Source organism: Falco biarmicus, chromosome 5, assembly GCF_023638135.1.
Source record: "Falco biarmicus isolate bFalBia1 chromosome 5, bFalBia1.pri, whole genome shotgun sequence".
Lineage (NCBI taxonomy): Eukaryota > Metazoa > Chordata > Aves > Falconiformes > Falconidae > Falco > Falco biarmicus.
This window is the reverse complement of record NC_079292.1, coordinates 59,417,478-59,561,656: the sequence shown is the minus strand read 5'-3', so window position 1 is coordinate 59,561,656 and position 144,179 is coordinate 59,417,478.

Below are 144,179 nucleotides of genomic sequence, written 5' to 3'. Positions count from 1 at the left end.
TGCCTTTACTGGCTACTTCTGGATGAAAGGAAAAAGTAAGGATAAGTCTTTTGGTGAATTGGATGCTCTTGTTGCACTTATAGAACATTCTCCTCTGTGTTGAGTGCCAGATTCAGTGCTTAGTGTTCTGTGCCATTTCTGTTCTCACAGCCCATCAGTTTCTTTCATTTGTGTCATTTAAAAAAAAAAAAAAGTGTCTAGTGCTCTTTTTTAAAGGATAAAAAGGAAACAAACCCTGAGGTATCATGGAGAAACAATGGTGGTAAGACAAAAAAAACCCACTTTGTATCTTACTTGCACTTAGTGATCATCTTGCTTTAACTGCCGACTTTAGCCACTGAGGCACACACTTGCAGAGACCCCAAGACCCCTTATGACTTGGGGCATTTGATAAAGGAGCCAGAGCCTGCGAGGGGCGGCGGGACCGGGGAGCGGGGGGCGGGGCGGACGTCTTCTGTCCGTGGTGCTGACGGGGGAGGGGCAGCCGCTTCTGTCCGTGGTGCTGACGGGGGAGGGGCAGCCGCTTCTGTCCGTGGTGCTGACGGGGGAGGGGCAGCCGCGGCCCGGGGTTCCTCCCCGGAGGGCGAGAGAACAGGAACTGCGCGGCCCCCACGCGTGGGACAGCCTGTGAGAGCCCGGACACCATCCCCCGGCTGTGCCGTGCTGGTGCAGGAAGGCTGCGGTGACTGCAAGCAGTGCCAGCTGTCCTGCAAGCAGAGACTCAGGGACAGTCACTGTCTTGGCAGGGTTAAAGCCCACCTGAAGCCAAGTGGGGCAGAAAGACTACAACGCTATAATTCGGTTAGGCATAGGACAATATCTTCTTCTGAACTATCCTAATGAGTATTTCCTTGTAGGTGTCACCGCGTACACAAAGATACAGGCAGTGTTTTGAGTAGATCGGTTGAAAAATATCTGCAGGTCAAGCTAAAACAAGATTTGCTTTAGTCTCTGGACCAGAGAGGGGTCCCTACCAGAACTAGCTAAGGGCCCTGATGGTCCAAGTACTTCTTCATAGTAACAACTAGAGAGGATTCAATAAATGGGCCATGGGAGATTATCACATGAGACTGGGCACAATCAAATATTCATATTAAGTAAGGGGGGTTACACAGTGGATTAAACCCATAAACCTTCTAATGTGTTGATCTGCTTCTAATAATGACCTCAGAGAGATATGTGGAGGTCTCCTGAATGGGCAGAATATCTTCTTGTTACCAGCCGACTTTCAAACTACAAACAGACCTAATGGTGGAGTGTATAACACAGTTTGGATGTAGTGAACTAGGAGCTGAGCTGTTCTAGAATACTGGCCCTGCAGAACCATTTCCCTTCAACCAGAATAACCTGTGAAGGAAGGCAAAAGGATGAAGCCATGCTACATCTTGCATCTAAAATTATTTCTCTGCCTTTGCAGTGTCAGGAGAGCACAAAATGAAACATACATGAAACATACTGGTTTTAGCTGTGCATCTCTACAGCCCAGTTTGTGAGGATTTACAAAACAAATATATGACCTTTCCAACCCACCTCATAGCAGAATTGAAGTAAAGCTTCCCAGAGTGACTGTCAAACCCAGAAGAGACTGAAGAACTGACAAAAAGGTAGTAGAAATCCGTAGTAGACCAAACCATGCAAGAACAAAACTATGCTGTGATGTAAATGGATGTTTTAATATAATGGTTGGTTTCTTTGTAACACTGATGCATTATCTGTTGTTGCACACATTTAAGAGCTTGCAAATACTCTATGCTCATACAATCAATACAGCATATAGATATATGCTTGTTTTGGGTTTTTTTCTTGATTGACAAATTGTTCAATTTACATGTCTATCCCTGGAAGCAGTGCTTTGGCATAGTTGCCAAGCCTAAACCCAGGAGAACAGAGGAATGCGAAGTACATCTAGCCTATCATAAAGCCCACAAGAGGTAATGGGATAAGCTGATAGTGCTGGTGCAGAAAGGCTGGCACTGACAACTATTTTGCTGCTTAATTTTCCCTATCAACAAATGGGAGCTACCTTAGTTCATCTAACCCTCAGCATAATGCAGTGGTTACACAGGTTAATATTCATAACACATCCAAGGAATATACAGTATATAAAGCTCAGGACTGGAAGCTTCTGGGAACAATGTTTGTCTTTCTACTGTGTTGCAGCAGAACACGCAGCAGCAGCAGAACTCCTGGAACAGGTCTGGGTTGCTAAGTACGGTGTCCATACAAATATTAAGTCCTAATGATATATCAGCAACATACGTCAATGCATGTTTAAAATGCATTTGCTTCAGCATGCACTTAAGTGCTTTGCTGAACTGAAGCCATGAGTGCTAAATGGCTAATCTGAATGGGAGAATGCCAGAGGAGAGTGATCTTAAAAGAATGAAATTGAACTATTCCTGGGAATGATAAACAAGCATATATAAAATGAGTCACAAAAAGTTGTAATAATGCTGTGAGCAGAGTGCAGGTAAAGGGTAAGAAGTTACAATCACTAATGCAACTCAGTTAACTTCAGTGGATATGGATTTATTCTCAGTGAGGATTTGCTTTGATCTGAGCCTCCCACCCCACTGGTAAGCATGATTCAGGACTCACAGGGCATCAGATACCTCACTGCTGAGAACAACAATGGAAATCCCTTTCTAAGCTGAATATAGTACGTAGAGCTGCTGTGATGGGAATCCAAAAGTCCAACCCAGATGGTCAAAGATAACTGAAACAAAGTCCAGAGAGATGAGCCTGGCTGTAGGTCTCATGATTAAATAAATGTTGTGGGGGAGGTAAATCCTATTTTCACTTTTATTTGCATCAAATTTTTTTCTGTCAAATTGTGGGGACAAAATGGGAGATGCAGGGTTAGTGTCCAGGATGTAAAAAGGAGGGAAGTAAAAGGTAGTCCCAGATGAAATGGACAAGCAGCAATAAAGTCCTGACTGTGATGTCACAGGCAAAGAATTTTAAGAGATTGCCTAGGCAAAATCATTCTTCCAAATTTGTGAACAGAAAGACTGAGTAATATTGAATTATAGATAGAAATTTATTCCTAATGTGTATTTTAAACCAACTCTCCCTTCCTTATTTTTGTCTCTTCCATGCTTCTTTTTTTTTTTTTTTCCTCCTTTTCATCAACACTAGAAACTCAAAGAGGGGTTGCTATTTCTGAAAATGCATCAGAATAGAAAGGGGAACTGAGAGAAATGAAAAAGCCTTATTACCCCTCTCAGTCCTAAGTTTATTCATTGTTCTAGTCTGAAAATTAGTTGCAAAATTTAAACTAAGCAAAATAAAAAAAGACTGTAAAGATGACTGAAGTCTCTTCAGGAGCCAAAAAATAATATCTAGAAACTGAGGTTTTGGTAGTGATCAAAAGTGCAAGAAAATGAACAAGCTGAAAGACTCATAGCAAGTTGTTAACTACATCCTATTTACAATATTAGTTTCCATCACAAGCTCACTAAGAGTTGGGGAGGGGGAAAGCAAATGCTTATTCTTTTAGACTAAATGCATAGAAAAATAACAAACATATCTTGTTTGTGCTTCTACTGGACCAGGACAAGGATGTGCAGTGAAAGCAATGAATACCTAAGCAGATTGCCAAGGACAGTGCAGTAACTATGTTTAGTAGATTATTATCCTTGCCTTATAATATGGCTTGAAGCCTTTATATACTACTCTCTAGAATACCTTGCATTAAACACCTTACTATCTGAACAGGAAAACAAAAGGCTAGGAAGGAAACAGCATTGATCTGCTTGAGGGTAGGAAGGCTCTACAGAGAGATTTGGACAGGCTGGATTGATGGGCAGAGGCAATCATACGAGATTCAACAAGACTAAATGCCAGGTCCTCCACTTGGATCACAGCAATCCCATACAACGCTACAGGCTGGGAGCAGAGCAGCTGGAAAGCCGCCTGGGAGAAGGACCTGGGTGACAGCCAGCTGAGCATGAGCCAGCAGTGTGCTCAGGTGGCCAAGAAGGGCAATAGCACCCTGGCTTGTATCAGAAATAATGTGACCACCAGGACTAGGGAAGTGATTGTCCCCCTGTACTTGTCACTGGTGAGGCTGCACCTCAAAGACTGTGTCCAGTTTTGGGCCACTTGCTACAAGAAAGACTTTTAGGTGCTGGAGGGCTTCCGCAGAAAAGCAATGAAGCTGGTGAAGGGTCTAGAGCATAAATCTTATGAGGAGTGACTGAAGGAACTTGAGTTTTTAGTCTGGAGAAAAGGAGGCTCAGGTGAGACATTATTTGCTCTCTATAACTACTTGAAAGGAGGTTGTGGCGAGATCGGTGCTGGTCTCTTCTCCCAAGTAACAAGAGATAGGACAAGAAGAAGCAGCCTCAAAATGCACCATGGGAGGTTTAGATTGGATATTAGGAAAAATTTCTTCACTGAAAGGGTTGTCAAGCATTGGAACAGGCTGTCCAGGGATGTGGTGGAATCACCATTCCAGGAAGTGTTCAAAAAAAAAAAATGTGTAGGTGTGGTGCTTAGATGCATGGTTTAGTGGTGGACTTGGCAGCACTAGGTGAATGGTTGGACCTATTGATCTTAAAGGTCTTTTCCAACCTAAATGATTCTGAGTGATAGTGACAATTGCAAAAGGTCACAAAAGTCAGCGATACCTCGTAAGAATGTGGCCAAAGTCCCAAGACCTACTCCTTAAGACCTGTTGCCCTGCCAGCTTGTTTGAAGCAAATGGTAGGAGAATAGATATCAGGCTTACTTGTCTTTGGATCTCACTCCCCTATGGGTATGAAACAGCCAGGCTGGATGACATTGAGTTTTGGAACTGCATTGTAAAATCACATGTGAAGGAGTGGAAATCCAGTGAGATTGCAGAATTTGTTCTCATGCTCTAAGTAACAGTCATATTCTAATATCAGAACATTATTAGGTACAGAAAATCTCTTTTAAATAATTTTGAGTTATTGAAAGTTAATTGATGATAATTTTACTTCCCAGATGGTAGTGCAATAGAACTTATTTTAACAAGGCCATTAGCTTTCCATTTTTGTGGAAGGACACAAATAATGAGCTGATCCACTCTTTCTAGTACTTCTGCAAGCAAAATATACATTTTCCCCTGGATTAGCAATAGTGTATAGAAAGTATGTGATATCTTCTAAGATGGTTACCAGAATTTTCTCTTCATTCCATCCTATTATGAACTGTCCAGCATTTATATCACTAAGATATTTTCATCTTATTGTGTTTTTGTACGTCTTACGCTTTGACCCTACACAGAAATCCCAGCAGAAACTCTGAGTCAGAGGTAGCTGCTGTGGCAGAGTTCATTCTCTGTCCCACACTGGAGGGCATTGGTAGTACATTGGTAGTGCATCTGCATGGTCTTCTCTCAAATTCCACCTTCCATATATCCTCAATTCAGACTTTCCACTTTCTGTCATTTAAATGTCTTTCAGCATCCTTTGCTGAGATTTAAATTTCTCTGGAAATAGTCTTTCTTACTTACTACAAGGCATATTTCAGGTTGTCCTTTCACATCTTTTTGCTGTTTGGGGTTTTTTGGTGGTCTCCCCCACCTTTTTCTTTTTAGGTCTCCTTTCCTTGTATCTCTTCTCTCTGTTCCTTCTTCTGTACTTGCCTGCTTTCCTTTTCCTTCCAATTTATATGCTTTTATATTCCCTATTCTTTGTGGCCCTTGAATAATCTGTGCTATAATCATTCATTCCACCCCTCTTTCCTTTCAGTCTCTTTCTATTCCATTTTGTCTTTACCCTTTCTTGTGTTTCCTTGTACCTTCCTGTCTCTCAGATGTTTCACTTCTTTCTCCCTACCATTCCTTCGAGGATTTTCACTTCGACTTCACCCTTTCCCATCACATGCACATGTCTCTTTTCCTCTTTATTTGTGCTCCCATGTTTCTGTGAAATTCCAGACATTCATTCCCCTCCAGCCTCATCCTCACTGCCAGTTTTTGGGAAGGGGGATAACTGTCTAAATTCAATTGTGGATTAAAATACAGTGCATGAAGCTGATTGTTAATGGAAGGACGTCTCACAGTGAGAGATCAGTGAGCACTTTTCATGGAGGGGCAGAGGTGCTACAGGCTTCTTGTGTAAGATACCCGTGTAGATCCAGGAGGTAGTCTAGCAGGGAAGGCTGATGCTCAGTGTTGCAGACTAAAATTTTACACCAACAAAATTCTAAGATCTTGTGTGTCACAGTGTCATCCTGTCCCTTTTGTCAATAGCAATGGATTAGTGCAAGTGCCCTGAGGCATGCACGTATTATAGACCTTGATATTTAATCTGAATTTAGAAAACTTCAGCCCAGTCTGTCTCTTCACCTTTTTTTATAAAGGGCTTACTCTTATTTATAGGAAGGCACTTTCAGAGCACTCCTGCAGTGGTTGTGGGACCACCCTGTAAACAACAGTCATTATCATTAATGGCTAATAAGGGCCTGAATCCTCTTGCTGCCATTTCATCCTGTATCCTATTACAGGCTGTTTGCTCTGTATACAATGATATTCTACTGCATCCTTTTAGAACCTGCTGTTCTTCCCAGCCGATTCTTTGAGCATACCTACATTATAGGAAAATGGAGGCAGTAATAGATGCTTTGCCTATTTTCTACACCAAACTGTATTTTGGAGAATGCTTTCCTACCATATCTCACTTTTCTCCTAACCAGATTAATGGATCTGATTCTTTTATATTTTGTCCCTTTTTGAAATGCTCCCCTGTGATTCAAATAATTTTCACTTGCCTTTCTCAACATCTCTTCCAATTTCTCTTGTGGCCTCTTTGAGCTGAGGTGACCAAAAGCAAATGTAGTATTCGAAGTAAGGACATGCTGTAGAGCAGGTTTTATACGATGGCATTATAACATTTTGTCCATGCTATTCACCAAGTCCTTTCCCATGCAGCCAAACATCATATTTGCTGCTTCTGCACACAGAGCAGGTGTCTTCACTGAATGATCCGTAATGATGCCTAGAATTCTTTTCCTAAGAAATAAGCTAATTCTGAATCCATCAGTATGTATCAGTAGTTTAAGCTGTTCCTTCCAGTGTTCGCTACCTTGCACTCGTCTAAAATGAATATAATCTGCCCTTGTGTTACCGATTTTTCTAGTTTGATAGGTCTTGGAATTTCTCACCTCATCTCCACTGAAAGATTTTGTTCCACTAGACAATACTGTAGTTTGCTTTGGTCATCTGCTCTTCCGAGTATTCGATACTAACACAGTGCAGTGGGACTGATTCATTGCCCATGCTCCCTGATAAACACTTGATATGAAGTCCTGTTTGGAGGTGGCGTGAGAAGTAAAATCATCTTTTCTGCCACCCCAGAGGGTGAAGGAATGGCTGTAGCCACACAAAGGGAGTGTAGCTGTCTCAGGAAGTGGGCAGCTCTGCTCCCCGGAGGCAGACATCCCTCTAGGCTGCAGCGCACGATGCAGCCACAGCAGTCCAGGTTCCTCACAGCCATCAGACAGGACATGTCCTGGCGGCCAGGGCCCATCCCGCAGCTCCCACCAGAGAGCAGGGCACTGTGTGCAGCCCCGGACCCAGGCATCAGCCAGGGGTCACGGATGGGCCATGGGCAAGGTGGGCACTCAGATGAGATACAAAGCTGTGTTCAGGGGTGGGTTATGGTCCACTCACAGCCTATAAGTCCTCAAAGAGTACTCACGTAGGCAATAGCACTGCACAGGATTGCATATACATGTAACATTACAAAATGATGGAAAAGAAAAAAAGACATTGTTTTATACCAAAGAAAATTCCTGACACTGGGATCACTTAAGCTGTGAAACAGTTATGGCAGGGGGGAAGTCTTGATGTCCTATCACTTGGGACATTTAAAATTAAGCTGATCAAAACCTCAGCAAATGCACCGTGGGAAACGCTCCAAGGGTAGATAGGTAATGTGGTGAGTAACAAGGGTTTTCAGTCTCTGATTATTATGAAATTATAGCTTGCTTTGCACAGCAAGAAAACATTGCACAGACTCATTACATAAAATTTAAATATTTTGGTTTGTTGCATACTCAAGGAACAAACTAAACTCCAACAGGATGTCACCATACTGCACCCATGCCATACAGCTAAGCCTGTATGAATGGCATGCAGGGTCATACTCATAATGAATAAGAAGCTGAAAAATAGCCTGTCACTTTTGCTAAACTGGCCTTGCTGCCAGCCAGAATGACATATTCCACTATTACATTCGACATTTCTACTAGTTTATCCACGAGAAAGAAAGAAAAAGAAAAAAAAAAAAAAAGAACTGTTGGTTAACTATTAATTACAAATGAGTTTAAATACTCTTCATCACTGAAAATATCCCATTGCCCTGGGATATGCATGCAAAAGTCCTGTCATCTTCAGAGTGACTTGCATGCATATATCCAAGGGCAATGATTAGCCTATTATTATTTATTCAAAGAAATAAGCCAGGTTAAGAAGGACATTCTTAGTGTTTCATTCATAACACTACAACCTTGAGACAGATATATTTTCAGATTTAACCTGAAATCTTTTACAGCACACAATTAGCGTGACAAAATACTGATTCAAGTCTCATTCATTAAGACATTCCTCAGGGTCTTGATATTTCACCTTAAAAAAAATAATAATCATTATTTCAGAGAGTACAAAGCAACTTTCAACTGAGACCAGATCCTGAAAAATAAGAGAGAAAGAAAAGGAAGGGAAAGAAAGAAAGGAAGAAAGAGAACAAAGAAAGCCAAGTAAGAAGGAAAGGAAGAAAGGAAGGAAGGAAAAGGAATAAGGAAAAGGAAAAGAGGGGAGGAGAGGGGAGGAGACGAGACAAAACAAATCCATCCATTGAGGTCTGTAGAGTTGAAATGACATCTCTGTTCTCACTTGCATTCATGAAATGCACTCAAAGTCACATGCGTATTACAGAGAAACTGGAAGGTTCTTGTTTCTAGGGTGGTCTTTTGGGTTCATTTTGGGGAAGAAGCATTCCATACCTACTTGAAGACTTTCTGAACTAGGCAATTTGTGGACTAGGCAACTTACTAAGATGTTGAAATATTAATGTAAAACAGGCCTTTAACTTTAGGTATTGAGACTTGGGAAATGCAAATGCTTTTAAAATGATTTCTGATCCCTGACTGAACAAGCCTAACTCATGGAATCTGGGATTGCATTTTCAGAAGTCAGTAGTGAATGTAAGACATCTTAAAGCATTTCCGAGGAAGGCTTGGCACTGGTCATCTGGAAAATTGGGCCCTTTGAAACATCTTAAATTGGATACACAATATGATTTTGCATGCTGAAAATTTATTGTTGAATTCCTGCTACAGACATGCTTGGATTTCACTGCTAAGAATTTACTAAAGCCATTGAAAATATGTTAATTTTCAGCAAAATTTCTTCTGGTACAGGTGCATGTAGAGTATTTACAAAAGATCTGTTGGATATTCATAGTAACATTGATTTTTATAATATTGACTCATAGTAACATTGGTATTATTAACAACAACACTACTACTACCTATTATTGTTGTTGTTGTTGTTATTATTATTATTATTATATCACCATTTGTTTGGAAGTAGGCTTTGGCAAGAACTTTTGCCAGTGATTTTTTGTGTTCTGCTCAGCTATGCTGCACAAGGGTGCAAGCAGGCTGTGGTATGCTTTAGCAGCCAGTCCAGAATCTATTAGAATGAACTATAAAACTCTTCTTGACTCAAGGGATGAGGAGACCATTTCCATAGTATGCCAAAATCTCTCTGACAATAATAAGAGCAGTCATTCCTTTTCTCATCTGCAAGATAAAATGATGTTCTGTAAAATACCAGGTAATGGTAATGCAGCTTTTGACCTTCATCAGGGAAATTCTCAATGCTGAGTCTTGATCTTGGGTCCACGTGTTCTATTTTCTTTGAGTATGCCTAGACAGTTATTGGAAGCTAACACTCCAATGACTGCTTTGAACATGAGACAGGTGTGCTCCTGCCAATAGCTCTGCCCTGTGGTGTAATTGCTATATTTTCTTCACATATGTTTTTTTTCTAAATGGAATTATTACCAGCAAGAAATTTGGCCTTCTTGTCACAGGTAGATTGCATTAAACCATTCAGTTTTTATCGCCATCTCCCAGCCTGAATTATTTTTTCTCTGTTATCTCATGTTCTGTGTGTTCAAAAGATTCTAAATAACAGCTGCAGGAAAGCCACATGGAATATTAGCTAATTACTAATTACTTTTAATGAAATATCTAAATTACTACAAAATATTTCTCCACAGTGCAGGTGACTTAGGTTCTAGTTCTGTGAGGATTAACATATGTGCTAATTTATGTAAGTTCTGCAATAAAAAAATCAAGCCTATCTTAAGTATTTCAAGAAGGGCACTGAGAAACAGAGGAACTTCAAATCATTATTATTCATCTTTTTTTCTTTTTTAACATTAAAAGATCTGATTCCTGAGGGATCAGTTAAGTACTTGCTTAACTCCATTTAAGTTGCTGTCAGACCTGGCCTTAGCACGCAAACCACAGTGCTACGTATCAGGTGACAACAAAGAGTGGCACAATAAAAATAAAAAATATATCCTACAGACAGCAGAATAAAACAGAGTTTTCCTAATTACCTTTGGAACTCTGAGCTTGGCAAGAAGATATATCACATAGGTGTTTGCATACAAAATATGGAAAAAAGAAAAAAAGGAAAAAAACTCACACAAAGAGTGGTGGAAACCTCCTGCAGCATCTTCCTGTCTCTCTGTCCTCAGATATGAGCATGTTATCTTGTCACAGATCGCTAGGTCATACTTCATTTGTTGAAAAACTGATGCCAGGCACTGCACAGCAGAAGCCATTTGCAGCACATGTAAGTCTTAATGGACCTTTAAACCCTAGGGAAGATACTATATCTTCTGGACTTCACTATACTTGACTTGTACTAGAATCCATTATGTCTGCAAAGCCTTAACCCCAACTTTACCGACTCTTGATTTTTGCTGTGAAACCCCCTGGCTCAGCCTGAGACATATTGACTAAGGTACCAGCCCTCACATGCACTCTTACCCCAGTGCCAAGCACATCCATGATGTGATGTAAAACACTCCGGTTCCATTTTCATGTGTCCTGCCCAGTTCAGAAGACATAAGTGAGGGTAAGCCTTGGAGAAACAGGATCCGCGGGACCAGGCCCATGGACTGGAGGGCAGAGGCATACCCTTGCATCACTGCGGATGCTCAGGTGATGCATCCTTCGCCTTTCTGAACTTAGGTTCACTGCCTTTTCAGAGAAACACACCATTTCCACTCCTTCTGAGGACATGTCTCCATTTCCAGGGCAATAGAAAGAGCCTCAGGGAATTTGGCAATTCAGCTGTTGACCTATTTTTCATTTCTAGGTAAATGGGATCTTGAAAAAGGAAAAGTGAGATCTCTTCTCTAAGTAGCCAAAATATGACAATTGCAGAATATGAAAATTGAGGAGTAACATGCCCATTATTATCTTTCCAGCAAAATCCTTCTTTTTACTTTTAATCTCTTTTTGTTGTAATGCTTTGGAAAAGTCATTGACTCTTCAACTGTCTTCTGACTTTTGATGTTCTTTTTTGGTCAACAAAAAAATCTACTTCTCTTTTTATTAGTTTTTCAAGGCAGACCTATCACATACACAGGTCAAAACGAATGATAAAAGTTTATGCATAGACATCATATGGAAAATCTTCAGTAGGCACTAGCATTGTGTGACACTTCAAACACTGTTATCTGAATAACCTTATCCTGATTCCTGGCTGGAGGCGGTTCTCAGGCATCAGGGTGGTGAGAGCATGAGTATAGTAAGGGATTCCAATTTTACAGAGTATTGTGAATCTTAAAACCATTTAACTGTCTGAAGCTATTTCATCTCCTCATATCAGCCTCTTGAATTTTGCAATTACTTGATTTCCCCCCAATTTTAGTGAACTCAGAGATAATGAAAATGAAAGTTTTCCCTCAGGCTGCTGCTGAGGTTATGTCTTCCCACCCCCCATTCCTGCTGAAATGCTCGTGAATCTTCTTCTGAACCTTTGCCGTTTATAGCTTGATTTTGTTTTGCCATAAAATGTCAGCCTTTAGGCTGTGCCTGTAAATGACAGGAGAAACTCAGCTGTCCACTGTGCCAACCAAGAGCAGAAACCTTGGCAGCCCCTCCAGTATCACTTGGCAAGCCCCCAGTTTCTCATAATTTTGTTTTGCAGAAAGAAGCTGGAAAACACACTGTCAGTGTATCCCAAAGACTCCAAAACCCTAAACTGACTCAAAAGGTGTAAAAAGAAAATCCGACTCTGTAAGGCAACCATGTCATTTTAGTGTGTATTTTTTTGATTTACAGGACTGGCAGCTGGAGTTAGACAGCAGTTGGATAGGAGACTGAAACTGAGACTCAGACTGACTAATTTCACAGACACAGGGGAAGTCTCTGTGTCTGGTTTGTGGCTGGTAAGTACCTGACAGGGCTTTGCACTGTTTTCCCTGGCCAGACGAGGAGTCCTCACACTTACTCTTTTCCTGGGGCTTGGCTCACAAAGCTACAAGCTAGCTTGCAGTGCTTCATTTCCTGCTAGGCAGTGATCATTCCCAGAGCAAAAGTGCAGAGGAGAAAGTAATTCATAAAAACAGGGTGCAGTGTGTCTGAAGAAATCAAAGACGTTGGGCAGGCAGCAATGGGATTTGAAGCTCCAGGCTGGCGTTGAGAGGAAGAGGAGGTTTTGCTTGCAAGCTTCCTGAGCGGCCTCCACTGCTTCCAACTCACACTGGTGACTGAGCCTGGGTTGAGCTGGGATACCCCATGCAGGCATGCCAGTGGGTCTGTCTGCAGTGTGAAGGGGCAGGGGCAGGCGCAGGGGAGAGTCAGACTGGTTGTGTGCCAGCCCCTGAGGCTCTCAAACATGGTGGGGGCCAGCAGCCTTCCGGGGGGGGGGGGGGGGGAGGGCAGCAGCACCACAACTGTGAAGGCAGGGCTAAGGGAGGCTCTTATTCCAGTAGTAGCAAAGTGCTTGGGCTCACTTTCCTGCTGTCCCAGTAGAGCGGTTGTAAGCTGCTGGCAGGCTTCGTTTCTGGTTCAGATAGCCCCTGGCACTAATGCAAGCATCTTCCAGGGCATGATGAGCTGCTGTGCCCCCCTCCTTGCAGGCACACCAGTGTGTGAAAGGCAATCAGGGTAATGAGTGGCATGGCACTAGCTGTACCTGTGGGAAAAGCCCGCTGCCCTTTCAGGGGCAGTTTCCCAGTGATTTCTTTAATTCAGATGTGAGCACTAATGCATAAATGGAAGTGGTGGGGAGAACAAAGCTAAACATCAGTGCACACTGCTGGATATAATAGAGGGAACCATGAGAACATATTTGTCGTGGAAGATTAAAATCCTTAGAATAAGGGCAATTTTATGGAGGAAAACCTACTTTATTTTAGTTCCTGTTGAGAGGAGTAAAATTGCATTGCACAGATTTCTAGTCAGCTAGGGACTAGTAGCCTTTACGCACTGTACAGCCTATGGGATTAGAGAGGAAAAGGTGCTTTCTTTTTCCTCAGCTTGAGGAAAATAATTTTGAAACAAATTAACAAGAATGGGCCTTCATGGACATCAGTCACATCTCTCCAAAAAAGATGTACACTAGCAGAAAGCTAGACCTCAAAGGCTCTAAGAGGTCACAAAGGCACATAGCTTACATAGATTTGCCACTGAACTATGTAATGAATCTTGTCCACAGAATCATTAAATATTATGAAACAAGTTTGAGGTATTTTTTTGGCAACCTAATTTTTAAGCTTTAGGGATCTTATGAGCATTCTTTGATGACCATAATGGCTCATTAAAGGCTTGGCTTTTTAAAGAAATATGACTGAAATCTGTATCCATCAGACTCTTTGCCTGCCTCACCCTCTTGAACAAGCTGGCGGGTCCTACCAGAGACAACAAAAGGGCAAAAGATCTTGAAGTTACAAAGGCCTGACAGGTTTCACAAAAATTGGCAGCTGTGAAAAAAAGGAAGCCTCAGATTAACTCTGTCACTGAGGCAAAAGCTTCAGTACAAGCACAAGAGCTATCAGCATGGGCTGAACTAACCACAGTAGTTATGGAGCATATAGTTATTACCCTGAAGTCAGGGGACATGGGAGGGAGTTGGGGTTGTGCAGAGGAGTAGCTGATACAATTATGGCAGGGGCAGGCAGAAAAAGGAACAGATGTAAGTTGTAAGTAAGTAGAAAACCAGTCACTATTATTTCTGCTGTTACCATAACTGGTTTCTTTCTAATGCAAATCAGAGTTCCCAAATAGTCACAAACTTCCAGAACCTGCAGAATGAAGTGAGACACCAAGTTTCATGACACTTGTGATGAGTATCAAGGGATCTGGTAATGCTGCAGCACAAGAGCTCATTTTTACATTCCCATAAGATCAACCAAATGCTGAGTGGTAATACAGACTTCATTAGAAGCACTTTTCATAAGCTGTCCCTATACTTGGCGTAAGGACCTCATTAAAGCTCACTTGTATGAAAGCTCATTGAAGTCAGATTGGTCAGCAGGAGCAGGACACCTTCTTGTAATCTGTGACCCCAAACACACTTTATCTTATGGAGAGGAGGGGAAGGACTAACTAAAATGCCAGTGATATGTCGGAGGTCTCTCATACAGTGGAAATTGAGTTACTGATATCCAAATTATTTAGGGCAGAATTAATTAGAATAAAAAGTATCTATTGTTTGATTTTCTAACATAGATCCCACTTCTGGAATACTTGCTGCTTTGATTGAAAATCAGTATGTTGATACAAAATCCAACAAAGAATGTTTTTTTGCACCATCTACCAATCTCACATACCTACTAAATAGTTCTCAGGAGTCTTGGAAGAGAGTCAGCTGCTTGTAACACAAGGAGGATCTCTCAGATATAGTCCTTGTTTTGCAGAGTCTTGGTAGAAGTGATCTTTTTCCCTGTAATAAGTTTCGTTCTTGTGAAAGGAATTCTCTTCCAACATGGTGCTTATGTAGGCTTCATTGCCACAGTGCTGAGCTGCCCTTCTGCTGGACTGTGCCGAGGCAGTCAAGTTCTGTGGCTGGTGCCTGATGGTAACTGTGCTTCCAGGGGACTAAAGCCCCACTGAGGAAAAAGTCTGGTCTGTTTTATGAAGCCACTTAACCAGCACCTGTTTGCTCAACCTGTTCTCTTAGCCATGGTTTTTGTCCTTGTGGTGCTCTCTCATCCTCAAAAATGCCTGTTCCACATCTTTGTCTCAGCCTTTGACTATCTTCTCACCATGCCTTTTAGCTTGGTCTGCTCTCATCTTCTTCCATCCTATGCTCTGACATACACACTAACTCTTGACTGTGTCCCTTCTTGATACTGCTGTCTAGGTACTTCATCTTTTCCAGGACAGTCATCAACTCGCTTCTACTTTGTTCCAGTGTACCACAATCCCAGCCCATCTACCTTCATCCTGCTTATGCCTTCCTGGTACCAGGAATCATGGAGATGTCTAAAAGACAGGGATGTCCTCTGTATATAACTAACAGTGTAGCTGAGTAAGCTATTACTTGCCCCATCCTTTTTTTCTGCTGTTTATTATTGAATTGATGGTTTTCCAGGCATTATTGCTCCCTCGGCTCCCTGCACTACGCCAATAGCCCATGCCACCTTCAGCAACAATTCAGGATAAACTGGCTGATTTTGTACTGAGGGAGACTATAAATGCTCATACAACCTCATAATGCAGGTTGGTGACAGGAGGAGGCTCGTAATGAAGAGCTGGTAGGCAGAAAAATCTTAATCCACTACAAGCTACTTCCAAGGGGATTGTGTATATGTATCATTGTATATGCATTATGGATAATCATGTAGATTAAGTCCAGACCTAAAAAGCATCTTCAAGGGAAACAAAGCTCTAACGTATCCCTTAATTCTCAATCCGTGTGACTTTCTTAGAGACACACAGGGAATCTGTGATGGAGCAGGAAATTTAATTAAGCTTCCCAGGTAGCAAGTCTAAATTGCATTTTTTTTCAAAGTTGGGAGCCACGTTAGAAAAACAGTTTGCAAGTAAGCACTGCACACCAGTGGAATAGGAAAGGAAAGTTTCAGTTTATTTCAAAGGATAGGAACTTCTGTGAACTGCAGGTGTTACAGATTAGCGCTTTAATGGGAGCCACATGCATTGCATCATTTATGTCTGACTCCAACTTAGGTTGAGAGATAAAATTATTTTGACATCTGAGGAGGGCATAATGTTCTTTCTGAATATAGATCAGGTTGTCTATGACATGTAAAGTAAACTCATCTGAGTAATCTTTTTAAAAGAAATATGATTGAAAAGAAGAGGCAGGTATTTTTTCATGCTTCTACATTATGCTGGGAGTCCAGTTCTAATTACAGTCTTTTTGAATGGACAATGGCAATATTTTAATCTTGCTTTGCTGAAGTACTTAAGCATAAGCTTAGTATGGCTGTATTCAGAATAACGTATAGGTAATATCTAAACCACAATGCTTTCCCCTGTTGCTGGCTGTAATTTCCATTTATTGACTCTGCCGGTCCTGTCTGGTCTAGTTTTTGCAAGATGTTTACACATATATTCACATATCTTATCATTAGTGTACACTGGTTTTTTCCTTGTCTGCTTAAATGTGTGCCACAGACTTCCTGTACTTCTAATCAAATATTGCTAAACTGGCTTCACACTGCTTCTATGAATTTCAATTTTTACATTTTTCTTTCAGTCTGTTCCTAGCTAATTTTCTCATGTAAAGAAAAATCATTCTGTACTCTGAAGTTCGGCATTGGAGACAGCTATCCTAAACTCTATAAGGAAGCAGAAGACATGTCAGGCAGATGGACCCAGGCTCCAGTTTATTCCAACAAACAGGACGTTCCTTTAATGGCACTGTCATGCCACTTCTCAGATTCTACAAACCTCTGCAGTACTATACAACGCTCTGCCTCTGTGCACCCTCTTCTCCCTTTCATGACAGACTGGTTTGCTTCCCATCTTTAGCTTCTGTGTTAAAATGTCTCTTCTTCTCAGTGTCAGGCTCTGTTACATGCTGGTGAGCAGCCTGTCCCCTCATTGTTTGTTGTTTGGTCCTACCCGTGCTTTCTTCTACCCTGTTACAACATTCAGTAACTGCACAGAAATCATGGACTCAGATGCTCATATCTGTATTTGCACAGCATTCTCCCTTTGTCTTATCATGCAGATCCCTACATGTTCAGCATTTACGTGTTACCGTTTAGCAGCACAAAGCTAGTATTTGTATACACAGAAGCCACATGTATTAAGTTTGTATTTGCCAAAAAGTTTGTATACATTCACTCATTCAGTCTCCCAAGGGACAGAGTGCAAGAAGTGGCAGCATGGGAAGCTTTGTTTTGAAGAGGTCTTGTAACTTTTCCAATCCTAGTTCAGTGGTCCCATCTCTGGGAAAGAGTCCTAGATTCAGAATACCATGCATAGAAAGAAGCATCTGGTTTCGTAATACTTCAAGGAGGAGGGGATGGAGCATGGGGAAATCCCAGAACCTGGTGGGACAAAGATGCTTGAGTGGATGGGGACCTTCCAGGTAATCCAGAAAAAAATATCTATATCCTCTTCTTGTGAGCCTTGATGCTGTGGCTGTTTTATGAGTATTTGGCATCCAATTCCTGTAGCAGTGTGATTTCTGTGACTTTCTTTTCTTTTTCCTTTCTGTCCCACTTATGGGGGAGCTACAAAAGCTCCCACAGGATATTCCAGATGTTCTGCAGCATAAATGCAGAGGGATGTACAACATTCAACATTTAACAGGGATTTGTTTTGCTTTCTAATTTCTGTTTACAGAAGGAAAAAAAAAAACTTAAAACAAGGCTGCCATGCTCATTATTCTCTGCTTTCCCTCAGGCACGTGTTGCGTGGGTGGGAAAAATGAAGCCTTATAGTCTCACACTGGCTACTTTCTTTATCTCCCCTAGCCTGTCTCCATCTGCACATTTAGGATTTTAACAGACCCAGGTGATAAATCAGGTGGAATGATCCTGCTAGCAGCTTTACCCTGGAAATCCAGCCTGGGTGGCAAGGGGTGAGAGAGAAAGAGTTCATGGCAGAAGCACGGGTGATCATGCAGATTTCAATAACAGACTCCTTGCTCTGTTTGGCAGAAGTATCTTCCAGAGTTGGTATAAACATGCCGTTATACACCCCTCAGCACCTGCTAGCCCATGAAAGCCATGTCAGCCATGCCTGAGCAGGCATAAGCCACCTTCCATTCAAAGCATCCAAGGATCCCTGGCAACTGCAGAGATAATGATTTACTTTGTCTTCCCTTTGTTCTCTTGACAGCCTGGTACGTGCATAGCTGTGTTCATGGCATTCAGGGGAGTCTGATGCACTCAGCTAAAAGAACATATCGGAGAACAAAAGACATCATGGCCTCAGTCTCTCCATGAGAGGGAGAGCTCCACTCGTGCACCAACCTCATCATATGAAAGGTGATCCTAAGGTAAGGAATACTTCTCACCAGGCATAGATAGAGATGCATATGAGATCAGAAAATGGCCAATGGCAATTGGCAGGTTTAAGCCCCTTCTTTAGGCTTTTGAATCACTTCTCAGAATGAAAACAAGAGAAGGGAGGCATCAAGTTTGTGTCCTGTGCTCTCCTCCTCAGATGAAGAGGGCATAGGTTATCTAAGGTACATACTTGTTATTTGCTTAACAATCTGCTGCTGCTGCTGTGTATATCCTCTTCTTTCACTTTCTGCGCCTGCAAACAGGCAAGTCTGGGAGGTGAGCACCACTTTATAAATGACCAAGGATAACTTCTGTGAATCTGTGGCTATGTTGCTCACTTACAGGAAAGAGACTCTACAAGGAAACAGCTAGGGAAGGCCAGCAGATACCACCAGTCCTAAATGCTCTTTGAATATCTTGAAGCTCAATTTTGGGACCAAAATGGGGAAGGGGGGGGGGGGGGGGGGGGCTTCCTTTCATTTGCCTTTCCACAGATTCCATAAGCATAATTCTTTTTTTTCTCTTGTAGAAAGCTAACTTTCTAAGATGGCAAGAAACCCAAACGTGAGGCACTCATAAAATCTTGACACTGGGCACCTCAATATTCAGCCTCAGTTTCACTCTTTTGACTATTTTTTTAGTTTTTTTAAAAAGAAAACCTGGATCCCAGGAAAAATGTGACTGATAGGAGAATTAGAAGCAAGGAGCCTCAAGATAGCCATAATCTCTGAAGAATTCAGCTCTTGTTCCAGCTTAGCTCAAACAAAATCAATGTGAGGATTTGTCCCAATTCCAATTAGTCCACATCATAGATCAGTATATTTAGCAAGTCCTAAAAAGATCTGAGCAGATATTTCAGGAGGCTGAGCAGCCCCTATTTCTGTTCAGTTAAATGTCAGCTGAGCATACCTAGCACTTCGCAAGAATTGGTTTCCTGGAAAAGATGAAGGCTGACTCTGACAGAGAAGTAGAGGGTGAGAATGGAGAGACACAGGCAGCTGAATCTCTTAAATGTTCCTCAGCATCATTAAAAATAAGGGTGCCTGAGGAATGTAAATGTAAAAGACACCTAGGTCAAAACTTCAAGTGTGATTTTGCAAAGGTAATAGCCAGTTTCTTGGTGCAGCATCTCTAGCTATATTATTTGGATGTAGTCCGAGACAGAAGAATTTGAAAAGTATCTACAACATCCCAAAGACATTATAAGATCCATTCATTTGGAAGTTTTAATTTTGCACTGGGGTGATGAGGGCAGAATAATTCCTGCTTGAACTTTGCCCACTGGAAAAATAAAATCATTGCTTTTGCAAAACAGAAAGAGAACAACTTTGAACAAGTTCTGGCTAAGTTCACACCAAAGGTGATGAACTCTTGCCTGTGAAAAGACCTCATGTAGCAGACATCATTTTGCACTGCATGCTGATATTTCCTCCAAATTAACTTAAACTGGCATTCTGCCTCAAAAGCTGAAAAATATTAGACCTGACACTCTGCTTGTTTGTTCTCCGTTCAGAATGTTACATCTACCCCTTTTGTGACTTCCCTGTTGCTTCTGGGTTTCCACTTAGATTTCTTAGATGTCCTTTCCCACTATTCTCAAAACCTTTGCTGGCCCCCAAGTGACTCCTGCACTGTGACTCCTGGGCCCCTTTCATCAGGAGGCAAACTAATGGTCTCCTTTGACACATGCTGGATAGGTTCTACACAGCTTCAGGGTTTCTGCTGCTGCTAATGAGGTTTTTCTGGAGGGTTGTGAAAGATCATTAAGAAGTGGTTTCTGAAAGCCCAATATTAGTTTTTCAGTGTTTAACCGAGGGTTCCTCCTCACTGCTCAATGCTGATAACAACAGAATGGTTGCTTTGCTTGCAGGGTGGTCAAGGATCAGCTCACTGGTGTCAACGCACGGGTCCATCTGCTAGACTAGGTGGTTTTGAACCTGTGGAGTGATGAAAAAAGGAGTGATACTTGCTGGCTTATATCAAGGTGAGTTGTGGTGCTGAGTGGTAAGTGAAGGACTCATGGTGTAACCTGGCTGCACCTAGAGGGAATTCCTACCTTAGTTAGGTATCCGTTCCATGGAGGGAACAGAGACAATTACCAGAGAGAAGTGTTTTGAAAGAAGTCCCTGTCCTTGAAGACAAACTGTGTGTTACTAGGTGGTTGTGGGTTGGGGAAACTGAAAACTATCCTTTGGAGACAGCCCTGTGGGCTACAGTTTTGGGGTTGGTTAGGGAATGGGAAGCAAGGGGAAGAAAATATCCAGCAGAACTGTCCAAAGGCTCAGTGCCAAGGGATTTCTGAATACCACATCTGAAACAAAATGGAGATGCGTCCTTCTTTGTGAAGCAGAGCAGGTAAAATCACTACAGTGCTAAAGTACTGCGAGCACAGATGAAAAGTACAAGTTTGAATTCTGCTTTGCTTTATGTAAAGCGATGGGCAGAAGCTGATAAAAATTACATGGCTGCTGTATTTCTGACAACAATCTGTTGTCAAACATGTAATGCTTTTAAAACTTTAACCGAAGAGGTGGCTTGCCTTAGGGTATAGTTTTGGCAAATTGACAGTTGGCATGTGTTGGGCACTCAGGGCATTTGCCTGGGAAACAGACTCTCCAATATCCACATTCCTAAAGTAGGAACTGTGGAGAGTACTAGAAGAGCTATGGGGCAGAGGGCATGTAAGAGTGTGGCCAAGAAAAAGGAAAAGATCCCTGAGATGCTATTTGTTAGTACGGTCAGAAAGGATTCAGGAAGATTGTGGATAAAAGACTTGACCAAAGGAAAAGGTAGAAGAAGTCTAGGAAGACAGAAAATTGCATGATGAAACATACTTCAGTTGCTCTAGACAACATCCTTTCCTCACAATCCAGAGCTGACAAAGACCTTAGATTTCCCTACGTGCTACTCTGGAAGATAGCATGAAAACCCTTAATTCAGGGAACTGAAAATGCTGAGATACAGGGGTTAAAGACTACGGAGCTACCTGAAAAACTGAAGAAAGTCAGTGGATTACTGTGTCCAGGAATTCTTTTTATCTAGGAAGGAGAAAGACTGAAAGGTTTCACTGATGTAGGATGCTTCATAGTTATTGCAAGAACATGAGAAAAGATGACCCTGATGGGGGCACTGTGTCTTTAAGAGGACCTTGGCAGGAAAAAAGTGCATTTGAGTCTAAGAGGAAGCTGAAGTTCTGACATGCTGATCTATTAAGCTTCAAAAACAGGTACACAGTTCACAGAGCCTTCCCAGAACAGCAGCAGAACTGTCCAAAGGCTCAGTGCCAAGGGATTTCTGAATACCACATCTGAAACAAAATGGAGATGCGTCCTTCTTTGTGAAGCAGAGCAGGTAAAATCACTACAGTGCTAAAGTACTGCGAGCACAGATGAAAAGTACAAGTTTGAATTCTGCTTTGCTTTATGTAAAGCGATGGGCAGAAGCTGATAAAAATTACATGGCTGCTGTATTTCTGACAACAATCTGTTGTCAAACATGTAATGCTTTTAAAACTTTAACGGAAGAGGTGGCTTGCCTTAGGGTATAGTTTTGGCAAATTGACAGTTGGCATGCGTTGGGCACTCAGGGCATTTGCCTGGGAAACAGACTCTCCAATAAAATCTGTTCCACACTGATAACATTTAGATCTGAGGAAAAACAGCAGAAAAGTATGGCCAGGGGCCTTTGGCAACTTTGGAGAGAGCCAGAGCTCCTGGCTACAGCTGCTCAAAGGAGCCTAAATTGACTGGAAAAGAGGGAGGCTGTCTGCAAGCCTTTAGCCTTGGAGGAAAGCTGAGGCAAGGAGATGTGCAGGTAGTTTGAAATCATCACCTGCAAGCCTGCAAGGACAGAAAAGGTAGAAAGACCCTTGGGTGAGGCAGTTGCCATGGGGAAACTCATCTTCAGCTGAGTTACGTGAATCAGCAATTTGAGAGTGCTGCTGCACATATGTGCGCAACAGACTCGGGATACAAATGTACAGGGGCAAAGAGGTGGGCTGGAGAAGCTGAATGGTTTGAGGGCCCTATCCCATACCACCGGGTGGGCAGAGGGGGGACAAAGCCAAGTCTGCCTTCAGCAAGTCTTTCTGTGAGCAGCAGATCAAAGGCAGACTGGTCACCCATGAAACCTTGTGGGCTGGTTTCTAAAGGTGTGAAGGTCAAATGACTTTTCATATCTAGAGGTGATGCCCCTCCTGTTTCTCTCCTGTCTGGATTCTAACAGTATCTTTTTCTTCTTCAGGACTGTCAACAGCAGTTTAAATATGCTTAAAATATTTCAGATGAGTGATCTCCGTTAATTTATCTGAAATCAACCAGAGAGTTCAGAAGTTAGGGACGATAGATGCATGGAGAGAATAAACAAGTCGACACACAGAGTGTGATTGCATAAGTGCGGCTGTTTTTTCACTTCAGAAAGCAGCCTAAAATCTGTTTGGTGGCAGATGAAAGGCAGACTGTGATTGTCACCACTGCTGCTCAGGATGAAATTCTGGAGAAAGTAAGTATGGCTATTAAAATCAGAAGCCCAGGACAAGACATACCCTGTTTCTTTCACCAGTGTGGGAGGTGGCTTGCAGAGGTGGGATACATGTACCAGGCTGACGATTCCTAAGGTCATACAGAAAAAAACCCATGACTACAATGAGTTGCACACATTGTTACCTGTAGAAAATTCCAGAAAGGGGTTAAAAGTATCTTTATACAGGGCTCAAAATCAGTGACACTGGAGAAAAAAAGAATTGCCATGGGAATGAGAAATATTTGCCAATTTAAAGACAGCCCATGCTGAGTACCTCCAGAAAAAGGAAAAGTTCCGTGGAGAAAAGTCAGCACAGGATCATAGAATGATAGAATGATTTGGGTTGGAGGGGGCCTTAAAGATCATTTAGTTCGACCCCCCCTGCCATGGATGGGGACACCTTCCACTAAACCAGGTTGCTCAAAGCCCCATCCAAACTGGCCTTGGACGCTGCCAGGGATGGGACATCCACAGCTTCTCTGGGCAACCTGTTCCAGAGCCTCACCACCCTCACAGTAAAGAACTTCTTCCTAATATCTAATTGAAATCTATCCTCTTTCAGTTTAAAGCCATTCCCCATTGTTCTGTCTCTTCATGCCCTTGTAAAAAGTCCCTCTCCAGCTTTCTTGTAGGTCCCCTTTAGGTACTGGAAGGCTGCTGTAAGGTCTCCCTGGAGCCTTCTCTTCTCCAGGCTGAACAACCTCAACTCTTTCAGCCTCTCTTCACAGAAGAGGTATTCCTTCTCTGAGCATTCTTGTGGCCCTCCTCTGGGGTCACTCCAACCGGTCCATGTCCTTCTTATGTTGGGGGCCCCAGAGTGTAAACCGTCCTCCCCATCATTTGACCACATACAAAGAAGTAGGTGACACATTTCTCTGCAAGTGAGATAAGGAGCCTTATGATGTCCATTTTACCCCAAAAGGCCTAAAGGAAGCAAGAAGCATAGCAGTTTAAGAGTTTGAGTTCCAAGCACTGTGTTCCTGCTGTGTTGGGGCACACAGGTGGGCTCACCCCCTTTCTGACAACCCATGTGCTCAGACTGGGACTCTCTATGTCCTCCCTCCCAGAGCCCCAACAGTGTTCCTGGCAGACATAAAACACAACTGATATTTTCTGTCTTCTGAACCAGCCTTCCTTTGACTCGCTGGCCTTTCCATCACCAGCTAAGATGTGTTTCTCTGTTCCCTGTATTTAGATATTAAACATTTTCGAGAATTTGATCGGGTTTTCTGCTGATCAATTATCTGTGAGTAGGGAGCCCAATTGAAGATATCATGCACGATTTATTTTTTCTCAGATTAGAGTAGTTCATCTTGATCTCTTAAAACAAGGGAAAGACTGTGTGCATTTCCAACTCAAACCGCTTGTCAGTTTAATAGTTAAAGATATATTTTAGGCCTGTGGTAGTTAAAGAGTAAAACTCACAAGAAGTAAAGTTTAGCTTGTGGCAAAATGGCAATAGGAGTAAGAATTGCATGCCTGAAAATCAGGACCCTCGTGCTGATATTTAAACATACAAATTCTTAAGAGCACCTCGTCTAAGTCAAAGTCCAGTCATCCTGTGTCTTTATGTTAATTACTTTGGAGAAAATAAGACCTCTCTTCCTGATCCTCTTACCTTTCCCTTAAAAGTACAGAGAGCTGAAAAATAAGAACAAATCCTGTTTTTTTGCTCCCTGTTGGTTTTGCTAGATTCAGCTGAACCCTTCTGCAATGTGTGGAAGCTTATTGAGTTATTTCTGAGTACATTTTAGAAGTTGTAGCTGAAATGTTTTTGGTAAGAGTATTATTGAAAACACCATGTAATTTGAAAGGCTGAAAAGTTCAACAAGCTAAGCTGATAAAGTCATCTTTCCAGGGAGAAGAAAATGAAAAATATGTAATAAATCTGAACGCTCTCTTCCAGGCAGAAGCTGGTCCCAGAAGTCCTACGACCACTGCCCAGAACTGGCACTCAGTTCTCTGTGATTGCTTTTCCTAAGGCTTTGCACAGTAGTGTGGGGAGAGGCTGCTCATTCTGAGGACAGCCAAATTACTTCTAAACTGCCTTGTTAGGCCTTTCTATCAATTAAAGCATTTTAGCACTTCATGGGAGTGGGCTTTCTCATGGCCTGTGGATGGGGCTCGTTACTCTGCTAAGTGTGGGCCCGCTATGGGTCTTGGTGTTTTTTACAGCTTGTTGCTTTCCTCCAGGGATCAAGTTGTGTGGAGGTCTTGTTTCTCATCCTCAAAGAACACTAAAGTGAACCCCTTGGGCACAGTGGGAGTGAAATGCCCATGACTGTTAGCAGTGTACAACAGCATGAGGTCTGGCTGTACATATGTGCAACTATAGACTGCTGGCTTTTGAAATTGAAAATACAGCAAAAGCAATGGGAAGGCAAACCAAGCTAGCCAAAGGGACATCACCACATTACTCTAGACTTCAATGGCCTTATCCAAATCAAGTGTGTGTTGCAACTGTGTAAGCATAGTGTCTGTGAATTCACATTATGCAGACATAGAAGTACGTCAGCTGCATGAATGTTCCTATAAATCTTCTGTAACTGCTGGGATAGTGTCTGGATGACGAACATATGTCTGACTTTTGCCCAGGAGACCATAGGCTGACTGATGAACTGGTTTATTCTGCAGTGTCGGTAAGTCTGGCAGTGTTTTACAATCACAGCAGAGTGAGAGCTCTCATCCAGAATGCTGTAATGAGCCTGTCTTGTCTTGAGTAGTTAATACCTGCATGGATCGCTCTTTCTTTCCATGTCGTTTGCAGCCTTTCATGCTGACCAAAATCTTGCATCTCCAAACCTGCCCAGCAGTCAAGCCCTATTAGGATTTTTTCTCTTGTAAAGTCATTTTATAAAGTCAGTCCAGGCTGTGTTGGTGTTTCAGTGTAGACCCTTCACCTCATAGATTGCTTTAGCTAACATTGGTTGCTGTCTTTCAAATCAACTGTGATGTTCTCAGTCTTGTTCATTTGTAATTTTTCCACCACACTTCCCTCCCAAGGTAAACCCATGAATCCTGATCTCCAATATCCTCCTGCTGCCTAGTAAATTAACATGTAATTTACTACCTGTGAGCCAAATCCCTGTTTAACAGCTGTTCCCTGGAGAAAGCAATTGTTTTGCCAACGATTCAATGAGAAGTCTCTTCTTGGGACCAAAGATCTTGATTTAAACATTCCAAAAATAACTGTTCTGAAGACAGTGGAAACTGCATGGTATGTGACTCATGAACAATTTTCCTGTGTGAGGGGGAAAGCAAAGCAAAACTAGTTTATTTAATACACATAATGAGAAAAAGTAGACTTTGTAAGGAAGCACAGCAGCCGGCAGGTATCTAGTCACTGCCATTCAATAGACACACCCTGCCTTTTCAGCACTGTTGTCCTATGCTGAGAGGTTCAAAAGTCCAGTGGTGTCTTAATCACAGGCACCAGTGGGCAGCCACTAGCAGGGAAGGGCAGACGCTGCAAAGCCTGTTTTTCTTTGAAGCTAGAACGGAGATGAATCCCTCCTCAGAAAAGCCATTTATTCTGTTCATTGTGGGACTGAAACACAAAGCTCTACTCCTGGGTCCCTGATGCTGCCTGAAATCAGTGTGTCACCAGGGGAAGTCCTATCTCTTATGACAGCTGCCATCTTGATCAGTGCACTGCAAACTGAACCAGGGAATCACTGCACCTAAAGCATGAATTATCACAGTTTGTGCTGGCACATCAGCACTGTGCAGGTCTATGTCCAGAGGGGAGCTATGTGCTCTATAAATGCCTGTCTGAGCCCAGGGTTGCAGAATCTACGAGGAAAACAGGTTTTATTTCAGACAGTGTCAGGGAAACTGGGAAAATACTTGGGAAAAGGTCAATAGGCTATTTGCAAAAAATCCGAAAAGATGCTTTTACAGTCTCAGCCTTGCAAGTGTTGAAGAAACCACACAGTCTGAGGCACTGAATTGTCAGAGGTTTCATACGTACTTGTAAAGGCGCTGGCTCTGCGGGAGGCATGCATTCATTTAGCTGGTCACTGCACAGCCTGTGGCATGTTTGAACTCTTGGTCTGAAATGTCTAGCAGCTACCTGGATAGAGGGGCTGCACTGGAAAATGTCAGCCCTTTCTAAAATAGGAAAAAAGGAAGCACTGTGGGAGAAATTATGATTAAAAATAGTGTTTGTCCCCTCAATACAAAATACAGGTAAAAATAAAATTCAGCACTTCCAGTCTTTCTGTACCTCTTGCTGACAGCCAGGTACAGATTCATGACATTTATCTTGCTGCTAAAAAAATGCAAAACAAAGACGACTTCCACATTTATATTTAGTTCACCTCATTAAATTCCATGGCTCATAATAGGGTTAAATTTGTCCCTGAAAACTAGTTTGTCCTGAGAAGTCTGCTGTAACTAATAATGGATTTGTATTCACATTACTTGTTTTAAAATGTAAATAGGATTAGCTAGTTTTCATTGTGAAGCTTTTTCCAATGAAAAATGAGTTTTGGACCAAAACAAGGCTTTTTCTTTTTGAATAAATTCTCCCATTAAAAAAAAATAAATGTCATGAGATTGCAATTTTTCTTGGTTTTCAGAAGGAAAAAGGGGAAGATAACTTTCTGTCAATAACATATCTGATTTTTTATAAATACATTTGATCTTAATTTTTAAAATGGAATATATGTATATATTTTTCTTCAATAATGGTGTTTTGTTTCTTTTTTTGCTTGTTTGTTTCTAAAACATGCCTGTGTGGAGACTTTAGAAGTCCCATTAAATAAGTATTATTCCTTCTAGGGTTTGAGCAGAACACAATTGCTGGAACTTTTGTTTCATTAGTTCCCCATACAAATATACATTCTACTCAGTTCAGGATCATGAAAGACACAAGGATTAGAAACCTATTTAGGCTGACTAAATCCGTTGGAAATATAAAATGGAAAATATTATCACAGGGTGGGTGTTACATCTACCAAATTTTTGTCTAACTGGTTAATTATTTGCTTGAGAGGATTCCTAAATCTTCTTGTGAAAGCAGAGAGCTTTGGCAATGATTGCAATCTCCAAACCAGAAGGACAAGCCCACATTGTCATCCAGAATGGGGGGAAATGCAAGGCAGCTGAGGAATTTTGATTTTTTTTGTTAGAAAAGCTTTGCTGAGAGGAAAGTGCATGAGCATAATTTGGAGGAACAGCTCAAAAGAGGAGAATTCAGGAAAACTCACAGGAAGTGATCAAGCACAATCCCTTTGTATAAAAAATGTGTCTAAAGAACAGGCAAAAGGTGTCTACAGAAAAGGTGAAAGGGAAGAGGGAGGGAGTGCATGGCAAGTTGTGAGAAGGTGAATAGCCAAATGGCACTGATGCAGTGAGCAGATAAACCCTGAGGGTTTGCCTCCTTCTGCCTCTAAAGCAGCAGGACTGTGATGGATCCTACTGTAGTTGCACACACTGTGTGTGTGAGTCTCCATCATCAAAATGTTTTTTTCCATGACAATAACCTGCAAGACCCCGGTATTTTGAACTGGCTGCTGAGGCTGGGAAGTAATGTTATTTTGTAAGGGGAGCATTAAACACCATGGGAAAGTAATAACTTTGCAGGAGGAGGTGGGAAAGACTAGATCCTTTTCACAAAAAGAAATCTAAGCCGTCAGATGTAAATAGGATGGATGAGTTTTCTGATCAGCAAGAGACATCTGGCTTTATGAGATGCTCTATGACTCTTCAGTCAGCAAAAAAATGTATCTAAAATGTTATAGCGTAGCATCTCAGGGAGTATGGGCTTGAGAAGTGACCACTGTAATGTTTTTAAAGGTGTTAGAATCTCTTGGTGCTATTACAGTTTTAGATTATCTTCTAGCTTTAAAAACTCTTCTTTATATTTTTTTTAAATGACTGTTTTCTTCTACCTGAAATGGGGTCTTGGTAGCTATTTTTAAGTTAGTATGGCTACCTTGACTTGTCCAGCAGCAAGAGGAGATAGTCAAGCTGACTTTAAATAAAGGGTCTTCTTTGGCCAGGCAGTAAAGGGCATGGGTGTGAAAACCCAAAGGCAGAAGAAAGAGCAGGAGGGTACATGACCAGTTAGAATAAGAGGCTGGGGAGGAGGTATGGGGGCATCTTTTCACAGTTATTTACCTATCTGTCACAGCAGACCTTCCAGTCATCTCTGCAGGACACACGATGTCTAAAACCTGTGAAGGAAAAGTAATTATCCCATCTCAGTGGCTCCAGCGTTTTATAGAAGTCAGATATTTTGAAGTATTTTCTGTTCAAAATTAAATTAGAAGCAGGCTTTTCAAATCAGCTGAACTACGGAACGTCTCAGTATGATGCTTCCGCACACATGTGTGTGTTTTCGGCATGCAGTTGGCATTATTCCCAGCCTTTCTGAAACCAATGCCTACTTCATAATCTCATGTCAAATCTCTGTAGTGTTTTAAATTTCCAAGCTAATTTTCCTTCTTTTTTTTTTTTTTTAAGGCTGGTCTCTGAGTTAAAAATGCAGCCAGGTATTCAAGAAGCAAAAAAATTTACATGGTGAGGGGAATGATGGAATGAACCAGTACGGGATATTGTTTTTGAAACTGGGGCATGATTTCACATACTGCAATAAGCTTTGATAGGGGTAAGATCCTTCTTACATGTCTACTTTCATCAATGTGATATATAACTAGCAGAAGACACATGCATAAGGAAGGGGGAAGGAAAGCAAGGGAATGCATCACTATCCCTGCCCATGGCGGGGGGGGTTGGAACTAGAAGATCTTTAAGGTCCCTTCCAACCCAAACCATTCTGTGATTCTCTCATCTTCTCTGTATGTGCTTTTCAACTTTATGTATTGTGCAGCTTCGTGTCTGTGTAACTATCAGTCTGCATGCTCAGGTCTGGACTGACACAAAGATGTATCCTGCAAGTCTTTTTCTTCTCTCTCCACTTCTGGGATGATCGAAGGATTTCAGGTGTGTGAAGGCCTCCTTGAGAAAACACAACAAAGTGCCAGGGCATTCTTTTTTAAATGGAAATGCACCCAGCAGCAGGTAAAAACCCCAATGCCATTGCTCTGCAGTATCCATCACAGGAAAAAAGAGCTCTGTGGTCAGGATGTTCTTATGTGTTCTTATGTTCTTATGTGGTCAGGATGTGTGCTAGTGTGGCAGAGGGCTGATGTACTTCAAGCTTGTAATTTTGTCATTAATGTGGTTTTTATTCCTATATGCTTTTCCCCTCTCTGTCGGCCAGATGATGCTTCTTTAAGGGTTGCAGAGGGTCATCAGTATTCCTGGGAATAGATTCACGGGGGTAGAATAAAAACGGGATGTAGCCCTCTCTTTCCCTATTAGTGCTGCCTGCTAAACTGTGCATGCTCCTGGTCACAAGGCAGGAGAGGTATTGCACTGCCATGCAACCAGTGCCTCCACATCAGGGCTGCATCAGGTCCAGCTTAAGAATTGCTCTCATTTTAAAGAAGCTCATTTGTTAGCTCTTTATTTTTCAGATGCATCACTGCAGATGCAAAAAGCTGGATTACGCCTGGATTTTTGCAGTAGGATTTCCTCTCTGCTGCTTTGCTGAGGCAGAGTAAAAATATTCTCCCATGTCTTCTTTTCCCCCACCAAGATTCACAACCCAGGTCTCAGCCTAAGTAGACACCTACCAGGACCAGTTAATGTTTTAACTGATAATGGGTTTTGTTGACCAAAGAGACCATTAAACCATGTCTTGCCTAACAACAGTTTTAAAATAAAAACAGTGGATGACTATCTTCCACACGTTTCTGTAGCATTTCTGAAAGTTCAGCAAAAAATTGTGGAAAAATACTATAAATTTATCTTTTTAACCTACTGGGTCTGAACCAGAAGGGCAGGGAGAGGACAGGGAAGGGAGGACACTTGCTCTTTCCTCACAAGTTTATAATCCATAAGTCACTACTGATGGGGGTAGTCACTAGGAGAGTCTTTTCTGTCGTGTCCACAAGTAAAGGCAGTAAAATCAGGCATCAGTCCTTGAGGGGATGCTAGTGAGGAATAAGAACTGATGTTTGGATTGCAGTCTCTATAAACAGCTACTTGTCATCACATGATGTGCATTGTTCAATATTTTGTATATACCCCTAGAGGCTGTAAGAATCTGCCATTTCTTGTAGTAATGAGTGAGCTTTCCAAAGTGGATTATATGAAGTATAACATTTCGGGCTAGTTTTGAGTGCTGTGTTTACTTTGGAAGGTTGCAAGCTCTTTAAATCTACCCTAAAATGGCTAAACTAGAGCTGTCTGATGAAGCATTTTAGGCTTTTTGGAAGAGAATTACATGAGAAATTGCTTTTACAAAGTCAACAAAAATGTTTTGTCCTGCAGTGTAGAAATATTTACTTACTGCAGAAGCAGGAAACAAAAATAACTTCATAGTTCAGACAGCACATATGGAGATGCTTTTCCTCAGCACCTTCTTTCAGAAGGGCTCTTCCCAGGAAGTCAGCATCACTTTCTAAGTGAAAGCCCCAGCAAAATGAAGTGCTTCTGGTTATGGTGTTACACCACCTGCAATGACTCAGCCAGTCACTAAACTGGGGAATCCCGGTGGAGGCACTGGGACTGCTGAACTTCCTTGGCAGCTCAGAACGGTTTCTTTCCATTTCCAGGTCGTATAACTCTTTCCTTTATTTCTTTTCCCCCTCCTCTACTCTTTCAATCAATAAAGATTAAGTGAGCTCCTTCCTAAAAATGTTAGGGAATGAAAAAAAGAGTTAAAAATATAGCTCAGCTTTTGACTTTTCCAAATTCTTTCCTCTTCTTTGGGATGTCCCTACTATATCTGTGACTTCATTCCAGCCCATAGGCTCTGTTGGCACTGTGAGCTGGGTGCCTGTTGTCCTGCACTGTGGTCAGGCCTGGTGCTGGCTGCATGACAGTGGGGGCAGAGACCAGGGCAGGTGGTGCTACACACCAGAAACGAGGGGTGCAGGCAAATGCTGTATACATAAAGCTCACCCAGTGCCTCCTGGCTGTCAGGCAGGCTTTTGTCAGTGCTGACAGCCTGTCCTTTTCATGAGCATCAAATTAATCCCAGCACTAAAATAAATCTCAAATCAAGCCATGGCTGATAAAGAATCCACAACGTGTCCTTGTTACCTTCTACGTGCGTCTGTCTCCTGTCTCCGCTAGAAGGGCTCCTTAACCAGTTCTCTGTGAGCAAACAGATGGGAAGCGAGCAAATCTAGCAGTCGTCTTTCCCTCTGGTGCCTCAGCCGCTCTAGGCTGTGACACATGGAGGCTCCCAATGGTGGGGTTTACATGACAATTTAATTTTAAAGAAAGAGGACACGTATGTTTCTGGCAGTTGTGTAATTAGTGCAGTTCCTTGGCAGATCCAGCACCGTTCCTTATGTTTCTTATAGAGGAAGTTAGAAATGACAGACAGGTTTTAACAGACAGCAGTTTTCCAAGGTAGGAGTCAAAGCCCTTGCTGAGGTTGGTAAAAGCTCATGCAAAAGATGACTTCAGCTTCATTCCCTGCTTGCAGTCTTATGTGGCCTTTGATTTCTACACCCAGAACTTGAATGTGCCCTAAGGAGAGGCCCAGGGAGCAAGGACATAAATGAGGTATGTGATCAGTGAGTTCTTATTTGTGTGTTGGTTACATATTGACCATGCTTAAGTGTGGTTCTGTTTTAAGCTGAACTAATTCTGTTTTCACCCCAGATCTTTATGCCTTTACTGTATTGGTATCAGAAATATAAAGACTTCTGAAAAATTGCAGAAAATATTGAAAGAGGAGAAGGAAAGGCATTGCATAATTTAAAATTTCTTCTAATTTTTACTATTCATTATGCCAGTGCTTTCTGAGGAGTGTTGGACAGGTTGGGGAAGACCTCCATCTCAACCCTCGTAGGAGGGCAAGGTGGTAATGAGAATAAAAGCAACAAGCAGAAAAAACCCATCTACTCTAATTGTGAGAAATTTCCTGAATTCCCTCTGCTTTAAGCCTGCAGTAGATTTACCTTCTCTGAAGCACTTGGTAGCTTCCACCAGGAGATGAGTCCTAACAAGCACCAGCCCACCTTGGAGAAGAGTAGGCAGTTTGTACTCAGAAGCAGCAGAGCAGAGAGTCTGTACTTGACTTCAAAACTTGTGACCATGGAAGATGAGGTGATCTGAATATTAGTAGTTCCCTGGTGCTCACCCTAGCCTGACTATTGGTGAGGTGCTTTGCTGGCCTTGAATGACCACAGGTAACAAATAAATACACCTGCATTCAACCGAATAGGTCCTGAGACATTTTTCTGGGGAGGCTAAAGACAAAACAGAGAAGTGTCTTTGTGTGTAAGCGCTTTCATCACAACTCAAGATGACAAAACTCCCTTTACTTAGACCCAAACCATGGTTCAGACTACCCCAAGCTACCCCTGCCAATCTGACTCCATTGGAAGAATTATAGGATGGAGGGTAAAGTGGCTACAGATGAGCCAGCTTTCTCTCTGTTGTTCCTGCTTCCATGCTTTTTCCTCCCCTCCCCCTCCCCCCCCCCCCCCCTTTTTTTTTTAATTGAATTCTATGGTGAGAGTGTGTGCCTCTCTGCCTTTTTAATCTTCCACTTTGAATTCATTCGCAATGTGATAGATCGAGTTTGTGTTTCAGGATGTGTCAGTGGGACCATGATAATGCATCTCAAATGGTAAAAGTCTGCATCTTAATTGATTACCCATGATCCTCCTTGGCCACATCCTCTGCTACAAATTCAGCACCGGGGGCACAGAGAAAAGGGGCTGGGGAGGGGAGGGGAAGGAGGAAGACACTGGAGAGGTTTAAAAGGATTTGTGTTAATTCCTCCAGGACTTCCGTATGTGATGTTTCTCAGTCAATAGGAGATTAGATTGAAGAGAGGATAGCCACTCTTAATCCTCTTCTATCCATTCCCACAATGGGTATTAATATAGGAACAAAACACACACAGACTTGCAGAGGACTTTTTTGGGGGTGGTGTTTCTTTTTTTCTTTTCACTGCACATCAAGGAAAGCACTGAAGATCAGAGTCTTTTTGGTTTCATCTTTCCCAGGAAGCTATAGTCAAGGGGGAATTTCACGAGTGCCGGACTGTGAGACTCCGAGGTTTCCCCTGCAGCTGCAGGCTTCTCAGTCCAGAGGTGTAAGCGTAGCCAGGTAGAATGAGCCCTTCTCCTTCCAGCAAGGTTGGAGGTAAAGGGTGGTGATTTAGGGTCTATGTTCCCTTTAAAGAAGACCATGCAATTCAAAATTTGTCATTACCATGAATCTTCTGAGGTTTTTATGGCACTTTTCTTTTTTTAGGAAGAAAGTTCCTTTGCATTCACTCAGTGTCAGCACTAAGACTAGAGTCTTTCTAGTCAGCCAGAGCCAGATGTGCTGTGAACCGTTTCACTTCCAATTTGTCCATCTGGCCTGTTCTCTCACCTATCCCTTTATGAATGCATATCTGGCTTATTTACATGGTAGAAGGAAAGGGAAACATTAGTGATTAATTACTGGTTCCTTCCACATGTACTGTTGCACCATTATAAGCATCCTTATGCCTTGCTTAAAATTACTTTAGAGAGCTACTGTATTCCTGGTGTCTTATGCATCTTCCCCAGAGTAAGAATATATGTTCTAAAATAGGTCATTGTGCACATCTTTTCTTAGGTAGCAGACTGGTAGTGAAGAGGGGAGCAAGTGAAGAGGGCAGTGAAGTGGGGAGAAAGAGACTTTCCTCATTCCTCCACCACTTTTTTTTCCCTGTTGACAGGAGGTAGGGGGGAAGGGAGTTAGTGAAAAATTAATGCAAGATGCAAGCCTGATCTTTCAGTAGGCTCTGCCTAAATTTGAACATCCTGATTCTTGATGGCAAGTTCCCTATGTTCTGCCAGTATTAACCTTTGAAGAAGACTGAGGTTATAACAAGCATTTCTATAGTAACTTTTATCATAAGGTTCCAAAGTAATTCACTAGCACTAGGCTAACCTTGGAATAACCTTCTGAAGCAGCTGGTTATCAGTTCTTCTCTTTTACATACAGAAAAGCAGTGTTGCAGAGCACTGAAGCAACTTTCCCAAAGTCATTCATAGCCTGTGGCATAACTCAGGACCAAGGCACAGGTCTCTAGGCTCCAAAGCTGGTGCTTTGAGCACAGGGCTGCCTTCCTTAAGGCACTGCCAGGAAAAGTGACAAGTGGGACTTAATTCCTCATTTCCAGTCAGCACTGTAGCAGTGGAGAGTCTCTGCTTCCTTTGCTTTTGGTCAAGGCTTTTCCCTGCAGATAAATAAATAATCCATTTGCTGTTTCTGTCTGACATATCATCCAACATGTACAGTTCAGACAACTAAAACACAGGTGACCAGAAATAGAATCTGTTTTAAATATATAATTGTCCAAGTTCTTTCAAGATTCTGTAAAAATATTCCCTATGACACACAGGAACTTTAAGTAGGTTTCATAGGCACCACCTGTCACTTTCAAGCGGAAGATTGATAAGGCCTGGTCTCTCTCCTTCCCCCTTCCCTCCTTGAGTATGTTCTTATCCTTTACCCCAGTATCTGACTTCGAAGAGCCTTCTGTCAGTCTCCAGACTAGCCTATCCAACGCATGGTGTGTGAGCTACCAGCAGAGCAGGGACATGCCATTCTTCCAGCAGAGCATGGGAAGGGCAGAGCAGCTCAGGGGTTGTTTCAGCCCTAGTAGTCCTAGCTTTCCTCCGCTCCTGCTCTCTAGTAAGGGCTGTGATGTGGGCAGGAAGCATGGATAGTCTCAACACATCGATCTCTGCAGGCTGGGCTTCTGCTGCTTCTTTGGTTGCATGTAATCTTGGCTGAGCTCAGTGGTTAGCTCAAGCATATAATAAAAAGCCCTCCCTGTGCCCCAAACTGCAGTGTTTGAATTTTCTTTCTTCCCTGGTACATGTTCATGGGTCACAGTTGGGCAACTCTTCATCATCAAAGTACCAGCCAAGCCTTGAAAACCAAGCCTTTTTTATTGTAGGCAGTAGTGTGCTTTCAGAGGCAAGGCAGTTAAGGCATGTTCTCCATAAAAGGAGCAGAAGACTGCATGCGATGTCCAATACTGGCCTGACTGTAACAAAATCAGGGCCCAGTCTTCGACCTTCTCTGGCACTTTACCTTGACAGAGCTCGTGCCACCCAAAGCAGCCTTCCCAAAAGTCCTAGAGCTCTTGGAAAGATCATCAGACTGCACTTGCTGTAATTACTTGGGGTTATTCTAACATCTGCACTCAAGTCTCTTTCACTTCTTCCCTTTGCCCTGTCAGAGCTTTTATCCCCTCCTTGTTCAATCAGGTTTAGTTACCACTTTCTCCAAAGAGCTCAGATATATGTCCTTTCAGGTGCAGCTTTAGTGAACAATAAATTTAACTCCAGTCACCCAGAACACTCTTAACCGATTTAAGCTCTCTCTTCCCTAAATTCAGGGACTAGTTGAAGAAAAACTCTTCCTCATATTCCTCCTCCCTCCCAAACCAAGGTCTTCTCCACACTGATTGATTCACTATCACCTCTTACATCCCAGCTGGAGCTGAAAAGCTCCACCTGCTGCTATTACTCAGCAGTAATTGCACTGCACTTTCATGCAGGCTTCAAGCATTCATCATCAGGATGACTCAATAAGGCAGCCCTGTATTGATGAAAGGCCTGAGAGCCTCCATCCCTCTTGCACATGCAATAGCCACCTTCTGGATAAACCCTGGTGTGTGTTGTGGGGGAGGGGAAAATATGTTTCATGATGAATAATTCACTTGCCAAAATTTCTTCTCTCCTCCATATTCTCAGGCTGTCTGAGAACTAATTGAGTAATCCTCACAGCCATACATTATTCCCTGAATATTTCCTGTGAGTGGTGCTCCGTGTGTAACTCATCCTCGGGCAATCCTCTAGGGAGTGTTCAAAATCAAAGCTGCATGCCAGGTGCACCCTGTGCTTGCTACATGGAGTACAGTCTACAAGCCTGGACCTTGGTGCCTCCCAGCAGGCCCAGATCCTCTGAATCCTTTGCATCTGTCCACTGCTAGCTATGCAGGTTGGGACCCTTTGGATGGGCTTGAGCTCTTGGCATGGCTACACTTATGCCAGACTTCAGCCTGATGTGCTCAAACTCCTTCCCAGCTGCAGCCCATCACCAGCAAGGCACACATGCAATTCTGCTCCTTCACCTCTTTCCTTGTCTAAAACCAGCCAAAGGACCAAGTGCCACCTGTCACAAATTAACCTTTGGGGCAAACAAGGAGGCAGGAGAGAGCTGGAATGAAACATCCACTTGCTTCTGTCCAAAGCCATTTCACCTGCAGCTGCAGGAGTGACCGTGCACATGTGATATGGAGGGACTCACAGAAATATCATTTAGTTACCGGGGATGGGGTGGGATAGGTGGGTGGGGTATTTCTGTTCCTGTGCTGGACAAATATAAGTCTGGGATAAAGGTCTCCAGAGAGCTCAAAAGTCACTTTTCATAACCATTATGTAATATTCCCTTGCAGCTGTCTGGCAGACAATTTCTGCTAACTAAATCACCAGAACATATATGCAAAGCAAGCAGAGCATATACCTGCAGGGTCATACAACATTTGTTTACCACTTGCAGGATTTTTTTCATTTTTTTGTGTAATATCATTTATCCAACTTTGGGAAGGTGCAACAGCCTTGTCAGGAGACAAACTCAGAGACAAGAAAACAAGCACCACTCTCGACACTGCCATGAGCTGTGTCTGCAGCATCCCATCAGTTCACCCAGTACTTTGGATCATGGACAACAGTGGCATTTCTGACTGCTGAGGGGTGGTGAGGGTGAGCACATTGGCGGATGAGTGTGGGATGTTATGATGGAGTTGCTGAACAAGCATTCCTCCTTCACTTCTGTAGGCTTTCTTTGATCTCCTTTGTGCAGGCTATAAAATGCATCTCTATGTATTTTTAGACATCTACATACCTATATAGCTAAAAGAGTCTCTCTATATTTCATATACACATCTATATTTATCCCCATACAGATAATAATTTTTTTTGGGGGGGGGGGGAGGGGAGGGGAGGGAATTACAAATCTGAAATATAGGAGACATGCATGCTTCTGCCAGTGAGATTGGATCAAAGTTGGCTGAGAATATAAACATATTTCTTTTTCCCCCGAAGTATCAACACTTTCAAAATCTAGCCTAGTCTGCAACTGACATAAAATAAAAAGAAAAAAAGGAGAATTGCCAGATCTTTCAGTTTGGGAAAGCTGAAAGATTTTTTCCCCTTTCAAAAGAAAAAATGCCATTGAAAATGTGATAAATTTTACCTCTTCTAATTGGAAAACACTGATCTCTCCTAACTATTTCTGTCCCAGGCTTTCTGACATTCTTAGAAGCTATTTGGTCTGGAGTTTTAAAGGTTTTGCACCTTAAATGCACCTAAAGGAGCAGACAAGTGTAAATAGTTTTGAAAAATAAAACTAAATTTCATTATGTGTGCTTAGGTACCAAAGTAACTTTACAAACCTGATGTGTTTTTCCTCTGTAGGGGGGTGTCACAAGTGTTAGAGTAACCAATGCTTTCATCTATCTGTAGTCGTTGAGATGCACAATTACTTGATCTTATCTACTCCAGAACTCCTGAGGGACCTGGTCCTGATTTCCAGAGAGAGAAAAACCCTCATCTTCCAGTCCTCTAGTTTTCCAGTTTTATGGACTTGCTAAATCAAAAAGCAGAAGCGTAACATAAAATAAATATTAACCCAATTTATTTTACTTTGACATAAACAAAAACAATTAATCTAATTATTAGGTTAATTAAACCATTATAAATAAATCAACAACCTGATGAGCTTTATCTAACATACTGGAAGACAGCAGTTAGCTGCTAGCCATAAGCACAACATAGCATTATCAGCGCCAGCAGGAACATCTTATTCTGTCTGAATGCCAGGTATAGCAAAGTGCCAGTCAGTCCCAGATCAAAGGTGATGCTGGTGTTCATTAAGATAGTCCCTTCTAATTACAGATGGTCAGTTGGTACCCAATATCTCTGCTTTGCCAAGACAGGTCACATAAAAACATCCTGGTGCATGTCAAAATGACACAGCTTGTTACATGCAAAATTCGAATGGAAATGTAAAAAGATACGCTTTCAGGATTAATCACATAACATTACCAATCTGAAATTTCATGCATGCATGATTCTGGAAAGTGAACGTTTAGTTTAGGGATGCCTTAGGTGTTCAGAATCTATTAGCTGTCATTAACAGGACATCCCTGGATTATCTGCACACACACATGTGCACACACACAGAGCAAATATCATCAAGTGTCAGAAGTTTTCTTCTATTGACTAATGCTAGAACTATCCTTCTAAGAAAAAAAAAAAACCAAAACAAAACAAAAAGACAACCCCTGATAGCATTTTCTATTTAGGCAATATGTTTTCTGTGACTTTCCTTTGAGAGTTTCAGGAAGTTAGCATGTTGTTCAGAAAATTACTTAGAGGTTTGCTTGAACTATGTTATTAGTATTGATAACTTTCCTTAACCAGATTATCCAGATGTCAAGTCTGATGATTCTGTGCATTGTAGCACATCTGCCCACCTTTTGTGGCAGCCTGGGAAGGCAAAGGAAACACAGGCTTCTCTAGGGGTGGTGATCGTGTGATGGCAGCAGCAGGCACAGCCAGTTTCAGTGGCTAGGGAACAGAAACACAGATTTTTGATATTCAAAAGAGGTGATGTTGCTTATCCCACTTCCTCATAACTCCTGCTCACTGGTTTCTTGGAAAATTGAAATTAGATGCTTCTGAATTCACCAGCACTGCTTGGTGTATCTTGTCCCTCCCTGTAAAAGACAATCTCGTATGAACAAGGCCGGGGGTGGGGGGGTGGGGTGTGTGTGGGGGTGTGTGCGGGAAATCCATTCCATCAGACAGAGAATTTGTAGATCTTTTAATATTTCAGATCATGCATCAATGGATAGATGCCAGTTATTCTATCTTACAAAAGCCCCAGCTCAAAAATTACTTGGAAGTGCAGAGCTAGCAAAATGTTGGTGCTGAAGGCAGTAATTCTGTCAACTCTACAGAGCAGCTGCTAAACTGGAGAGGCCCAGAGAGCTGCTTCTTGACAATTCAGTGCTTGTTTCCAGCTACGTTTTGACCCAGGCTAATTTAAGAGAGAATACTACCTTTTGTCACCACCAAAGTGTGGGAATTTCCCTGTACACCCTTTGATTTTTAAGCGACATTCCCTAGGCACAGATCTGCCTCTGCCTCCCAGCACTGCCTCCAGAACAGAAAGGCCTGATCCCAGCTGGGCCTCCTTACTCCAACTGGATTAAAGTGTATATTAAAATTTAAAAATTTATAATCTCAATAATTAATTAATTAATTAAATTACTCACTCAGATTTTACGGGAAAGAGGCAGTGTTTATGAAAACTCCTGCAAGTGGCAAAAGGTTCTGCTGTTCTCAGTATCGGCATTGGGGACCCACTGGGTCCTGCTGCATTAAACAGAGCCCTTCCTCCCCATACCCCTTGGAAGATAAACTGGACTAATGACAAACAGGGCTTAGCTGATTCAAGTGAAAGGCTACAATTGTCCCTCCTGAACAACCCGATGCAACTGAGGTACGTCAAGAGTCAGAAGAATAGTCAGAGGCACATTCCCCAGCACGGGAAATGCCGCTGCTGGGAGGAGACTCGGGGAGCTGTCCATGGCGGTGGTGGGGCACAGGGGGGTTGTGGAGGGCACTCAAAGATCACCCAGGCTTTCCCTAGCATTGCTGCAGGTGGTCACAGTAAACAAAAAGCAATGGCCTCCTGCCATACAAAGCACGACTGGACTCTAGTAGTGGTCTCTGTGGAGTTTTCTTCAGCATTTTCTCCAGTTTGTTCTTCTGTTGCTATCTACCCTTGGCACTACAGTGTCTTGAGGTGGCGACTTTCTTCTCTGGTGAAATCTTCCTGGCCTGATTGTGAGGCTGGTGAGGTTCCTCCTGCTTCCTCCCACCCTGGAAATAGTTGTTTATCAAGAGAAAACATCTTGCTATATGCATTACAGCTCCTGATTGACGGGCTGGGCAGAAAGTGTAATTTGTAATGTTGAAGTGAGGTCGACAAGAATAAAGTAGCAGTCTGATTTTTCTGCTTTGCAACTATGTTAAAAGATAAATTGATCTGGCTTCTCCATAGTTTTAGCTATGCAAGAGGAAGGACTTCTGTGTTTTGCCACAGTACACAGTCAGAAAAGACAGAATGAGGTTCCACTAGCCAGCAGCCAAAGAAAGATATAAGCTACATTTGTGGAGAAGATGAACAGGGTTTTAAACAGTAAGTGTCTTTTCAAAAAAGCCTTTGGGAAGATTAGGGTGTGTGTACTTATGCCATTATCCCAGCCAAAAGGGAAGTGTTGACAGTAATTTATAATTACTTTGAAATCTTTATCTGCAGCCTAAGGTTTGCTTACAAGAGAGGATATGCAGTGATTAAAGGCCAGGACTGGGAATCCAAGACAACAGGTTTCTACACTTATCAACCCTGAATTACTTTATTTTAGGGTGAACCCTTTAGCATCCCAAGACATCTCTTTCCTTCTGTGTCCCCTTCCCCACTAAAACAGCTCCCTTTCTGCCACCATAATCTGAATTACTTAGGCCTTCCTGTGATGGCTACACTTAAAAATACATTGAAGACTGGGAAGAGCCCAGAAAAAAAAAAACAACCCTGATGACAAGGTCTGGATAAACTGCATTATTGAAAAAGCTCACACTCTGAATATCAAAACCCAGTATCATTCTGGAAGCCCTTCCTGATTAACCTTGGCCTCACAGGCACTGAAGGCCAAAAGCTGCTGTTTTGTATGGCAACACCTTTGCAGAGTTCAGAGGCCACCTAAAAAATGTAGGTGAGAACTATGCTACTTCTGCAGCTACATGGGTATACGTGAAGAGCATATATATACATATATATATATATATATATATATATATATGAAGGCAAGGGGACAGAAGTTGAGTTCACACCTGCATGGAAGTTGTAGCAGGGGACTGTCTAGCTGGAGGGAGAGAACCATGTGCAGGAACTACTGAGATGAGTCTCTAGTGGGGCTGCTGTGACCCCACATGATGCTAAGACCCACAGCCTTGGAGGAAGAACCATCGCTGAAAGTCTGTGTCTCCAAATTCTGCCATCAGAGGCAGTGTTTCAAGGAAAAAATTCCTGGGATGGTGGTCTTCCTGCAACCCCACAACGATGCCCTCCCACAGCCTCTTCTTACAAAGCTATAGGGCTTCCTAAAGGGACATTTTTCACCCTGTAGAATACCAACACGTTTACCAGACCTGTCCCACAGCCTCTTCCCATTCTTACACCAACACAGTTAGTTCTGCCTCTGTTCCTTCCACTGCCCTTTCTAGCTTTGGAGCATACCTTGGAGACAGAGGAACACGAATGGGGTTCGACCTTGTCACCTGGAGGTGGGTAGAAGTAGTGGAGGGAGCTGGTCATGCTGCAGTGCCTCAGTGGGAGGTGAACAGCTGAGGAGAGGTGTGGGAGCCACGTTCTCCCCTGAACATAGGAAAAGTCTCCCCGGCCATACAGAAAAGTCTGCCCCTGCATTGGGGTGGAGCATGCAGGAAACTGTGTATACCTTTACCTAGTGGGGTGCAGAGAAAGACCCCTAAAGATCTTGACCAGTTCTTGTTGGACAAAAAAGATAGTTGCTTAAGGCATGTGAGAATCTGAGAAAAGATCTGGACTATAATGTGCTACAAGGAATTTGTAGTCTTTTTTTTTTTTTCTCCCCCCCTCCTCTCCTGCACATGAAAAAAGTATCTCTAAACAATTTTATAATTTTAGATGCTTCCAGTTTTTTGAACATGTTTTTGTTTTCAGAGGTTGTTTTTTTTTAGTTTATAAATAAGCCTCACTTCCCTGTTACACGAATGACCCTGATTCTGGGTGGAAATCGAAAGCTGGAGCACTTATCCAGGAACTGCCAGTTGTCTCTGTGCATAACTCCACAGACAGGGAGGATAATAACTGCGTGTGAGGTCAGGCAGAGAAGGGGAGCAGTGAAACTGAGGACAGTACTGACTAAATAGAAGGAAGGAAGGAAAGAAGTGTGGAGTGGTGGATCATGCTCAGGTGAACAGTGATGGGATAGGGCAGATCACTCCTCCAGAGACCTTTGCACAAGCAATGTCTCTAAGTGATACTCTGAACACTTCTCCTGTTACCAACACATTGATTTCCGCTTGACAAGGAAATAAGGCATCGGAGTTTAAATGAAATGGAGTCCTGCTGTTTCCATGGAAATCTCCCATGCCTATCAGATTAATGGAGGGCACGTTGCACTTTGCATAAAAGTAAACAAAATAAGGCTGCTGCAAAGGCAATGGGTTACCTTTTCCATTCAGACTAAATATTCCATATGCTCTCAACATAGACTTTCTCCCTCCCCCCTCTGTACTGCAACAAAGACACCCCCTTTCCTACAAACAACATTTATTTTGATTGACTGGACTCCATGGAGAGTCTTATTCCTGGATGACCAACATAAAATACATGACAGACAAATTACAGGACTAATAGCTTAATTCTCTATAACAAACTATATGTTCCTTTGATGCATCTAGCTTTTCTATACCAGTTTTGGGGTTTTCCCATGACCCAGAATTTATCTTCTCCTCTAGTTATAGGCACCTTGTGTGGCTCACTTAAGATAATATTTTGACACTACATGTTCCATCCTTTCAACCTCTCAAGGAAATCAGTCTACTCATGAAGATGAAATCTTTACATGTGAAAAAGAGCAACCAAATATCAGCTTGGCATGTAGATCCCATTGCAGCCTATCAGTGGAAGTGCAAAGATTCATCTCCATTGCAAGGTTAAAGAGAGGTTTGGGTTTATTTTTCTTGTTTGCATCAGTACCAGCTATCTAGCCTGACAAAACAACAGGTTGTTCATCAGGCTCTAACAGAGCAAATGATAGCAATTTATTACCACCCAAGCACTTGAAATAGTTTGCATAAATATTTGTGTAATGCAAGTTTACCACAGCATGAGTTATTTCCTACCTCGAGCACAGAGACAACATAGAGCATGCATTAGCCTGCCTGGAGCTCTGTGTTACCACAGCTGGACCACTTCCAACCCTGAAATAGATTGGATATGTCTATGTTCCACCAGATTGTACAGGGTAGGCATTCTTAGCAAACATCTAAAGCTGCAGCTGCCTCAAGCTTGTCCTTCCAGCCATACAGAAAAATCTCATTTCCCAGAAACAGAATCCTGGGTTTGCTCTGGCAGTGACAGCAGCCTTTGGATGTTCTTCCTTCCTTCCTTCTGGCCTGGAACATAATCACGGATCAGTTTTGTGGTCTCAGGCTCAATTCAAGGTCACAGAAGAGGAAAAATGCAGATTTACTCCTTTTTAAGCTTATGCACATAAGGGAGCTACAAACCTAGTTGTTTCTTTCCCAGCCCTTTTTATCATTTAAGCAGCATCAAGTTGGCTTGCAACCAAACACTGTGAATTTACCAGTATGGTTGTAGATTTCAGCAAATTTGTTTTCCCCAGACAAAGAGAGACAGGCTAATAAATGCAGATGAAAGATAAAATGCAGCAGAAAGTGAAGGGATAGGAAAAAAGAATGAGTATGCTTGTCAGGGTGTGGTGATGAATGGGTAGCTATTATTTTCAGTTTCAGGCATGAACTGGAAATTGTCTTTGGACAAAGCTGAAGTTGCAGGTCAAGGTCAATACCCGAGTCAGGATTGTGATTCAATGTCTGGATCATGTTTCTTACTCTTCACAGCTGACCCCCCAAAACCCAAGGGCAGTAAGGTAACACTAAATATTAATATTTCAGCTTAGAAACTAGAGCTACCTATTAAACTTTTTAAAAATTTATTAAAACTTCAAGAAACATCAAGGCTACATTTTAATGAACTTAAGGGAGGGTGCCTAACTGCCCACCAAGTATTCACCAAGGCTGGACCTCTAATGTAGATGTCCTAGGCATGTGTTACAGCTGGAAAAGAGAGGAACATAAAAACAACAAAAGCAAAAGATTGTGGTGTTGCTTGCAGCTTAAAACCATTGCAGTGTTGCTGCTGCCCAGGCACCAAGGTTGGGGGACTACTGCTAAAGAACTGAATACAAAAATCCAGGGCTTATGGTTCAGCCTTTCAACCCACTGGCAACTCAGACCAAGCTCTGCATGGTAGCTTTCAGCCCCAGACCTCAAACTTTTATCTTGGAACAAGATATTTGAAAAAGCCAAAGAATAGACAGAAAATTAATAAAAACTAATATGAACCATCCTCTGCTGTCTCCTAAATTATCCTGTTTTATGCATTTCATCACATTGGAAAAAAACCCTATTGGTTACTTTACAGTCTCCCACAGCTTGAGCTGAGGTCACTAAAAAAAAGTGCTCAGCAAGCAATAAACTGTCCTTAGCATGATCTTAAGACATTCTCAGAGTTCCATGGCAGTAATCCATGGCCTTAAATCCATCTCAGTTTCAGCTGACTTGGTGTATCTACATGAATGAACCTGCTATCACAAGAATTATCTGGACCTCTACCCATGGAAAAAAAATACAGAGTATCACTTGCAAGTTTTCACCTTCTGTTTAAAACAGTTTCAAAAAATGAAGGGCACTGAAGATTCCCCTGTGTTTGCACAGGGGGGGTCAAGCTGCTCAAAGTTTTCAAGTCTGTAGAAATTTTCAGAGGAGCAAAGGAAATGTGTGTATATTTGTGAAATGAGGAAAAGACTAAATGAAAGACTAATAAACCCCCAAAGGGAAAAGGAAAAGAAAAGATGTTAATGCAATTACTGCTGATAACATTCTGAAAGAGAGTGTGTGTGTGAGAGAAAAATTAGTACATCATCTTGGAATCCTTAATTACTGGCATGTTAATTACACAACAAAGCTATCCTCTTCTAATGAAAGAAATGAACAAATTTAAGAAGTGTTGTTCCATTTTATCCAGAAAATAAGCACTGAGATCCAAAGTTGTGTGATTCAAATCTGGAAGAACTCCAAAGGAGTCAAGGGAGTTACCCAGGCTCCAACATAAGATGGCAGAGATGCCAGTAAGGAAACCCACAAAATACTGTCTGATCTCTCTCTTGGGAGGAGCGAGGCTATGAGGTTTGTTCCCTTTGGTCGCTGCATGTGACTGAAGGCCAGCTGATGTGTGGTTTAGCTAATGAGGTTCCATTGCTTGCGTCATTGGCCCCTTCTTGACGGGGTATCGAGTGAGAGGCCCTTGCTTCCATTTCATTCCATACAGAGGTTGATACTCCTCTGTTAATTGGGAACCAGAAGTACTTAGGGGGATGGGATCACTTTAGTGCTCTGTTAGTAACATACATAAATCAAGTAAGTGAATGTTTCACTCAGACACAAATTAGGTTGTTAATTAGGCTGCTGTTGCCTACACAAACAAGTCTGGCTATGTTTAACCAGCTCACTAGTGTGCAGAACTTAGACTTGGCCTTCCATAGGGAAAAACCAGGGTTTTTCCTTGTAAGAAATGGCAAATACAATGAAAAAAGAGAGCTTTCCTGTCTCTTCAGATTAAAGACTGAGTGCTTCTTCTTTGGATAATTTCTCCTCATTGTTTTGAAACTGAAAGGCCTATTTTTCCCACGTAGAAGCCTTTAAGCAAAAACTTTGCTAACGTAGGCGTTCTTTAGGTACAAAGTAATTCAGGTATAAGGCATAAAGTAGATATAAGAAGATATAAGAAAGAAAGGGGGAAAATACAGTGCTATCCTGCCCTGAGCCACTCTTCCCCCTGCATTTGCCATATGTCCATGCTGCTGATTTTTGGAATTGTCAGATGACCTAAATGAGCTCAAGTGTTCAGAGTATGCTTTGAAACCTCAGGTCCAAATCCCAGCATCATTTTGCTGATGCAAAGTAATTCATGTACACATATTGGGGTCCATATGCCAGCTTGCTAATTCATAGACTCATAGACTCATATAGGTTTGAAAAGACCTTTAAGATCATTGAGTCCAACCATAAACTGAACGCTGTGAAGTCCACCACTACACTGTGTCCCTAAACCATGTCCCTATGCACTACATTTACACGACTTTTAAATACCTCCAGAGGTGGTGACTCAACCACTTCCCTGGGGAGCCTGGTCCAATGTTTGGAAACCCTCTTGGTGAAGAAATTTTTCCTAATATCCCATCTAAACCCCTCCTGGTGCAATTTGAGGCCATTTTTTCTTGTCCTATCGCTTGTTACTTGGGAGAAGAGACCAGCACCCATCTTGCTACAACCTCCTTTCAGGTAGTTATAGAGAGCAATAAGGTCTCCCCTGAGCCTTCTTTTCTCCAGGCTCAACAACCCCAGTTCCCTCATCCACTCCTCATAAGACTTGTGCTCTAGACCCTTCACCAGCTTTGTTGCTCTTCTTTGGACATGCTCCAGCACCTGTGTCTTTCTTGTAGTGAGGGGCCCAAAACTGGACACAAGGTGCGGCCTCACCAGTGACAAGTACAGGGGGATGGACAATTGCTTCCCTAGTCTTGCTGGCCACACTTTTTCTGATACAAGCCAGGGTGCTATTGGCCTTCTTGGCCACCTGGGCACACTGCTGGCTCATGCTCAGCTGGCTGTCAACCAGCACCCCCAGGTCCTTTTCCACGAAGCAGCTTTCCAGCCACCCTTCCCCAAGCCTGTAACATTGCATGAGATTGTTGTGACGGAAGCGGAGGACCTGGCATTTAGTCTTGTTGAATCTCATATGATTGGCCTCGGCCCATCAATCCAGCCTGTCCAGATCCCTCTGTAAAACCTTTCTACCCTCAAGCAGACCAACACTCCCACTCAGATTGGTGCTATCTGCAAACTTACTGAGGGTACACTCAATATATTAATTTTAACCAGCTTGTTCCAATTCCAAAATTAATTACAAATTTACAGACTATTCCTTTGACTATAAGTATGTACATATTTCTCCACTAGTGCAATGCTGGCTTGTTTCATAGTCTTCTGTGACCTGACCTCTTTCAGGTGTTGGAGCCAAAGCAGGAAAAAAACACAGCCTATTACTCACTGACTTGGTGGGACTGGGACACTCAATCCTGGCTATAGTGGAGGGGCATCACTGTCTGGGTAAAGGAAAATAGAGCCTGGTACACAGAAGGCCTATCAGAGTAACCATATAAACTGGCAAGACTGCAAGGTGGTTCAGATGAGAAAGTCAACTATTATTTAAATTTCTTATGAAAACAAAAGCTCAGGAAAAGGATGAACTGTATCTTTTACTCTCTACAGTTTTTAGCAATACTAGGGTAAGGTTGCCATTTTGCTGGGTACTGCTCATAAGCAAGCCTTGTCTGAAGTTTTCATCATGTACAGAGCCAACAGAGTAAACCAGACATTTCTGTACTTCAGAGAAGTTCTTGGGCAAATATGCCCTCATTTCCTTTAGAACCTACTGCTTAGAATTCGTACAGAGCCCTAGCATGGGGTGGCTAGATTTTGTCAAAGGTATCTTTCCCTTAAGGGTTTGTCCCTCCCCTGATGCACTCTAGTGACTCCCACTGACACTAATGGGGAGTAATGCACGCCTGGAGGACAGCTCTGGTACCCCTCGTGAGAGAGGAGAGAGCAGTTTTATTGGGGAGGGATAGGGAAAGAACAGAAGGAAACACAAAGCTTAGAAAGCTGTTTAATTACAGGCTGGTGTGTGACTGCTCCACCAGCCAGTATGCAGTACTGAGCATTTGGCACAGTACAGTTTTGTTGCCTTGATTAGAGAGGAACATTTGAAAGAGTGGTGAACAAGTGGGGAACAAAAGGCCCCCACTGGTAAAATGTAGATGTGGCTGCTGAACAGATTCCAGCAGTGCATTAGCAGCAACGAGGCTGATGATGCCGCAGCTCTTTTTGTGGGTGGGTGCACATCACATTCCCAGGCAGTGCTCTTGACTTCTGTTAGACTGGGTGAGCACACAAGGACGGGAGTGTCCATAAAGGAACACAAAGAATTGGGTCCCTGAGGTGGTAAGTGTTATCGCACAGAGAAGGTGTTTGTCTTTCTCCACAGGTGACCTAAACAGATTAACATTAGCCCCAGAGGCACACTAGCTCCTACTCTATAATAGATTCACTCATGGGTTTTGTTACGGGAGATCCCAATTCAATCCTCACAGGCAACTCTTTGGGAGGAGGCAGAGGGTTGTATATTAAAATAGAAGAAGAAATAAATGAATGACAGTGAGACGGCACAGCACAAAGCACAGCTGTGTAATGCACCCAAGAGTTCATGCACATGTGCCTACAGTACTATGGTGTACTTCCCCGAGGTCATGCCTGAGTGGTGGAGACAGCTGTGTTGTATCCACTTCCAAGAGCCCTCTTTCCCAACAAATTATATTGTAGATACAACCCCCACATGGCAGAGTCAGGAAACTCCTCAGATATGTGTCTTTTCTTGCATTTAAGTAAATAAATCATTCTCTTCCTCTTCCCCTTCTGTATAACTTTATAACCAATTTGAGCTTGACTAAAATGCACACCAGTTCAAAGAACAGCAGTTTAATACAGCATCTTAAAATTGATTCCATTTTCTTTTCATTCCTGGTGTTAGACCTCTGTACCAGTTTCTGCCTCAGAGTCTCAGTCAGACCTGGCCACCTCCTTGTTGATCTGTTTAACCTCTCCACTGCCAGACACAATTACAAAGTGACCTTCCAAGAGCTTATCCTGGCTACTTGGGGGAGGACAGTTCACTCCATGCAGAAAGGACCCAGAACTGGCCAGTAGAAAAGAAAAGGGTAAGGGAGCCATCTATAAGATTGCATCTACCTGTCAGCTCCATCTGCTGCTTGCAATGACCCAAGAGGAAAAAGAAGAAACTCCTAAATCTGATGATATGGCTGTTTGAGCCTGTTTGGCCATAAGCCCAGCAAGAACTTAAAATGGTGCATTAATTTCAACTGTGGAGGAAGAATAAGAAATGTGCATATTACAGTAAAGGCTGCATCTGAGATCCCATGTGAGATTGCTGAGTTCACATGCTTGACCTGGTATGGCTTTATATATCTGAACTTCCACAGTAAAACCTGGAAAAGAAACATGAATGGTGAATCCTGGAAGAAGTGTTTCAGAGTGCGTCAGGGTTCAGGTCTGGATTGAAGTTCTCACACCTCAGTGTCAAAAAAAGCTTAATGATAGAGTTACTGTACATTTTGTAGCACAGGTTTTAGAATTTCTGGAGGGCAAGGTTGGTCTTCTCCCATGTGACTGAGGAGAGCCAAGGTCCTGAGGGGCATGTGCAGGCTCCTGAGAAGCACCTGTGGAGGGCTGCCCAACCTGTCCCTGTGCCAGCATGGCAGGGCTGCTTCATTCTGTCACCCTAGGGATGGGGAACTCAGGTATGAAATTCCTCAAGTGTTATTGTCAAACCTTCCCCCAACCTACCACACTGTCCAAATCATTCCAGTTGCAGTGATGCTTGGCAGCGTTAGGTTTATGGCTGGACTCAACAGTCTTAAAGATCTTTTCCAACCTAAATGCTTCTATGATTCTATGATTCTGTGATGCAGGGAAATGACAGTGTGCCCGGGGGTATTGCTCTCTCAGAAGTGCTGGGAGTGTGTTCAGAGCTTGAGAGGTGGGGGAAGGGTAGGCTGGGATGTTGGCTTGACTGAATATGGCTCCTCTTTTGAAAATACCGTTTCAGTTACTGCCTCTCTATAGTCCTACCATCTGTAAAGGTGACTACAAAACGGACATAAAAAAACTTCATGAACTTTTGAATTTGATTCAAGTGAAAGGTACTGTCTTAATAGCCCTGGAGAACTGTTTGTCAACAAAAGACAGTAAAATCTCATGTCTTCTCTTATTCCATTGTCTATCAGAGTGAAAGTGTGAAATGAAATCCCTGCAGACCATGCAATAACTGGCCTCTCAATTAAAGTAAATGCAGTAAAAATATTTTCTCATTGCATTTAAGAAGTCCCAAACCAGTGGAATCAGTTCTGTATATAGATACAATAGAAGGCTTTTCTTTGGCACTCTTATGATCTGGAGGAGAGAACACAGGAAGAAAAGGCGTGGATGGGAGAAGACAGGACACTGAGCAGAGTGTGTATGAATTACCTTTGCTATTTATAACTCTCTTGTGATTCTGTATTGTTCCTGCATATTTGATGCTGTGTTCAGGTTTCCTTTGCTGTGTGTGATTCCCATGGAAAATCCCAACAGGATTCAGCTCCATAGTGGTGGGAATTGCTTTGGTGTGTATAGTCTTTGGTCTTCTAAATGCTGGACAAAGAGCCACCAATTCTTTGCAAGCAGTGATGCAATTATGGAAATACTCTATTTCCAGCTGCCAATTTTCCACTTTTATGGCTGGCTCGAAGAATTTCAAGCCTGCTGCCTGTTCTGCTTTTGTGACAAAATATTATGCATTGAATTTCCACTATCTGCATTAATGGGATGTGCAGGTACTACATGTAAATAGCAGGTGCCAGCCTGGAGACATCTCTCCTTTGAAATTTCAAAGAGATTCTTCTGTGGCTCTAAGAAGGATTTGAAACCTTCTCAAATACTGGCTTTTTTCAGTAAGGAGAGCTATTTCTGCTTCCTCCCATTTATTTCCCCTTCCTTTTGCTTTATGGAGGAGAGGGTAATGCTAACTGGATTGTTATGTATGAATTCAAAGTATTCCTTGCTACTTACTGATGGTGTAGCTTCCCATGCACTTTCTGGAGCTGTCAGGGGTCAGTTTACATGGCTTGCAGCTTGTCTTTTCCCAGCAAGGCTTTCCAGGAAGACAAGTTTACTATAGAAAACTGGGAAATTTGGGGGCATTACTAGAACAGATATCAGAGCAACACCTGAAGATTTTTTCTCCATAGGGAATCTGTCTTCAGAATTTGAAATAGTCCTCTAGGACTTTAAGAATGCCTCTATCCTCTCCTTATTTCAGTTTCTCATTAATGTTGTGTGCCAAGAAGACTGTATTTCTAAATCATGTAAGTTTAATGCCATCCAAGGGTCTGTCTGATAGGCTTTAACCATTCTCAGGGATAAACTCAGTGAACTGCTGTACAGAGAACAGACAAGCAGTCTGTCCTCACACCTGCTTCTGGCGTCACAGAAAGCATGCTCTGTAGAGCCCTTCTTCCTCTTGATCTCTACCTGAAATATTCACATCGTTGTCTCAGTGCTGACCATCACCCTGCCTTCCCCTGGGGTTTAAAAGAAATCAAGTAGACAGGTGGAGAATAGCCAATGGGTTGTAATTAAAGTAAAGATCAAAACACATGCCAAGTTAATGGACATACTTATCATTTGATCACCTACAGCTGCAAATTTGCCTGAAAGCAGCCTCTTACTGTGCAGCTGTCACAGATATGGGTCTAAGAGTATCTTTGTTCCCTCTCTGTCTTTACCTATGCTGGAACGGGATTCTGCTATTATTCCACTCTTGATTTTGCCCTGTAGGTTGTAACACTCTGATTTAACTGTGCATATGCAGACTTGTTTCTCATCCTTGCTTTTTGTCAAGGTGAGACCAGCACATGAATCTGATATATATATGTATGTATGTATGTATGTATAATAAAAAGTACTTTTGGTGGATAATCATAGGTTGGATTCTTTTTTTTTCTTTAAGACAAGAAGTCCTTTTTCAAAAGTAGTCATGGGCCAATCCAGATGGTAGAAACTGACCTAGTTTCACTGAAGTCAATAATACTACAGCAGTTTAAAAGATGGGAAGAGGCGATACTTAAAGCCAAGAGGTTACAGAACAAACAGATCTGTTCAAGCAGTTTGTAAAAGACAGAGGTAAGAGACTAAATAATTACCCAGTATATCTTCTTAATGTAGGATTTTTCTTTGTTCATTACCTAATATTGTATTCAAGTAGTTCCAAATGATAGGGTTTCTACCATTTTCCTCATCATTTCCTCACAATTAAAAAAAAATATATATAAAAAAATATAATGTCCCTGATCTTCAGTACAGGTGTAATTTCTTCCCAGTTTCTGAGTTTCTGCTAGGATACATTAAAGACAAAAGAACCTTGAGCTTTATGCATGATTTTCATTCTCTTCTCAGATAGTTCCTACTTCTACGATTTTGGAAGATCTTTTTTTCAATACCACAATATCACACAGTTCTTTCATGGTCAGAACAGACTTTCCAACTCTACCGCTGAGTGAAGGAAATGGTCTCTGAAAATGAACATAGTACCACAACACTGAGTGGTGGTTTTTGAAACAGAGAACAAATGATAGACCATCTTTTGAGATACAGGGTGCCCACCTAACCTGGGGGCAGCAAAAGCCATCCATTGACAGCACCAGATCTGGTCCCACTACAGGACCCTTTCCCACTTCACCATCGAGTACCTTTTGGTCCATTAGCATTTTTAAGTGCACTCCTCCCCAGCATGCTGATTGCACCCACAGCCCAGGGTCCCTCCTGGGCTTCACTTGGCTTTATTGTTTCCCTGATTTCTTGTCTCCAATACTTTTCTGACATCCCAGATATTTCCTTTCCTTACCATCCTCACCCGAGTTTCCCTAAGTCAGATCTAATTGTGTTATTCTTTAACTATTCTTCTTACTCCTCAGCAAATACTGAGGCTCTTAATCCCACAGCGGTAAGAAAAGAAAACAAACAAAACCACCTCGAATTAAGCTTCTTTCCCAAAGCTTAGGAACATGCTTGGAGATGACTCAATTCCTTTTTCCAGCTTTATAAACTGCTAGACATAATCATTATCATCTCAGAGCTAGATCTATTGTGAAGCTACAGAAACTGCTTTCATAGTTTGCCCTGGCTGTGATCCCCTGCCTCCCTTTATTTTCTGACCCTTCACACCCACCAGAAGCTGAAGAAGGAGGTGATGGTCGGTGCTGAGCCTTGGGAAAACTATCACTGATTCCTTGCCAGCTGCTATTCAGAAAGCGCTGCCAGCCCCTGCCACCATTCCCTTCTGTCATTACTTGTCCTCTCTGGTGTTTACAACACAGGTGTTGATATCAGTTGTAAATGTCACAGGTGTGTTGTTATAAATTCCCTTTTACATCAAAAGCTGCCATGAAACAAAACCCAGGAATTGAGGGCAATTCAAAAACTTGAGAAATGTCATTGAAGAGCAGGTGGCAATATAGGTGCATGAATAGAAGAATAAAGTTAGTATGTACTGGAGTTGGGAACTGAACATCCCCCCTCACTTTGCTCATTGCTTACAGGGTCTCTTCCACCCCTGTGTGGCTTTGGTAACAAACCTGAGAGTTTCTGTATCTCTGGAGATACAGTATGGGGCTTACCTTAGCTAGAGACCAAATAAAGGTGATCTGGGGACTCAATTCACCACAGTACCCTGGTTTCTAATTCCTGTGGCCTGGATTATATTTGCTGCAGTCTTAAATGTGGATGAAAGACAAAAAACAAGATTCTATAACAGTCCTCATTTCTTTATTAATGTCAGCTGTAAATGTTTATCATGTAGCTCAACGCACCCTATTGAGCCAGAAGAGAAAAGCAAATAAAGCAAAGGAAGGTGGCTTTATTAATGTCTTTCTGAACAGACAGGTTTTATGGTGGTGAAAGGACCCAGATACGATTGAAAATAGGACCTTACTTCAGCTAAAAAATAAGTTCTTACATAAGACAGTTGAGAGGAATATTTATATAAATGGAAGTGCAAGGAAAGAAAGCGGGAGGGAAGGCTGTAGTCTTGATCGGGCATGTGAAGCAGTGAAGAGAAACAGTGACTCGGAAACAAGCCTTCTGGGAAAGTTAATTATTTTTCGTTATAGGATGGTTCTCTTCTTGTAGGCTTTGAAGCAACTCTTCTTTTTTTAGATAGAGTATTTGGCCGTTTGATTTGCACCTGTCTTCCTACTTTAAACAAGATAAATACTTTCCTCGTGCATTGCGACACCGTAGTTTGACAGATCCAGCTGAGACTTGGGAGATCTCAGCTTTGCTTTCAGCTCTGTCACTGGCCTGCAGGTGACCTGGGCCAAGTCATGTCATCAATCTTTGTCTCATTTACCTGTTTAGGGTTTGTGGGAATAATTACCTTTTTTTTTAGCCTGTATTGAGCACCCCTGATAAAAATACTGGATTCAAGCTTGTGTGGAAAGGACTAGTGATACCTGGTCACATATATTCAAATACTTATTTTAATGTTTCTAAGCCAACAGACACTGAGCGGCTGCTCTTTGTCCTGATCACTGGAAGGAATGTTTTATAACACTCAGTGCTGGAAGTCCTGTAGACTATAGGATCACTGGAAAAGGACTATCTATGGTGCCTGCAGGTGCCTTCAGGGGGTCTCAATCTTTGCTGCCCTGCTTCATTGAGGTTTGGTGGGCTGCTAGCATGAGGCTGCATCTTCAACAGGGCAACAAAACATCAAAACCATCATGTAGCACAGCACAGTGAAGCATAGTTCCAAAGTGCCTATACTGGCTTTGACACTAATTCCAGCAGGAGCTCTACTTGACCTAATTTCCTCTGCTTTTTCAGCATGAGCACAGCTAATGCCCCTGAAATGTTTCCAATACTTGCACTCAGATATTTTGTGCACTGTGCGGTACAGTGCCATTGGCATTTCCCGAGCAAACCAGATGCTCAGCAGCTCTGAATGGTCATATTTACACTGTATTTTCATCCTAGACTTGAGCCCTGGGCTTTGGCTCTGTACACCCTGCTATTTTGCCGGAGATGATCTCAGCTGCTGGGAAGCAGTTCAGAGTATCCTGCCTGAGTGTGGCAAGAGCCTGGCCTTGCTGCTCTCTCTTCCCTCTTCATGCACACCCTCATTTGCTAAAGCAGGGCTGACCTGAGAGTTTTAGGCTGGCTGTGCAAGAGACAGGGCACTCAGGCCTGGACTGAGATTGGAAACAGGAGACAAATCAGAGCTCTGACTGTGGTTTGCAATGCAGGAAAGCTGACAATGCATGGCTTTTTTTGGCTGCTGCTACACAGAAAGGACTGGTCGAGAATAGGGCCTTTTCCTGGCTGATTTATCCCCATATGCATATAGACCCTTAAAACAGAAACATAAGGCTGAAGCATGGCTTGGGATGTTGTTTTTCCTTTTCTTGTAACATGTGTCTCGACTCCTCTCTCTCTCTCAGGTGACTGCTATTTCTTTTTGCAATGCCATGCAAGAGCAGCCCACATGCTGGGTATCAAATGGAGATTATACGGATTCGCATCTCAGCAATTTATCTTTGCTGGCTTGTTTGAGACTTGAAGTACCAATCTGGCTTTTAATACCTCCAGTACTACTAAATTTGAAGTGGCTCTGAGGGGTAGCTATACAGATTCATAAAGTTTTTTACATAGCCTCAGCTTCAATATAAGATGGATGTCTGTCTGTCTTCATTCCTGCCTGTAAAAATCTTAGAGTATGTAGGTGGACAGCTAGTCAGGCTTTTGGGTTGTCTGACTGGGATCTATCACACTGCTCAGAGGCTCAGCACCCACAGAGAAGTAAATATGATTTAGTATGGATTTTGTACACAGTCTTAAAGCTATTGGGCAAACAAAAATGAATTCAGGGCTACACATTACCAAGCTTGATTTTCATTTCAGCTGGTGTTATTAGGAGAAGCCCAGAGGTAAACAATCCAGTTCCAATGTTAGAAACAGCATTTAATCATGCCATTCATGTGATCACCAAGCAAACACATATTCCCTATCTTAAAAACTGTTGGAAGGAAAAGGGTGGCAATGGTGGCTGTAGACACCAGAAAAAAATATGTAATGAAACTGAACTTAAGAGCTGGTGAAAGATGGTGACACCAAAGCCATGCTCAATTGGTGTCTTAATCACCTATCTAGACAAAGACATAAAGCACCTTGTGTAGGTGGCTGCCCTCCCAGTGCTGCAACAGAGGGCTGAGCAGGGTGCACGGGTAAACTCAGATTTCACTACCCTTGTTTGACAGTCTGTAGCTTATGGCTTTAAACAGTCTTAAATCCTGTCATATAAAAATACTTTTCAAAGTGCTGCTTGAGAGTGTGAGAAAACTAAAACTCTGTGGGTTTTGTTGTTGGTTTTGGGTTTTTTTCCGGGCTCTTTCCCAGTGGTAGTTATAGGCACTAAGTGTGTATGCAGGCACAGAGACACATGCTCTCTCCTTAAAAGGAGGGAATAAAAAGTATGGGGAGGTCTCCTGGTGAGAAACCTGGGAAAAATAAAATAAATTAAAAAAAAAAAAAACCAACCAAACCAGATAAAAACAGAAAATAAAATGCTTCGAATAACAGCAGGGCTGCACCCTCTTCATTGCTGGCAGCCTGGACTCCAGCGAAACAGGGACTGGAACAACTGCTAAGGGATCAGGCACAGCTCTGTCTGGTTTGCTACTAGGTAATTTTTAGGGTGCAGGTAGAAGGGACAGGGAATGGCTTGGCCTTATCCCAGATCCCTGGAATCCCTCTGCTCAAAATGATCCGTTTCCATGCCTGGGATGCTGTGTGAACTAAGGACACTGGGGGTTAGGGCTGTCTCTCTGTTACCAGGCTGGTTTTGATTGTGCCTCCTTCCAAACACATAGCCCTTCACTTTTTGGGCATGGACTGAAGTCTGACCTGGAGAAAGATGGATTTAGGCATGTGCTCAGTGTTCTCCCTAGCTAGAGCTCCCTAGGTCTGGAACAACTAGCAGATCACACTCCACAAAGCAGTAATACCTGAAAAAAGCTACTCCCTAGATCCTTAATTATTGGTGTTCCAGTGGGAACCTCTTCATTTATTTTGGCCGAGTTTGCTGACCCTCAGAAACATAACGAATTATCAGTTATCTATCAGGAATTAGGCTCTCCGGAACACTTTCCTGAGCCCTTTAAATAGCTGGGCCACCTCTACTGCCAGTTCAGGGAAGACTCCAGATTTCCCCCACGGCCACAGCCAGGAGTTGAATAGCTTCAGTTGCACAGCTACTACAGTAAAGCTGCCCCAACTTTAGGCACTTAACTGGGCCACCAAAGTTGTCCAAGGCTTCTTTCATTGCCAAAGGACAGAGCTAAGTATCTTCAGCCTGTGTTTTGGGTGTAAGTGGACTGTACCACAGAGAGCAATGGGTGCAACAGCACTCCTTACTGCAGAACATAGCAGCTCTGCTTCTGTGCCTGCCAATAGATGAACTGGGGGGATAAATCCAGCCCCACCAGTAGATTAGCTCTGAGTTGTGGGCATATTATAATTCTCTGAGGGCACTTCTGTGTACATTTCCTTTTCTGAGGCTGTTTAAGGGAGGCTTCATTATGGGAAGAGGTGATACAGGGCCATGTAATTTCAAAGGAGAACAAAGCTTGCTGTAGAGGTGTCAGCAAAATCCTGGCAGCTCTCTGTAGCCAGGCTGATTAGATAACATTTCTCAGAGAGTTTTCATTAGAAAAATAGTCTTTGTATAAGTTTACTTTTAGTTTTTGCAAAATCATATCAAGTTCTGTGGAATTCTTGCAAGAGGAAACATTATTAAAACAAAAAGGAATTTAGAATCCCATTTCAAAATTTTAAACTTGAAAAGTGTATGTGTATGACTTTTCTATGCATTTCTCACATTTCTGTTTTGTGTATGCGTATGCATTTTTAATGACATCACTGTTGAAATGTTCTCATTTTAATTTTAGCACAATAAAGCAATCTGTTGGATATCAATGAAATCAGGAGTCAATCTGATTCACAAAAAGAGGTAATATACTCCAATTAGCTTGGTGTGATTGCCCTTAATAATTGAAAACAGACAAATACTGGGATATTTCAGTGACCAGTTCCCATCACACTTTGATATACCAGTAGCAGTACGAACACATGTTATATGGTGCTAATAACGCAAAATAAGTTCTAAAAACTATGTAAAATTCAGAAATTTTTTTTGAAAGCCAGGTAAGAAATATTGAAAAGTTAAAAAAAATTCCAAATCAGTTATTTTTGAATGTTCAATTTCTTCCACTTTTGCCTGGAATTCTACTTCCACATTTGAAATTGAGCCTGCAGGAAAGTAACATCCAAAGCATCTGGCTGTAATGGTTTAAAACTGTGGTGTCCCAAGTTATCTTCTTTCTGCTGGTGGAGATAACTGTCCTCAGAGCAAGGTTCAACAAACTTTGCTTAACCCCTCTATTCCTTTCTCCAACACCCTTCAGTGGCAGGTGTAACTAAAGGTGCCAGACTTGAAAAAGAAGGGGCTGGAGCAGGGTCTCACATTGCACCCTACCGTTAGGTCTGCCGCAGCAGTGACCTGCAGCAGGAGAAGTTAGCAAATAGCTGGCGGCAAAGCGTTTTAGCTTGTCCTGGATGCTCTTCTGCCACCAGCTGGTAGCCTGTATCCCATAGCCAGCAGGCAAATCTCATCCTGCCTTTGTCTTAACTTCCCCTTTTGCAAAGAATGTAAGTAATAATGCATCTACCTACCTCAGAGGAGTGCAGGAATTAATTAATGTTAGTAAAGTGCTTTGAAGATAAGATCTAAGTATTATTATTAATAATTTACCTGCAATTTGCTCTGTGCCTTAAAAGACAGAAATAATTTACCATGAAATGATGTGATACTACCTAGGGCTATATTAAGGTCTTGAATGGATGAGAAGGGCTTACATTACCGTTAATGTAAACTACTATGTAGAGGTGCCAAAAGGCAGAACTGGGTTTTATGTAAATACCCAGTCAGGACCTCATTAAATCACACACAATTAGTATTTATAGGATACAAAGATCTTACAAATTATAAGTTACCCATTTCCTGGAATGTGTAACAGAAGTGCAGATTTTCAAAGGACAGCCTCTTTAAGAAAGGTAAGAATTAATTCATAATATGCATTTAAAGATAATAACAGAAAAGACTTGAAGATTCATTAGTCTGAGAGGCAACACATGAGGTTTTCCTTGGTTTCCTCAGACGGACACAATGACTCCCTTTGCGTAACTTATCTGCCACTGTTTACCCCATTCATTATTCTGACAAGACACTAAGTGTAATCTTCATTGGAAATATTTGCTTTGCCAAAAAGGCAGGGATTAAGCTTCAAGGGAACCAGATTCAGTGCTGAAAAGCCAAGAGACCCATGAACAGAAGTGGAGAGACCAAGGACACCCATGACAGCTCCTCTTGTCAGAGAAACTAGAGAGAAGAGAGCTGTGAGCTCACCAGGCATCCTTGTTTTTTAGGAGAGAAAGTGAGGCATCTCTGGCAACATCCCTGACATTCCTATGCCTGGAGAGCAGAGGGATGCACTCAAGAACTGTGCATGGCTTATGTACCTCTGCTCAGCTATGACCCATACTGCAATAACTTGCCATGGAATCAACTTTCCTTTGTGTGATAAATGAAGATAAACTACCAGCAACACTTCATGAATCTCTTCTTTAAACTTTCTTGGGGGATTGAGACACATTTTACTTCTATAGTTTATGAAGACACAGCCCAGAAGTATCAAAGGGGAGAGAAATATACCCATCTGAACAAAGATTTCTTGGCAGCCACCACAGCTGAGATGAAACAGGTTGACTCTGATGTCAGCAGAGAATATCTTCTCTCCCAGTCCAAAGGCCAGGCTCTGGGCAAATTTTATGCACAGAGCATAGCAAGCAGAATGAGGAAGACAATATTTTTAATAGCTGATAAGCTTTGTCCAAGTTTTTATCGTATCTGTGACATAACATCTTCCTGAAGCCTTATCAAATTTATATCTCCAAGGTTAACAAAAGGTAATGCTAATGAGGATGAAATGGCAGGGATGATGAACTCTAGCTGCTGAAGAGAAGGTAAGAGTGTAAATCATTTGCCTGTGAGCAAGTCTGCACAGAGGGAAGTGGCAGTGTGGTATAATAGATTAGACAGCCTTCAGAGGACTGCATTGAGGAGCTGGAACGGACACCCTAAGGTACCATGATGTGAACCAAGTATGTCCGATCCTTGGTGACAATAAGAACCTGATTTTTGACTGCCTGGAGACAGAGTCATAGTTATTCTCTCTCATTCTTTGCTTAACAAGCCAAAGCAGTGGAAAAACCTTCTCTGGAGTCTGCAGACTTCTGTATCTGAGCAAATGATTCATGACTGAGGATTTAGGTCAAGCTAAGCAGATTTAGCTTAAGGACCTGACCACTGTTCTTAAACTGTATCTGCTCCAACACTTGGATGTGTATGGTAATGAGTCCCCCTCACAGCAGTACAACTCATGTGATAGGAGACAACAAAGAAATATCATGTCCTCTCCTAAAATAAGAATAGTATTATAGCTGTTTCACATAGTCATTAGCTAACATTTAAAAGGATTATGAAGCAAGTTTTCCACTAAGGAATTTAAAATTGTCATTAACATCATGCTTCTCAGAGCCTTCATAGCTCACCTTTGGGATGTGCACAGATCAAAGTGCTCAGGAGAAAGTTAATCTGTATTTAACAATGCTGTTTGTAAATGTTATTTGTCCAGTTCCAGTTTTATCCAGGATAAAGCAGTGGTACTCAAAGCAGTCCATGACTGCTTTGGCTGCCCCTTGGAAAATACTCTGAGAACTAGGATTTCCCCCAAACACCAAGAACCAGAACACCATCAGTCAAGTCCTTTACTTCCACCCCATTCAGAACACAAATGTGAAACTGGACTAACCCAGGAAAATACCCAGGTAATGAGAGTATGAAGTCAGTTCCTAGTTCTTTTTGTGTTTCATTTTGTGTAGATATTAAAAATTCATTAGGAAAAGTGAGTTGGAACTTGGTCATAAAAGATCATAAAATACGAAGGAAGAATGTTACATTTCCTCACCTGCATCAGAACACAACTACTGGCTTTTGGCTCTGTCTCCACCTCTGACTGTGACCTAAAATCCTACCCTGGGCTTAGGAAACCTTCCCAGTAAAACTTTATTAGGAATGTTGATGTTTTTACAATGGAAATCTTTGCTTCAGCAAATAAATATACTTTTCTACAAAACAGTTTGAGACATCTCCAGGTATAAAACTGCCTGTAGAAAATGATTCAGCCTCATTGCTTTGTCAGCAGTGGTCCTCATTCCTCATCTTTATTCAATGGTTACTGGTCTTTTGGATGGACAAAACATCACTGGATTTTGCCGGGAAGGTGCTTCTCTCCATCACTAGATCCATACTCAGTGGTCAGAGATACTGCGGGTGTCAACTGTCTTTGTTGCTTTCCAAGTCACATGCAGCCACTGGGTGGTCATGCAGTGCAGACTCAAGTGTCACCAGGCTGCACGTATTTCTTCAACTATTAACACTTGCCACTACACTACTGTCACATGTTACTCATTTTCAAAAAGTTCTTTGTATGTTGGCTCAGGTGAGATGGGCACTAGTCAAGAAAAGAGATCAGTTCACTGAGTTTGTAGCACATGACAGTAGCAGGTGTCACTGCATTTGAATGTGCACAACCATGATTAACGAGTTCAGCTGATGGTTTAGACATATTTTTAGATGCTTTTGTGGTACTAAACTGCCCTATACTGACATTTCTGATTTGTTTTCAATCTCTGCCTGGATAGTAGAGTCTGGTCCTCATGGTCAATGATCCTGTCTCAGTCATTCATACCTTTACTACATTGCAGCTCTATCTCAGCCACCTCATATGTCAAGCTCTCGGCTACAGAGGCTGCTGTTGTCAGCCTCTCAGATTGTTCTCCACCCTTTCCAGTGCATTTCCAGAGTCAATGGTATCCACTGCCTTCTGCTATTATCTTCAGCATAACAGAACCAGGATGCTTAACGTGCCAGACAATGGAGCACAGTGCAGAAATCTCTTGTCTTAGCAGAGGGCAGTAAGCCTCTACCCAGTAGTAAGTAGCTTACTTCTTAAATGATAAAGTCGATGTGGCAATGAAAATCAAAGCTTAGCTGGAGTTGAGAAAAAAAAATTAAGGCACCAGAATAAAATTTCTGTTACTCTGGCCCACTGTGCAAAGTGTGAAGGGAGGGGGAAATTTCTATACAAGATGTGGCAGCAGAGGTACAATTGTTCTCAGACCCAGAAGGACTTTGTGAGGCTTCTCTGTTCTTACTGTACTAACATTTCTGGTGAGCTGAAGCTGATTTGCAATTTACTTCCATTATAAATATTTACTGTCAGCCCTATGTTCAAACTCAGTCTTCTCAGATGCTTCATTATGTCTCAGTCTTCATTATATTGAAGCATTTGCTGTCAGAGACATAACTTGGGTTTTCACTACATGATTGGTATTCATGGCAGCTGTCTCTGAAGATATCTTGAGCAATCAACCTCATGCAAGCAGTGATACTGTTTGGAATTATTGAGTTGTCCATGAATCCAGGTGTCTTAGAGATCACTGGCATCAGATGGAATGGAAATAACAAAACTTTTCTTGTTTCAGCTGTTTTACGAGGTCCGTATTGGGATTGTTTTTTGATCTGATGACATTTTTCTAGGTGCAGATATTTTCTTTGGGTACATTAAAGAATTGAAAATGGAGCTTCCATTACAGAAGAAATATGTTTCTGCATAATACAGATGATACCATGACATCTTTCAAGCAAGGCAAGTCTCTGGGAAGTGCTCAGGTTGCACATGTTTAGTTCTGATCCTCTTGATTTTCATATAAGGGTAGTTTTTCAGTAATTATGGTAAAATACTCGCTAGACTCATCTGAGCTGTCTGCTATTGTTAACTGAACTTGTAAAAAGGAGTCTTGCTTAAGCTGTAATAACACTATATTTGTGTTAACAGCACAGTGACATCAAAGAAAAAGAAATAAAGATAAAATAAAAGAAGCCCATAAGTAACTGAAAAGCCTGTGTTTTTTTTCCTAAGTCATGCAATTGCAATAAATAGCATTGTGCTATAACAAAAGTGAATGCAATATAATATCATTACAGGACACACGAGTTAGTTATTGGGAAAACAGCTGTGGGTTCTGAAAGGAATTATCTGTCTTCTTTAAACACATGATTATGATTATTGTTGTTATTATTATTGTGGGACTGTAATGATTCTAAAAACAATCATTGACATGTTGAAGACTTCTACCCAAGAGGGTCTCTGGAAGTTTATATTTTTGTATTGTTTGATTCCATAGGATACTAGTAGGTAGAGCTCTACACAGGGTTAGAGTTTGGATGCTGGTTTGAAGGCTATTTTCTTTTTAAAAATAAAAAGTCAGAGGTTTTCAAATTTGTGAGGTGAGTGAGTGGATCAGGAACCAGAACAGTCCCATTTCCACTGTAAACTGAGTTCTGTTGGGGAGAAGCAACAAAAAAAATCATTCATAGCATCTGCCAAGTAAGGAGATTCAGAGTTTGGAAGCTGCCAGTTGCAGGGCTTCCAGATTCCCAGTTCCTCGTCAGCTGCACTGCTGAGCTGCAACCCAGCATTTGCAGCATGCCTGAAGCTCAGGAGCAATGAAAGTCTAAATGCCTTGTGACAGGCAAAAGCTGGGGACACAGAGACTTTGAAGCTTGGAAGCTTGGTATCTAACAGGGTCTTGGTCAGGTCCCTCGTCAACCTGCCAGGAGAACAAACTGCAAACAGTGGACAGTCTGAAAAGTGGGGCTTCATGACCTCTAGCTGGAAAGGTGGGTTGGTAAGAAGTCAGGCAAAGTTTTCGTTCAGGTTTTGAAGCCTATGAGTGGTTTCACAGCAACTTCATTGCAATTAAACTGTCTCAAAGAAGAATTTTTTCTGATGAACAGGCAGTTCCTCTGCAAGAAGGAAAAGGTAAACTAAGCAGGGAATTTCCAGTTAGCTACAATAATAGGCTTGTTGCTAACTGAGTGTGGCACTTGAAGCAAATATTTTCCAGTAAGCACAGTGATGGGGGTGAGAGGAGATGAGTCTGTCTGTTGGTAGGTACCCAATAAGTTACTGTTGGGTGCCTTAGAAATATGCACTGATGGTGCTTTTGTGTCAGTGCAGCCAAGGTTGGAGGTGACTGATTTGTAATGAAAGGTAGTAGGCAAAAATGGCTGTGCTGACTCTACAGCTCCTGCCAAAGGAATGGTCCTGCTCATCTCTGCCCATTCGCTTCCCTTGCGCCCCTCTCCAGCCCTCCTCCAAGCCATGAGCAATTCAATTCAGCTCACTGAACAGACAGAAGGGTACTTTCTTTTTTTTTCAATGAGTTTTCTGCCATCATTAGGATAGTTTCATTTAAGGCTGAAAGCTGGAGTAGGGAAGGAAGTGAAAAGCAGGGAAAGGAAATGGAGGATCTGTGTTCTATTTCCCTTTCCCAGGGCCAGTAAGAGCTCTGAGCCATACCCCATATGGCCAGTGATACATATATATGGACTCCCCTGTCTGTGAGCAAATAGGCTATGCTTCAGCATGAGTTTCTAAACCTGTCTTCAGGTTTCCTCTTTAAAAATGATCTTCCCTTGCCAGTTCTTCTCAACATACTATAAGTCTTATGTTTGTCCTCATAATTCTTGGAAAAGTCTGCAGGATAAGGATTACAGACAGGTCTGTAATGCAGAGGTTGCAGACAGGTCCTATTTACACATGACTCAGTCCTATCTGTGGATTCTCTTGGGTACCTTTGTTGACTCTGGTAGAATTACTCTGTTATAAAAGGCAGACAAACAGCACACAAAAGTGATATCCTATTGAAGTCTGCTGACAGCAATGAGAGGTTTGTCTATAGGAAAGCAATGCAATTTCTGTAAGACCACTGACACAGGAAACACATAGGTTATAGAATTTTTCTTGTGAGTCACATATTCTAGGACATAGATAATTTAGTGTATCTCAGCTCAGACAGCAAGATTCAACTTCTCACCACTAGCATAAACCTTGAGTAAACCTGAGGTATTCTCTGATTGAGAGCAAACCAGACCTTTTACAATTTTATTCTTTTCTTTTTACATATGACCACGAGACTGAATATGTCAGCAATGACATCAGCCCAGAGCTGAAAAAGATTTTGTTTAAGTCAGTTTCCCTCTGAGAGCCATTTGATTGAGTTTGGGACTGTGGCTATTAGACCCTGCACTGTATTACTGTTTTTTGGTTTGGGTTTTTTTTTCACTATTAGTAAGCTGTGACTTTTTTTTTTTTTTTTTTTTTTTTTTTTTTATGACACAGTATTTCAACTCCCCTCCTCCAGTTGATTCTAGTTGCTTCAAAACTGGTTGGAACTTACTGTCTCAATTTAGAAATTAGGGCTGTCAGTGCTGACAGAACCAAGAATGACTGGGAATAATCAGTGTGTATGATATCCTTTTAACCTTATACAAAAGGTGCAGAGAAATGAGCATTTTAAAAACTATGAAGCAAAATATTGTTCTTATGAGATCTTTCCTTGGCACAGGTGTACCCACAAGAATTAGTAGTCTTAAATATATAGCACCTTCTCTAGAATGCACCAAAGGATACAGTTTTAGCCTGTGTGAGCACAAGCCTTGCCTAAACAAAAGATGTTTGAGGAAGGAGGCCTTATGTGCTGTACGAATACCACTGAACACATCTTGAAAAAATAGAAGGGATCCACAGCATCAGATTGTCAGAGGTTGGAAGGGTCCTCTGGAGGCCATCTGGTCCAACCCTGCTGCTCAGGCAGGGCCACCTAGGGCAGGCTGCCCAGGACTGTGTCCAGGTGGCTTTTGAATATTGCCAAGAATAGAGTCCACAACCTCCCTGGGCAACCTGGGAGGTAGAATCATAGAATTATTTAGGTTGGAAATGACCTTTAAGATCACTGAATCCAACCATTAATGTAGCACTGTCAAGTCCACAACTAAACCATGTCCATAAGTGCCACATCTATACATCTTTTAAATACCTCCAGGGGTGGTGACTCAACCATTTCCCTGGGCAACCTGTTCCAATGCTTGAAAACCCTTTAGGTGGAGAAGGTTTTCCTAATATCCAGTCTAAACCTCCCCTGGCACAACTTGAGGCCATTTTGTCTTCTCCTATCACTTGTTACTTGTGAGAAGAAAGTAACATCCACTTCACTACAACCTCCTTTCAGGTAGTTGTAGAGAGCAATAAGGTCTCCCCTGAGCCTTCTTTTCTCCAGGCTCAACCCTAATTCCCTCATCTGCTTCTCATAGGACTTGTGCTCCAGACCCTTTACCAGCTTCACTGCCCTTCTTTGGACACACTCCACCACCACACTTTGGGCTCAGTCATCCAGCCATTTTTTTTACCTGTCCCTTAATCATCTTTGTGGCCCTTCATTGGTCTGTCTCCAGTATGTTCATATCTCTCTTTTACTGGACAGCTCAGATAGAACTGGACCCAGCGCTCCAGGTGTGGCCTCACAAGTACTGAATAGAGGGGAAGGATCACCTCCCTCAGTCTGCTGTCAAAGCTTGTCAAATGACAGAGCAGTGACAACTTTTGGGAAAACCTGCTGGTTTTCATCAAAACCTATGTCCTTGGACCATTGTGTTACATTTGAATCCCAGCTATAATACAAAAACCATGTCACATATGCTGAAATAAACCCTGAAGAAGAAACCTGAAGAGCTCAAGAACCAGATGTTAAAATAAAGAAATGAAAATATCAAATTATTTGTCTCTTTAAAAAGCTCAGAGCATTTTTAATCCAATCCATGATCTGGGGCCTTTCTGAGACTAGGTTACTTGAATCTGGCAATACCAGCTTCATAACAATGCACTTGAAGGTTTGTGAAAACATACGTGGAGTCTCACTGTCACCCAAATTCCTTTATAAAAGATTTTCACTGTGGTAGGATTATTATGACTCCAAGCAGCAGGACAGAGGGGTTGTTTTTTTCCACCAGGCACTTCACAAAGAGAACGTGGTCTCCTCTTTAGAAACCTATAATAACTATTTGTTTGGATTCAGCAAGTGAATTTTTACTAATTCCTGATGTCTCAGGAGAACAGTGAATTTTATGCTAAATTTATTCATAGACTAGATGTACCTTTTTATAAAGTGCATAATAATTCTGATTTGTATGTTCAGATAATACCAGCTGCTCAGACTTGCAAAGGAAAAGGCAGGCTCTACCCCTGTATCTCTAGGGAGGACCTCTGCCTCCTGCATTTATTATTTTTATATAATTCATTTGTGGGGGGATATGGAGAAAAAGGGTTATCAATTTGTATAGCAATTCTAAAAAGATGGAAGAAAATTCAGCCGCCTTTTGCTCGATGTAGCTGTAAAGCTGTACAGTTTTGAAAAAAAAACCAACACACCAATGAGAAAAAAAAAAAGTAAACCCAAAACAGATAAGAAACATTTGTCTCCTGGACAGACTGTGAAATCTAGTGTAATAATTTAATTTTTTTTTCAAATTACCACAGGCATTCCTAAGCTTTGGCAGTGACAGAGGCCATTTTGCAGTGGCATGATGTTGGCAAAATCAAAGGCCCAGGATCCCAAACCACTGGCCTGCTTCTTGAGCTGGGTCACTCATGGAATAAAACAGTATTTCATGTCCTGAACAACTGTGTTTTGCTGTAGCACATCTATCACATTAACAAGGGAGAACAGAAGTATGACAACATTTTAGAGCACCTTGTAGCCCCAAATTTAAAGACATTTTGCAGGGACAGGCCTTAAATGGTAAACGTATGAGAGGACTCATTAGTACCCCACGTTCTTCCTGCCCCTCAGCTTCTGTTGCAAAATGTGGCTGGTACAGATTTCCTTCAAAAAGCACTTTGGGGACAGGGGAAACACATAGTCTGAGTGGGATATCATTCTGAGAGAAATAACTGCAAAGAGAGAAGTCCTGCCCTAGAGTGTCTATAGCCTCAGGCACCAATCATGCAATGTATTCAGCACACAGGGCACTTTGTGCTCTGTGAACAGTTCAGCTGACTTCAGTGATGCCTGAAGTGTGCCTTCAGAGTGCCTAAAGTTAAATACATACAGCTAACTCTTTGACAAGTCATGGTCCAAGCTCCATAGCCTTAGCCTTGTGACATTCCCTTTGTTACAGATCTCTAGATCTGCGGGGAGTTCCCCTGAGAAAACCAGAATCATTCCTGATGCCAGGCTCCACCTAATGACAAAAAGGCAGAGATGAACAGAAAATACACAAAAGAGAGAAGGCAGGAATAAAACATATGGGGACACCTTTTATGGCTGGCAAGAAAGGAAGAGTTGCCAGTATTTCGTGTGTGATGGCTGAAAGAGTGTGAGCATCACTGGGTGCATCTGTGTACACAGACATGGAAAGGCCGAGCTGTCCATGTACGAAGGTGCGAGTGGAGGCTAGCTCTAGTTTGGAAACTACATGGCAACATTAATGAGGCTCTGGCATTGACCTGGTATAATCCTGAATACATATGTACGTCTTCCTCTGCGGACACAGCCTGCAAACAACTGTTAGCTGAGACATGGGGGGATCAGCCAAGTACAGTGGTAGAGATTTGGATGCCAAATCCCCTTTCCAATCATTTATCTTGCAGATTTGCTGAGCATCTCCTGTTTACACTGGGTCCTGTTGGACAGATGTCTGGGCTTTCTTCCTACTTCCTGCTTGTGATTCGAAGGAAGAGAAACCAGAAAATTATTATGTTTTTAAATGTGAGGGTTTTTTTAAGGTTCACCACATGGTTTTGGGGGACTTATGTGATATTTCTGAATGTCTTGGACTGGCAACATTGCATCCAGATTAGCCTTTCCTACTGTGAAGTTCCTTGCTTGAAAGCCCTACATTTACCACAGGCAGATAAACCGAACACTGCAATATTAATGTATGTGAGTCTTTCAGGGGAAACTTCAGCAGTAATCAGATTCTCCACTTACTTTCTTCTCACGTGTGTCTCACATCTCACACTTTTGAGCTTAATGAAATCCCACAAATGGTTGGCATTATGGACCGGAAAAAACATATCCCTATTAAAAATCCCTCCCTAAGTTAAACGCTTTTGCTTGACCCAGTTCTGCATGGAGGACTATATGGTGTGAGTTATTGCCCTTCCAATACCAGCAGTGCTTAGTGTAATCTGGGCCTGCGTTAGGCACAAGGCTCGCTATATACCGATCTCTCCTTGCAGCACAGAAAATACGTATTCAGAGCAGCAGGAGGACTCCTGACATGGCAATGGGTGAAGACATGCACCAGCAAAGTAATAGCACTTTGGAAGTTCTTCTACCATTTTGACAATGGAACTAAAGGGAAAAGATAGATATCAGTTGGTATGGAAAAGAGCAGTTATGGGAGAGGCAAGAGAAACAGAAACAGGTGGAAGGAGGAGGAAGAAAAGAAAAAGGAGGAAAATTAGAAGAAAAAAGGAACATGTGAAATATAGAGGCCCAAAGGGGATTTAGGTCTTTCTAGAGAGGTGATTTTCAACTATGTTTTGTAAAATCTCTGTTGTCTGTAGACTGTTTCACAGGCATTGAAAGAAAGACATGGGGGAAAACCACAGTAATTTAATTCCTAAAGCAGTTTGTACATCTACTGGAGAACTGCTAGGGATCCATAAGCCAAATAGTTGAAAACTGCTGCTTTAGATATCGGGCATGGAAACATTTCTCTTGCTGGCCATGCAGCTGTGAAAGTGATAAATGAGAAATGGAAAGGAACAGGCAGTTCCATGAGAATGCAGATTAGCTCTGACGGAGAAGAGACAATGTACTGGCAACTCAGTAGTAGCTGAAGTAAATGACAGATAGAAACAAAGAGAGAAAATAGGTCTTGAAGGAGGGAAAATAGCTCAGCACAATTTTTCTTGATCTGTGGCTTTCATAACAGTGCAGTAGGCAACTCAGCCATCTCTGAACATCTAGAAAGAGAGTTCAATGAGACAGCCCCGGCACCAGCAGCAGCCAGCAGCTAGCAGCTGGGATGGCAGAGTGATCATTTGTCTGAAGCCCAGATCAATGCATGCCACACAGGGTGAACAACAGAGTGATGGAGGGACGGGAACCTTAATTGGCGCTCATGGCAGGGTGAAATACCCTGGCTAGATTTATGAGTTTTTCCCATTACTGTTGAAAGTTCGAACAGTAAAAAATCATGTTCCCTTCTCCACCTCTACCTGTGGGAGAAGAGGGGGAACCCAGAGGAATTCCCCTCTGGGGCATCCTTCAGCCCCTCAGGTTGCTTCCTGAACCCAAGCCCTTAGCATATGTCTCCACTGGTGCAGTTAAGTGTCTCTTTTGTATTTATTTCTGCTGCTGTTTAGTTGTAAGTTAAATACAAATCTTAGCTCTTTTTCAGACTCCTGAACTGCCAGACTCCTCTCTAACCCCCAGAGCTGAAGGAGCAATTTAACAGCCTTAACTAGATGTTATCATCTTTTCTGTTTTGATGTGTTATTTCTAATTTGCATCCTGATTCCCTTACCTTCAAATTTAATACAAGACAAAAGCTGTTCCTTTTTATCCTCCCCTTCCCCCCCCCTTTTCTTTCCTCTCCTTTTTTTAAAAAATAAAATACTAAATAAAGCAAAGAAATAAATACAAATACCAAAACAGTTCCTGATGAAAGGCAGTAAAATGACTGCCTGCTGCTCCCTCTTGAACTGACTGGCAGCAACTCAGAGTTTCTCCCCTGACCCTGACATGTAAGATTGGCTGCTGTTTGCAATGTGGGACTCCTGCCTCTGTCCCACCATCCTTTTAACTCTTACTGGTCTGGGCAGGAGACAGGGCTGCAGCAGCAGCAGCAGGTTTCTCAGGAGATCTGGACACTGAACAAGATGACACATAGGTGTCCCTTGAACTTTCCCAGGAACATTGTGGACTCCTGTCTCACCCTCCCTGATTTGAAAGGGCTGTAGCTGCCATGCAGAGACTGAGGAGACTTCATCCATTTTGTCCTTGTCACCTTCCTGGTCTGTTCCTTCACTCCCTTTCCAGGATAACTGAGCCAGAACCAGCTGAGTCTTGCAGGATGGTACCATGGAACAGAAGCAGCAGAATTGAGGACAGAGTATAAAAGTGATGGTTCACACCTTCTGAAGTGTCCTAAGCCACCCAGTACATCTTGTAAGTGCTTGTGTCTGGAGTCTTCCCAGAAAAATATATTGTGTTTGAGATGTGAGCTATGAGACCCCATCATAAGGGTAAATGCTCATGTATCTCCCAGGAAAGCTCTTGGTGTTTGGGCCTCAGATGTGCTTGGTCAGTCCTGCTCCAGCCTTGCCTTTCCTGTTGCTGAGTGGAGATGGGAGTGCAGCCAGAAAAGAGTTAAACAGTGGAGAACACTCATCCAGGGTTTAGTATGTCTCTTGCCCACCTGCAGGGTGTATAAAAGCCAGGGGAAAGATCACAGTAGTTAAGCTGCTGCTTCAATGTGCAAAAGAAACCATATATCAGGTTGGATGTGTGGGAAGGTGTGAAGGTTTCTGAGGACCTGTATCCCCCATTAGTGTTGTCTGGTCTCATTGGGTGCAGAGAACAGGGAGCACATCCCCTGCTCTCCTCTCTCACCAGACCTGTTCTGATCCAACACCAGTGGTAGCCACATCAGAGAGATCTCCACTCAAACAGTGCTGCCCTTTTCCCCTCTGTTTGGATTTCACCCAGCTGCTGCTTGGGTTGACTGTACCACCACCATCCAAGATACCAGGGGACGTGTGATTCCCAATGCATATCATGCACCTCCACCCTAGAGACAGGTTTGGAGGCCAGCAAGGCAAATGCTCCATGCAAATTATGCCCTCATTAATGTCAGTGGGGTGCAAATTAAACAAAGCAAAGCTGCTCTTCGCTGAGTCCTACCTCTCTGCGGTGCAGGACTCTCATATGGGGGAGCAATGGGGCAGCTGCCTGTGACCCCCAGCCACAGCATTGCATAGACTTTAAGCAAGGCACAAGTCAGAAAGGGAGTGAGAGACACCTCTGCCTTTGAGATGAATCCTCCCTGCCTATGCTATCCCTCCATGCTGAGTCCAGCCCTCATGCCAATGAAACAGAGCCCTGTTTAAAAACGCAGCTGCAGCCATCACCGGGGTTTTTCCATGAGCACAAATATTCCTTTGACAGTATGTCTGTATCGAGTTAACTGGCAACAGAACTGCTGTTCTCTCCAATTTAAGTGAAACATGTGAGTGCCTTCATTTAGGACGCTGAGCCATAGAAGCAGTCCTGCTCCCCCACAGTTCCCAGCCTGCATCCCCACCCCCTGGCATTGCCATCCCTTCCCTTTTCCCCCCATGTAAGTGTAGTTCTTCCTTCCCTTCCCTTCCCAAGCCCTTTGAGTTTTCCCCCTCTCTTGCATTTTCCTAGATCAGTCCCAGTGCCCTTACACGGCATCATCTATTGTCTTTTTTCTGTGGTCAATAGCAGAAATTAACTGACTGCCTTTGCTACCAATTGAAAACATGCATTACAGTCACAATAAGTTTTATCTTTTTTTTCTTTTTTTTTTATCTTTCTTAAATCTAATGGGAAAAGAGAAAAATCCAAAATGGCCATTTGCTCACTGAGAAAACTTAAACCTCTAGAGAAGCAGGATATAAGACATAATTAAACAATTTACACCAAACTTTTTCCTGACACAGCTCTAGGAACTCTGATGCACACAAGGGAGGGGAACTGTAGGATGATAGTATCTCTATTTTTCTTGCTTTATACAAGGACTGTTGAAAGCAAAAGGGTTGTCCCAGCAGAACCTTCTTCAACAAAGAAACAACTCCAAAGTACTCAACTCCCACCACCGCTCTCCAAATAGCCCCAAGGTTTTCCCTCAGGAAAGGGAAGGAGGAAGGTTTCATCCAAGGAGGAAGACACATTGGTGCCTGGGACAAAGTAGAACTCCCAGGCTTGTCTCTGCTGGCCTTCTGCAAGTCCTTGTTTGTTTTGAAAATGGAGCTGTATTTATTGCTTGATGGGTCTTGGGAACATTTCCTGAGCTAACTCTAGAGCCACTAAAAGCCCCACAATACTAAAGTGCTTGTGTCCCACAGGTGGTGGTAGGGGTCAATGAAAGCAAGTCCTGTGAATGCAGCAGACAGCATCCAGCTTAGGAGATGTGGTAGACTTGGCTTGGAGAAGCAGGTGGGAGCTGTCTTAGCTTTTGCATCCATGAAAGATCTGGGTCATCGCAGCAGATGACCAACTGCTTATTTCATAATGCCTGCTTTTCCTTCAGATTGTCATTGACACACCTGATATCTTTGTTTGGATTGTCTTTCCTGGTGTGCCTCAGTGTCTATTAATGAGCACAGAGCTCTTGTCCCATCATTTTCCTCTGTGTGACTATAACTCAAAGGCATTTTTCTGAGTCATGAAGATGTAAACACTAGTTGAAGTCACAAAATGCCAGTCTTCAGCTAGGCAGAAAGACTGGTCTAAGTGGTGGCAAGAACTGCCTTCCTTGCAAACACTAACCAAGTGATTTCAGGTCACCCTCCCTCCTGATCTGTGGGGAGCAAGAGACTGGAACCAGTAGCTGAACCCCTGTTCCCTCCTGGCAATGCAGCATGCTGAACCCCTCACTCACCACTTGGCTCAGAGGATGCTTTTTACTCTGTGCTCTGTCATTAATAATTCATTTATCATATCATGTAGTGACTTCCTTGATCATTATGAATTCATCTGGCGCTAATGTGCATGTCATATCCACTGCGACAGGAGAGAGTAAAGCAAACCAAACCAACCGGCCGACCAGTATCTTTCTGTCTTTGCTTTATCCATTTGTATGTAATTGATTTACAGTTGGTTGACTTTTCAATTTGGCTTTTCGAGGTTGGTTTGCAATTATTAATATCTTTCTTTTGAGTTTTGTTTTGGTTGTGTTTTTTTTTTTTTTTAAAAAAAAAAAAAGATTCTGAGATGCATCTTTCTGTAACTCCCTGCTGGGCATTTGCCAGATAGGCAGCATCATAGAAAAATGTTTTCCCTTTTTTTTTTTTTTTCAGTATCTCAGAAATATTGGTTACTTCTGAGAGGTAAAATCAAATACTCAAAGGATTAAATCTTTAGGACCACATTTTTTCCACAGTAAGTTATCTTCCCATTGAAGTACTACAACAAATAGCCAGAAATTCACAACACTACAGTGCACAGAAGACAGCCAAACTCCTCTGCAAATGTGCTTTCTAGGCAGTCATATGCTGGTGAAGATGTCAGCCTAATTGGTGTGTCCACAGAGTACTTCCCATTATGCAGCACAAGAATCCCTTTGTCAGCACTCCCCAGCAATATCTGATTGATTGGACCATCTCTCAGAAGGAGACACCACAAAACCTGCTCTTTTTTTTTTTTTTTTTTTTTTTTTTTGCCAAGAACTCAGCAGAAATGCAATCTGCATTGTAGATTTTTGTAGTGAGGATGCCTTTCTACTACAAGTTTGACCAGGGCCATGCAAACGGCCATGCAACTGGCATTGACTCCTAGCACTTGCAGTACTGAGCTGGTTAAAAGCGGTCATAAACCAAAACAAAGTCAAGGTTAAATGTTTGGCATTATATTGCTACTCACAGAGTTATTCCCTGTCTGTTTATTTTCAATACGGGGAAAAGAACCTTTCAGAACATTCCATCAGGTGCTGCTAGATAAACTGAAGTGAAGCAAGGTGCTTGGTTAGTTGATAGTAACTAGAAACTCAGGATATGACTTTCCACTCTGTTGCAGCCTGCAGCAAGTAAGAAAAACCTTGGCTGGCAACACATGACAGCAGCGTCCCACACTTTAAAATCTTATTTCCTGGGCCTTCATTACCTCTTTCCACAAGAAGCATTTTATCCACATTTCCCCAATAAACTAACTCTGTTCCCACCTCTTTTTCAGCCTCTTTCCTTCTCACTATGGAAGCAGTGGCTGGCTGCATGTGCTGGGTGGCTAGACCTGTGAGTGGACATCTCCCAGTTGTGAGTGAGTGGAAGACAAAGGCCGTGTCTTTAAGCCCATAGTTTGAGAGGGAAATGGAAACAGGAGCACATGAAGCCTCAGCAATGACAGGGGTAGAGCTCAGGCTTGATCCTGCAGTAAGTTTGTGCCATTCAAACACAGCAGGCAGCTCTCTGGCCAGCGCTGCTGTCAGTGCAGCCCCGCAGCAGGCTTATTTCCAGCGGTCACAGGAAAAGCCAACAACAGACCCACATGGCATACCTGTGTCCCACAACTCATTTGTATAGTATGCTACATGGGGATGGGTGTGATGGGTTTGGGTGTCGAGACTGCTTCTGCCAGGTAGGGCCCTTAGCCTGTGGTGCTCAGCTACTGCTGCCTGTTCATCTGAGCACTGGACCTGATGTGAGGCAAGCCCAGACCCTTGCAGAGAGCCGATCTTCCTTGACCTTGATATTCTGTGCCAGAAAAACCAGATGATGCAGGGCAAAGTGGTTGCCAGCAGGCAGGCAACCCTGACGGTCACAGCATCAGACCTGAATGTCGCAACTGCCCAACAGGGCAGTACCTTGTGCATACATTGTCTTTTTTCCCTTGTGAAACTGGGAAGCGGATTAGTAGGAGTTCTGCTTTAAGCAAGGCACAAAGATATGTCAGGGGCATCCAAGAAGGAGTCTCCAAAGTTATTGGAGATTTAGGGTTGGACTGTTTCCTCAATGGTTCTCAGAGTAGAAAAATATCTTTCTGTTCGAAATTCCTGCTTGGCAGGGATTATGAATCATTGCCAAGAAATTCACTCTTGTTTGACACCCATTAGGTCCCCAAAATGTGTCCTCCAGTTTGAACACAGTGAGCAGAAAAAAGGAGGAGAGATACATACCTACACAAACACCATAACATCGAACTGCTTCTTGCATTGTGGCCATTTAAAGAAATCTCCATGGAGTAGCCGAAGTTTTTGCAAAAATACTCTTAGCAATACATCGCTGGTTAAGAGCTGTCTGTGATATATAGGGTCTGAGAGGCTGCAGCACCGTGACCATAATTCACTACTTCTGCTTGAAAATAAATCTTACTCCAAGTGGCATGAAATGAAGGTAGGGAAAGGCAAGGAGAGTGAAGATATTTCAAGGAACAGAAAAGGGATAATTGCATTTCAGGACTTATTTTGTCTTAATTCAGTTTATATTTTACAGACTCAGACTCAGCCCTCCTTCACCGGCCCTGCTGGGTCACAAGGTGTTAGATTTCTTGCAGACAAGATAATGCAGATATTGCAAAAGGACCCTACAAAAGGGCAGTCTAGACTGGATATATGTTGACTGGGTTCAGATGTGAATTTGGTTCTGTCTTCTGCAAAAGATCTCTTGCGTAAGCATGGGCGAGATATGTCGCTTACTCCACCCCACCCCCACCCCCACCCCATCCTTTTGGGCTAGGGACTGTTTCTCATTAGCTTTGTGCAGAGCTCCTGGCACACACAGGCTCTGATTTTGGTGAAGGCTCTTGGCTACTAGCAGACCTACAAGAGTTGAGAGGAGCATACAGGTAATAAGTCATTGCTCTGAGTGGGTGCACGTGATTATAGATACTGAACACTTACTCGACTCCCCCTGAGTGTAAGCATTTAGGAACAGTTGAAATGCCCCAGGAGTACCTGAAACATTCACAGAGGGCTGGCAGACATTGTGCAGGACCTGTGGGACACCCTGAAGGAGCAGCTGGAAGACAGGCAGAATACCGTAGGACATCCCAGATGGCTTTAGATGCCTGTAGTGAAATAAATGAACAGAGCCCTGGAGCCTTTCTTCCTTAAGCTAGTTTGGAGGCCTCTCTACAATGAATTGGCTTATGCTAGTTTACCTCCCTACATTCTTTTCTACATATGGCAACTAACATGCCTCTATCTCCAAACCGAAGGAGCAATACACTGTAGCTCACTGAAAGGAAGGATTTTCATAACTTCTTCTCCAGATCACATCATAATAGGCAATATCTAAACCAGGGATGATCCTGCAAGCACTAGTCTTTCCATTCCATATGGCTGCACTGTAGACAGGTGTGTAATGTTCAGTCTTAAGCTCAACTTTATTGTAAAGGACTACTTCAGCCTAGAGCCAGGGTAACGAGGCATCAGAGGGGAGCTGTGGCTTGAGCAGCAGTGGTGAGCACTCATTCAGAATGCAGTGAGGTGGCCACGAACCTGTAGGTCATGTTAACAGGGATACAGTAGACAGAAACTCTCCCTTTTCTCATGAACCAAACCAAAATAAAAGGTGCTGTTATTCTAGTTCAACCACCAGAATAGAAGAAAAGTGGGTCTATTCCTTATCCCATAAAAACAGAAGTGGAGGTCAATCATCCAGGCTTGCCATCACCTCTCTGTAATTGGATAATCTTATGTCTAGGCTCAGTAAGGAATAGAAAAGGTCTGTATAAAATGTGGATGTCATTTTACCTATTTATATGAAATAAAATAATCTACAGATAAATAATACTTGAGTGGAGGAAACAAAGAGAGAAAGGGTATTAAGAATCTACATCTAGCTCCAAGGAAACCTGAAGGGAATAATTAGATAGAAACTCTAACATATTTTTGTAGCTCAAGGATATCTTCTATAAATGTAAGTTAAGATACAGATTGTCCCCAAGGATTGATTCCCTAACCATGTGGGTTAAATAAGGTCTAACAGCTTGTCAGCTAGATACAAGTGAAGAGACCAACCTTTAGATTTAATGTTGAGATAAGTAGATTAAATGTAGTTTTCTTTCCATTTTGTCACTTGTGTCCTTATAAAACTTTGTAACTGTAGTGTATATTTTGGATTTTGTAAAGAAATATTATTTTACTTGCTTTTGCCTTCAAAACCTGCTTTGAGCTGAGGGTGACTTCAAGGTAACTGCATAGTATCAGTGTCATCTACTCCGAGAAATGATGTGAGCCATACAGGCCTGTTCCTTGCTCAACCTCAGCGTACCTGGTAACCCAGCGGAAAGCCTTGTGCACCAGAGGCTTAGTCAGGTCCTTCATCACAGGCTTCCTCAGCTTGGCTTGGAAGTGAATAACGGAGAAAAGCCGCGCAGATGCCGTATGGCCACCACTAACCCAGAGGATCCCTTGGTGCATGTGTGTTTAGTGAGAGAAGCCCATGATCCCAGGAGCAGCTGAAGAGCTTGCAGTATTGTTAGACAGGGAGCCCATTAAAAGCAGGAAAGGAGCATGCAGGTTTAAACATTCCCAGGCCTTTAATGTGCCCCACCTCCTCTTATAAATGTGGCTGGGTTTTCCAGAGCATCTGCAGAGCCGGCTTACGATCTCCATGCTGCTGTGAAGTCTGCTGGGTGAGACAATGGGTTTGCTGCTCCTGCAGCTCCTCTCACTTAGCCTGGGTCAATGTAGATCCTCAACAGATGGCACAGCCAGTTGCATCCCATATCTACTCACCCACCTCTGGTGCTGTGACGACCCAGCACTTGTCCCTTGGTATCAGCTAGAGAGCCTTAAATTGCCATTGCAAGCAGAGCCAGCATACAGTCTGCGCTGGCCTCACTGCAGCAGTCATCATGCGTGCCCCATACATGCCTACAGAGGCAGGTGCTTTCCCAAAGACAGAGTTATGGGGGTCAACGCTGTGAAGAGTAAATGGATATTGTCTCACTCCCTGCCAGGTATTCACCGCAGCACAGCAGGAGAAAAAAAGAACAGAAATAATGGGGCCAGACCTTCTTCCCTTGTGTTTTTCCTATCTGTGAGGCATTATTCACACCTTTGAAATCACACACAAATATTTCCTAATAATAGTAATTAATAATCTGTAGAGTGATTTTATTGCCAGACAAAGTCATCAAACCAAATGCAGTGAGTGGACTTTAAGAAGGAATGAATGCTTTTAGGGCCATTGAGAGTATTTACAGTTTTATTAACCCAATAAAAGTGAGATTGAATCTCATCGGCACAGGGTCAGGAAGGGTTCTGGCCTTTCATACACAGCACGATGCAACTGGCCAAATGCATTAGATTGCTTCCTAACTGCTCCACAACTGTGTGAGAGAAGATATTGGGTCACTGAAATTCACTGTGGTCCCATAGCATTACATAGTGTTTATTTTTTAGTGATAAAAATAAGATAAACTCCTTCCTGCATTGCATGTAGATGAGCAGAATTTAAAAGAACTGGTTTCTGGTTTTCATATGGTGGCAAAAAGCAGCTGTAATGAATTACAGTTACAGTTAAGTATTTGTTTGACCCCTCAAACAAAGACCTTAACTTTAAAGCTTTTAACCTTTCTTAACTGTAAATGAAAGGCATACTTTTCAGTTAGGTAACTAATATATGTGAATCATCCCAGGATAAAAACGTGACACAGACTAGACATTTCAGTAAATTAAATCTACTCATATGAATTCATTTGTAGGCTCATAGCCTGAAGCATGAGATACAACAGTATCTGAATGAGGAAAATATTATATAAGTCAATTATTTTGTCTGATGATATTTCCAGCCAACTTTTCAGAAACTCCACCCAAAAATATAGTCTTTTTGGCATGCAAGAAAACTGTGGAGAGGTAAACCTAATATGTCTCTTAATTTTTTTTTACTTTGAGGATGGCAGAACACTGAAACAGGCTGCCCAGAGAGGTTGCAGGGTCTCCTTCTCTGGAGACATTAAAAACCTGCCTGGATGCAATACTGTGCAACCTGCTCTAGGACAACCTGCGTTAGCAGGGGGTTGGTCTAGATGATGGTCAGAGGTCCCTTCCAACCCTGACCATTCTGTGATTCTGTGATGCCTCACCTTCCCCATCCTAATCTTTGCATTATAATAGAAATGTTGAACTTTCCTGGAAGTAAGGTCTAGAATCCAAACTTTAAAATTTTATATAATTTCAGTTATTTTCATTCCTGAAATACTACATGGTATACAAGAGCACCACAGTAGTTGTGGTTGTTGGTTTCCTTTCTTTTCATGATTCTAGAAAAAAAATGCACTGGATATCATATCTGGTGTTCCACATATCACTGTGGTTAGTTTATGAAAATTTAAAGCTACCCTGTCTATGGAATTCCTCAGGAAAACTTATTTCACAATTTCTGAACAGCTCTGTGTTTGGACATTTGAGACAGGATTAATCTTTCTCAGCTTTGCCTTCTAAACAGTAAGTGATTTCTGCAGCTGGGTTGCCCAGATTTGCTCTCTAGCTGACAGCAACTCTCTTAGATGCTGTCTTAGAAGAGGATGAATTGCCTTTGGGCATGGCTATATCTCCCCACCACTTTTACAAGCTATAGAAGAAACCTAAATTAGCCTAGATGCCTAGCTGAACTGCCTAGTTTTACCTGAAAAACTGTTTTAGGTACAAACCTACTCAAGAGTAACAGTGCCTCACTTCAATGTAATCTATTTGGACAGTGGATTTAGTTGAATGGAAGTAAAGCACTATACATGGACACTGACTAAGTATGTCCACATACGGGCTATGGGAAGAAACCCAGTAATTTTCATATCATCAGCTCATGCTTAGTATTAAGCCTCATTACCTTACAAGAAGCAAAAGCACAAACTTCCCCATCAGAAGTTTAGTGTGGCTTGATCAGAAGTCAGTGACTTGTCAAACAACCATGGGTTGCTGGTGGTGAGTCATGCGCCTGCATTCAGAGATTTATTCCAGAATATTTCCTACACTTCAAATGTACACGCTACTTTATCCTGAATTAACTTTCACCTGGAGATATGTCCCTAGTGCTAGATATTTAGAGTAGCATTTTCACATGTGCTTGCTTAGATTTGGAGTTTGTGTCCTCAAAGGTATTCCCATTCAAAAGAATAGAAGTTACAGGACTAAATATCTTTGAGGATCTCGAGTTAAGTCCCATTTTCAAAATGACAGGCACTTAAGAGATTAAGTTTTATGGAGAGTCAGTGGAACAGAGGTTTCTGAACTGTCTTAGTAAAGATATCCAGGTTATAAAGTTTGTGCTGACATGCTGGAACATTTTTAAAAGATTTGGTTTAGTTGATTCATAAGGCATAAATTCAAGGAGTGAAGACAGGCACCTCTTGTCTCTACCTTTTAGTATCTTCTTCTATATAATTATAGCTCATCTGAACATAAAAAAGACTCATCCTAGAAATAATCACAGTTAGTCTTCTCAATAACACTATCTAAGGTTATGGTGTTTGGGTCTAATGCTACACTCTTCCATAAAGTAGCTGTACCCTGATTCTAGTAACATATACACACACACATATACATATTTACTTAAAATATATATACCCATAATCCTTTTCAGTTGTTAACATTTTTCATGCTAATTCTCTGGCACTTGAGCTTATTAGCTTATTACTATGACTGTAAATAGTAATTTTTTTTCTTTTCTTTAAGCTCACCTCCATCAGCAAGAAACTCATGAAAGAGTAATTTCAGCTGTGGCCAAAGGAAAGCTGGATTGCCATTTTTACTCCTATTCTGACTGCTGTTTGTTGGCTTTTATGAAAGATGTATCAAAACTGCTGAAAAAATGCCAATTAGACACTTTTACTGCCAGAACTCAGCCAAGATACTCTAAGCTACATCCAACCTTCACTGTAGCAAAAAATACTATGTTACTGGGATTTATCTGATGGCTACACTGGAAGTTACTGTCATCCAAAGTCAAAAGTGAATTAAACTTGTCAAGAGTAATTAGCAAAGTCCTACATTCCTTTTTGATTTTTATCTTTCTTATCCCTCTCAGATGTTCAGGTCTCATGGATTATAAGGCCATTAGGAATCATCAGGACATCTTGTCTTACCTTCTGTGTAAGCACTTTTACTTGCTCTGCAGTAGCCCAGCAACTTGTTTTCTTTTTATTATTGTTCTGCTTTTATTTTACAGATTTTGCTGTAATGGGGACAAAATTTGCACCTAAGCTTGATGAGATCACTCATGGAGTAAGACCTACTGTGTGTAAAGTAATGGCAGTAGCCACAAATTAGAGTGTAAAATGAGATTCCTCATAAATATCTATTTTTAGGCACATGATCAGCTGCTGCTGGCCCACTGAGTTGTCAGTCATCTGTAGCTCTGTATGTGTGTCCTTACCTTATGTAAAATGCAACACCATAATGGACCTCAGTCTACTTTTATTCCATTAGCCATAAGCTTAATTGCCTTAAGTGTGGACCTTCATGGCATCTGCCATGCCACAGTGTCCTGGTTTCAGCTAGGATAGAGTTAATTTTCTCCTTAGTAGTTAGTACAGTGCTGTATTTTGGCTATGATGTGAGAACAATGTTGATAATGTGCTGATGTTTTTAGTTGTTGCTGGGTGATATTTATACTAAATCAAGGACTTTCATTGGGAGGGGACACAGCCAGGACATCTGACCCCAACTAGCCAAAGGAATATGCCATACTATAAAACATCATGCTCTGTATATAAAGCTAGGGGAAGAAGAAGGAAGGGGGGATGTTCAGAGTGATGGTGTTTGTCTTCCCAGGTAACTGTTACATGTGACGGAGCCCTGCTTTCCTGGAGATGGCTGAACACCTGCCTGCCCATGGGAAGCAGTGACTGAATTCCTTGTTTTGCTTTGCTTGCGTGCGCGGCTTTTGCTTTACCTATTAAATTGTTCTGATCTCAACCCTTGACTTTTACATTCCTTTCCGATTCTCCTCCCCATCCTTCTGGGTGAGGGGGAGTGAGCAAACGGCTGTGTGGTGCTTGGTTGCCAGCTGGAGTTAAACCACAACTGCAGAAGTGTGACCATTTGCATGAACCATCAATGTGTTTTGCTGGAAAGAAATGCACTGCATTTTTCCATGAAGAAACTGGATGTGTGGTTGCCCCTGGAAGAAAGGTGACCTGAAGGTCTGACTGTATGCCTCCACAGTTAGTGATGCATTGTGCACCTCCCTTCAGAACTCTGTTCCAAATAACACTATTTCACATCCTCCTGACACTCCCTGGTTTGAATTTAATTTGTATGCAGTTCGCATCACTTAGGAACAAGGGGAAAGAAATAACACAGTTTTAGTACATGATAATAATGCCTTTCTCCCACTTTCTTCTGTCTTGACTAACTGAACTAGAAATTCTCGGGGAGAAGGAATGATTCTTAATGTTCAAAATGGTCAGTACCCCTCATGGTACTACTGCAAAATATTTTGTGAAAAAGTGGGAAGAGGAGCAATTGCTATCCAGTCTCTACTGGCTGTATTGACCAGGTCTTAATTAGCTATGAAGGGGACCCAAGGTCATTAAGTCAGATATATCCAACTGTGTCGTAGACACTGCTCTATTTAATCAAATGGAATTTAGGTTAGGTTAATCCTTCCAGAATATCTCTTTCCCCAATATTTAGGTATAAACCAGCAGATTTTGTGCTTGGCTGGTCTTCCAAATCTGCAGTGGGAACTTTTTACCTCTAAAGTTATTCATGGTGTGCTGTGGTGGAAACTGACAGCTCATCTCAATCCTGTGTGGAATTAGAAGTAGCATGACATTCCCCAAGGTTATAACAAAGCCACTATGAAAACAAAACCACATCATCAGGGCTGGCACAAAAACTAAGGCCCTATTTGATTCTTTTGTGTAATTTCTGCTTCGTCTGTGAATCTAGCTATTTCTGGACAGCCACACTTGTGGATGTGCCGTAGAATGTCAGACAGAGGCTATGGAGACCTGGGCCACAATAGTGGGGGACATGATATTAAACTACTAGGTTAGTGTTCCCCAGAAATATTATTTTTCTATCTAACTACACAGTTAACCAGGTCACACTTTTTCTTCTCACCTGACTTCCTATTAAATACCCTTCCCTCCTCCAGTCTGTATAGATACAGTCTTCTACCTTTTCCTAAAGAAGTAGTCACCTCTGGTGCGCTAGTGAAAGAGCTGAGCTGGTGCAGTGCCATTCATGAAATAATTTGCCTTTTCCTCTTCACTGTAAAAACATGTCCTGTTTGCCTTGTTGAATATTTTGTCATGTTACCGATCTCTCTTTTTTAAAAGGAGTTTTGCTGCTTTGTTTATTTGCATGCAGTTGATCAGTGCTCTGTTCTGTGAAACCTTGTTATCTCAAAAAATCTTCAAGAACGGACCCTTGATAGTGTGGGCCCTTGATACTATAGCTTCTCATCCCAAGATACTTGACCTCAATCTTCCTTTGTCACCCACTGTGTCAGACTGACAGTTCTGTCCTAAACCTTGTTTATGCCCATAACAGAATTAAAGCACTTGAAGCAAACCACAGACCCTCTCTGTTCAGAAGTCCAGATCTGCAACAGTAAGGGATCAGCTGTGAGCTGCATTTTGCACATCCATGTATGAGATGCTGCTGCTAATACTAAGTCCAGTTCAAGTGTTGGACAGACAACAGCACTAAATTAATTTTATAGAAGTTTCCTGGGTTCTGCTTCTCAACTCTGAGGAGGTGAACTCCACCTGCTAATTTGTGCAGATAAACCTGTCCTATCAACTCCCACTCCATGAGCAGGAGTATTTTCTGTGTTTTAGCCATGGACCACATTTTTTTCATGAATAAAGGGATGTAGAATGTCCTAGGAAGAAAGTCTACCTTATGGCATCCTAAATCAGTTTCCTTTCAAACAGCATTTTTCCTCTCCACAGCAATTTAGAGAGCTTTCAAAGAAGATTAAGATGAGAAAAAAACGCTTCTGTAAGTATTACAGTGAGCATCTGTATGCTCCTCCAGAGCCAGATTGCAGAAGGAAGGAAAGACAAGGGATGAATACCATCAAGCAAACTGTGAACAAGCAACTGTGACCATGATCTGGCAGTGACCAGCACTTCACTTCCTTTTCCATGTATGCAACAATGTCCCATGGCTCTGATGATGCACCACATTTCTGACCTAGGAAAGCATCTGCAATTATACCACCTTAGTAACCTAAAGTGGTTACTAAACTAAAAGTGGTAATTATTATTATTATTGTTGTTGGTTTTGTTGTTATTATTATTTTCTTTATTCTTATTTTTCCTTATTTTATTTATATTTTCAGTCAAAGTCATGATTCTTGTAAAGTCGCAAGTGAAATATTGAGCTGTTGTCTCCACCTACCAACTGTTTCCAGAACAGATGTGAAGACCAATGAAGGAAAAATTTTGCCTGAGTAAAATCCGGTTCTTGAGGCAAACAAACATCACCTGGCACAGTCTGAAAAACAAGAAGATACTGTGTTTCCTTCTAAATATAGTAAACAGAGAGGTGAAAAAGCTCACCACTTTCACTTGGTAATTGATTAACCTCTCTGGGTCTTACTAGGCTAGTCGACAAGGTCTGGCAACTGAGATCCTTGTGCAATTTTCACTGCAATAGCTACTAGGGCTTTGTAGAGATCAGATGAGCAATTCCAGGGTGGAGGCCTTAGATTTTCAAGACCCGTCTGTAGAAAAAGTAGTGCACAGCCAAGCAGAGTATAAACTTATAGCAGGCAACATACCTTGTGCTAACACTTACAGGAATGTTGTCCATGCAGTGATAGTCGGGGGGGGGGGGGAACCACCCACCCACCCACATTTGTTTTTAAAGCCTGTTTGCCCCTGCATTCAGACCTGATGATGGATGCTTCTTCAGAACAGATTTAGCCTTTATTCAGTTCAGCTTACTCTCTTCCATTTGCCAGAGACTGTGCAAGGATTTAATGCAGTTTAACTAATCCATTATAAATGCACTTTGTTGTTAAAGCTGTATTTAACCTTACTCAATGTCACTGTGTCAACAAATGCTCTAGTCATGGCGGTATTCACAAGAATAAAGTTAATATGGGGTGGGCCAGCCTCACTTTACAGCCTGTGGAGAAAGAATGGTTATACTTGATGTTAAATGACATGAGTTGGCCTGCTTAGAAGAGCTCTCTCCCGTCACTGACTTTAGAAAAAGGCTGAGTTGACAGATTTCCTTTGTTTTTCCCTAAATTAGCCTTTAGGAGTACTCTGCAGTCTGCATGATAATACCTTACTGTACACACATAGGTTACAACATTTTGAAAGTAAATAGTCTCTCTATGGATCTGTTGGCTCTAGTATAATAATATAAAACATCTTGCGACTGCGTTGAATGAAAGAGTATAAGTACTGAAGAGATAAACAAATTATTCTGTGCTCTCTGGAAATGTAATAACTCTCAGTACTCCAGATGAAAACCTTTTAAGATGTTTGGCAACAATATTTTCTGCTCCTATTTGTCTTTACCCTAGGCCCATCAGCTGCATTAATAATGAAACAGAAGAAAATAGCAACTAAGACAATCTTTATCTTCCTGAAGACATTGATTGCGATTCTGTCATAGTTGATTCTTGACCTTATAAAAGCTTTTCCTCTCCTGAGGGCTGGAATCTGAAGATTAGAGAAGGCTGACATTTGAAACAAGTTTAATGAGAATTTTAACTTTGAAAAAACACACTTAAAGAAAAATATGCAGAAAACAGTCTGTAGAAATTTTATAATCTTCCCAGTCAGCAGTGAAGTTATTGGAGATTCATCCACATCATTTCTACACCAAATGTCAGCTGGTTCAGTCTTCACCGATCTGGAGAAGAAAAGATGATCTGATTCCCATCACTCTGGGCACTGTGTGGCTGTTACAGGCAGAGCGCATCTTCCTTGGCTCACCAAATGTGTTTGGTTTAGCTTCGTAGTTACATATATATCTATGACTGCTTAACAGCACGTGGACACCTCTCCAAGACTTCGGGGGATATCTGCCTAGAGTTCCAGTGGAAAGCCATTTCCAGTATTGGTTAGGAAACCTACAAAGAAGCAATTCCTTAAATGTTATTGGGACAAACTACCAATCTGTGATGATTCCCGCAAAACCTTTCTGTATCTTCAACATTTTTCCTCCTGTAGTGTTGCTGAATCCCCATAATTTCTGTCTTGTAACTCTTGTTTTCTTATCACCCACTTAGCTCCCGATAAGAAGTTCACGCTTGTTATAACCATTAGGATATTGCTGCATTGAGGTTGTCACTGCAGGGACTCATCCTTGCATTTTGACATTATGTATTTCTAAGTTTTAGGTCCTATCCAAGAAGAGCAATTAGAAAGTAGCTATAAGCACAATGTTGAGAATCTGAGCTATAAGGCCAAAATAAATATAAAAATTGGAGAAGGGAAGTAATCTTTATTCCAGACACAAGAAGATCTAATTATTTCTTTCCTGTACATCTCTGAACATAGGGTAGTTCATAAACTGAATGACACCAAGAAGTCCTTGGACCATTGGACATTAGACACTTTTCTAACATACTGCCTTCTAGCTCCTCAAAGGCTGCAGCTCAATGGCTTCTGCTCTTTCATCTCATCTTGGATCTGGCTGACTTTCCTGTCTAGCATGCAAAAGAGCTGTCACACCCTGCCAGAACAGAGTTTGGCTGAGTGTCCCAACAGAGTTTTGGAAAGGGGGCATGGCACTCCTCTCCCAGCTCATAGAATGAGACTGCCTAGCCCGACACAAAAGAGAGGTGGTCAAAAGCTCTATTGGACCAAAATTCCCTCATATTTCAGCAGACACTCACTTTCTAAACACTGATACGACCTTCTGGTGAGTGAGGCAATAGACTTGTTTATCATGGCAAGGCCTTAAAGACTACGGTTCCCTGAAAAGCAAAACTGTATGCATCTGTGTCTTCAATGGTGATGCTTTCTGGGTGGTCGTGGGCGCTGATGCCATGATAGACTCTGGGATGTCAGAGGTGATGTCCTAGGGAGCTGATTGTGGCAGGACCTAGGTGCATCACTCCTGGGCTGGGAAATGTGCATGCTGAGAGAGCAGTGGTGACCACAGACAACCCAGATCCCTGGTGCATGGGGAGAGGAGATCCTGTCACCACATTTCCAGACATCTTCCCCACAGGACCTTCGGTGATGACTGTGAGAATGGACCAGAGAGATCACTGGTAGCAAATGCCTATTTGGTGGCTGGTGCCCTCCCCTGCACTCTCATAACCTCTCAGAAAAAGGCTAGTGCCTTGTCCACACACTGTCCAGTGGCTCACACACTCCAGCATGCCTCTGGGACCAGCCAGCACAGCCAAGTGGCTCCATTCAGGGCTAACATTTTCTGGGGGCTTTCCCAGACTTCTTGCTCTGTCTTATGTCCTCTCACAAAACAGTGCACAAGGTGCACCAAGCTGCCCTCAGACCCTGGTGGCTCTGGGGACTAGACCCTCAGAGGACAAAAGCATTTACCCCAGAGGCTTTGCATCCTGTGCCTGGCCCCTGGCCATGTAGCCACTGCATGGTGGTTTCAGTGCTGCCCATAGATCTCTGGCTGCCTGCTCTCCTAGTTCTCATCTGGCAGAGTGCATTCTACAGCAGGTTACTCACAGCACAGCATGATTAACGTGGCTGGAAGCTCTCTGGCACAATGTCCTGAGAGATTTTAAGTGCCAGGGAGTCTAATACCTGCAAATATATTTATCTTCCTTTGAATATTTCATCAAGTTGGAATTCATGAACTGGATCTTTTACACAGAAGTTTTATGAATTATGTACCAGAATCGATGAGTTCCTACTTTGCCCATATTTTACTTTGTCTCAAAGCCACAGTGGGGATCATAGCCCATCAAAGCTGCTGCAGCAATTAGAGAGCAAATGGCACTGAAGGAGGCAGGCATATGAGACCTAGAGTATTCCCCTTACTCACAGCCCAGGAAAAAATTTGCTTTGTTGTACATTGTAGTCTTGCCTCTCTTTTTGCTATATTTCATGCTAACTTCCTTGTCTGCCTTGCTGCTGTGGGGAACACGGAGTCCTTGCGAGAAGACTCGCTGCTGCTACTCATCAAACATACCTACCTGGCCTTTACCTTTCACCTGTCACACCAGCATGGTTGCCTGCTCTTCCTACAGCGCTATAGGAAATGGCTCCTGTATCTTTCCTGCTGGCACAGTGTGTATGTGTATATATTTACTTTTATTTTTATTTTTTTCAAAGAAGAATAAGTGTTATATTTGAAGATGTTTCACATTACCAGAATGCTTCTGGCTTAGCCACTAGCAACCCACCATCTTCAGTAGCAGGTACTGAAGATCTATAAACCTGTAATGCTGCATATAAAGTATTTAGCCAAAGCCAAAATCCCCCTCTGCATAATGGGGTGGGAGGGAGGAGGAAGAGGCACAGTTACAAGATGCTAATTGTGCAGCTTGTTGTGCTAGCGGAAGGCATACTGGTACTGTGCTGATGAGAGCAGTATAAAAATAATCCAGACAGAAGCAAGACTTCCACTACTCTCCTGCTCCTCACCTCTCCCCTGAATCACTTTTGCAGGCTGCCACATTGCCTCCCATGGGGACCATTGAGACTGAGTTTTGAGTGGAGTTTAATTAAAACTGAGATCAGAGGTGTGAGAAACAGGCTCTTTCAGGCTGGCATGTAGAGATTGTTCCAACTGATTCACAGCAAAGTAAAAGAAAGCCTTTCCCCTAGATATTTTCTGCTTCCCAGGTATTGCTGTTGGGAACTCAAATGTTCCTTCCACATCACCCCCAAATACCCAAAGCAAACAAACTGAAATCCAGATTGCAGTTAAAGACTAAGTGGATTCCTTATAAATACTTCTTCCCCATATTCTTATTGCTTCCCAAGTCTCTGCCAAAATCATTGAATCCAAACCAGCTCAAGAGGAGCTTGCCAACTTCTTCCACTATCTGCACAGTTCCCTTTCTTACAGGGGGCAGCTCTTTACACCTTGATAAACCCTTCTCCCCCAAATCCTAAGGTGGGTTTCTGTCTTCCTACAGTCCTGGACCACTTATCATAGGAAGGTGATTTCCTTGCAACTTCAGACCGATCAGTTCTTCAAGGAAGTGGACTCTCAGGTCATTCCCTCTGCACTTCTCCCGTAGTGGCACAGTGCAGCACCATGGTTTTTCCCCAGTGCTGCTGCTGGCACAGCAGGCTTATGACCCAGGGCCCGTCTGGACACTGCACTGCTGCACAAGTCAGAAAATCAGCTTGAGCAACAGGTTACACATCTGGAGGTGATGGTCCTGATCTGTAATATCTGAGACTGCAGACTATCAGCAGAGACTTCCCTTGTTTCAGTGGCTGAGATGTGGAGCTCAGCATGGATTTCATATTTCTGCAAACACCATTCTATTATTAGCATGGCCTGGACACCTAGCCTAACTTCTGTTTTCTGGCTACTGGCTTGGTTGGAGTAAATGGGAGATGATTATCCCAAATGAAGGTAGGTTGTTTTGGGTTTTTTATTGTAAATGTAAACCTCCTTCTTCCCAAAACAAATCTTTAAGCAAGAATGACAAAGGTGCAATCCATCTGCAGCTGCAGTGCTAAAGAGTCTTGTGTGGATTGGTTCTTACATGGCCAAAGTCAAGCCACCTCTGAGAAATAATTGACAGTTAAGAGACAAAAGTGCCTCTTAAGTTGAGTCCAATGGCAATAATATGGTATTGGATCTCTCCCCTAGGACTTTATGCAGCAAATGGATACGTTAAGCCTCCAAGTTCCTGCCTGGCTACTGCAGTGAACACTCACACTGGAGAATATGCCAGAGATTCATGGCAGAGCATGTTACTTTGCCAGCTTTTCCAATGAGTCTCAAGCCAGGGTATGGCTCAGGTAAAATGGAATTGGCAGCCTCATCCCAGTCCCTGGACAACTTTTTGTAAATGTAATTCTTAAATGACTTGTGTGGTACTGACTGTGTTGCAAGATTTTCCTCTGACTGTTTTATATGGGTTTCCTTCATTTAGCTTGGGGTTTCTGCTTGGCTGGCAGCCCCTGTTGTGTTGTTCTGTAGCATGTGCAAATAGGTGCATAGCACGTACCACTAGCACATTATTTTCCTCTAGTTCTACACTACTATTCAACCAAGTCCCTAAAACTTAATGGATGATGCTATATGAACACATAGTTCCCAACTCTCCAATTCTTCCTTAGACATCTTTAAGTCATAGTTCATGTACGTCTTGTGCTGCAGAAAGCCCTGAGCAGCAAGATGAACAACAGTTTTAAATGTACATGAGCAATATAAATGAAATAAAAAATAATAGCACAAAACATTGTCTTAATAAAAAGCAACCAAGCAATTGACAATAAGCTAGTCAGCAAGATGAGGAATGTAAAGTCTTTGTCATTGCAGGACATTTTCTGTCTCAAATCTGATGGCTCCAGAACTATCAGCAACACCACTGCCAAAGAGACCTTCCAAGCTGCTAATAAATGCACAAGACACACAGCATAATAACATATCTTCCCTCCTTTTTTATATTATTATTATGAGAGGGCAGTGAATATAAATTTCACTGACTGGTGTGTATAATAAAGGAAGCCAAGTGCCAACACAGAGAAACGCCGAGGAATGAAAACAGCCAATAATAAATAGCTGTAAGGATAAAACCATCCAGAAGGCAAATAAACACCATACTAAAAGGCTGGAGTTCACAATGCTTTGTCTATGCTCTCTCATCCACAGAAGAACAAAGTTATGGACAGAAGAAGGGGAGAAAAAACCCATAAAAATATACGACCAGATTCTGAGATAGTGAGAAGCAAGGTGAGAGAACTGGTAATGGGATCTTTGTGAAAAGGCAAAAGGAAAATGTGCAAAAGGGAAGAAAGAAGAAAGCATAATGAATCCTGAAAAGCAATAATGTGGAAGAAAAGCAGTAGCTCTGAGGACTGTTACCAATGAGTTATCACAAGGTATCTTGCCTACTCAGCCTTGTGTCTCTTTCTGCAGCTCTGCATGTGATCAGGGCTGGAACAGAAAACAGTACTTGTGTCTTCACCAATTAAGAGAGCATAAAACTACATTTATGACTAAATTATAAACTGTGCTTGCTTTCTTTCTACCTAAGGGAAATGCTGAATGTTGTAAACTGCTGATGATAACACAGGAGACGATGGCTTAAGAGGCAAGCGTCCAGAACAGAGATGACTCCGCTTCTTGCTCCCTGGGAAGATAGGAAGTTCTTTACTACCTTACAGAGGGTTCCTCCTCCAAACCATAGCAGCTCTGAGAAACCCTCCCAGCCACAAACTGCCTGTCACGCTTTCTGGCAGCCTCACTAGTTGCTGCTGGATCAGTAATTTAGGATAACTTTTCCTACTGCAGGTGGGCAAGGTAAAAGTCATCCCAGAGCTGGACCTCTTTTTCGAGTTTTGCAAGAGCACACTGTCTGCCTGCCACACCACATACTGCTCCAACAGCCTCAAAGTTTAACACTGCCCAACATACCCAGAAGGACGTGCATAACACACAGTGTAAAGCCAGTAGTTTGTTGATACCATGAAGTGTCAAAGTACGTTCCTTCCTAAACAGGTAGAATATACTAAATACCACCACAACAGGGGTAAGCAAAAGGCAGAAAGGTTTCTGCACAGATTGAGCTCCAGCTTTGTTTTTCCTTTTTTTTTTTTTTTTTTTAAACAAGGACTGTGCCATGTCTGGAGCTTTGCAAGGCACAAAGGGACATCTAATGGTTTGTTAATACATTGCAAGCAAGCCCAATGCTAGAATTGGTGTCATGTGATGAAATTTTCCATGCTTGTATTTGCCAAGTACTTACGTCTTTTCTACAGGGTTTTCAGTCTATCAGCTTATTTATTTTGGCTTCCCATTCCTGGTAAGAAAAGAAACGTGTGTCTCAGAGTTTTAGCTATCTACCCCTTTCTCAAAACAGGGTTATAAAGTGAGACACACTGAGATTTGTTGCTGCTGTGATAGAGACAAATCAACTGGCTCTTTGTTCCTCAGCCCAGAAGTATTAGACCACCCTCAAACCCTGACCTCCTATTTTCATCAGTAATGATACCGATGTCAGCTGGACTTGTGTTCGTTTTCCATCCTCTCAGTACAAGGAAAGGAGGCAGTAACTAAATCTATGCCCATCACCAGAACAATGGTCCTGAGCCATATATAAACTCCTCTTGGCAAAAACAAATGTATTCCCAACAGTACATGTCTTCTGACACCAGTGAGAAGCACAGTGCATGAATAGGGCTTTGTGTTGCCCAAGGAGTGTCTATCAAAGCCAACAAAGGAACTCAGGGATTGGTGGGCTCCTGTGTCCAGACTTGGTTTTCTTATTTCTGTTTGTATCAAAAATAACTTTCTTCCCCTTCTCTCCTCCCCACGGGAAAAAGGACCAGTTAACTTCTGTGGATTCACTCACTGGACAGTTTCTCATCCTCTCCTCACCAGCCTTACTCCTAAGGGCATGTTCTCACAAATAACAGTGTGTTTTGTTGATCATCTTATGGCAATGCAAGACTGTTTTGAAATTGGAATCCAAGGAGAGGCTTCAACTGAGTGACATCTGGAAAAGTTACATAGTCATCCCACTTGATTTCCACAGCTTCCTTTCTCTACTGACAAGTAGGCTGTGTTGGAGAAAATCCAAATCTCAAATCAGGTAGACCTATAAGAAAAACACTCTTCTCTGCACAGTTTTGGAGCTATTTCCCATCTTTTCAGATTGAACCAACTTTTTGGAATCATTTTGCCTCCAGAAACACAATGGGAAGCTCATGTTCAAGAGGTAGTTTTGCCCTAACAGTGATTTTCTTAGTGCCCAGTCCAGCAGTAGAGCTAGTGGGATAGTTTTAATAAGAATAATATTAAGAAATAATTAGAAAAATTGCATTAAGTGAAATAGCTTTTTGAAATTAACCATTTTAATAAAAGGATAAATATTGGTATTTTTAGTAAGGAAAATATTTTTTACTTTTTTACTACTTATTCATGTGAAAGCTTTCCCTAAACCACTCAGATATTGAATGGCTCTAAAACATTTTGCCTCATTAAAAATGGTTAAAGACCGGTTTCTATAAACCGAAACTTTAATATTTTAGATTTTTTTCAAGGCTGATTAGAAGGAGTTCTGTGAGAGCAAAATACCCTCTCATTGGTCTGTGTAGTTTTAGGATCTGCTGATTGTGTGACCTGCAGGTCATTGCACCCTAAATAGTTGTGGATAGTTACAGCTCACATCTGGCGATGAGATCAATCAATTCATGGTAGAGCTTTCCCACATTCAAAGGTAACCGTGGAATTTTCAGTTCATCCGGAGAAACGCACTGTTGTGGGCGCTCGGCACCTCTCTACACGTGGCCTTTGCTCCCAATTCAAACACAACTTTCATAAAGGGCCTTCTAAGACCCATTAGTCTTTATATTCATCCTGCTCCTGTGATGTGTGTTGTGGATTCGTGCACTTGATGAAAGAGATGGATCAGCTGCTAGAGAGCAGCAGCTTTATCGGGCATCCAGCATGAGTTTGCACCTCCTGGGAACAGAAGGTGTTGGCTGAAAGAGCTGGATAATGTGTGTGTGATTTGTCCTTTGTCAAGGTCACACCTGACTAACTGCCTCTGCAAGTATCCTGGGTATCAGTAATTTACAACATCCCCCTCTTCTCTGCAGATGAGTTTTTGTTCTTCCTTTGAAAGTCCTCTTGTCTGCTCGGAACTCTACGGAGAGAAAGTGAGTGAAGGGGCCTCATTATTTTAAATGGGGCTTGACAGAACCTAACAAAGAGCATAAAACAGAGCAATTTTCACAGGCAATCGCACCAAGGCACTTAAAGCAAGGCTGAGAACTCAATTACAGCCCATTACTGTCGGAGCTGTCTCTCGCTCTCTTGCTCTTTCCCTGTCCATTGGTTTCTGCAAGATGAACTCGGTGTTGGCAAAGGTCATTCACTTCAGCTGTAGCATTTTGGCTAGTGGCTCCCGTTAGGCACAGATCAGTGAAGATCCTAGTGTTTTCACAAATACAAGGGGGAAAACAATTCAAGAAAAGTGTGTTTTCCTCTTCTCTAATACTGCAAAATAGCAAGATCCAGTCAACTGCAAGGTAAAAAAGCAGCAGTGTCTTACATAGTGTTCTTGCAAAAGGTTATGACATGAGCCTGTGACACATGTGCGTACATACACACATATACCTCTCTAAACAATGCATGCACATATCCTGGTTGCACTTCTTCCTGGCCAAACTGTTTATCCAAGATCTCAGATGAATGATAAATATGTTACTATAACATTTTCCTAATTCTAGTGAAGAGCCAGCCAGGAGCAGATTCGAATCTTAACATAGGCTACAGCGGCTTAAAACCTGCCTGGTTTCTGCCTGCCCATGAACAGCTCTGCGTGGTCATCCAGACTCCATGCAATACTATGTGTAAGGCTGAGACACTGGCATGGCAGGGCTCCTGGACAGGGCTGCAGCAGAATGAATAACTGAGCCCCTTGTAGGCAACAGGTTAGCATCAAACAGCCACCTAACAGGCATTCCTGGATAGGAGAAACAGACACATTTCAATGTGTATTGAAATGGTTTTGAAAAAAAATGTTCTAGAAGAAGGTTGAGTTTGAAATGACAATCAAGAGGTAGCAGATCTAAGGTGAGTTGTACAACACAATCTACCTTTCCTGTATGTATTAATCACCGTTACACTTTTGTCCAGCATCCTGCCGAAAGGTGGCAGCTGAATTTGGAATAAAACTCAGCCATCCTAGGTTCCAGAGCAGCTTTTAAAGCAGAGAACATCGCTTCTGTTCTTGCCAGCTTCTGCCTCATTCATCGCCCATTCTGTGTACTGAACAAGACAAGAACCCTGGGGCAGGGGAAGCAATATACGCTTGTTCAGTACAATGTTGACATTTCCTCAGCTTTACAATTTGGCTTTGCAAAATTGTTATGTTGGCATTCTGGCACGTATTTTCCTTGGACTTGCACCCTGACTCCCACACCTAAACAGTCCCATGCGAACAAGTTACTTTCCTTCCCTGGGGGGGCTGGGTGCCAACACAAGCCTCTGTTGTTTCAGGTAATGGAGTAACTAATACTGCCAGTCGACTCTTGATGTCTATGTGAACTAAGTACAGCAGGGGAAGGTAACACACGGTTCACTGCTGTGGCCTAAAACTATTTGCTGGAAGGGCCAGGTCTCTGCACTGGAGGACTTCAGACCTCTTGATGCTGTTCCATATTTCTGATGGGTTAAAGTTTAGTGTTATGACACAGTCAAAAAACACGTTAAGAGTTTGTTTAGGTGAGTATAGAAACATGCACAACGTGTAGGTAATATGCAAAGACCATTTGGTAGCTACAAAGATTTTCTAGTGAGAATGTAAAAATTTGGATTTACATAATATACTGGATTTTGCAAGTCATAACAAAGAGCTTTTCGTTCTTCTCTAGCTCTCCCTAGTAAATGAATGTCATGTCTCTGGGAGTCTGCAGGCGTTAGAAGACTTTTTTAAAAAAAAATACATTAATGGACCTAATTCTTTAATACAAAACAAAGAAATAAAGGAATAGACTGTTTTCCCATACCACCAGGGTTGAAACACCTTTTGATGCAATTAGATAAATCATTGAGTATATTACTTTACATGGATAGAGTCTGGTAAAATTCTTTAAAAAATTAAAATGTAGACTTAGGATAGAAAACAGCACTTAACATTTAGCAATGAGCATTACTGCTCTTTCTGGCTGTTACATAATTACATTACTGTTACTACAAGGGCATTAGCACCTGCATCGTGTACCAGTTTTCCCGTTAACTTATTAAACTTCAGAATCAGCTATTAGTTCCTCTTTCAGTCTTCTCATTGTCTTTCCTAGAGATTCTAATAAATGCATTAAAAAAACTTGCCAGAGTTTCCTGAGCAAATAAGAGGTTTCCTGCAGCTCTTCAGATAAACGTGTTTGCATATAAGGGCTAAATGTTCCTGGAAAGACACTTAATAATTCCAGTGAGCAAGCACAATGCTCATTTTTCAAAGAGTCAGAAGAGTGAGGCTGAACTCTGACCGACTGTGTGAAAAGACCAAAGTGCTACCTGCGATGTGATTCTTGCACAGCTGCTGGCACACACTTGGTCCTTCCTCTTGCCTTTACTCCCAAAGCTGGCATGCCACAGAACAAAGCCCCTTGCCCAGCAGCTGCCTACATATTCCCAGGGTATGTCATATCAGAAGCCAAGATTCCAAGGAGGTGGGGGACAAAAAGCTCAAGGAAGAACATTTGTTTCAGAATCCTTTTCACTCTGCTCATTCAGAGGCTGCATAGTTTTGACTTTGTCATGCTGGTATATACCACCCCTAGGCTAACTCAATTTCTTCTCTTTTAGGTAGCTGCTGACGCCTACAAGCATTTTACAGTTCTGCAATCAGGTTTTGGCATGTTGGGTCCCAGTCACTGGGACTTTTTGTGCCATCAAACACATTGAAGGTTATTTTCATTCAGGACAATGTTTCTCCCTGGCTTTTGATGGGGTTGGAAGATGTCTGGCAGGACTTGGATGTTGTTGACATCTAAACAGGTTTAACAAAGAATCTGTATAGTCCTTTTCTATGATACCCGTCCCTTAAAACATGTATTGCTGCTACCAGCATTTTCAGAGCTCTGACAGAAAATCTGATTCTCCTGTTTCTTGCAGGATTTGTTTATTTTTATGTTCCCAGGGTAATGGCTATATTTTTGTAATGTTTGAAATAATAACTAGCGGAAGGGTACACAAGCATAAAGTGAGACCTCCAGGCCATGCCACAGTGTAACAAATGTCAGTATTTCTCTTGCTGCTTTGTTCTCCTTCTATTCCATTTTTTTCCTATGCATAACCTCTTTTTCTCCTCCATTTACTCCTGAACAATTCTGTTCCACTTCTGTGTCTCATTTCTAGTGACTTTTCCTTGTCCTGTGAAGCCTGGAGAATGATGGACTGAGGGGAACTGATGAGGAACTGGCCATCCCACCCATCTCCTTCCTATTCCTGCACATCCAACACCTTTTCTGTTGTTTACACAGGCTGGGTAGATGGGGAGTTTTCACAAAGTCTGTGGCCCCTGTCTAATCTCAGATGCTCCCTGCTCTGCAGTCAGCTGCTGGTGGGAAAGGAAGAGAAAAAATGAGGACAGGTGACCTCATGGCCTTCTTGGTGTGTGACTGTATCATGGTTTAACCCCAGCCAACAGCTAAGCACCACAAAGCTGTTTGCTCACTCCCCCCGTGGTGGGATGGGGGAGCAGACTGGAAGGGTAAAAATGACAAAACCCATGAGATGAGTAGAAGACAGTTTAATGGGTAAAGCAAAAGCCTCACACACAAGCAAAGCAAAACAAGGAATTAATTCACTGCTTCCCATGGGCAGGCAGGTGTTCAGCCATCTCCAGGAAAGCAGGGCTCCATCACATGTTAACAGTTACTTGCGAAGACAAATGCCAACACTCTGAACATCCCCCCTTCCTCCTTCTTCCCCCAGCTTTATATACAGAGCACGATGTTGTATGGTATGGAACACCTCTTTGGCTAGTTGGGGTCAGCTGTCCTGGCTGTGCCCCCTCCCAATTTCTTGTGCTCCTCCAGCCCTCTCGCTGGCAGGGTATGAGAAGCTGAGAAGCCCTTGACTTAGTATAAACATTACTTAGCAACAACTAAAAACTTCAGTGGGTTATCAACATTATTCTCTAACTAAATCCAAAATACATCATTGCACTAGCTACTGAAAAGATAATTATCCCAACTGAAACCAGGACAGACTGCCACTGGTGGAACTTATATGGTAAAACAGATTTTAGTCTGCTCTCCCATCTATATATCAATAACTCCTTCCCCTGAAATAATATTTTCTGTTTTTAAGCACTCTTCATCTTTCAAGCTCTAAATCAGATTGCTTCAGAAATCACACATTTGAAAGCCCAAAATCCGACCTTATTTTCATGTAGATGGATGAGAGTAACCAATAATTTCCATTCAAGCTTTATTTTACTTTTCATTGGAAACAATTAGAATCTTTAAGTTCAGGAAGAGCTACAGAAATGTATATTATGTAAGACTGCATCAGCAAGACAAACAGGTGATTTTTTTGATAGTCAGAACAAAAAGAAACTCAAGGAAAAAGGACATGCTTCTCTGTCTTTAATCTCAAAGACTCTATTGAATGTCTTCTCAGAGAACCCCAAGAAAACACTGCACTAGCATTTCTCTTATTTCCACCCCTGTTCCCCAGAGCTTTCTATACATTTTCCAATAACGATGAATACAGGAACTGAGGTAGACATATGAGACAGGACCACAGTTCTAATAAAAGTAGGATACACAGAAACTGTCTTTCCACTCAGAGAACATTTTTTTCTCTGAGACAAACTATGCCTCAAAAACTTCTCAGCATAAAGCCTCTTTCATAATTTTGAGTATCTTCATTCATTATACTGAGACCCTATACCATCACAGTCTCATCTAGAAGAATATGGCAGCCTGCAGATTTTAAAGCCGGCCATACTGCAGAACAGTTAATTTATTTCTCATTCCCCGGTAGCTTCACCAATTCCTGTGCACAGGTAACTGCAGTTATTCTTAAAGGAATAATAATCAGAGAAAAATCTTTCTTTAGGAGGTTCGTGAGGAGTTCCATATAGCAGGACATCTATGTTGTATGAGGATGACTTCTTCATCTGACCAAAAACTTTAGAATCCTACAGCAATTTTCATCACCAATTTATTAACAACCACTTGTCCGTTAAAGCGTACATACATTTCACCAACCTCAACTTTCCAGTTAACATGGTGACCACTACCAAATAAATTCATTTTACAACAGTCATGTTCAAAACCCCCAACACATCCACATATTCCTCCACAAACCAAGGAATGGTCAAGAACACCAGGTGAGAGTGACAAAAAGCATTAAAGAGCACCAGATTGCACTAGGTTATTGGAAAAGATAACCAGTGTTGTTGATTTTTAGGATTGTCAGGAATCCTACAATAGACGTTGAAATATATGAATTGCTACCTTTCTCAGCTGAAATGAAACCCATTCAAGTGAAGTTAAATGAGCACCCCACCCCACAGTACAGTGGATTCCCACAGAGCAGAAGGGCCCAGGTACAAATGGGAGGATGTTTCTAACAAAGCAGTCATTCCAAGTCTGATCACCAAAAAGTATTTGTACACTAACACTCACAACTCATGGACTCGCCAGATGTCCACTAGCAGTTTCTTTTCATTTTACTTCTTACTGAACTGTCTATTCCAAAATGTAGAACCTCCTTCCCTCTTCCTCCCATTTTGCTGGCAGACTCACAGCTCTCCCTTTTCCACATATACTACCCACTGTTTTCTCAATTTACAAAAGCAACATATCTAGATCAAATGAAAAGCAATTGTTTCTAGTCTATACTTCAGCTTGGACTTCAGTGCTCATCATGTCTAGCAAAAAGTCTGTGACAGAATTTTCTGTACAGAGTGGTAGTATTCTCTATCAGACAAACTGACAAGCTTCATTAAATTTTTTTGTTGAATTTTAGTTGGACTTGGAGCCTGTTTTAAGACAGTACATTTACAGACAAACAAACTGTGCTGGAATTCAGTAAGCATTACATAGCATCCAGCTGCATTTAATGGAGTCTCATGGGTGTGAGCAGGTCCATAACCTATTAATTAAAAATGGTGTAGCACAAAGGGACCTGAAAGTTTGCAATTTTACCTGATAGACAATTAAAACAAAGTGCTCGTGGCTTTGTTGCTTGCCTGTAGTGATAAAACAGAACAATCAGAAAACTCAATAAAAATCTATCAGTCTGTGTGGAAAGACACATGTTTTATGCAAGACTGGAAAATGCTAATCTATTTGTGAGCAGTGTTACAAATGTGCTTTTTCACGTTATGAATCCTTTGGTGGCAGAGCTACTTTAAGTGATTTAAGCCCTGCCAAAAGTTACTCCTTCACTTCCATCCATTCTGCTGCTTGTGTGGCCTTGGTCTAAAGATGTGGAAAATAATCTATTTAATGCATGCACACACACAAACACACAGAGAAAAACCTCTGTGATTTTACCCCAAAATTCCCCATCAGAGGTTGCTTTCTTTTCAACAAGATTATACCCACAGTTGCAATATGGAGTACAGCACTGCCAAGAGGCTGGTTAGCACCGAGAGAGCATTGCGGATGAGGGAGGAAGGGAAGAAGGTTGAGGGCAGAGAGATCTTAAGCGACCTCTCATGCTGAAGGCTGCCACATGGAACATTACTGTGAGTGATTCCAAAACATTTTCATTTACTAACTGATCCAAAAGTAACTATTGGAAACACCCAGATCCTTTGTACCTCTCTAGAGATAAGATTTGACTTGGTAAACCTTATCAAAGTGAGCTGACAATGTATAATGCTGTCCACTAGCAAACAGCCCATAACTTGGCACAGAATTTAGCCAAAATCTACCTAAACTGGAGTTTAAATTGCATGACAGTTTTAAAAATATGTATTTTACAATTTTTTTCCTCTTTGTTTTAATTGTGATCAGAAGTGTATGCACTTAAAAGAGAGAGGTTAGGATTAGCTATTTTGGCTTTCACTAAACCCAGAAGTGACTAGATGTCATTATAGACCCTGTTTTCATTCCAAGATATGTGGATCCCATTGCTGTAGATAACCATTGTAACTTTTAACTGCTCAGTCTTCAAATCTTTTAAATATGAGGCTGTCAGTCTGATTCTATGATCAGATCCTGGCTTTGATCAAGGCAGACTTGGGCCATTGTGATCACTACCCAAAAGACATACTTATTCTGCATACAGTATTTTTCTTATAGAATCCATTTCATATTGTGTGCCTGTGTTTCCATCAACTTTGTGGACATTTTGGAAAAATTATTTAATGTTTCTTAGTCTTCATCCCAGGCAGAATTTTTAGTGTGGAAACAGCAAGCAATTGAGCCTACTTTGCCTTTGGGCGTTCTGTCACAGAGCTGTTGAACTTGGGATCCATTCCTAATTGCCTGCCTAGGCCATTCACCTAAATCATATCAGAGATGATTTAATTATCCCTAAAAGCTTCCCTCAAGATGAAATTCTAACCTAGCTGTATATAACTCTCAATATAAAGCATGCCTAGATTTTTTTTTTGCTGTCCTTAAAATAACAAAGTTCTAAGAATGAGTTACACTGCAGAGACGGTTCTCACTCTTTTTTCATCCCAGCAAGCCAACGAGTACCACAGACCTGTGAAATTTTCTGCCCTATTATCCATTCCCTTTAGTGGTACAGAGCATTCCCCAGCCCAGCTTTCATACAAAGCATCCTTATTGCTGATAACTCCTGTGTATTAGCATGCAATTACCTGACTCATCATTGTTTTCTAAAGAATCAAGCTGAAAATTATTTTTACTCACTGAAGGTGCTAAGTATTTGTGAAAACAAAAACAAACAATAACATATATTTTGATGCAAAAAGTGTTCAGCTCAGAAGTGCGCTAAACAGCCGTACCACTTTTGCCACAGTCTAAGGTTTTAATACAGCTGCTTGCCTGTAGAATGCATCACAGTCTCTTATACTACTTAAAATGATATATTTTCTCCAGGGAACTTCAACTCATATGCAGAATATGAACTCCAAGCAACAAAACTCTCTTTCCCACAATGCATTTTTATGGTTATTGATGTATGGCAGCACCAAAAATGGTGTCTATTTAGACATAGATACAGATAGAGATTTATAGATATGTTTCTCTTTAAGGAGCTTTGTTTTTCTACAGAATCAGCTTTTTTCCAAATACAAATATTTGTGTGCACACATTTGTCAAGATATTAATCTTTGGAAAACAGTTTCAGTGGAAATTTTTCAAGCTGAATTTTGAATCAGTACTACCAAATACCTGCCTTTAGTCACCTCCACACTGTACGAAAGGTTTGCTCGTGGGGTCCCTTCTCTGATGCTCATTGTATAAGGCAAATTTAGGGTTAAGTGAAGCTTCTTCATGTGTTCTTCATGTGTTGTAAGATTGCCCTAAAACTAACATACAAATATGTTCCAGGGAGGAAGGAAACTATGGATCAAAACACTCTCTTACCAGCTTTTTTATCCCTATCCTTAACGTGCCTGACATACATACTTTCACTACTTGCTCAGGATTAGCTAAAAATAAAGGTGACGTTTGATACTGTTCATACCTTTTAAGATACGTAATATGTAGAATATTGCAAAAATGTTAAGAATGGTGTACCAAAGCTCTTTGAATAGCAGAGGACAGTGCCTCTCTCTTCTCCCAGATGAGCTATCAACTTGATGTTTGTTTCTAAATCTCAGCATGACCAGAATAGGTGAGATGAGTCACTGAACTTTTTGGCTGTTGAGTAGGGAGCAAGGATGGCTAGTTTAAAACAAGTGTATGGAAAGGACAGAAAGTATCTGCAGTCAGAAGGAGAGGAGAGGTTGATTTTTCCTACTGTCCTAGTCAAGTTATAGACACAAAGCAGCAAACAGTTCACTCTTAACTAGCCAAATCAGAAGCTGAATGGATGTTTGTAAAGTGGTAACTCTTTATACAGGAAAAACTGGGATGATACTCAACGCCTGGGGGTGATTTGGAAGGAGGTAGGATGGAGGCCTGTGGCTAGAATTCATGGAGGTGTCCTTCACTGGATACTACCTGGACACAAGCAGAAAATGTAGAATACAAAGCCTGTGTTTTCCGTCTGAGAGGAGTGAAAATGGGGACAGAAGAAAACTGATAAGTCTCCAGATCTATGCTGTAAAGGCAAGAGCAAGCTTCAGTCAAAGGCTGCTGCCTGAAGTGCTTTTGAGCTAGCTCTTCCAGAGCAGGGTCAGCAACCAGGACCGACGCTGTAGTTTTGAGAAGCTATAAAAACTTCAGCAGGATCTTTAAGGAGTATGTTTATGCAGAACCCCTGACAGGAGACTTCAGTGTGTTAACAAATTGAAGGAAAGCTAGCAAATTTGGATAATTTCATCCCTCGGGACCTGTTGAATCTGAACCCCGCCCCAGTGAGGCACCCTTGGCAAGCCCAGAGCTGCAGGATCCTCTGTAGGAGCTGGCACTGCCAGAGTCTTGGCTCTGGAGGGCTGTCCTTGCTGGCAAACACCAACCAGGCTCCTTCTAGATGGTAAGAAGAGAGACGGTCTGCAGCCTTGGACTGTTCCAGGCTGTCTCTTCCTCCACCAATTATATTTTTATAAAATTAATTTGCCTCCTATACAAATACAGCTTACTTTTAGCTTAGCCCTGCTTTTGCAGGTTTCTAAAAACAATTTTAAGTGAAGCTCTTACTGAATTATAATTGAGAGTGTCATTCCAGGACTTTTCTAGAAATTCTGGCAATAGCTCCAAAATTACTTTCCTTGATCTCGCTATTTTATCCACTTCTATTTTAACTCAATTTTTCACCTTTTTGGTCTCTTCTTTACCATCTTCATGTCTTGTGTTGCTCAGCACCATGTTCAAAAGAACAACATTGACCATAGACTTCTTATCCTCCTGTGTGGAAATAGAACACTTGAAGAGACAGGCTGTACTGGCCTATCTTTTTTTTTTATTTTTTGCTTTGTTTTATATTCCCCCCATTATCATTCACTCCTATTCCTTTTCTCGTTCTCTTCTGTAGTCCTACTCACCCTCCTCTTTTTCTTACTCCCTGTTTTCTGTTTCTGTGACAGGTTCCCCTACAGAGTGACTTCCTGCATATCACTTGAAATCAGGAGAATTCTGTTTTCTGTTATCGCTACAGCTTTGCACAACACGAGTTAATGTAGCATTGTGGTTTTGATGACATTGCCAAGGTTGAAAATGGCATTTCAATTCTAAATCACAGCCATTTATAACCTTCTCAAAAAAATATTACCTTTGGGGCTCAAATTTTTCATGTTTGGTCTCAGTTAAAGATTGAATTTGTTTTAGAAACTTCCATAAAAATCAATTCAGCTGTTTGGTTTTTTGGTGGGTTTTTTTTTTTCAAGGTTATCCAGTCAGGAGGAAGGAAAAGTGATTTTCACCACTTAAGGTATTTTTCATATGCTTTTCATGCCCAGTAATTCAAACCAACTTTATTTTGAAACATCACCCTTGAAAGTGAATGTACTCCTAAATGATGCATTACCTTGTTTGAAGAGATTTGGTTTGGAAATTACATAGTTATAAACATTAGAACACTGTGTGCTGAGCATGCACAAACCATTACGTCCCTTCTTTGATTTAGACCTCTACCCAATAGTGATTAATGTTCCCAGGCATGAATATTTGTTTGTGCACTCGTGAAAATCAGAGATAGGAAAGATCTATTACATCATCTAGTCCATCTTACCTCCAAAGGCTTGACACCCACACTCTATACTCGTACATGTGACCGAAGCTGAGAGTCACAGAAAGGTCCTTTCTTGAAAGTTCTCTGCAGAGCTTTAGTGGAACAAAGATAGTCATTTCAATTGTGAAGCACATCTTTTTGTTTGCACCTTGGCTTTGCCATGTAAAACATTTCCTAGAACTTCCTGATATTCATTTCAGGAAACAGTAAAATATGTACTCAACAGGATGGACTATTTCCCAGTCTAGCCTTAGGCAATGGGACTTCTTTCACCTGCTCTGCAACTTTGAACAACCTGAAGATCTCATTGTCAGGAATATTCTCTTGCTGCGCCTGTTGTATTGTCAAGATCTTCAAGCTATGGCAATAGCCAAGTCATGACCGCTTATGTCACCGTAAACAGTACCCCTCTCTCTCCATTATTTGCTTCTTATTATGAATACATACATTCTATTACACCACTGACAATTCACTTCCGTTTAGACAATCTAGTTTTGCCTAGCTTCATTCATCTTTGTCCATAAGCCTGTTCATCAAGTCATTCAGTTACATTACATGACCCTTAGCACTCATTGCTCTCATCCCTAGCTCTCATATTATCTAAGCATAAATAACTTCTATTGCTTTTAGTTGCTACCCTTCATATTTGGCAATAAGGGTGGTGGGTGGTTTTTTGTTGGGTTTTTTTGGGGTTTTTTTGTTGTTGTTGGGGTTTTTTGTATAGGGGTGCCAGGAATGGAAAACAGTTCTCATTAATACCTAACAACATCCCATGGCAGGTCTGTTCTAGAAAAACATTTCAGCTGGTTAGGAAAAAGGAGGTATTTTTCCTGTAAAAAAAAAAAAAAAAAAAAAAGGTTCATAATTTATCTTTGCTTTTGACTAAAACTGTGGAATATTTCTGTGGCATTAAAAAGAAATAAGCAAAAGAAACAGGAAATAATCCACAGAAAAAGCTTAACATCACTGATAAATATTTTGGACTGGGACATTTCAGACTGTCAGATATGTTTTTAGGGCAGACTAGCTAATACACTTACATAACAGAATTTTAAAACTACATTTGTAACTGTGCAGGAAAAAAAAGAGGATGTATACAATTGTGTTACCATACTGCAGTTAGTCCATCATTCCTGGGAAGAATTACTGTGACCCAATGACACATTTGAAGGGAAGTATCAAAAGAGACAGAATATTTCTTCTTAACTCCCTGACACGTTCCTTCTGGAAAAGCATATGCAATTTAAAAAATAACAAACTTTATGAAAATGATAATTTGTTTTAGGGCCTCCATTTTCTAAGAAAGTGAGCTGGTAAGCTGGAACCTTATTTACAGAAAGAGCTAAGTAGTACAAATTTGAGAAGTGGGATTCTTTAGTTGTCTCAGACTGGAGATTGCAAAAGGAAATACCTAGAATCAACATTTCTTTTTGAAATGTTGTCCTAAATTGTATCACTGAGATACAGGCAGTAGCATAGCAGGTACAACACAACATAAACAGTATCCTTCTATTTCTCTTTACCTATTTGAAAAATACAACATCTGTTAAAAAAAAAAAAAACAACAACAAACAACTCATATGTTTGAATGGAAACAAAATGAGAATTTGGCTATAGCTGATAGATTAAAAAGTTCTTTTTCTTTAGTTTATTTACTAAAACCCAATAAACTGTTCAACATATAATCAGTTACATGACCTTTGCGTACAGAAACCAGTTTTCACATTTCTTCCTTTATCCAAAAATGAACAGAAAGTGGAAATTTCCTTCTCAAGATAATTTTAAATAATGTCAAAACCAGGACATGTTATTGGTAGTGTAATTTGTCAGAATATAGTATTTTTGCAATTAAAGATGGTTTCTAAAATGTAATTTGACAATCTCCCTTTAATCCTATTACATCTTGTTCTCTCTTTGTTGGCTAATTAGAATGATTGGCCCTTGTCATTTTCTTAAAATCCCTTTACACATTTAAATTGTATTATCTTTCCTTCCCTTGATCTTACCATAATCATCTTGACTCATTGGTAAATACATAAAGCTGTTAGAAACTCACTCAGACACATACATGGTGTGTATATCCTCTTAATCTGTGTGTACATAAGTAGGAATACACTAATGCACTAAAGTGGGTGAAAATTTTCTTCAAAGTGCTTTTTGCATGGCAAACAGCCTTCTAAAAACAGAAGACTTTCCCTGAAACAATGTCTTACATTGTTCAAAATATTACAATGTGATTTGAAGAAACAGACACACCTAAAATGATTTTTTTTAAAGTACAAATTCTATTTGTAGTTTTTCTATTGCGATATTTTGAAAGTGTATCAGCTGGGACCTACTACAATAATATGATTTTCAATCTGGCTCTCTTTCTGGACAAAATAACAGGTTGGAGTGGGGATATTTAAAACTGCTTGACTTTTGGCCAGAATAAGTGATATTGCAGTCAGCAGTGGTAGCAAGGTAGGATGGATGGTGTCTGCTTTCACAAGTCTCACCTTTACATTCTGCTTCAAAAAGAAATTTGCCTTCTGTGGGATCGATAGACTTCACAAGAAATATTAGTGGTTAACATGGTTAGCATGGTGGTTTGGTAAGCACACCAAGATAAAAAAAAGCTCCCTTACTATGCTTATGTCATGACAACCTTTTCTGATGATTGCAATTAACTTCAGGAGAGTGAAGCACGTGGCACAATTGCAAAAGATAAGCTGACCCATGGTACAGAAGTTCAAACAGAGGATGTATTTTCTTTCAACCCATATTCTTCGACTTCTGAAAAGACTGATTTGTAGATATCAGGTCCCAGAGATCCTCTCAAGAGAAACAGGGCTTAAAATGACTGCATCTGTATTGCATGCAAATGTTTGCAACTGTATTTTACAGGGTTTTTTTTGAAGATTCTCTACTTCACTGTTTTCAGAGTATGTCTACATGATGGGTTCTTGACCTTGTGGTCAAAGTAATAATTGTCATAGTTATTACTCTGTCACAGTTATTACTCTCTCACATGCTTATATCACAGCTGCTGAAGCTTCAAAATATTACTGTAATACCAATAATAAATATTAATATTTCTATAGCAACCAATTGCTTTTAATTGCTTTCACCACAGGAGCCAGGTGAAAGAGGAGCCAAGCTCTAAAGAAGAGAGACCCTTATTCAATGCAGTATTTCCAAAGGAGAGAAATAATGCAGAAGGAATTGGAAATTTGCCAAAAAAGGAGACACCTGAAAGAGAAAAAGATAAATATTTTGCCACTGAGACCTGTTAAAGTACAAAACATAATCTGTAATTCAGATTCAAAATTACTATATTTAAATATTGTCACAGCTGTACTACAAATAGGTCTATGCTGGCAAATTACAAGTAAGTGTGAGATGTACCCAAGTCTTAACTTATTTCCTCTCCCTTGAAAGTGGGGCTGCCATTGGAACACATTTTTTGACTGTTGCTATCTTTATACTTTTTTCATGCTGTAGTTAGATCTTTATGACAACTCCAAGCCTGAACAGTAGGAAAACTGGAAAAAGAGATGTCTCCAGAATGAGAGTCATCCAAACATCCATTGGAGACCTGGATCCAAATTTTGTGCAAAAGGGTTGAGCACTGAGCACCCTGTGACTAGAAAAGAAGCGCCAGAGAGAAGCTGCCATGGCCACCCAGCAGGGCAGTGGGTGCACCGCCGTACAGCACATTCATGCAGAGGCTTTGGTTAGGGGAGATCCATGCCTGCAGCTCTCAAAACTACCCAGCCTGTCCATGCCAGCATTACCCGCTGGTGCCAGGGGGGTGGGTACGTAAAACCCCATAGAATTTTAAAGACCCTTGTGCTCCAACAGGGTTTGGGAGTAACTGGCTGAGGGGCGATTTCCCCCCTTATGAATAACTTAGGGGAAAAGGATGGGAAGAGATGGAGTGGAATTTCCCATCCTCTGACTTCGTAACAAGATTCAGTGACCTGTCACCTGGCTGTTCATCAGGAGTTTGGACAGGGAAAAGTCATCCAGGAGTGCTACCCTCCGACAGAAGAAGAGGATAAAGTTCAATGGCATAGGAAAGGTAGTCCATTTGGACTGAACAAGGAAATGATCCTCTAGAGAGATGGGAGGTCCAGAGAGGATTTTAAACAAGTCTTCATTCCCGTAAAGGAACTTGTTTTATCTTATCTGCTCTATTTATTACATAAAGCAGTACAAATAATTTTGCAGTATTGATAACTCTCCCCCTCCTGAGAAACCATTCTCTGCCTTTCATTACTCTGATTATTATTCTTGTTCAGCTATCACCGAGCACAACCTGCTTTTTTTTTTTTTTTTTTTCCTTCTTGGGGATAAAATAACAAGTTTCTCATTTAGGTGGTGAGAGGAACAGAGAGAAACTAATTATAATGCTTCTGAATAAGTCTTCACTGTATCAGTAATTTCCTTATCCAACAATGGTCCAGTAGTCACCACAGTCTCTGTAGTCACAAGAAACCATTTCTGGCGTACCACTGGTAGTAGTGGTGTGGGATGTATCTCGGAAAAGTATCTCAGCTCCAGGATGTACAAGAGAGGTCTCTAGACACATCCTATGAAGGTGTGTACACAGAATTAAAGCCACTTCAAAGACTTAGCAGAGCTGCAAAGCTTGGCTACATTTCTCAAAGAGCCTGAAGAAGTTTGTATCTGGAGCTTTGACTGTCAGTGGAGATAAAGGGCATCTGTGGAAAAACCTGGGGTTTTGCAGCCAGTGTTTGGCCACCAGAGAGGAAAAGGTTGATAAGGGCTGCAAAAAGCACCAGGAATGTGCTGCATGTTCTTAGGAGGTACAGAAAAGTTTCAGTTTGTGTTCTGGAAAGGATGCAGGGTTTATGTGAGAGGAAAGATTGCTTTTATAAGCATTGCAGTGCAGAGGGGTGGGTAAATTCTGAGCTGGCTGGGAAAGAAACCCTAGTGTGGAATTTATCTGAGATTGGCAATCATATAAAGGTGAAATATCACCATAGAGAGAACTGTTGCTTTTCTGTCATAATCTTTAAGAATCCTTTGATCATTGTGGATGGTTCAGATGATAGTCCTTGCTCAGTCTTTACCAGCTAAAAAAATACCAGTGTGAATATTTGGATGTTGAATGGGGGTTAGGGGAATATGGAAGACTCTTGTGGGAGGTCATGAAAGAAAAAAGAAAATAGAGCTATTGTCTCTCAGCTATCTGTCAAGATAAAGTTTCCAAAAACTACAGCTTTCTTACAGCCTTTTGGTAGGCAATTGTTAGAGAGCTCACCTTAAAGGTACACTTTGACTGTTGAACTTGCTGGGCAGCACAGCACTGGGGTCCTTGCCCTGGAGCCAGGCTGGTAGCTGGGTGGGTTTGCCATGTTTGTAGCATCCCTGCATTTTTTGCATTGCAGTGCTCCTCCTGGCTGGCACTTCGTCAGCTCAGCTCAAAAGGTTTGTTTGATTATCACGAAGTGTTTGGTTATTAAAAACAAGCTGTCAGCCTTGCAGCCTACAAATATAATGTATAATTAAATGCATCCTATCTTCTGTTTCCAAAACACTGTTACAATAATGTCAAGTTGTGATAATCTAGTGAAAGGCGGTGGGGAGCAGGGAGAGTCAGACACATAGGATGCTTCTGCAGCTCCACCATATGCATCATCTGAGGGGAATATGGCCTCGCATTCCGGGCTGCCGCACTGCAGCGCCCATCCCAAGAAAAAGGGCAGTGATAGTGGGGCCAAGGCAAAATAAGAAGCAAGTGTTGAGGTTTGTGTGGGAGCAGGGGAAGAGAAGGATGAAAGCATGCAGATGTCTCCCTTTTCCTTCTGTGGGGTGTGTTTTTTCTACTGACGTTACTGGTGTCAGGACTTTGTATTCCCTCTGTAATGACAGCGTAAGCATGGAAGCAGACTTCCCAGGGGAGCTGGAGTACCGCATCCTTTCTTCACAGCACAGCTCAGTGGGATATGTGCACCCCCTCACACTGTGCGACAATCATTCCATGGCTGAGTGGTCTTCCCCTCCCCTCCATCACACAGAGCCCATCTATAGAACTGTGGTAGAAGCCAAGTGGTGCTGAGCTTCACCTGCCTGTGGATACTCTCCTGAAGTCACCATCTTGCTGGAGCTGCTTGTAGCACCTGGCAATGCACCCTGGCCTCCCTGGGCTAAAAAAAAAACTGTCCAAAAGCTGGGATAAGCCAAACTCTTCTTTGCTCCCTTTATAAGCCAAGTTTGCTTGTTTGCTAGCGTGGAGTCCACATGCACCACAAAGTAAGAAGTCCAAGGAAGATACAGCAGTAAGGAAAATACAGCAGCATTCTGACCATGTTGTAGGAAAACAGACTTTTATCATCTCCTGACGTGCTACCAGTTCACATGGTAGATATTCAGCTAGGGCTGTCTCTAGTCCCTGGAATAAGTGGTGCCTGGCTTTGACCTCCGGCTCCCCTTCCCCTCTGTAATTACACCACCTTTATTTGGGGTAGGTAGTTGATGCTCGCTGAAGTTCTCTCAGCCTTTGCCTGTTTCAGCTCAGCAGAGAGGCTGCGCTGTTGACACCTCTTTGGAGCCATCTTTCAGTCAACTTTTTGAAAAGCACTACTTCAGGCAGTCAGTGGTCTACAGTACCCATTAAGAGTCTTTCACACAAAATATAAGCCGCTTTTGCCCCTTCTCAGTCCCTCTGCCCTTATTTCATCCTTCTGTGCAGTCCTACTACCTCATCAAACTGAAATTCTTGCACAGTTATGGGGGCTGCCATTGAGTCATTTCTTGAAAGGCTGGGTGCAAAGATATTTCAGGTGAACAAAGCTTCTTTCCCCATTGCTCTTGGCTACAGTCATCATTGAGCAAAGTTTTCCATCTGGAACCTTTGCATATTGGATTCTGCAGATGGGCATTTCTGTGTAGCTTCTCACTGTACCTCTTGTTTAGCTCTTTGACCTGCCACCATGCCCCCCTGCCTGGCTCATAGAAGTGCAGAAGCCAGACAACTTTGTCCTCAAGAGTCAGCTGTGGTACTTACACTAAAATGGAAAGTGGTGATTTGAGCCTCTGTCCTGGCTAATCTCCAGTTTGTGGGTCCAGGATGTTCAAATGTCACATCTGTACTCCCTGTCTTTTCATTCACAAGGATATGCTTTTTTATTTTGGTTTTGTGGGTTTTTTTTATGGAAGGTGGAGAGATGAGAAAGAAACACAAAGACATGGGGATTTGGCTCTCCTAGAAAATCTGGAAATCCAGCTTTTCTTTGCCAGATGCAACAAACTCCCTGATTTCTGGCTGCAGAGCAACAATCTTGACTGTCAACCACTCCCAAGCAGAACTCTGATCAGAGAGCAGCAATACCAATCTTGCAGAGCTAAGAGGTACTGAAGTGACATGACAGCTTTGCACTGGCCTTCTGAGGAGGGATACAGTCCCCTACAAAGGGGACAACACCACCATAACTGATGCTAGAAAAGATTGCATGGAGGCTTTTATTCCCTGTTGAGTGCTAAAATTGCTCATGGGAGAGAAAACACAAACTCATATAGGACTTCCAAAAGGAGGATGACAAAGCACCAGTGAGCCATGTGGCAATCTCTTTTTTATGTGTGATACAATTAAATGCATATTTACACCTTTTGGTTTTTGTAAACAATCATTGTTTTGGACTCTCTCCTCCCTATCTAATATATTATTATTTCATTATATAGTTTGTTAAGCATTGACAGACTGAGTTTTATTACACTTCTGTATCTTTGCCTCTCCTGAGCACCCTAATTGCATTGGATGCTTTGAACAAATCTGTTCTTGGTGCATAGCAGAGGAGTGACATCTCTGGATATTTATAAAGTCTCTTTGTATAAATGATTTGGAAGCAGCACATGGCTTTAGAAATTATACCTCAGACCTGCTTTTCAGTACTGAATGTCAAATGTAGGTAAATAGTTACTGCATGTAAGAGAAAGCAATATAAGAAAAGGAAAAAGCTCTCTCAGTTTGCCATTTAGTACAGCCTTTTGGGTTTTATAAAGTGCCTACTACGCCAGGAACCATCTGAAACAATTTTACAGATCCTTTCAGCTCAGTCTCCCATAGCCCCTCCCTGTCCCACCTTCAAATTTTCTTTTATGATGAATGAAAAAAAAAAATATCTTTTTTTTTTTTTTTGCTTGCCTCCCTCTCTCCAATTACCAGCGCAGGGCCATGAAAAAAAGAGAATAATTCTTGGTCAGCAAAGGATCTCCTTACCCTGATGAGCTAAGGTCACAAGCAGTTTAGCTGAAGAGGGTACATAACCTTTTTCTGCACTGTTAGGAAAAGCATGCAGGCAAGGAGTTGATTGAACATAATGTCGGCTGGGTTTTCTTTGCCAGCTCTGCAACCTGTTTTGCTTTGTCTTGCAGAGCTATTTAGCCATTTATTTTCCTTCCAAAATGCTACATCTCCAGAACCTCATAAGAATCTCAAGGGGGTATATCCAATTGGAAGTCAGTGGCGCTGATGCTCCTTAGTGTCTGTGGTACTTCTGAAAGGTTTGCCCAGCAGAAGCTGAGAGAACCCAGAGGAAACCTTTCCTTGGTGAAATTAGGTCTTCCTGAGGCAGTGGGTTCTCAGCCTGAGTAACTGGCCTGGTTTTCAACAGCTACTAAAAGGAGGTGCTCAACATTGTCTCAAACTTGGGATGCTTTGATCCAATTCAAACCCTAAATATCGGCTTCTGGTGCTATTATTGTGTGTGCAGCCATGCAAGAGGTCTGCTCAGAGCTGTCAGATATGACAAAGAAGGCCCAGGAGAACTGTCCCTCTGGAAGCACAACTGGAAGTCTTGCAGAGAACCTTACAGTAGTCAAAATGACAATAATGTTGCCTGTATATATTTTGGCCTTCCTTCAGCATAAACGGGGTCAGCCACTGGAAGTCAGGGGCAAACAGATTTGCTTATGCATCAGTTTGTTATTATGTGCCGTTAACAGGCCTATTTTGAATAGCACTGGATTTGTGCATGTGAATGAGCAAAGATGTTCACTAGATTCATAGGTCAAAGGCTGATACAGGTTAAGCAGCACGTCTGGATGTAACCCAACCACTGTTCTAGAGGAGGGCCCATTTAGATCAGTTTACGGATTGATGATCAGAATTTTGTCTATCTCAAAAGATAGGAGAAGGGAACCACCCAGATTGGAAGGAACCTTTGAAGATGACCTAGTCCAACCTCCCACTCACACAACACCAATTAGGATAGGTTGCTCAGGGCCTTGCTTGATGAAGTTTCGAATTTTTCAAATATGTACGCCTGTATGTCAGTTTCTCTTGCACTGAAAAACTCAAAACAACATTCCACATGCAGTCTCAGAAGTGTCAAGAAGATAGGAACAATCAGTTCCCTTGACCTGCTGCCTATCCTCTTACTGATACAGGCCAGTACATAGTTGGCCTTCTTTGCTACAAGGACATATGGCTGAATCACATGCACTTCTTGTTGACCAGGACCTCTTGGTCTTTTTGTGCAAAGCTGCTTTCCAGCAAGTCAGTCTCTGGCCTGCACTGTTGCATGGAGTTATTCCATCCTTTGTGGGGGACTTGACTGTTGCCACTTATTACACTCAGTCTCATAATCTGAAGGTCCAGAGTTCAAGCTTCACACAGGGCACCAATTGTCACAGCACTATCCAAACTAACCAGCTGCAACAAGACTTTTACCATCACATACCAGGTTAACTTCAATAAGTAGCTCCCATACCTTACCTGGCACAGCCACCAATCCCCCACAAGGTTTCAAAGGTTCATCTACTGTCCATGCTGTTTCTTCTTCCTCCAGAGGCCAGACCACACAACTCCTCCTCCATCTAACCCCCTCTCCCCCCATCCTCAGGGCTAATCTACTTAGTGGGAAATAGCTACAGCTGCACATCGTCCATGTCAATCAACCCACTCCCTTCCAGGCAAGGCCACAGCTGCATATTATCAATGCTAATCAACACACTGCCTTCATTCCTCTGCACTTGGCTTTTGCCTCTCGAGAACATGGTGGTCCTGTCAGCTGATTTTTGCAGCCTAGGTTCCTCTGAATAGCAGCCATACCCTCCAGCATGTCAACTGCTGCACTGGTTTGGTATCATCTGCAGTCTTGCCAGGAGTGAGCACTATCTCATCACCCTGGTTGCTAACAATCATGATAAATTATATTGGCCCAGTATTAGTCCCTGAGAGATGCCACTAGTAAGAGTCCACCAGCTGGACTTGTCACTGTTGATTGCCACTATTGGAACCCAGCCAATTTTCCCACCTCTCACCAACCATTTACCCAGTCCGTAATTCTCCAGCTGGGTTATGGAGACTCCATAGCCTCTCTGGGCCCCTGTTCCTTAACTTAAGGACACTTAAGTGTGTGCTTAAGTACACTCACAGTGAAGATTTTTTTCCTTATATCCAGCCAGATTTACTTTTAATCACTGATTCTGTTATTTTTCTGTGTACCTCAGAGGTGGGCTCCATCTTTCCCATAAATCCACCTTCAGTTGTAGCAGACAGGAATTAAATGCCTTTCCACTATCTCTTCTCCAAGCTGAAGAAATCTAGCTACATCCTTCTCTCCTCATGCAGCATGTTCTCCAGCCATGTAGCCATCTTCATAACACTGCACTAAACTTGCTTTACTTTTCATTCTCCTGCAACACAGGATCCAGAACTGGACACAGTCCTCTAGGTGCAGACTCAGAACTTCCAAGTAAAAGGGGAGTGAATGCTCCCCCCAACCTTCTGGCTAGGCCCGAGTTGGTCTTTACCTTCAAAGCAGAAGAGGCAATGAGAAGGCTCTGCAGGAGATGGGGACTGTGACATGTCCTGGGATCCCAGTCTCCCTGTCACTCAGCTTGGAGAGCTGCCTGATGTGTACATGGTTTTCATTTAGACTATGTGGGTGCATTTCATTCTGACAGAAACCAGGACACAGAGGTGAGGACTTGTGTATGCCCATGGTCTTGCTCCTGTGTAATGTTTGGAGGCATCTGGGGCTACATACTCAAAAAGAGCTCCTGGGTCCTGCATGTTATGCTGTAGTCTAGAAGACTGCTCAAAATGGAAGCTGGCAATCCCTGCCCTGTGTAAATAGCACAGGGGTATGGCTGAGGAGACAGAGGGCTGGGGAGTCTTATTTTGACATGCACAGCCCATGCTTGTGGGAGTTACGTGGTAGCTGTAAATTTGAATCAGCAGTGTATGACAAATCTTATCTGTGTATTGCGCAATGGAACAGCCCCAGTGGGGACCAGATTAGATTTGTATGGGAAGCATAGTCAAAACTAGGCATTTTTCCTTTGGGAAATGTGCATGCTTTGAGCAGATGGCAGTGGGAAAGATAAGTAAGTAGCATTGCAATCCATTGGATGTAAGGGTAAGAGCTAACTAAGCGTACTGGTTTTGGCTGGGATAGAGTTAATTTCCTAGTAGGTTGTGTGGCCCTGTGTTCTGGGTTTGTGATGAAAACAGTACTGATAAGACACCGGTGGTTCAGCTATTGCTGAATGGTGCTCACACAGTGTCAAGGCCTTTTCTGCTTCTCGGGCTGCCCTGCCAGCAACAGGCTGGGGGTGCACAAGAAGCTGGGAGAGGACACAGCTGGGACAGCCGACCCCAGCTGACCAAAGGGAGATTTGATACCCTGTGAAATCGTTCTCAGCAATAAAAGCTGGGGGAAGGTGAAGAAGGGGGATATTTAGAGTGATGGTGTTTGTCCTCCCAAGTAAGTGTTATGCACGAGAGCCCTGCTTCCCTGGGGATGGCTGAACATTTTCCTGCCAAAGGGAAGTAGTGAATGAATCCCTTATTTTGCCCTGCTTGCATGTGCAGCTTTTGCTTTACCTACTAAGCTGTCTTTATGTCAACCCGTGAGTTTTCACACTCTTACCCTTCCAATTCTCCCTCCAAGCCCACCACAGGTAGAGGGAGTGAGCAGCTGCGTGGGGCTTTGCTGCCTACTGGGGTCAAACCATGGCATTGATGTTTGTGAGCAGTTCCATGGACACCATGTTAAAGACTGGTGCGAACTACAGAGTTTTTTCTTGCTTGAATTAAATAGTCTGGACTTTACTGAAATTTTTAGGTTTTGAGAGAATTTTAGGAACACTTTTCTTTTAAAAGAACTAAGTCAATAGCTGTAAAAGGAGGGCTGCCACTGAGCTTGCATGTTGCTGGAGCAAGGCAAGAAAACAAAAGCTGAGCTCCAGCAATAAACATCACCCCAGCAACGGTAATATTTGTTCAACAGTTTATTGGGTAGTCATTCCAATGTACTGGTCATGGCTGGTTTATCACTTTTAGATTGGTATTCATGCATGTTTTAGAAAATAGAATGAACATGAGAATTTTTCTGTTTGGTTGGGGAGGGTTCAGCTGGCTTCTTTTTTTCTTATGCATTCTATGTAATCCCACATTGATACCTTAATAAAATATTCTCACTACTCAGAGAAGGTTTATCATTGTTTTTAATTAAGAAATCATCATCCAGTATTTGACAGGCCATTTTCAGCCTCATTACAAATGTGTTCTTGATTAAATTTCAGGTATTTTCAATATCCTGTAAATCAGCGAAGAGTATTTTCTCTTTTCTACTATTCTATAGTAAACATGACAGGTACGATGTCTGCCAACAGCATGTGCTTAGCATAAAGTACAATAATGTTAATGGGGAGTTGAAACTGTAAACCTGCCTCCTCAGAGTGGTAATGAATTCAGTAGTCTCTCCAGCAGAGGAACAGTTAGGAAAGCATTGACCATCCCATCAAGAAGATTTCTTCTTACACAGAAAATAAAGGTTAGAAATCTTTAGTCTGTGGCCTTCTCAGGAACAGGGTTTCAGAGTTAGAGAGAAGGAGAAACAGAAAAAAGTAATAGAAATCAAAGCTGAGCAGAGGAACTCAGTATTGCATGCCACGCAATGGGGGTGTCAGTGTAAAAGCAAAGTATACTAAAAAGGGATGTGTGTGTGTGTGTGTGTGTGTGTGTGTTAGAGAGACAAAGGGAGTATCTGGAGGGTAACAAGCACTCAAGAGCTTTGCTGCTCAACAGAAGTGAAACGGCGAATCTAGAAAGTAAAAAGGAAAATCAAGACCTGTTGGCAGGAAGGATAAAACTCACTAATGGACCTCACAGAAACTGCCTGACTCCCTGTCAAACAGGGCTTAAAGGAAGAAAATCCACAAGACTGCTTCCTTCTATTCTGGAAGATGCTAGGCATCTTCTCTCCAGTAAGCTGAGTGTGCCTGAATAGTCTGACATTCTCACATATGTCTGTGACCAGTCATATCTCACACACCCTTTTCATGCTGGCATCTCCTTTTTCTCCTTTCTTAATAAACCAAATTTCAGTTAGACTGGCTGGGCGACATAGGCTGTTGAAAGATGGCCTGCACTACGGTTGCCACTAGAAAGGCATTCTTTCATAGAATATAGAACATAGAACATAGGAATGCTGGATCTTTTCCCATGAATAATGTTCAGGAAAGGGCCTAAAAATAAAGGACAAGTACTGAGTAGGTTTGCAGGTGACAGTAATTACCATAAATATCTATTCTTCACACTGTATTTTAATCTATTTTAGGTGCTGTAGCACAATTCGAGGGAATTTGGAGCCTGTCTGGTTCTCACCATAGCAGTTCTCCTGGTCTGGTCTGGTCTGGCCTCATCTGGAGTGACTTCTGACTTAATGGTCCTACTTCACTGCACTCAGATGATGTTCCAATGTGTTTACTAACTCCAGACTAACATTTTCCACGCCTTTTACAGAGCTTTCTAAGTGGTGCATATTTTAAATAAAGGTGACCCACACTGGCATTGGCATCGGTTTTGCTGATGCCCAACAAAAACGAGCATACAAGCTGAAAAACACAGAATTGATTTCACATTTATTCACAGCAGCACGATATAAAATTGCAGTGGATTGGAAACAAAAGGAAGCTCTGTGTCTGGAAGAGAGAGGCTGAAAGAGTGTTTGGAAGTGATGATAATGGAAAAGTTAACTGATGCCAGAAGTGATTACACAGGAGACTTCCGTGCAGTGTAGCCTCCTTTCTACACTTTATGCAGCAAAATTCAGCAGTATCCAATCCTTGATGCCCCCAATTGCCCCAGCAATATTTCACGTTTCTGCAAACACTGGTTAATATAACATTTTCCTGCTCTGCTGCTTAAGGACATATATCAAAAAGATGGCTTAATTTCCAAAAGGCTGTGATGTATAATATGGAAATAGTGCCACACGTAAGCTCACTAGTAATACTTTGACCAGTGCATTTTGTTTGAACATGCTTTAATCTGTCAGCTTTTATTCCTGATTTGTGCTACAGTTATGTTTTTCCTTTGATCAAAATGAAAAAAAAAGAGGAAGAAAAATCACAGACTGGGTAGCTAAATTAATTCATATTTTTATTGGGACACATGATCCATGCTATTCTGTACTGAACCAGAATTTTAAAACACACTGCAAATAGGGTTAAAATGGTAGGGTTATATTTAATTATTTCAGCTCCTCCTTCTCTTGCCTGTCTGACTCATTACTCTCCTTTAATCTCCACGGCAAGTTAAAATTGAGTAGCAGAGGTGGGTAAACATCTTCGTTTTCAAATGACAAGGCTGAACTATGTGCATGAAAGTCTGATCAACAGTGCTGAGCAGGAGTTTTGTGTTCTAACATTTTCTCATAAGAAAATGCAGATTTGAGTATCATCTAATAGGACAGAGGGAAAGACAGGGGAAAAAAAGACATTTCCATAAGGCATAAAAAATGTATTTAAAAAGACTTGTATGGTAGTGTTCCAATGTTTCATTTTGAAACAATTTCTAATTTGCTTATTGTTTTGGTTGGAAATTTAAGCTATGATAATGACAAAATAGCTCTATACCATTAAATTATTATATTTTAAAAATTAATCATAAGCTTGCAATGTTCAAGTTTAAAAATACTCCACAACAGAAATGAAACCTTCTGATGATATCAAGAAAAGCTTCGAACAAACAAAAATAAAAGCTCTGAATCTTTTTTTATGTAGCACTTCACATGTTGTTTGGCTTCCTTAATTTTAAGCAAACAAACAGACAAACACCACAAAATCTTGTGAAATATCTTGTGGCACAGACAATTTTATTCTTGCCCAGCATTTGTTATGAGTGAAATTTACCAACACAGCTTCTTGAAACAAAATAAAGTCGTTGGAATTATTGGTGGATTAGACAGGATTTACTTTGCCTTACTTGCCAAGTCAGATACCAAGTGATCTCAAAGGAAACTTTCATATTAAGATTTGAAACTTTGATGCTTGAAATAACCTGAATATTTGTAGACTAGGGTTACTTTTTAAAAATTTTAATTTCTACTAGAAAATTATCTGCCTATGGAAATTAGATAAAATGGCAGGCAGTAGACCTTGGTCGGCTGCAGTCAGAAATGTGAGCTCTGTGAGAAGGGGTAGTGGGTCGCTTTTATCTCAGTCTCTTGTCTTCTGTTAGATCTTAAAACCCTGGTATCATTTTTTGGGTACTGTGCAGACTCTGTAGCACAGAATGTACATCGTACATCGCTACTAGACTGGGTGCTGAGGACATGGATTGCAACTAGCAGGTGTTGCACAGCTGGTTGGGCTCCTGCTCCCCCAGCACCTTCCTTAGCCTAGGGGACATTTGGGAGCATAAAGAGTGATGGTAAGAGCGAAGACATGGAGAATGCAATTTGCAATCTGAAGCTGTCCTAAGTTAGTACAATGAGGTGGATTTTAACTAAGCCTGAGGTTGATAAGAGTCCTGGGTTAGGGTGTGCAAAGATGATAAGCAGATCCCAAAATGTAAACTCCAGTCTGTAATACTGTAATGGATAAAATAAACCATCACATTAGGCTCCCACACACAAAGCACTCTGTTTTAGACCAGGTTGATTGAATTGAATTAAACAGAGCTAAACTGTATTTTGAAAACAATTCATGCTTTCATGCACTGTGATTTGCCTCTTAAAGGAAAAAGATACTAATCTGTATCTTGAGAACATAGTGTAGGGTTTGCTGAGCTAATTCTGTGCACAGACTGCACTGTGCATTTTCGCAAACCATTAATGGGAATTTAGAGGCCTCAGTGCTTTCTCTATTGAATCTCTGTCTGATATTAGCACTTGGACAAGAGCTGTTCAACTCTCCCAGCAGCAAGGGAAGCCTTCGTCTCAGGGAGACCTGCACAAACAGAATGTGTAATAGTAATATCTTTAACCTTAGGGTACCAGAAATGGATTTAATAGCACTGGTGTTCATGCTAGGCTCAGAACCTAAATATCCCTTTCAGTTTATATAGTGTCCTCTGGCTGCTTTGAGCTGTTCCTGTAAGGTAACAAGCCCTAAGCTGAACTGGACTGACTGGTTAAACCAAATTCATCGCTGTTTTTCACTGCCAGAAAGACACAGTTGATCTGAACCATGATTTACAAATACTGAGAGTGTCACAACATTATCAAACTTTAATGATGTTGGAATTGGTAAGCTATCATAAGCCTGTTGCTAAGGGACACATACAGAAATAAAGGGGTTCAGGTTCAGCAGTTACCCCTCCATGGACTGGGAATCCTGTGTACATAAAATATCTGACAAGGATATGGTGCCCCGATATTCTGTTTTATTTCACTACTTAGTGGTTAAAACCTGAAGTTGGTGAGTGGGGGCAGAACATTTAGCTCTTCCTCATCTTCATGGTATATTCTAAGGGAAGCAGCTCTGCATTTTCAGAGGTATGCTGCATTTTAAAACACTTCTAACCAAGATCCCAAAACAACAGCAGCTCTCAAAGATATTTTTCCTGGATGAGCAACTGAATCTTTTCTAAAAAATCAGCAATGCGAGAGATTGTCTATAGGACCAGGTTATACCTGTCAACTCCCTTCTGCTCTGATACAGAATGCACTTACCTTGTCCTTCTGTTTACCTCTTTCTTTGAGAAAGGACATATTCCAGGTGTTGCTGTAGATTTTCTATTTCAAACAGTAGATGAGGTCATAATGTTAGGCCATAATTCTTGGTATTGCTTTTTAGCCAAGCATTTCCATCTCTCGCAAGTGACACTCTCTCTTTCATGGCTGCTGGGCTTTTGCCTACTATGACATACTTTGAATTCTGGGGGAAATGGCAGGATAAGAATACATTTGAGAGACTAGCACTTTAATCAGCTAACTGAGCCAGACTGTTATGCCTGGCATTTCCTAAGGCAGTCAAAAGGACTGGTTGCACCTTTCTTCCCTTAGCCCTGGAACAAAAATTACACCACCCTGTGCTTTAACATCTTTGGGGAGCTTTGATAGTCTATTGCAAATAAAATAAAAGTTCAACAACTTAGAAGTGTCCTGAATGCAACATGCATTACCTCCATCATATGGCTTCGGAGGTGGCAGAAGAAGATGATGAAGGTCAGTCTCTACTGGCTGTCCCTTCTATGCATAAGGAATCTCTTGTCAGGGACACCCATCAGTCTTTGAGATCTGGAATGCTGCAAAGTACAAAGTACTCCAGAGATGTCCTCATTGTCAGCATTTTCCACTAAAACCCTACAAGTACCATATGTTCTTGCACTCCTCCAGGTGCACAGCTCTAAGCATACACTCCATCCCTTTGATGTCAAGACAATGAAAATGGCCAAGAGGCACAGTGGAGTCTCCTGCTCCTCTGAGCACAAAAGCAAACCAACAAATGCATTCTGAGACAGATGTATCTTCCCAGCATGTCACAGGTAAGTCTTCTGCTTTGTTCGTAAGGTCTGCCTGTGAGTTTTGAGATGAACTCTGATATTTGTATAATGGCTCAATTCTCTTTATCTGATGCATTTCTGAGAAAGGATTTACATGTGCTTAAAAAAAAGTGTTATATCTCTCTCCCTCTCAAATTCGCCATTAACTTGTGTCACCAATAGGACTCTGGGGGAAGGGGGTGGAAGGAATAACATTACAGTTAAAGTAAGCATCATACAACTTATGACTACATTGACAATGTCTACAATACGAATGACCTGGTGGGTATTTTTTTCTGCAGCATTTGCTTCAGTCCATGCAGCTGATGATGCACGGTCTTGTTATGAACATGGCATATAATGCTCTCACAAGTATTGCTAGCTTCTCTTTGCAAGGCAGGGCCAGCAGGCATCCCTAATTATATCTTATTGACAGAAAAGGCTCCCAGGAGATAAGGGCCAATTACCAAATCCAGTATAGCCATGCTTGGGTTGGAGAAACAAGGAGGAGGAAAGAAAGCATGTAGAAGAGAAAGAAGCTAGGAAGCTTTCCCAGCTGAAAACTTTGATGAATTTTGAATGTTGCTGTGCATAGTAGAAAGCAACGTGATATGGCTTATATTTTGAAGGAGGCTTCAATGCTATGTGTTTAATGCAGCATCCCCTTTTATCACAGAACTACCTGAATGTTCTCTCTCACATGGAAGCATTTTTGCCTTCAAGTTTCTATCTTTTTGCATCATCACTACTCCTTCAAAATACTTTTTTTTTCTCAAAGAACACACAGTTCTCAAAAGGCAAAAACTCTGAGAGATCAGTGTGGAGCAAGAATTGAGGGACTGTGGTAGCTGAGCAATATTGAATCTTAGCCATGAGAGCACATGGATGTGAGAGAGGCTGGACGTTATTTTGCCAGTGGCTGGAGAACAGAAATGCCAAACAACTGTCCAGCTTGTCAGAATCACCGTGCATGAATATCCATAAGTGGATATTAATTTAAAAAATATTGTTATGCTTAGACTTCCCAATCCCAGCAGGAAGCCTTCAGAAAATGTTGCCTTTTGAAGTAATGCTGATGCTGTTTGCTATTCTATAACCTGCTACTCTATCAAGCATAGGTAGCAGATCTTTTGGAGGGTCCTGTGTATGTAGGATGTGAAGGTGCAAACTAGTGTATGGTGCTGTCTGACAGGTCTTGGAATTCACAGTGTCACCCAGTGGTGCCAGAGAATGCACTCTGACTTTGATGGGGACATGAGTGCAGATGTCACCCTGCTCACAAGCACAGTTTCAAGGAGGAGTGATAGCAAACATTCTACCAGGTTTATTTTTTTCTTTTGGAAATGCTGACTGATCAAAAAGCTAAAAGTTTCAGGAAGTGGGTCAATTTAGAGGAGAGTTTGTTTTCTAAATATGTGTGAAGTGTTCTCCTGACCCTTTCCTGAATGAAGATTAAAATTTTCCATTTGATATTACTTTTTCTTTTGCATTTTAGTGGTTCATTACAAGTTAGGACTACAGTGCTAGTTTAGTTTTCACTGGTACTTTGCTTGCTGTGAAGGAAAAGCAATACCTTTTGTTTTGCATGAAATTTTGAAGGTTAAGTCATTCAAGTTCAGTGTGAGTATTGTTTTAAAATCACAGTTTTTCCTGGGTTTGGTGCCAACAGAATGCTCTGATTTGGAAAAAGTATTCAATATTCAAGGAACATTTCTATTGAAAAGAGTCCAACAGAGAAGTAAATGTTTATGAGTATGCAGGCCCAACACTGTTGTCCTAATCTAAAATCTAGTATATCATTCCTCTGTAGATCCTGGGTCTCTCAGCATGCCTCTCCATGGATAATATATGTAACTAATTAAACCAGGCAATGATTTGCAGAGGTTTCTACTGACGTGCTTGAAAAGCCATTGCAAATTAGGTGCAGGTTAATGTGACAATTTTTAATTTTCCTCAGGCATTAAAACACCATTTGAGGCTGAGTAGCATCTCTGTTCTTTTTGGTAAAAGTCTCCTTGAGCAGAAAGAGTGGATCTGATTCAAGCTTCCATTATGTGCTGTGGGATCCTCTGTAGGATCCATTATCTGTTCTGGGATCCTTTGCCTTCTATTCCCAAACCTGCCAAAGATCAAGCAAAATGGATGGTCAACAAAGTTCTACCTCCTGCTAAATCTGTTATATCCTTTCTTTCCCTTTCATAGGCTCCCTCCCACTTCACATTCTGCTCTAAAGCATGCATAACCATAGACTGTAATACCAAATGTGCCATTATTCTGTGAATGGTGGGGGTTTTTTATTAACTACTGGTCATATAATATGTATGAGAGAAATAAGATGCATCATGGATAGGGGAGGATGTACCATTATCCCTTCCCCTGAATTAGTAAAAACACATTTATGAAAACAGAATAATTTTTAATAAGGATGGAATATAACAGTGTAGAACAATTAATCTCCTTTTAAACAGCCGTGGCATGTCCATCATGCTGGATACCAGTGTCCTCAGGCATTAGCTGTTGAGGCAGATTCCCAAAGAAGGTATCATTTTGCCATGTAGTTATCCTTAAAGAGTGGTGCTTGGAAGAATGGTGCTTCTCAAAGAAGTGGTTCCAGAGCTACCTGTGCAGCACACTGACCACCCATCTCACAGGTAAAATAAAAGTACGCTGCAGGAATAAGAACATGTATTTGTTATATATTCAGGGTTCAGGGCCTCTTCTGCTTACGGATTAGTAGGTGACCTTGTGTAATGAAGCTGGGGCCTCTTTGTGACATCAGAATACAAATTCATTGCATTTACCTGTTGGCCCTATTTGAGGATATTTTAATGGTTGTGGTTAGAGAGCAGGGATGATCTTAGGACAAGAAGTCTCACTAGCAGTTCGCTGTGCCTGCTGGGAACAGAAGTTCATGTGGGTTTGCACAGCCGGGGTGCTGCTTGGTCCAGTCATTTTGCAGCAGGAGAAACCCCTGGTTTGAAAGTTGAAGTTAGAAAGTGAAGGACAAGCAATGGCACTTCATGTCTGGCAAAAGCAACTTTTTTATCTTTGCAGGAAAAGCCCAGGGAGAGGTGAAGAGAGCAAGACAAATCTGATGAGGAGAGGAACCGTGAGAGCAGGCAAGGAGAAGGAGAGATAGCACGCAGACAGTTTGAGAATGAGACAAGGTGCAGATAAGGAGCTGTATCTATCTAATAGATATTCTTCCCCTAATTCTAATGGAAATTCTATCTCCCAGAGCCTGTCAGTGGAAACCTAATCCACCTCCAAGGGATAGGCAGCATTGCTCAAAGCAGAATCCAGATGACAACAAGGTCATTTTCATCTCATCAGCTATAACGCACAGCCTGGCATCTTCCTCCCTCCTCTCGCTTCCCCTTCCTTGCACAAGCTGAGAAGGAGAGGACAAGTTGAATGACAGGTAACACTTCTACAATACACAGCAGAATCTAGGGATGGCTCTTCTGCTGCTGAGGTGAGTTTAACTTTGCTTTTTTGAAGACTCGATACTCTATTGTTTGTTTTGGGCTCCAGAGGTGACCAAGGAGTTGCACGGACCAAAGAGTTTCTGGAAATGCCAAGTTTAAAGAGCTGGCAGGTGAACTGTCTTTACCTGCCTTCTGACAAACCTGTCAATGGAAAGCAGAGGATATATAACAACCTGGTCTCAATGCAGTGTTAACCCTGCCTTGAGGGTGAACTAGATGACCTTCTGAAGTCTCTTCAAACTGAATAATACTATAACCTCCTTGAACATATGAGATATATATATATATACAAAGTTCTTTGGGTATAAAGATAGATGACACAAGCACATGAACAAACAATTTATGCCTCAACCTTCTTGCCAAAAGCCATATCCTAAGAAACAGTGGTCACATTTCCAGGTATGAATGAATACCTCTCAGAATCAGGAAGAAATAAATGTCTGTCTTCGTTTATTTCATCAGTTTTATAGGATTGAAGTATTTTTATCCAGGTTTGTTGTGATTTGTTTCTTTTAGTCTTCCTTCACAAGACTACAGTCTTTCCAAAAAAGTGGCCAGATGCTTAGCTGTACTACTAAAATGCACTTCTCTGCACTAAGGAAAGACTTACTTACAAAGACAAGTGTGTTTAAACTCCAACTCATGCTCATGAGAAGCTGATATGATTACCTCCACTTACATACAATGTGCAAATAATGTGGCTGGCTTACCTTCTCAGGGATAATACTGACTTGGGGATGATACCAGCTGTTGTGAAACATACCCCGTAACAACTTGCAGGATTTCCTGGAACTGGTTTACAGTGCATTGTAGGAGAACTTGCTTCTTCCTTATGGTGTCACAAGCAAAAAAAATTTCAGCTTGCCACTCACATCGCTGAAACTCTTCTCACTCAGTAGTTTTCATTTCTTTTCTTCCTACCTGAGGGCCAACACTCAGCTCTGTCAGAAAAATGGTACTTGATGGTTTGTGGAATGTTTCTGCAGCAGGACAAAACCTGTAATGCTGCTGGACACTAGCATTTCCAATGCAGGTAAAGTATCCCAATCTTGAATAGATGGGATGACAAACAAAGGCTCTACCATTTTCCGTTGCTTCCAGACCTATATTTAATTCAGATTGTTGCATGTGGTCCTTGCCTTAGTTATACTGTAAGTGCACTTACTTGGGTCTTTGTATCTTGCTGATGCTGACCTTGCCTTGCTGCATTGATTTCTTGATTTGGCTTTGGACCTGCCTTGTCACTATGGTCTTTTTTGGTGATTTATGAACTGGTGGCTGATCCCAGTTACCCTCACTAGACTTGCTCTGCTTGCCTTTCTTTGGTACTAGAGGACCACAACCTTGCCAGTCAGGTCACTGTCCCTCATGCCATGCTACCTCCACTCCTGGCTCCCCTTCTTTTCAAGAGCAGCCTGCCTGTGCTTGACATGGACTACACTGAAAGTGCAGAGATGACCTTATATCAAAGACTCTGACAAATACTCAAAACTTGTGTGATCAGAATGAAGCACATCTGGTTAAGCAGTTTTCAGTGAACAGGACATTGTACTGTAGCTCTGCAACCACTTAGTCCTGCTGCACCCAGTCAGGGACTTGGACTATCAGACACTACACTCCCTTTTCCCCTGGAAATCTTTGAACTCCTTACTTTGCCAGTGCATGCCTACAACCATATATTAGTCACATAATTCCATATATCATTAATGCATAACCTGATTACATCAGTTGCTTCCCTTTGTTAATGACCTCCAGGATCAAGCTCAGCCTGACAGATGCCAAAGTATGAACCAGAGTGATGAAAGAGCATTTGGTCTTGGCAACCTGAATGTGTGGGAGAAGGCCAGGATATTACCCATCTTATTTAGATTGTTAATAAGAAGCCACAGTTCTGTAACCATTATATTAATGGACACATCTGCCTGTCTTGTTTAGGGAATCTGCTGCTGAGAGAGTTCTTGTGGACAGCTCAGTGCAGTGAGGTGTGAACGCTTTGCAGTTTTCCAAGTTATCTTCTAAAACCTGACTTGGGTATGGCTGCAAGGAGGCACCAAGCCCATATTGCAATCTGAAGAGTTGACCTACCCACTATTGTGTGACTAACAGGTGCTTAACATGGACACAGCTGTGCCTATGTTTTTTGATATAGTCTGGTAGGAGGCTAAATAGGTCCTAAGTAAGTGTCTGAAAAATCCGTACATAATTGCAGGCCCCCTGAGGATGACCTTACCCCTCTAAGTGCTTCCCTTGTAAAGACTGGATTGGCTCGCGGCGACGTTTAACCTACAGAGGCACCCCAAAGGTGGCATTTGGGTCAGTGGTGGGTTTCATCCACGCATCCTCAAGATGTCCCATTCTATGACCCTGTGGCAGAGCAGCATGCCACGACTGAGTGAAGAGAACGAGGGTGTACCTGAGGGCACTGTGCCACACCTGCCCTCTTTGCTAAACAGCTGCAATTGCAGCTTCCTGGGAAATCTGCAGTTGTCAAGGGGATCACAGAAAATTGCTGAAGCAGGGACTGAGGGGCTGGCAGCAGTGGATACCTGGCTTACCTCTGCCAAAGCTCTACTGGCTTATTGAGTAAGAACAGAGTAGGAATAATGGAGACCAATCCTTTGCAACTTGATAATCACAGAATACTCCAGCTGGGTTTTTGCAGGGACTCTGAATCTCTCTGATAAGCAAGCAGAGAGCTGATAGCCTGTGGTGCCTTATAATCTGTAGTATCCAGAGCACAGTTCTCTCTAAAGAAGTATATGTGAATAGTGTGGCATCAACCTAACCTAGTCACTCAGAGCAGTGATTGCAGTAATTTACACTTACAATTCTGTGACAATGTTAAAAGACTGAAATAAGTATCAGTACTTCTATCTTTTACTATTCCTCTCCTCAGTGGTTATTTTCATAGTCATACGGTTAGCATGGCGGTCAGAGACATTATTTCCATACCTCATTTTTCATATAGCTTTTGCCCTGTATCAGGACTCGAGACTCTCTAGTTCACACAATATTGTCCATACAAAATATTGGTATCGGCCATAAGCCAGAAATCCCTGCTTTCCTCCCATAGTAACTGTCCACACAGTAATACTGAAAGCTTCTTTGTTTCCACCTATGCTATACCCCTCTGAGTCCTTTTCTAGGTCTGCCCTGCAGTGGGTCCCTGGAGAACTCACCTGTCAAGCAGGCTCACTGGAGACCTTCAGGACTGGGCCCACTCCTGGGATCCTTACTCAGTATGACCCTGTTCTCCTGGCATGGCAGTCATGTCCGGCACATAAAGGAGTCATGGGAGTCTGCTGCTTCTCCTCTTTGGACAACCCAATCTTCTCTGAGCCAGTGGAAAGCAAACACACACCACTGTGTTTTTTCTTCCCTTGCCTATTCCTTGTAGAGGGTTCATGTGTTTGGTCAGGTGGAGGTATATATAGCGCTGCTAACCTCTCCAAGGTGGAGTGTTAGAGCTTATGTTTTTCATCCCCTGATAAACTGCCTTGCCAAGAACATTTTCTCTAGAGAATAACAGTGATTTTAGAGCCCTCCTGTTGATATTTAGCTGTGTGCTCATAAGACTTCTCTTGTTTTTCAGAGCTGATATACAGCCTCTGCCCAGAGCAGGCACCACAGACCACAAAGAGTTAGACCACGAAGAGCACCCTTCTCACAAGTGCAAAGGAACTTGAAAGAAGCAGCAGAAATAGCAGACAAGTGTATAGGAACATTAGTATGAGCACAGAGGCTTATGGAAACATCAGTGTTGTGTTGTGCTATTGCACTTATGGATCTGGTGACTTCGTGCTCCAAAAGGTGCAGACTGGACACGGGCTATGTGTTCCCATGAGAGGGTGGTGCTCACCCCAGCCACAAATACACTTCCTGAGCGCAAAAGCCCTGGTGCTTCTCTTGCTCGCATCATCTGCAGCCGGCACAGCAGCATGTGGGAAACTGGGTGGTCTGCCCCAGCTTGTCTGCACCTCTTTCTCTGCATATTCCTGCTGTGTGGAAGATTCAGGGACATATCCCCATCTGCGTGGGCAGGCATTACCTCTCCAAGATGATTTTAGGTCACAGTTCAGTGTAGAAAGTAGTGTGGAAGTCATACTTCAGTGGTAGAAAAATCTGGACGCAGAGCCAAGAACCTGCCAGACAGCCTCCTCTGAAAGGCAGGATAGCAGGCTAGATGTCTCCAACTCTGCTCCACTCAGGAAAGTCTTATATTCCTCTGAGAGTGATTAGCTTAGCTAATAAAAACAGAAACACAACTGCAATTAATAGAAATCACAGCTTAGAAAAAGTTCCAAAGAGTGAGCCATGCTGATAGCTTATAACTTACAAGACTCATCAACACTTAATTAACAACAGAAGCATTGCAAAGTTAAGTATATTTACAGTTGCAAGAGGCAGTGTCACCGCAAAGCTGGTCCTATCTGAATTCACTCTTACTTCTACTGGTAGCACTGGAATGTTTCATGGGATATGCGTGAATTAATCCAGCCCCAAAGCTCGCCCCAATCGTATATCCTATGCCTTTAATTATATTGCATAAATGTACACAAAAGGTGGCATTTATGATACTATGTTCTGTTGTTATGGCAACTGATATTCTAAAAAATGTGATAAAAATAAGCAAAAGAAAGCCATATAAGAATAAATGCATCATGCTGTTATAGCAACCTTTTAATGCCAATGAGGTTGGAATTACATGTATGGTAAGCATTGCTGGAAGCCTTCTACTAGGTGTGGTTGGGGTCTCTCCAATTGTGTGCCAGAGAAATCATGTTATATTACAGACTGTATATTGCTCAAAGTTTAACTCTTGAAATTATAAGGTACATTTTTTAGAAGATGATCAGTAAACATAAAGCAAAAATGATGGGTTTATCTCAGTCTTGTCAATTTACAGGGTTGCGTTTTTTTAACATTTGTAATATTTTCAAACTGTTTTTTCTTTCTGTATTATTCTTTTAGAAACACACTCATATGCAGGGTCTGCGAGATTTCTCTTAAAATCATGAAATAGCCCTAGGAAGAAATACATACATACATACATACATATATATATATACACACATACATACACACATTCCTCAAACTTGTTTTACTACTCCCAAGTGTCAATCAGTTTCTGTCACCTTTTCCCTCATTATTTTCTTCCATCTCTCCTGGTTGTTTCTTTTTACCCTCCATTCTCCCAGAGTTGTACTCAACCTAAGATAACAAGCGATTTTGCTCCAGGCAGGGGTAAAGCTAAATTCACAGGAATCTTGAGCTCTAAAGGGCTATCATACATCTATTAACGAATCTGGCCTCTCTGCTGATTTCCCTCAGTGAACCCAAGAAAACAGAATGGGGGAAATGCAGCACTGAGGAGAGATATTGTCTGAGAACAGAACCAAGCCAGTAATTGCACTTAAATATATAATAAGACTTCAGCCACTGTATACAAGGACACTCTGGAAACACCCTTTTAACAATGAAATGATAAAAAAAAAAAGAGTCCTTGCAGAGCGCTTCTTAGTCACAAGCCATAGGACCAATACATTTTTTGCTTACTGCAACCAAGAATAACTTCATCATCCTGTAAAGCCGCTGTGAGAGGAAAATCAGGGTCCAGTGCCTTTTCTTGCTTCACATGCCTGCTGGGAACAGATGTATTGGGAGAATGGGGAGCACGGGGATTTGTTGCCTCCCATTCTCTCTGCCTAGTGCACCAGTGGTGCTTGCAGGTTGTATGACCCAGTCACAGCTAAGTAGTGCTCTCCTTTTTTTTGCTTTTACTTGAACATCAATTTCTGCCTCCTATTGGCATGGCAGGAAACTGGCTATTCTTCCAATGCAGACAGATGCTTGCTTCAAAGCTTCAGCCTTTCTTCTTGCTGTTGGTGATGGGGCAATTTTTTCATCCTCCTGAGGGTGATGGCAGCTGGTGAGGGTGTACTTCAGACCCAACTCTTCCAGGTCAGTGTGCCACTTGGAAGCAGAGGTGCAGCAGGAATACAGAACTCACTGCAGAACTCACTGGTTGTGTGTAGCAAGTGCAGCGCTTAACCTGCCTTCTTTACAAAAACTGGAGTTTAGTTCTGATTCAGGAAGCCAGCAGAGGAACATGGGCATTTGCAAATCCAGCCTACATGGGTGAACTAGGCCCTTTAGCACAGGGGGAGTGCGGTGGCAATTTATCTACAGGGATAGTAAATGGGCTGGTCTATTGTGAAGGCATGTGATGGAGTTGCAAAGACGGGAAGGATGCTTTGGACTCCTGGGGGTTATGAACCATGGCAACACAAGGACTTAGTCAACACTAAGGGTGGGATTAACCTCAGCAGGGTTTTGCTGTGCAAACATGTGCAGTGCAAATTTTGTTGAGGCTTCTCAACAGGGCTTTCTTCCTGCTCATCTTAGAAACTTGTTCACAGATGGTACAAGCCATCTCTGGAGGTTCTCATTCAGTGGTGAGAAAATGGAGACAATTGGGTAAGACACCCTGTTTCTGGATGTCAGCTGGGTAGGATCTAACTCATAAATTTTAAATCGTGAATATAGCCTGCCTGGACCTCACTAGAAAGCACTCAGCTTGAGAAAGAGAAAGGTTTACAATGAGAAGGTGTGGCCCTTGGGTACCGAAATCATCACTGGGAAATGTTGGGATTATACCTTTGATAGGCTCAGGTATGGCTCAGCTTTGAGGTGACTTTGGCTGTGTTGTGCATTCCAGAGGGTTTGCAAAGCTCCTGTGCTTTACCTGTGCAGCATACATGTTGTGCACACCTACTGCAGGGGCACAAGAAATATCACTAAGGCTTTCTGCTAATTCCCAGGCTGTGCCTTAGATGCTGACCTTAGCAAGGATTAGGCAGGAGAGGATCCAGCCATAGGAAACCTTACAGGAAGAAAATCCCAAAAGTGGCTGAAATTTTTAATTCATTGTGATCTGTTCCATTGCCTCAGCTTTTTCTATTAGCACGGCTATTTCTGTGGAAAAGTTAATTTCTCATCAAATCTGGAGGTGGGGGCAGATGCTTGTTCAGTTTTCATTTATTGTTTCTCAACAGTGACAGCCAGCATTTGTTTAGATATTGGAGGTGGTTCATTTTTTTTCAGCTAAAGCCTCGAACAATGATCATCAGTCCAGCTTTGTTCATTTTCTACTAGAAAATATACACGTAGAAAACCAAGTTTCCAATGAGCTCTCATTCTTGCTCCTGCATCTTGATGGCTGTGATTCATTGACTTTCATACAGGCTCCTCCTTACGTTCAAGACAGCAGTGATTTTACATTTTCCCAGTTTTTACCTTCTCCTATTCATCCTCCCATTTTCCCTGTGTTGCCTAACCCCTCCTTTATGCCCTCACTCAGTGGGGGACTTTGGCTTGCAACATTTTGGTTTTTTTCTTCAGGTTTCCAAAGCTGCCAAAGCCCACCTGCCCCGCAGCCATGACTCAGGAAGGTTGTGAGTCTCCTGGGGAACTGCTGGCATATGTGCCAGCTCCTTGCAAGGATACTGGATAACATTTTAGACACCTGAGAGTATCAGATGCCCATGTTTAGGTGACTTATCCCTTCTCAAAATCAGCACAATGGTATCACTTCCTTTATTGAGATACAGATATATCTATTTCAGGATGTCCATCCTTTGTACAGATGGGAATAATCCTACCCATTTCAGAGTTTCATTATGGGGTTGTTCATTCTAGAGACTGTATTACTGTAACAATTACATAAGAAAAATGACATTCACAACCAAAAATAATTAAATCAGTACTGACATTGAACACAGGACTCATCAGTAGGTGGGTGATGGAAGTGATGGCTCTGTTTTGACCACTTGGCACCCACCTGCACTAACTAGAAAACAGGCACATAAATGCATTCACCACACTGAGCCTAGCTCCAAGATCTGGAGGGATTTCACTAGAGAAGAGAGGGATCCCTCTTTCCTTTTCATTCTTTTGCTAAGCCTGAGTACATCCTTGCCTGGAAATGTAAATTTAGCTTAAAGTTTAGGTGGTAGGAGCACTGTTTACAGTTCTGTTTGTTTACTGAGATCTTGAAATGCCTCTACAGAGCAGTCTACTCAGAGCCACTGAATATATTAAATACCAACAAGACACCTCTTCTCTCTAATCAGAACTGAAAGACTGGCTTCAGAACACAAATGGGATATTATTTTGTCATAATAGCAAAATAAAAAAAAATAATAAGGGAAAGAAAAGAAAAAAAAATATGCCCTAAATGGTTAATGATCCTCAGCAAGCAATCTGTCCAAAGAAGGAAAGATTTCTTTGCCAGTCTGACAATTATCTATAATCTTGTTCTACTTGGTTAGTGTTCCCACCCCCTCCCATCTCTGTCTGTAGACCTTCTAGGAAAGTTCATGGAAAGAGAATTCTCATTCTCACTGCACCCCCACCCCAGCCATTTCCAAGACCGAGTTTAGCTAAGCACTCCTTGCACAGACTGCTAATGCCTTCCAGGAACAAGCCCAGCATTTCCAAAGGGGGCTCAGATCACAAGCTACATACATACTCAGTTAAAATCCAGGATTAGGAGGGACATACAAGGATCCTGGGAAACCCAGTCTGTCTTCCCACCACTATTCAGAACAGTCTTCACATTGCTGTAACTTGGCCCAGCTGCTGTTGTGCATTCATCAGCTGGGCCGGTTCCAATTGTAATCACTCCTGATATGAGCCATTTCTTCTTTAAAGCTTCTTCTTTAAAGGGTTTTCTGTAAAGGTTCTTTAAAGGTTACTTGATTCTTCTGACCTTTTGGATTGCTCCCTGAAGAAGCTTTGGTGGTGTGGGTTCCACTGCAAAGTTACTGCACCCATGAAATATCCTTTCTGTGCAGTGATGTTTCTTCTCTGGAACAGTGAAGTGGCTTCAGGATGACTGAATATGGATGAAACAGAACAAATTAGAGGAATGTAGTCCTGCGTGAGTGTGGTATCTTCAGAGAACTACAAGGCAGGGTTTTTCTCATGCCAAAGTAAAAACATTAGTTTGAAGAAAGCTGATCGTAATTAATTTCATTTTAGTTTTGCACTAGTTGGATGGTTTCCCAGACATACGTAAGAAGACCATCTTCTTCCTGTTTCTGCGTCATCTTCACTGAATTCCTCCTGCATCTGGTGGAGGAAATTAGCTTTTGTCTACCGAGTTTACTGTTTGCCTCTCTCATTCAGCATTCCAATGTGCTTCTGAAGGTGAGCTGCAGGATCTGAGACGCCTTGTTCTAGAGAAGTTCCTACTAAAAAGCAATGAACAGCCTGTTTTGTTCAAAGTCCTCCTATTAGGTAGTTTCAACCACTAGTGGTAAAAGAAATCCTGACAGGGTTGCCTGGTGCCAGTGACAAGGATGTAAGACCAGCCTGGCAAGTCCTGCTGAAGCCAGCACGGCACGTGGGACTAACACAGGGAGGGAGCGCTGTGACATTCAGACTGGAACAGCAACGTCACAGAAGCTTATATAAATGTTCTGGGATTAGGGCAAAGCTTTGCAGAATGCAACAAGAGATTTAATCAAAATTGACATTTTCTAGTATAATTGAATGACAACAAAGGCAAGGTGCTGCTGCCAGCAGTGGAGTTGAACCCAAACCAAAGGTGTATTTGTGGTGGATTTTAACAGCCGACTGCTCAAGCTCCAAAATTTCCTTTCTTTGGAAGAGTGAGGGATATGTCAGGAGGAAGGATCACCTTCTGTGTACCCTTTTTCTCATATTCTTTCCATCCCTCACAGGGCAATACTGGAGATAGGATCCTGTGCCAGAGAAATCTTTGCTTGTTCTGTTCCAACACAGCAGTTCTCTTAATTATCAGATTCACCAGCTGTCCCAGAGAGGATTCATTACAGTGGACTTAGAAAATATCACTTAATTATCATGAAAATAAAGGTCTGGGCTAAAGCTTCAAGACACCTGAAAGTGTACAACAGAGCAATAAAAAAAAAAAATATCAGTCATAAAGCTTTTTATGACTTTCCTCTGCCATCACCTCAGTGGGCAAAGCTCTGTTGGCAATTTTTTTGAACACAGGCTGCAGCTGTGACCTAGCCTCCTGCTCCAACACAGAGGTTCTCAGACTGTGTCCTGCAGAGCACGTGGGACTAGTTGCCAACAGCAGCTGCCTGCTCACATGATTCTGGCTCCTTCTCTTCATTTCCAGCAGCTACAGATGAGTTAGAAATAGTTACAAATATATTTAAGTGCTCTCTTAATGGTACTTTCCCATATAGGCAATTACTAGCATTGGCACAGGGATGTCATATAACAGTGAATAGAAAAGGCACTAGCTATACACTTGTGGATTGTAGTGCTGGTGGTCCACAAAAGCTCTATGTTTAAAAAAAAAAAAAGTCTCAGTATTAATGCAAAGAATCCCTGCTATAAGGACATCATAATTAGCTGGCAATGCTTAATCTTTTCAGGTCATTGACTCCTATCAGTGCAAATAGCCTTTAGGTTTCTGACTGTTGGACAGACCTAATAAAGGCTCTAGGTTCATTAATTCTCATGCTAATAATGTTACTAAATTGTTGTATTCATTTAATAACTTTCATATTCTTTTGTCATATTCTTTTCATAACTTGGCTTTCAAAGCTGCAAGTATAAGGTGTCCCTTTAAGGCAGGCTCTGTTTTGTTGGGGGTGGGGGGCGGGGCTGTGGAAGCCAGTAATTGCATGATTTGTAGATCAGCTTCACTTAGCTAAAAAGATAACAAAACAGAAATTATTTTTCTTTCTGTCCATGTCACAAACTCAAGAAAGGGATCTTGGAGGCAACCTGCACCATCTTTTTCTCACACTTGGCAACTGAGACTGTACACATTCCACTCCTAGCTGTACGCATCCAAGAGACTTAATGTAAACCATACCCACTAAGGTCTTCTCCTGCCTCCCAGGCAACACACCTGTACTTGGACTGACAATGAACTTCATCTGACAGACATGATGAACCATCTGAGGAATAAGTTGTTCAAAGGTGCAAACATTTTCTCAAATCTTCTTTATCCTGAGATTTCTTTGCCCTGGATCTGGGTTCCCATGGAAAATCTAGGACAATCTTACAGCCTACATCAGCTGTCAGTAGCTCCAATGAATCTATGTGTAGGACAAACCGCTGTAGTGTAGGGATATCGCAGCCGCTCCAGTTCCCTTGCCTTTGTCTGCGTTCTCCATGGTAAGGAGGCATGCTGCAGGAATGAGAGGGTTAATTCTGCAGCACTGAGGACTGGATCCACACTTTGAATGCTTGCCAGCAAACAGGAGAAGGATGGGTTAGTGCAAGGTAAAAGGGCAATGACTTTGAACATCATTTAATATTTTATTTTTTCTGTTGGGAATAGGAACTGTCAATAAATGTTTAAGACAATTGATTTCCAGATAGAGAAAAAACAATTACGTTTTAAACATCACTTTTCAGCAGGCATGGATTATAGAGTAACTGGATTTCATCAGCAAAAGAGCAACAAAACCATGGGTGATTTATTCTCCTCTGCTATTGGTCTTTCTGCTGACCTTTACCAATAGAGGTAAAAGCTTTTCTTCATTGCAACCAGCACAACCTTTACTGCCATGCTGAACAGAGGTAGTCTGTCATCCAATGGAGTTAGCAAACCCCTCCTCAAGACCATACCTCACTTTCAAATCCAGCTGTTTGGATAGAAAGAAGAGGACATTACAGCTTTTCCTAAAAAAAAAACAAAACAAAACAAAACACAAAACCAAAACAGGATAAAAGGGAAAATAGATATGTAAAAAGGCACTAAGAACACTATTTCTTCTCTCACACCAGGCCTGAGCCTATCAGCACAATCTGCAAACAAACCTTCAAGGACGTCAGAGTTATTGTCAACTTGCGCAGCTCTCCACTCAGACTCCTGGAATAGATCGAAGAATCCTAAATGTTGATCATAACCAGGCTTGCCAAAGGATGGGTGTTTGACATGGAGCAGCATCCTTAGCACAGTCCAGATGGCTCTTTGAAGAGCTTTTATTATCCTTTGTTTCAGTGCAACAACAGCTCTCAATGGCATTTTTGTTTTGTTTTGTTCTCAGGCTCTGGAGAGCAGGAAGCACATGATTCTGCTGTGTTCCTTATATACACAGTTCAGCTACCACCCTGTCACCTTCTTGTTCCCAGTGCAATGTGTTAAACATGCTATTAACAGATGGCTATTACAGGATCAGAGAGAAATAGCTCCGGAGTTCAGCAGTCCTAAGGGGTAGCAAATGGTCCCAGCAGGAAAATGTCAATTGAGCTTTATTTTCCTGGTGTGGCCAGGCTCTTTTCAGCCTACAAGTGAACTGCATCCTCAGCAAATGCACAATCTCATCACAGCAGAGGCCTCTCAGATTCTACTCAGAATCTGCGTTTGCATCATCATGGCTATGAGAAGCAGTAGCTGATTATTCTGGCAGTTCTGAACACACAGAAGTGCAAACAAGTTGGGCAATGTTTTAATGTGCATTTCCCAGGGCCTTTATGCTCTGCTCTACTGGAGTTCCTCGGCAAATCCAGAAATGGACCCATGTTTGTACCTGCTGATGGATAGAGCAATAAATCTTCACATTTATTGTTATTCAAATAGTCTACAAGTCAGCAAAAACTTACAGATGTTCCTACTGTCCGTATGAACGTCCCTCGGATTCCTGCAGGAACACAGGCAACATTTGCTTGATTTGTGCTCTGGAATTTCCCATGATGAGTCCTTTACAATTTTTTGAACCTCTTGCCAATTCAGGAGCTATTTCTGAATTCACATGAAGGCAAACTCCACCCCCAGGTTTGCTTGGGCCACAGCAGGGCAGGATGGAGGAAAAGAAAGCTGGTGACCCAGACAGAATTATTTAGCCCCAGATTTGAACTTTGGGCCACAATTTGAGCAACATCAATCTAAACTGCAAATGTCTTCCCCAAATAGCTGTTGAAGATAGTTGTCAGAGTGGCTTACGATGTGTTGTTTTACCACTTGTTTGCACATCTGTCATTCCATAATGTGTCTTCCTGACATTTGTTGTTTTCTCAAAGCAGTTTTATAAATGGGAAAATGAGGAAGAACATCAGACGTGAGAAACTTCCTAGCAAAGGACGGAACCAGTCCAGGAGATAGCAAAAAGCAGAGGACACATATTATTATGAATTATTCTTCGTTAAGCTGAGTAAGAGGCAAAAATATATTCAAAATATATTCAAAAAATCTGCCAGTTTAAACAGCAACCAAAAGTATTGCATGCCTATCTGAAAAGTATTCTGTCAATTTGAAAATCTTTCTCACCCTTTTAATCTTGTTTAAGTCAGGAACTTTTAAAATCACTAAATGGAAGTGTAAAAATCTGTTTCTATAGTGTATCTCAGCAATGTCTGGTGACTCTTCTATTTCCAATGAAAAATACATTATTACTGAGAATACCTGTTTTGTGAATGAAAAGAAATAGCTTGAACATGTTGACCCAAATCCAGTTTGAGCAATTATATTCTGCCTGAATATTTTTTCCAAAAGTGTAATTAGAGCAATCTTATCTTATCAGACTAGCAACACTGAACATCCTGCAGCAGCATAAACTGACATCAGCTGTGGAGGATTTAAATGGAGAAAGATCCAGAATGGTCAAATCTAGACAGAATACCTGAAGGACACCTGTGAAACAAGAATTCCAGCACAAAAGAAAAATATCCAGCTTCATAAGAAAAAGAACAAACTTGAAAAGACCAGTAATGACTGTCATGTCTTCTTTGACACTGCTGATGTATTACAGGAACAAAAGGGCAACTTCTACAAATTAAAACTCTGAAAATTATGTGATGTCGGCAACATCTCAAACGAGCTTTTGAAACGTGGGTCTGAATAAACACAGGATTCATTTATTCTAGACCTTCAGCCCTAACATATTTCAGAAATACAGTGCAGAAGACTAATTTGCCCAATATATGCAAGCAGAGATACTCTCAAGCAAAGTAATTGCACAGATACTTGTATTAATAGCTACATAAGCAGACTCTCCTGTCCTTTTCCTTCAAAAACCTGTTACCCTAGACTATTACTCCAAAAAAGAATGAAACCGTCTGTGGCCACTAACAACATAATTAATAAAAGCCAAATTGGTTTCCTTTCTGAAAAATGAACCATGAACATCTTCACCTTACAGATACCATTAACAAAAGTTTTAACCTCCCCCAACTTACCCCAAAATGAAGAAGTTATTTTCCCCTTCACAGACTTTCTTAAATGGGCCCTGTGGTGGGTTGACCCTGGCTGGATGCCTGGTGACCACCAGAGCTACTCTGTCACTGCCCTTCTCAGCTGGGCAGGGGTGAGAAAATATAACACAAGGCTGGTGGGTCAAGATAAGGACAGGGAGATCACTCAGCAATTACCATCACGGGCAAAATGGACTCGACTTGGGGAAATTAGTTTAATTTGTTACCGATCAAACCAGAGTATGATAATGAGAAACTGAAACAAATTTCAAAACCACCTTTCCCTCATCCCTCCCTTTTTCCTGGACTTAACTTCACTCCCTGTTTTCTATATCTCCTCCCTGCCTGGTGGCACAGGGGGATGAGGAATGCAAGTTGTGGTCAGTTCATCACATGCTGTCTCTGCTGCTCCTTCCCTCTTAGTGGGAGGACTCCTCACACTCTTCCTGTCCCCCAGTGTGGGGTCCCTGCCACAGGAGACAGACCTCCATGAATTTTTCCAACATCAGTCTTTCCCACAGGCTGCAGTTCTGCCTGAACTTCTCCAGCGTGGGTCCCTTCCATGGGGTGCAGTCCTTCAGGAACAGACTGCTCCAGTGTGGGTGTGGGTCCCCTGCAGGGTCACAAGTCCTGCTGGCAAACCTGCTCCAGCCTGGGCTCCTCTTCCCACAGGCCCACAGGTCCTGCCAGGAGCCAGTGCCAGCATGGGCTTCCCACAGGGTCACAGCCTCCTTTGGGCATCCACCTGCTCTGGCGTGGGGCACTCCATGGGCTGCAGGGGCACAGCCTGCCTCACCATGGGCTTCACCACGGGCTGCAGGGGAATGTGGAGCACCTCCTCCTCTCCTTCTGCACTGACCGTGATGTCCGCAGAGTTGTTAGTCTCACATAATCTCACTCCTCTCTCTGACTGCAATTTGTTATGCATTCCCTCCTTGCACACAGCCAGCCCCACCCCCCTTCTTAAATGCATTATCCCACAGGTGCTACCATCATCGCTGATGGGCTCAGCCTTGGCCAGTTGTGGGGCACTGGCTCCATTGGACATGGGGGAAGCTTCTAGAAGCTTCTTACAGAAGCCAATACATAAAAAAAAACCACAATACAGATTCCCTCTGGTCCTTCTTTCTGCTAGAAAGCCAAACTGGTGAGCAGAGCTGGGATGGTGTTTGGATGCAATAGTAGACAATACAAATAAGATTAAAATGGAAAGATAAATCTTATTAAAAAATTAAGATCAGCCTGTGATTTCAACTCAAATTTCTTTGATCTAGATATGAACAACTTGGTAGCTAACCTGGAACAGCTCTTTCCCTAAAACCAAAACCTCTGCTGTTTGCTCTTAAGTACAATCACCCTTCTGAGAGTTCATCCTATTTCCCTGTTGAAAATCAGGACAATTCATAGTTAACAAATGGGACCAAGCTTTTGCCTGTGTGGTTTTATGAGGAAAAAAAATTGTGTATTTTTAAGTCCCCAGTGAAAACACTGGGAAGTTTTGGGGTAGTGTTAAACTGAGTTAACAGGGCACTTGCACTTCTGAATTGATTCAGACTCCTGAAATATTGAATATATTGAAGGAAAAAAATGTTTGGGCTCCCACACCAAGGAGAGCAGCAGGTATTTTCTTTATGTCAAAGGTCTAGGGCAGGACCCTTGCTTGGAGGTGCTACATTGACTCTGGGCATATCCTGGGCAACACTCTACTTTGTTCTTCCTATTAGCTTCAGTTTTTCATCTTCCAAAGCCACATGCAAAGTCTCACAGCAGTTGATCTTTGGGGATCATTGGTCTACAGTAACAAGGGTTACATCCAAATGAGATATTATCTATCCACTTCCATGACAGCATTGTACAGTGGGTCAGAATATCAACAAATCTGAAAAAAACACTCATGATGCCCAGGCAGCAGACAAAAATGCAAATCTCTGGGAAGAGCCCATTAAACACTGTAAAAGATTGTAGGATGCCACAGATCCCCCCGCAGATTCATAACACTAGCAGACCTCTGTGTGCTATAATATACAAATGTAAGGCATACACTTGCCAAACAGACTCAGTGGTCATAAACTAGAGGTGGAAAAATGAGAGGCGTAATGCACAGCTAGAACCCAGAGGAGACAAGCCATATAAATCATGGGGAAAAAAAGGGAAGAGGTTTTTTTCCCCCCCCCCGCCAAGATCCAAAATGTGAAAATGCATGAAAATTTTACTTCCTCAGACTAGCAGGCTAGCACCTCTCATCCAAAGGTCACAAAGACTATTTGTTAAACCTTGGGGAAAAGAGAAAGAAGGTAAAAAGGGCAGTAGTCTACAGCAACATATAATTACATTGGAAGGGTTGGAAGGATTAAGTCCTAGATAGGCTGCCTGGCTGTGGCTACCCCCGCGCCACTGATAGCTTCCTCAGGAACACTTTTAGGCTCTGACAAGCATGCACGTGTGCAATAGCACTGTGCCATCACTGTTTCATCTAACAGCAGTCAGAACAGTGAAGCTACAAATGGACCTGGTGGAATTTCAAGCATGTCTATCTTCAGATCACTCTCTTTCATTGTGGCATTTGGCAGTGACATGTAGTGGTTCACAGGGTAGAGGGAATGTCCCGTATTAGAAACACTTTCTGGTCTGATTTCCAAAGTAAAGTTAATGTGATCATTTGGTCTATGGATGTGTGCCTTTATTGCTGCTTCTCCTCTGAAACTTCAGACCCTTCAGTGGACTTGACTGAATTTGAGAGAGGGGTAAAGGATCAAAAAAAAAAATTTCCAAGTTTCAGAAAGATGAATAGGGAGAAGAGGGGGTGGGATCAAAAAAAATGTTTTTCTTTACAATTTTTGTTCAATTTGGGATCACATGATGGCGACATCATCACCAACGCTTCAATAGGACAAGACATCTAAGGAGAAAAGAAATACTGCAAGCTTACATGGAGCTAATAGGAATTCCATTTTTAAATATTAAATCATCCAATGAAAG